At 46.1% G+C, this 126934-nt stretch overlaps 1 protein-coding gene across 1 annotated transcript; it reads right to left on the reverse strand.

The window, feature by feature from the left end:
• Positions 1-13042: 13042 nt before the first annotated feature.
• On the reverse strand, positions 13043-119702 carry COL9A2 (collagen type IX alpha 2 chain). Its single transcript, XM_084816360.1, has 33 exons — positions 119517-119702; positions 107578-107586; positions 88035-88109; positions 83444-83479; positions 81298-81360; positions 78755-78808; positions 76149-76184; positions 72020-72043; positions 70423-70476; positions 67781-67834; positions 67127-67174; positions 61960-62016; positions 57753-57806; positions 56908-56961; positions 53964-54017; positions 52160-52213; positions 50538-50591; positions 44727-44780; positions 44498-44551; positions 42857-42910; positions 40841-40885; positions 40637-40690; positions 36264-36317; positions 35869-35922; positions 29958-30029; positions 27688-27723; positions 26063-26107; positions 25424-25456; positions 24335-24481; positions 22471-22525; positions 21753-21941; positions 16301-16378; positions 13043-14372 (listed from the first exon to the last, which is right to left on the reverse strand). Exons 1-33 carry the CDS (start codon positions 119700-119702, stop codon positions 14167-14169), a joined length of 2196 nt encoding a protein of 731 aa, XP_084672486.1. The 3' UTR covers positions 13043-14166.
• Between the last annotated feature and the right edge of the window lie 7232 nt (positions 119703-126934).

Raw genomic sequence — 126934 nt, forward strand, 5'->3', positions numbered from 1 at the left:
GCCATATGGGCAAAAACAAGTAATCCAGCACTGAATTCGACATCTGGAGAATCTTTCATTAAAACAAGAAGACACGTTTTCATTCTTTATGCCAGGGGTGGGCAACTTATAGCCCTCCCTCTGTTTTGGCCTAAAATTCCCATCATCCCTCACCATTGGCTATGCTGCCTCGGGCTGGAGCTGTAAGCCCAAACATCTGGAGGGCCACCATTTTCTCACCCCTGCCTCCTGCCCTACAGAATTGTCTAGACAAGGCCAACTGTCTCCTCACTTTTCAGTCTAACTGAGTATTTGCTTTTGTTTTCACTTATCCAAGGGTTGTAATTTTTTGCTCCTCATTGACAAGAATTAGACATTGCACTAACACAGAAGTATAGTTGGCCTTTTTTTTTTTTAGAAATCTCCCCCAACTCCTGTCTGAACAGTCTAGCAAAAGGCCTTAATCTGAGCCAGAGTTTACCAAGATGTGATTACAGAGCCTATCTTCAGTGCAAAGATTAGCCCTCCAGCCCTGTGAACTTACAGCAGAGTGTTCTGGAGCATGGGCAGAGTGCATTTCCTCCCACCACTGTGTAATAATCCCAACCTGTCCTCAGTGCACCATCAGGGGCCTGGCTGCCTGCTCCTCCTTGGATAGTGCATTTCGGGCTTGAGGAGGTGGTAGGGTGGCCACTTATGAATCGCCACAAAAGAGGAAATGCATAACCAAAAAGAAGGACAAAATATGAAAGGATGTGACCAGGTGGCCTGTGACCAGGTGGCCTGTTCAGAGTGCTGTTCAGGTACTTACCGTTGATGGACAACAGTTCTTACATCCCTTATCTTTAAACCAGAATTGGACAGGAGAGCCCTTCGAATAGAGGACACCTTCAAACAGAGGACAGTCCTCTGAAAGTCCTTGAAATAGAGCACAGGTCAGTGGCATACTTGGAATGTCAAGGGTGCTCTCACAAAATGGCTGCCATGGGTCAGGGCTTGACCATTCATAAAATGGCTGCCATGGTGGGCATGGCCAGTCGCAAAACACTCCTTTCCCAGAAGGCAGACTGGAGAGACTAAAAGAAAAGTCCCTTGCCCGAGAACCTATGTACAAAGCGGAGCTAGGGGTCTGAGTTCCAAAACATAAAAGCACTCTTTTGAACCCAAATAAACCTGGCATTGGAGGGCGGCCTTTTGCTTTGCAGCATGCCAGCCTCCCATGGCTTTTTTTTAAAGTGTTAATTTGAAAAATTCTTAAGAAATAAAATAAAAAAAAATTGGGAAGGGCAAGGAGCCTGACAGGCATCAAGAGAGGTGTCCGTGGGCACCACAGGATAGACCCCAGAAACAGAGGGCTGTCCTCTGTAAAAGAGGACACATGGCCACCCTATAATTCCCATCATTTCCAGCCAGCATGGGAATTATGCTGGGGAACTCTGGAAGGAGTCTCCCATCACAATCTTATGCACGTTTACAAAAAAAGAGAGACACGGAGACCTGGGCAGCTGCTTTAATTAAAACATAATCTGGCTTAATATGTCCTCACCATCCGCTGCCTTGTAATGGTGTGAGAAATCCAGCTTTAATCATATCAGCTCTGTAGCCTTCCACCTGCTGGGGCTGGCAGGGATTAGCGGCCCTTCCAAAGGGCTGTCTCCCTGTTTCTTGCAGGCGTGGTGATAGTACCATTAATTAGTTTTGCGCTCATTTCCTACCATGGATCTTGGTAAGGCCGGAAGGGTCTCTGAACACATCAGAAGGGCGTTCCATAAGAAGTGAACAGACCCTTGTGTGAGGAAGCACATTCTTTGGCCTGTGCTGAATCTGTGGCCAAACAGCTTCTCCAGGTCGCCCCCATTCTGGTTTTATGAGGGAGAGAACGACCATCCGATCCGCTCCCTCCACGCCATGCAGCATTTTATAATTCTCAGTCATGTTCCCCTTTGGACTTCTTTTTACTAAACCAAAAAGCCCCAAACATTTTTGCCGTTCCTCATGAGAAAAGTGCTCCATCTCCTCGCTCTTTTGGCAGGGCGAGTGCAAATTTTGAGGGAGGGGAAGGAAAGGTGCCATCTGAGGACCCCTTCCACTACACTACCCCCCGCCCAAGCTTACCAGAGGTATCAGGCAGGAGTCTTCCTTCCTTTTTACATTTTTATTCACCGACAGGCACACAGCAAAGCGAAGCACCCAGCTGCCCGCCATTTTCTTTTCTCCAGAATGCATCTGGGCCCTGACCAGCTCACATGCATTCTGGAGTGTGAGGAAAACTGGTGGGCGGCTGCAGTCACTGCCAGAGCTTCCCTTCATAGTGCACCCACTACCATAGTAGTAAAAATGGGTGACAGTGGTAGTGGTGGTGGTGGTTTTGGGAAAAGGAAGAAAAGGGGATGAAGGCAGATGGCAGTGGACCCTCCTGGGTATCTGTGGGCCTCGACATCTGTCCGACTATGCCGGCTGCTGACCAACCATGTTGGTCTGTTGTGTTGTTTCAGCTTGACTAGGGGACTTGGGAGAAAGACTTGTGACTTATATGCTGAGGCCATCGGACTATCTAGACTAATTGTCAGGAGCGCCCTAGTGGCCTCTTTCAGTACACTCCAATAGCCAACTCAAGACACAGACAAAAGGATTTTTTTCAAGGCTTTAATCCTTTTACAACTTAATGACTCTTTCAGATGCTAACCACCAGCGACTAAGCAAGAAACAGCAGAGTAGCCTATGCTCCGGGTTAGGCAGTTGGTCCCCGTTAGAAGGAGAATCACTTGAAGACCCTGACCTTATGGGCTAGGGAGAGATCCTTCCTCTTTCCCTTGGGTCCATGGGACGCAGCCGTTGCTTGCGCGCCAAATGGGCACTACGCCTCCTTTCTGCGCCCGCCATCGCTCGTCGCTCCCTGCGTCTGCGTTGAGTGTCTAGCAAGCCCCCCTCCCACACTCTCTCACTGCCCGGGTCACTATCTATCTCAGGAATGCCAGCAGGAGGAATCTCTGCCAGCTGCTGTGCCTGTGAGCGATGAGCTGGCTCCTCTCCCACGGATTGCTGATCCTCCTCAGAATCAGAACTGCTCTGGGGTTCTATCGGCTCAGTTTCCACCCTGACACTAATGCTGCCTACTCTCGCTTGCTATGGCTCTCCAAGGCCCCAGGCAGAAAGACATCTTCTCTGTCACCTGCTACCTGATCCTTCATTTCACCAGCAATGCCAAGGATTGAACCCAGGACCTTCTGCATTCAAAGTATGTGTGCTGCTCTACCACTGGGCTTGGGCACAGGGTGCCTGTAGGAGAGGTATGCTCAGATCCATACAGATGTTTTGGTCAGCGCAACCAAGATGCATTTGTAACATGAGACCTGGAAATGGAACTTCCGTGTGCCAGGACAGTAGGCGTCCAATTATCAGACTCTGTAGAAGTACCCAGAGGATGGCCATCGCCTTAGGCCCTGCTTGTGAACTCTCAAAGGCCTCTGGCTGTCCATGGTTGGAAACAGAATGGTGGGTTAGATGTATCTTTGAACTGAAATGGCAAGGTGCGAAGGTTTGAGGCATACAGAGGCAAAGGGGAAAAAGGTCAGGCTTAGATGCCTGGAGTTTTCTGTTGGGAGGGGGTAACCCTGAGAGAAGTAGTTTCATTTCTCCAGTTAAGTGTCAGTTTCATGTCTCCACTTGAGTTTCATTTCTTCAGGTCTGAAGCAGTTCTTTCGGTTTTGAGGGAGGAGGGTATATAAAGAGAGGGAGAGAGACAGTAAGAGTTTGAAAGACCAGGCTGCAGCCAGAGCAAGAACAAGTCAGGAAGAGCAGAGCCTGAAATGAGAGCAGAGACATCCAGAGCCTGAAGTGAGAGCAGAGTCTGAAGAGTGAGCAGGAAGAAGCAGCCTAGAAAAGTCTAAGGACAGCTAGGGTAAAGGAATTTGCATTTTGCAATGTTTGTTTTCTTGTAATGTCTCTTGTATCACGCAGGGCTATGGTGTAGATATCTTTAGGGTGCAGTCCTATGGCCACTAGTCAGTGGCTAGACAGCCATAGGATCGGTCAGTTCCCGGGAAGAACCAAGCTCCACCGCCTCCCATGCTGCCTAGTAGGCAGTGCGGATCAGCCCCGCGCTCTGCACTCGTAAGAGCAGTGTGGAGCAGGGGAAACGGGGCATTCCTGGGGGTGGGCCGGGGAGGGGAGGTCAGACGTGCCGGTATGACACTTCCTATGTGTTGTTCAGCCTCCCCGCCCCTCGCTTCGAGGTCCCACAGCTAGACAGCCAAAATTGGCTGGCTAGCCATGAAAGCAGGGCAGCAGGAGTATGGAGGAGATGTGCTCCTCAGCACTCCTCCCACCCTGCAGTGGATAGGCAGTTGCCCCTGGGTTCGGAGGCGACCGTCGATCCCCATAGGATTGCTTCCTCCGTTGCAGCTTGCTAGCATTAAATTTACCACTAAACTGTTGTGGTTAAACCCTGTGTCTAGAGTGTCAGTCACCACACGTCTACAGCCTAAACCCCATGGTACTGCGAAGAGGAAGTTTAAAAGAAGGAAGGTGGGACTCTTAAGGAGGCAAGAGATCCTTAAGGGGTTGCTCAGGGGGTCCAGGCCATAAGTAGAACCTTGACACAGGAACAGTCTTCTTAGGGTCATTTGTTGGGCTGTTTTTGTATGTGTACCGTACTTATACATTTAAGATTGGAAGAGGGTCTCAGATTTTGAAGCTTTTAAAGAAATCTACAAGCAACTAAAGTATGAGAATCTTTGAGTGACAATTTTGTAAACACAAAAGTTGAGAATATTAGGGGTTGCCCTCCTAACACACACACACACACACACACACAACTTCCTTCCCCCATTCCACTACTGCTCTGTTGGCCCAGTCACTCTGATCTTTGTCCCTGCTTTTGGGTGCCATACAAACCATGGTTTTCTCACTTTATGGCATTTGAGACATATAGCCAGCTGTCTTTGGAAAGCGCACAGTGCCCCCTGGTGCTAGAAAGGGGGGGAAAGCACTTCGGATTTGAAATTGTGGGATACAGACTGCAATGGCAAGAAGGCTTGCTCTTTTGATATGAACTACACTTTGTAGTGTTGCGTTCTGGTGGCCGGGGTAGAAATTTGTAATGGGCTTCCCATTGGCTTCAGGAGCACAGAAAGGCAACTTTGGTAGCACAAGTAAGGCTCAGTAAAGCATGGTCTAATACAGCGAAGGGTGGAAAGTAGATCTGGTTCTGCTGGTAGATCTCTGCATGATTTGTAGTAGATTCACTAGGGTTTCTGACCCACCCATGCACCCCATTATTTAACAATAGCAGCAACAGAATTATGCCCCCACCCCACCCCCACAGACAGACTCATACTGCTGAAATGAAGAAAGCTTGATCTAACCTGGAGTGGATTTTTGTGTAGATGGACTGTGGGCTCTGTTCAGTTCTGGTACTCAAAACAAATGTCTGGGCTCGGAATTCTTGAATTCTAAGTGTACATTTTTTGCACCAAATCTAGTTAATTAAAACAACAACTGGTAGATCCAGTAAGCCTGAAATCCACCCACCACTGGTGTAAGACAGCACCCAAATCTGTTGGTCACAGATCCCACTTTCAAACCTAATTTGCAACGTGGGGCCCATTTTTATTGTTTTCTGGTATATGTCTGTCTGTCTTTCTAGGGTGACCAGATAAAAAGGAAGGAATATTGGTGGGGGTGATTGGTCATATAGGGGGATTACCTGTTGAAATTCCCTTCTCTCTCTCTTTCTCTCTCGCTCTCGCGCTCTGCATGTTTTGCCTAACTTTTTTCTGCTTTATTAAAAACTAACCAAAAACAGAAAAGAAAGATGGGGCTACACAGCAGCAGTCATACTACGGAACTCCCTTGCAAGGGAGTTAGGTTGTCTCCATCCCTACTGAGCTTTAGATGGGCAGTAAAAACTGCAGTGTGTTTTCCCAGGCCTTGGATGGATTTTCATATTGGTCTGGGTTGCTTTCAGCCTTGCATTCTGTTGGGATTTATTGTTGTTATAAGTTATACATTGCTTTGAGGAATGCAGCTCCCCCAAAAACTTAACCAAAATGGAATTTGGCCCTCATACTGAAAGAGATTCAACACCCCTGGTGTAGACAAGGCTGAAGCAGATTTTTAAAAATGCGTTGTTATTTGTTTAACATATTTGGAAGCTGCCTTTTAAGGTAAGCCCTCCCAAAGAGACAAACATCAAAACTTAAAAACCACAAAACATAATTCAGTGATGATAAAAACAGAAAACTAATAATTAACAGTTAAAGCCAAATAGCACTGTAGATACAACAGGCCCCAGTGGAGTACTAACTTGTTTATAGGCAAAGGTAAACTGGTGAGTCTTAAGGGTCTGCATGAAGGCCTGTAACAATGGGGCCTAGCAAACATCCACTGGAACAGAGTTCCATAAGGGGGGGCACTACTGAGAAGGCCCTGCCCTTCCAGTGGCACAAAGGCCTCTGATGCTGATCTCAGAGTGCTGACAGGATGGTGTGAGAGAAAGTAATCATCTGATTTGGTATAAGACAGTTCACTATGTTACCCTTGAGAGTAGGACAGCAGCTCCCTCTTCTAGCAAGTTGCCATGGTGACACAAAGGACAAAGGACCAGGGTCTGCCTGCCAGGACCCTTGGTTTGAATATCTCGATGCATTACAGTTACTCTGCCAAGTGCATCATATGCTAAAGCCAGTCCCAACATGCCTCCCCACCTTCCCCATCCCATTCTCTGGCTGGGAAGATGGGGCAGCACCTTCTACAGCATGGTTGTTGAACGTCTTTCAGCCCCAACCTGCAGAGGGTGGGCGTTCCAAGAGTGGGTGGGGCTGAAGGCACAACATGCAGGGGCAAAGGCAAAAAAGGTGGGGCCAAAAACACTAAATATATTAGCTTAGAGCTCTTACTGTCAGTAACTAAGCCTTACGAGAGCCATTTCCACCTTGTAGAAAAGGAAAAAATGCACAAATGCCGGGAAACCACCAAACAATCCGGGGGAAAGGGGTGTGGCTAGGGGAAGTGGGTGTGGCCATCTGGGAAACAGCAGAAGGCTGGATTGGAACCCCGGGAGGGACAAATTTGGCCTCCAGGGCTGAGGTTCTGCTCCTCTGTTCTACACTTGGGGGGGTGAAATTCTTACAAACTTTCAGAGTGGGGCACTTAGGTTTGTCATAGACAACAGCAGGGGATTCTTTCTCTCTCTGTCTCTACATTTTTTTATTGCTGTGGGAAAGCAGCAACAGTGGCACTCCTAAGGAGGTCTGGGGACTGTTTTGCCTCACACTGTTTTGCTGTGCAGTCCTTCCAGGTGCGCTGGTTGGGGGGTGGGGGGAGGACCTGTTTGCCCTACTAGGGCAGTGGGGACAGCCATGTTTCTTCCCCATCAGTGCACCTGGAAGGAGTCTACATCATGACGTAGCATCCTTGCCCAGAGGTGCTATGGGGTGAAATGGCCCTGCACAATGCTAGGAGAAGGGACGTTGGGGAAATCTATGAATCCAGGCTGTGGATTGCACAGTGGACTGGCTTTTTCTGAGTCATGCAGATTCCACAGACTTGAGGATCAGTTTTTCGGTTTGGGGAGGGAATTTGCGCTAATTTGCATTAGCAATAATTTGCATTTACTAACGCAAATTAGCACAAGTAGAATGAAATCCTGGTTAAAAAAAATCCAATTCCATCAATGAGTTGACAGTAGAACAAAAGACTCCTGACAATACGTGAAACAGAGAGAAGGAATGGATTTAACAAAATCTATACGTCCCTAGCTGGGAATACCACCACAGCTTTCCTACGGTGGCAAAAACAGTTTTCAAAAGGGTGACGCCTCTGGTTGTGTCTATCACAAAAGTAAATCCCACAGCCCTGAAATTTGTGAAAAAGAATCACCAGAGGCCGACCAGAGATTGTGGGTGCCTTTGCCCCCTCCCCTTATTGATATCACACCCTACTCCTACGAATATGCCAAAAACATTAACGTGGAATTTTCAGCACAGCATCATCGTGCGCTTATGGTGCTATATAAACAACGGTGTATGACTTACTAGGGTTGATAGGGCAGCCATGTTGATTCCCAAGTCAGGAAGACTTGGTACCAGGGTGGCCACTCATGAATCGCTGAAAAAGAGGGAACACATCATCGAAAAAGAGGACAAATGAGGGTCCAAATATGCATATGCCAATTTATGTGTATAGATGCAAATTTAGAAATAAGAATTCTAATTTAAATAGAGATACAGTACTTCTCACCATAGTGGGGAATACTGTGACCAGGTGAGCTGTGTGGCTGCCGGTTCAGTCTGCTGGCCAGGTGCTGCCTGTTGGTGGGCAGCAGTTCTTACGGTTCTCTTTCTTTAACCCAGAACTGGACATACAGTCCTGCAAACAGAGGACAGTCAAATAAAGGACTGTCCTCTGTAAAGGACACCTGGGCACCCTGCTTGTTACACAGGTGGTTGAGCCTGGCTTCGGTGACATGCCCATATCTCCTATTCTTCTACCGCATGAATTTATATTCGTTGCAGCTTATTCTAGGTGGCCATTACAAATAAAGCACCAGCAGACCTTCTATTTAAAATAAATAAATAAACATTTGGCTAACTCTTTTTCAATTTACCCTGATATGACAAGGCGATGACAGGGCTGTTTCTTAGCCTCCTTGTACCAATGATTTATTGTTATTTGGGCTGAAGTTTGGACGGCCGCCTGGCCTTTCATTCCTGCAGAAATACTCCCAATTTCATCTCTCTCCCCTGTCGCTTTAATGGCATCCAATCTTCTATTTATACAATGAATATTTATGAAGGCCCTTAATGAAGAAGATAGAGTATGCGAGGGAGAGAAAAAAAGGAGAGTTTTTGTTCATATTTGCGGTTTGTCAGATGCAGCGCGGCGCCTCGTTAGTATGCGAGCAGCTTAATTTCTTGATTAAATTTCTTCTTACAAATATAATATTGGAAATTAACTTCCACCTTTTTACCCAAGCAGGGGAGTGGGAGGTGAGTGGGAGACAGGGAATCAAGGAAGCACTTTCCCTGAGGGTGTCACCCAACAAGCCCTGGCGGCAATTGTACACACCAGTGTCTCGACATCTGTTGGGGGCAGAGCTCCTGTGGCCATTTTCATATTAATCCATCTCCAAGGCCCAACAGAGCGTGTCGTGCCCGGATGTATTTTACACAAAAGGGCGCCTACCAGAGAAGCACAATGACGTTCTTATACATCAGTACTCTGCTACTAAACCCAGTGATTGGCAGTGACTGCTGTAAGTTGACAAGAGTCTTATGACCCCTGTGTTGAAACAGTGATGCTGTCTAGCAGTGGGTTCCGAGACCCAATTTGTGGTGCTGGATTTGACCTACAAAACCATAAACCAGGATGGGGTACCTCTGAACCACGGAAGTTCCCCATCCAACCTGAGTAGGTTTTGACTCCTGCTGTGGGTCCCATCCACTCCCCTTCCTAAACCCTGTCCCCTAAGGCTACCAAGGGCCTGGGGATTCCCAGTGGAGGCTGGTGGCTCCGTTGTCAGCGGGGCAGTGAATCCGCTCCGGGCTTCAGCCAGAACCAGCCAGAACCAGCCAGAACTCTAAAGGAGCTCTCCAAGGTATTCCCACACATAGCACACTGCTCATCCACCCAATAGGTGCACGAAGTGCTTTGACTGCACTGCGCCTCCACCCATCCGGGAGGCCACAGCATGGGCAAAGTGTCCCCGACTAAGGCAGTAGCTGGAGCATTCCTCCAGCTGCCATCTCCGTCCGGGCGGCTTTGCTGTGCATGAGCCTTCCCCAGCCCAGGAAAGCTCATGTGCATTGAAGCTAGTTCCCAGGCAAAGTGCTGGCTGGAACTCCAGCCAGTGCTTCAGCTGAGTGTCAGGGGGCCCTAGCCGGCCTCTTTTAGTCTACTCCAGTAGCCAGCTCCAGACACAGACAAAGGATTCTTTTCAAGATTTTATTCCTTTTACAACCTAATAACTTTATCACCAGCGACTAAGCTATGAACAGCAGCGTAACCTATGCCCCGGGTTGGAAACAGTTGGTCCCCGTTTGAACGAGAATCACTTGCAGACCCTGAACTTATGGGCTAGGGAGAGTCCCTCCCTTTCTCCCTTGGGTCCTCTGGACGCGACCGTTGCTTGCGCGCCAAATGGGCACTACGCCTCCTTTCCACGTCCTCCATAGCTCATCGCCCTGTGTCTGCATTGAGCATCCAGCCAGCCCTCCTCCCACGCTCTTTCACTCCCAGGACCACTATCTATGTCTGGAATGCCAGCAGGAGGAATCTCTGCCAGCTGCAGGGCCTGGGAGGGATGAGCGCGCTCCTCTCCCACGGGCGGCTGTTCCTGCTCAGAATCAGAACTGCTCTGAGGTTCTATGGGCTCAGTGTCCACCCTGACACTGAGATCAGATAACATCAGCAGGCAAAGGCATCTTCCCCCTCACCCATAATATGTTCCCCACCCCTGCCATAAATGTCCAGTTTCTGGGTAACTCAGGGAAAGCCCATGAACCTCTTGAAAGTTTAAGATCAGTCAGTGAGGCCCTGCCTCAAGTTCATACTTAAAGTACAGGGAGGGGGCATAGCTCAGTGGCAGAGCCCCTGCTTTGCATGCAGAAGGTCCCAGGTTCGATCCCTGGCATCTCCAGGTAGGACAGGAAAATGCAGGAAATTCCTGGACAACCATTGCTGCCAGCCAGTGTCACCAATACTGGGCTAGATGGACCAATGGCCTGATCCAGTATAAGGCAGCTTCCTGTGTTCTTACTTAAATCAGCCCTTTATTCAGAACTATGAGGACTAGGATCTTACCTATTTTTTTAGGGAAAGGGCCATAGATCAGTGGTGCAGCACATGTATTGCATGCACATGGCCCAGGTTCCCTGGCATCTTCGGGAAGGGCTGGAAACTTTTCTTGGCTTGAGACCCCAAAGAGCAGCTGGCAGGCAGTGTCAACAATACTGCGATAGATGGACCAAGGGGCTGACTCAGTATATGGCAGCTTTCTATCGTATAAATTGAAACGCTGAATGGGTTCATGGGTGAAATGTATTACTGTTGCAGTTAAGATCTGTACTTTTAAAAAGAATATCGGGGGAAATCATTATTTGTTTTACAATGCAGTGTTTCTGATTCTAGTGTTTGCAAGGAAGGAAGGAAGGAAGGAAAACATCTTCCCAGCAAAGAGAAGTAATGTCACCAGTGATGTTCCTTTTGAAAACAGCGGTCTACATTTATTAGAATCTAATACACAGACCCTTATGTTCAAGAAGCACTTAAAGCTGCTGTTTTAATAACCAGGGCTGTTCTTCTGTTCAGAACTCAGGAGAGTTCTAGAGCTCTTTTATCATTTCCCTGGACTATATCCACAACTACAACCTCCCACTCTGAGCTGAAACCAACGTTGAACTGTAAAATTTAAGATTCATAGATTTCACAGTTAAATTAATGACAAGATCCACGAAGTGTTATCCTCAATTAGTGAATATGATTTCTTTCTTTTTTTAATAAAAAAAGAGTGAACTTTAAAACCCTATGAGAATGACTCCAAGCTTCAGAGTTTGGATGGATGAATTGCAAGTTTTGATCAAAATTTCAGCAACTCAGGGAGCAATCCTATGGCCACTACTCAGTCAGAGGCTAGACAGCCATCAGAGATGGTGGTTTCCGGCAACCGACCTTCCGCCCGCCCACGCTGCCTCGCAGGCAGCTTGGAATGGCCCCACGCTCCGTGCTCGGAAGAGGAGCAGAGAGCGGTGAAAACAGGGCATTCCTGGGGGCGTTCCAGGGCAGGGAAGGCGGAAATGCCAGAATGACACATCCAACATGTCATCTGGCAGCTGTTTCCCCTGCTCTGCCTTCCTGCGGCTAGACAGCCAAAATCGGCTGTCTAGCCACGAATGCAGGGCGGCTGAAGCGTGGAGGGGCCAATCCCCTCTGTGCTTCTCCTGCCCTGCATTGGACAGGCAGCCACCTCCAAGTCTGGAGGTGGCTGCCTATCCCGGTGGGATTGCTCCCTAAGTTAAGGAACAAAAAGAGTATTGTGTCACCTTGACAATTAATAGATGTATTATGCTTTAAGCTTTTTTGGCCTAGCTGTGGGCGGTATTTCATACATCTTGACAAAGTGGTCTGTGGCCCGTGAAAGCATATTAAGGGCGCAATCCTATCAGGATAGTTGGCTGCCTCTGAACTTGGACTATCCAATGCAGGGCAGGCAGAGCGTGGATGGCATCCTCTCCTCCATGCTCCGGCCGCCCTGCATTTGCAGCTAGACAGCCGGTTTTGGTTGTCTAGCTGAGGATGTTGGAGGGGGGGGGCGGGGGAGGCCACACGGTGCATAGGAAACACCGTAACAAGGCCTCCGTGGTCTTCTCTCCTCCCCGCTCCTGGGAACGCCCCCTTTTCACCTGCTCCATGCTGCGGTTACGAGTGCGGAGACAGGGAATAACTGCGTTGCCTATGAGGTGGCGGTAGGGGGTGGGCAGGGAGCACCGTTTCTGGGAACCGAAGTCAGAGCCCTGGCTCCGAGCTTGTTTCCCAGAAACCGAAAAATCCTATGGCCATTTAGACACTCTCTAGCGGCCATAGAATTGCTCTCCCCATAGGTAGCCTTTAACCCTTAACTTTTAAAGCATCATATGACTCTTTGTTGTTTTTTGTTACAACAGTCAAATGTGGATACCTAGCGAAAATAATAACAAAGCTAAGGTTGTGGCATTGAAATGTCAGTATCACACGCATGCACACAGACACGAAGGGATTTCAGAATCAAAATTTGGATCAGATTTGGTAAGTTAGATGCATTTGAAGTCTTATACAAAAGGTTTATTTTGCCCCTTATGTCCTTCCACAAAGTGCGGCCAATAAGATATACTTTTCTTAATTATCACGGAGCTGCAAGGGTCCTCCAAAGCAATCCAGTTGATCCCCTGAACAGGATCAAGATCCAGTAAATTAATCATGAGGAAGATTAATTACCCCACAGAGGGTAATTACTGAAAGCACAAACTAAAGAAAAACACAACTTTACAAGTCTATTAAACTGAGAGAAGCAGACATCAGTTAAGTTCATTGGCATTCATTCTTCAGTTTATTGTCTGGATTGAATAGTTATTCTTTGCAGAGGAAAAATTTATTGATTTTTAATTCATATTTATAAAATAACCTTATTTTACAAAGATTTACAGCTCTGGGTAGGCGACTTAGGCCAACTCTGTTGTACTTCATTAAATAATCAACCACAAATTGCATACTATAAAAAGGGAAACAAAAAAGGAATAGTAATGCAAATAAAAATCAGAACAAATTTGGATAGAATCAATCCTTCCATACAAACACAATATAACCTTACAAAATGTTGAGAGGTTAGATATTTAGTAGAAAAGGGGCTGGAATGGGATAGGGGCACCAGTGAATCAATCAGATAATTGAGTTATCCAAGGACCAATTCATAAGATTGTTTTTCAAGTGGTACAATCTTCCCACAGAAAGTTTTAATTGTACTCTTTTTACATGGAGAGGTGTTTGTGTGAAGTAAAGCTCAAGTGGAAGCAAAAAATCAAGAGGTCCACACATTGAAAACATACACACTACTTTTCAAGGAATTTCTTCCATGTGGTAATTCCGGATTTTCTCCACATGGCATTGCTCTGTACAAACACCCTAACTTGATGATAAATACAGAAGTCACTATGTGCAACTACAACATCAAAAAATAATAATGTGATTTGGGCCCAAGATAAAGGACAAGATTCTCCTGCCCCCGCCAGAACTGTTGGCAACATCGTGTCTTGGCAATACGCACACTTATTTTAACGGCACTGAGATGGGGTCAGAAATTCCTGTATAAAATTAAAAGAATAGCAGTCCCGAAGTGAGAAGTTTCCAGGCTCAATTTCAAACCAAACTATTGATGAGTTTTGCATTGATGTGAATCTCCATTCCTGCCTTTTAAATCACCTCGATTTAAGCTACTCACAGTGGCCAAGTGTTGTCTTCTCACCAGCAAAACATGGATGGATGGATGCCCAGGTAATGGGCAGAGGCTACTTGTCTCAAAGAGTTTTTGGATTGGTGGTTCCCCATCTCTTTTGGGGGGGCCTGTCCTGGTGCGTTGGTCCCTTAATGCCAGCGGTGGAGCTTCTGCCGACTCGACAAAGTCAAGCGTGCAACAGAACTTTCCGCTGACAATGTTCAGTACGAAGGTCCTTTGACAGCACCTGGTTCAGTCAAGCGGGCCGAGGCATATGCAGAGGCTCCCAAGCAGGCGGCTGCTTCACAGAACCCAGGAAGGCCAGCAGGCCCAGGTAAACCAGGGCGCCCTGCTTGTCCTGGAACACCTGGAGTTCCTCGCTCTCCATCTTTGCCGTTGACGGCATGGCCAGGGTGACCAGGAAGACCTGGAAGAAGAAAACAGGCATGTGGTCTACTTGTGTGTCTTCTAAAATGGGTTCTGTGTCTCTAGCCATTCCATAACCACGTCTAAAAGAGTCCACCCTGTCTGCTTAGGGCAGCAGCAGCAGCAGCAGAAACATGTGGCAAGCAAGATCCCTGAAGGACATCTCCCTGAAGGTCGCCTTTGCTGCCGCCGCTGCCACCTTTCAGGGGAGCAGAGGCAGGAGCCACGGCTGTCGGAAGACAGCTTAGGCGAGGACGCCTGCCCCCAAGAGGTTGAAGGCAGCTGGCTGCTAAAACATAAGCCTGGCAGCACATTGGGGGTTGGCTAGTTCTCTGTGGCCGCTGGTGAGGCAGCAACACCAGCAGGAGGGGCCGGGAGAGGACGTTAGGAGTCCCTGTCCCCACTGCCTCCAACAGCCATTGCCTCTGAAAGTTCTAAAGCAGCCTTCCCGGACCTGGGGCCCTCCAGATGGGTTAGACTACAACTCCCATAATTCCTGACAATTGGCTAAGGTGGCTGGGGCTGATGGGAGTCATACTCCAACCCATCTACAGGGCTCCAGGTTGGGGAAGGCTGTTCTAAAGAGCGGGAGCCATTGATACCGTCTGCTCAGAGGACTCTGAAGAACAACCCCCTTCCACCCCATCCCAGGCCAAAGCTTTTTCACCAGGTGGGTAAACAAGCAGGTTGCAATGGTTAAGAGGAGGAGCAAGCCTGGGAGGCTCTTGCTGAGGGCCTATGCCAAGCAGGGGGACCAGTGACAGGTGCCCGGCCATGGCAACCTTTGGTAATACCACTGTCTGAAACCACGAGTAGCACTTGCTGCTCTGGATCAGCCATTGTGAGGGCAAAAGATCTGAGTGCCTATAGATGTGTCTATATTATTCTGAGTTGCTGAAAAGTGGCATACAAGAAACCTCAAATGTAAAACAAAACAAGAAGTGAATAAAGGCCGCAGCTGATCTCAAGGGATTCAGCATCCTCTTTCCTCCAGGAGCCATTCTCATTTTGAGAGCTGGATCAGTTCAGGCTTGTTGTTTTTTATATAAAATCAAGACAGTTTGCCCGGTCAGAATGAAAATTAGGCACAGAGAATCTGTCTGAGGCAGAGCATAATCTGGCCAAACTTCAGGGGAATCCAATGGTGGGAAAAATATCGAAGTTACAGCCGTTTAAAATCTGTCCTTTTAAACCATGCTTGAGACCACTTCTTTGCTGGCACCAAACATGCCTCCACTGTTTCCTTTTGTCGATGTGAATTATGTCAAAAACGTTACAGTGCTCTGCTCTTCCGTCGCTCATGTGAAAATCCGCTGGCTGGATTTCACGCTGCGAGGCTTTGGAGCACACATTTCCAATCACAAGTGTTGGCACCAGTTCCCGGTGCATGTCTGTTTGAACCCTCGAGGGTGCCAGGAAGGGCTGGCAACCTTGCCAGCAAACAGCCTCGGCTGTCTAAACAGAGTCACCAGCAGAAGGAGAAGGAGGCTGCGGGGAGGACAGGGTCATTTCAGTTTTCCCAGCCTTGGACCTGGATGGTCTACTGGTAACTTGTGGTCAGCAAAAAAACAGGCCTTTGGCTCACCTGACTCTTCTTTCCTAGCTCTCACCCTCCATCGCCTGGCCACAGTGATCCATGCGCTGTTTAGACAAGATTGGACTAAGGCAATGCACTTGATGTGGGGGTGCCCTTGGGACTGATTCAGAAGCTGCAGCTAGAGGAGAATGCAGCAACTACGTTGCTCAGGGCAGCTCCCTACTGGGGTCTCTGTCCCTCCCTAATGCTAGACCAGCATTCCCCAACTTGGTGCCCTCCAGATGTGTTGGGCTGCCATTCCCAGGTGGGGATGATGGGGATTGTAGTCCAGCACATCTAGAGGGCACCTTGTCAGGGTAGACTACTTCAGTCGATCTCAGCGGTAATCTTACCTGGTATGCCAGGTGGTCCTGGCATCCCTTGATGTCCACGGCCCGGCTCTCCTTGCTCTCCTTTCTCACCCCTCTTTCCTAGAATTGCAAAGTGGGCAAAAAGTGAGAGAATTTGACTTATTTAAGCATTAACGCTTCATGGATATTGTTACTGTGGCTGAATCAGCTCGGCCATCCTCCTCTGTCTCCCACCTCCCAGATAAACCATGGGGACGAGGAGGCGTCATGGACTGTGCATACTTGGGAGGTACATTGCTCTGGCAGAAGAATAGGGAACAAAGGAAGTGCCAACCCTGTACAACATGATGCTAGTTTTTGTCCCATCATGAATTGTTCACAGCGCCGGGAGGAGCATGCAGCGATTCTGCAGAATAAAACCCATAGAATGTACTGTTGGGTGCAGCATTAAGCTTCTTGAAAATCTCACCTTTACATTTAAATGTAAAGAGTAAGTTTCTAGCCCTTATGGCTGTGACAATGAAGGTGTGTAGGCCATGCCTACTGAAACCTCACAAACTGGAGGAGTGGCTGGATAGGAATTCCAGTGGGTGACGGCAAGGGGGCTTCAGTGCCCCACACACAGCTCCACGTTGCCTCTCCCCACAACTTGGAAAACCTGAATAAATTACACAACCCAGTGAACGTTGCAGAATGCATTGTGCCAAATAGGATGGCAAAATGATAACAGAGGACAAAGAAAAGGCAGAGGTGCTCAATTCCTACTTTGGCTCAGTCTTCTCCCAAAAGAGGGTCTATGACCCCACTGGCAAAGGCGAAGTACAGGCTGAAGGGGCAGGATTGCAGCTTGAGATCGACAGGCATATGGTCAAGGAACACCTCATTACTTTGAATGAGTTCAAATCTCCAGGGCCAGATGAACTGCATCCTAGAGTCATAAAGGAACTGGCAGAAGAACTCTCAGAACCGCTGTCTATTCTCTTTGAGAAATCATGGAGGACCGGGGAAGTGCCAGATGACTGGAGGAGGGCTAACGTTGTCCCTATCTTCAAAAAGGGTAAAAAGGAGGAACCTGGGAACTACAGACCAATCAGTCTGACATCAATCCCTGGGAAAATTCTGGAGCAGATCATAAAGCAATCCATCTGGAAGCACCTTGAAAACACCTTGAAGCCAACGTGGATTTGTCAAAAACAAGTCCTGCCAGACAAATCTGATCACATTTTTTGATCAAGTCACCTCCCTTGTGGACCGTGAGAATGCTGTAGACATCATATACAAAGCTTTCGACAAAGTGCCCCATGATATCCTGATGAGCAAACTAGCTCAAAGTGGGCTAGATGAAACAACGATCCGGTGGATCCACAGTTGGCTACAGAATCGGACTCAAAGAGTCCTTATCAATGGGACCTTCTCAAGCTGGGGAGAGGTAACGAGTGGGGTACCGCAGGGCTCAGTCCTGGGCCCAGTGCTCTTCAACATTTTTATTAATGACTTGGAGGAGGAGGTGCAGGGAATGCTGATCAAATTTGCAGATGACACAAAATTGGGAGGGATAGCTAATACTTTGGAAGACAGAAACAGAATTCAAAGTGATCTGGATAGACTGGAGTGCTGGGCAGAAAACAACAGAATGGCATTTAATAGGGACAAATGCCAAGTTCTGCACCTAGGAAAAAGAAACCAAATGCACAGTTACAAGATGGGGGATACGTGGCTCAACCACACTACGAGCGAGAAGGATCTTGGAATTGTCGTCGATCACAAGCTGAATATGAGCCAACAATGTGATGTGGCTGCAAAAAAGGCAAATGCTATTTTGGGCTGCATTCATAGAAGCATCGCTTCCAAATCCCGGGAAGTACTAGTTCCCCTCTACTCAGCACTGGTTAGGCCTCATCTGGAGTACTGTGTCCAGTTCTGGGCACCACACTTTAAGAAGGATGCAGACAAGCTGGAGAGGGTTCAAAGGAGGGCAACAAAGATGATCAGGGGACTGGAAACAAAGCCCTATGAAGAGAGACTGAAAGAACTGGGCATGTTTAGCCTTGAGAAGAGAAGACTGAGGGGAGATATGATAGCACTCTTCAAGTACTTGAAAGGTTGTCACAGAGAAGAAGGCCAGGATCTCTTCTTGATCATCCCAGAGTGCAGGACACGGAATAATGGGCTCAAGTTATAGGAAGCCAGATTCCGACTGAACATCAGGAAAAACTTCCTGAGTGTCAGAGCAATACGGCAATGGAACCAATTACCTGGGGAGGTGGTGGGCTCTCCCACACTGGAGGCCTTCAAGACGAGGCTGGACAGCCATTTGTCAGGGATGCTCTGACTTGGATTCCTGCATTGAGCAGGGGGTTGGACTCGATGGCCTTGTAGGCCCCTTCCAACCCTACTATTCTATGATTCTATGAAATAGCAGAAAACAGGTAGATTTGCATTGTCAATAAAGGTTTCAGAATGCAGCTGAAGCTTTTATTTCTTTAAATTCTTTAAAGCTCTGTTTTTTCTCTTGCTTCAGTTGCCAGCTGGACAGCTGAAGTCAGCCAGGCCTCTCAGCTGTCCCAGAACTTCCCCTACGAGGCATCCCTAGCAGACATCCACACAGGTCCAGTACTGCTTCTGGGCACCTGCCCATTCTCAATGTCACACTGCCATGATGTTGCAGTGAGTCACCCACAACATCACAAGCTGCTTTAGGGTCCCCACTCCCAACACCCAGCCCACTCCACCACAAGAACTATCCATGACAACACAACCAAAATATTGGCAGCTTGATGCATCCTTCTGTAGCTTGATGTTTTGGACTTCAACTCCCAACAGCCCCACCCAGCATGGCCAATGTCCCAAAATGCTGGGAGTTGTAGTCCAAAACATCAGGAGGCCACAAGGTTGGGGAAGGCTGGCCTGAGGCACTGAAAGTGGGGCGGGGGGAATGGACCTATTTATTGGGCGTTACAGAGAAGCTGCTGAGGAGAGAATGTGGGTTAAGAAAGAGTCCATTTTCAGGTTGAATGTGTCATGGTCTCAAGGCACTGAGCCCTATACAGAATAAGGACATGTCTAAACTAGGCTTAAAAGAGGTTTGCTGGCCTGGTTTCCCCTGCCAGAAATCCTGGGAACTGTAGTTTGGTGAAGACGCTGGGAAGCTATATAACACAGTTACCAGCACCCTAAACAAAGGTTTACAGTTCTCCAGATCCCTTTGAGGACACCATAAGCTAACCTGTTATGAAGTACCCCAAAATTCTGCTGATCTGGGAAAATGTGGCCTGTATCTGGATGGGGACTAAGGTTTTTTGGTCTTGGAGAAGGGCAGAAAAACAGGTCCCATAGGATGTTAAGGCCTTGCACAACCCAAGAGGAGATGCAGACTTCTTGCATAAATTTTCTGGCCAGCCACTGTGCTCTGATTGCCTTAATTCCTCAGTTAACACTTGCAAATTTCAGATCTTGCCTCAGGACAACAACTACAGAAGCCCCCACCATGAAAATATTTTATGCTCATTTCTAACCTTCCTATTTAAGCCAAACAGACAGAAAAATAAAGAATTCAATGCCTTTTAAAGCTGTAAGAAACCCAATATTGTGTAAGCAAGCATGCCTACATGACTCTTTTGTCACCTTTGCTTAAGACCATCACCAAAATCCCCCTGGCTATCTTGCTTACCTGGACCTGTGAAAGCCAGAAATATGCACCCTTCAACTCCCATCCTTTCCTCACATCAGGAAAGAAAAAGAATCCCATTGTCTTCTTTCTTCCCTTAATGTATGACACCTAAAAATCCATTTTCCAACATCCTTGAATAATCTTGAAAGAAAGACTTGTTTTGTTTTATTCTAATTGTTACATTCTGAGAGAAAAAGGATAAAAACAGCAACCCAAATTCATAGAACAAGAGGTGAGGGAAAGAAGGAAAGAGGTCTCCTTCGATCCTTTCTGCTCAGAAGAGCACTCCCCCCCCCCCGCTTTTCCTCCCTTCTTTCTCCCCTTCTTTCCCAGAGAAGGAACTCAACAGAGCTTCCCATCACTTTACAAGCCAGCAGATAAAGAGAGGTAAATCTTTGCATCATCTTTTCTTCCCCTTCTCTCTTTTCTTCCCTTTTCCTAATATTCCACCCAATACCAAACTCCAAAACTCCTAGACTTTAGCTCTTTCTCCATCCACTTTCTCCCCAAATCCTGCATTTGCTCTAAAACTCTCTCAGTCTCTCCAAAGTCTGTTACTCCCCCATTCAAATCATCCCAAGATGAAAGTTCCTTCACACACACACACACACACACACACACACTGTCTCTCTCCTACACACACCACACACACACTTTTCTATGCATTCCAAGGTACTTCACTATTGACTTTAAATGCTTATCTTTAACCTTCTGAGTGTTAATGTATTATTCTAATTCTCCAAATGTATGTAGAGTTCTAATTCCCCTGATGTGTGATTTTAATTCATTTTGAATTCCCCTTTAATAAATAAAAGAATTGCTTTCTCTGACTCTGTCAACTTGGGGGGGGGGTGTATCGGGTTTTCCTAAGCGCCCAGAGTTCAACGCCAAAAGATCCCTCAGGTATGTGTTTGGTTTACATGTATGTGATATGCATGTCTATGTAAATTAAAGCACACTTCATAACAAAACAGTTTTAAGTATTTTGTAGCACACACATATGAACTTGAGCACACTCCGGGAGAGAGTGCAGGACAGGAAGGCCTGGCGTGCTATGGTCCATGGGCTCACAAAGAGTCGGACACGACTCAACGACTGAACAACAAAGCATACACATGGCTAAACACAGATTCTCGTCAGACAATCCTCCCAACCATCTTCCCACTCTTGCACATGGCTCCCCTCTCCATTGCCTGCCTTGCACTCACCATCATTGGTTGTGAGATCCACACTGGCAAATGGGGTTAGTGTTTGATCCCCAAAATGGAATTAGGAACCGGGGGGTGCAGGATGGATTCTGGTTTAGCGGCCAAGTGCTCACCAGTCGGTTTTCTGACTGAGATGTCACAGCAAACCACGGGGAGCACTAAGAGGAAACAGTGGGAAGGAGGGAGTAGCGAGGGGAGCGCCAGCGATTTTCAAGCTCGTGTAAATTCTCTGAAAATCACTGAGAAGCTCATTTCGGTTCATTCCCATTTTAGTTTTTGACATGTTTTTCAGCTCGTTCAAATGGGCAAAGTGCATTTTGAAGAAGAAAAGTGCATATTTCTGTGCATATTTTTCAAGTGTACACTTTCCTCCAGTTGACTAAAGTGTGAAAATTTCAAAGCGCGCATTTTTTTAAAATACGCATTTTTTGGACGCAATGAACATTTCTAAAAAAAAAAAATGCTCCTGCTCACATTCGGGATCATGAACAGGACATGTTCACATGACTTGTGAACAGAAATGAAATTTTCATACATCCCTAGGAGAGAGCATGCATAGTTTGAAGGATTGTCTGTAGAGCTCTAGAGGACTTCTCATGTAAAGAAGCACCCTTACCTTTGGGTCCTGTGTTGCCAATCTGTCCCACAGCTCCTATGATTCCTGGGATGCCACGAGGGCCAGGGGGTCCATGTGGCCCTTGGTGACCTGGAGGCCCAGATGGTCCTGGAGGTCCAGGTGGTCCCATCACCCCTGCCCCACCCAGGGCATCTCTTTTAGCACTAACAGCTAATTCAGCCAGTTGTTCTGCAAGGCAGAGAGAGAGAGAGAGAGAAAGAGAGAGAGAGATGGATGTGGCATATACCTGGGCCTCCTCTGTCCTTCCTTATCAGATTCAGGAAAGACAGAAAGGAAGTACTTCTTCATTCACATAACACATAACTGAACTATGGAGTTCAGGGCTGCTTGGTGAAGCAATGTCTTACATTGCTTGGAAAGGGGATTAGGCTAATTTGTGGAGGATGGGTCTATGCATGACTATTAATGAGGGCGATATGGAACCTCCATGTTCAGAGGCAGTGTACCTCTGAAAAGGAATTGCAGGGGACAAGCAATGGGCGGCGAGAAGGCTTGTGGGCTTCCTGAAAGCATCGGGCTGAACACTATTAGAAGCAGGATGCTGGGTGACATACATCACCCTTCTCCGTGTTGGACTACAACTCCCATAATCCCCAGCCACCAGATGTGTTGTGGTCCAACACATCTGGAGGGCACCAGGTTGGGGAAGGCTGACATAGACCCACTTTAGTCTGATCCAGCAACTCTCTGTACTCACCTTGCAACATTTTTAAGGCCACATCAACAATGTGCTGATCTCCCGTGTCCCTGCCCTGGAAAATGGAAAGAGAGGAAATGGACTCAGACCTTGTCATGCATCACAATTGCAATCACAGTTATTAGAGAGCTCATAATTAGCTCTCTAAGGCAGAAACCGTACATATGCCTGTCATGTGGCTTGTGATTATCATAACCTCGACTCTGCATGGAAAAATATATATCTAAATGGTGTGCCAATAGGCCAGATAGGGTTGTCTAAATAAATCATGCAATTGTGCATGTATTCGCTTATTTTGCATAATTAATCCCACCTATACTAACTATTGTCAATAGGGACCCCAAAAAGCCCTGCAGAGCACTGATACTCCACCCACTGAGCACTGAAAAGGCTAATCAGCCCCCTTTGCTGTATCAAGCAATGCCTGCAAGTCTTTAGCTTATAGTTACATTAATAAGGCCTAGACACTTGGCTTGTTTTTTAAGCTGAACTTTTGTGTCTGAAAGAAGTTTAACTTTGGGGGATGCTGACTTCCATTTGAAGCGCCAAGTTCTATGCTTTGGGTTGTACAAGTAAAGACATGTGGAATGAACGCCACTCTGGTTATACCCATTCAGTGGGAATAAATAATTTGTTTGGAAGCCACCATATACAGCTGTGGGAAGGGATATTCTCCAGATCATGTCACTGCTGAAAGGAATGGCAGTGGAGTCAGATTATGCCTGCTTCTGAAAAAGCAGATTGGCTTAATGGCAAGAGTAATCCAGAGCTAGATGTTCTTGCAAGTCTGGTGCAACTGTTCCAGTGTGCTTCTATGGTATTGCTGAGATCTGAATTGTGTGAGTTAACTCAGACACAGGAAAGAAGGCAAAGAAAAGGGATGGCGAGCATTAGTGTGTGGCTGTGTCCCCTTTCCTGCAAAGCCTAGGGAATGGAGGCCATCCCTTGGAGATGCAAGGTCCAAACGAACGTGATCCAAGCCTGTTAGTCACGCCGACAAAACAGGGAGATGTTCATGTTTGCAGAATGAACGGCAGCAGCCAACTGGTTTCTAAGTCGCATGCAAATGACGACATTTCTAATAATTTCTTAACTTTTTTCACAGTACTTAGTGATGGCCTTAACAGGGCCCTGTGGACTAATTCTGAATGTCCAAAATCTCTGTAGCAAGGATGCTACAGTTAGACCACCCAGCCTTCCCCAACCTGGTGCCCTCCAGATGCGTTGGACAACAACTCCCAGCATCCCTCAGCCAGCAGAAGGCTGGGGGGTGCTGGGAGTTGTAGTCTAACGCATCTGAAGGGCACCACATTGGGGAATGCTACAGTTAGACTCTCTATTGCAACCCTGGAAAGTGGGAGGTGCGTCAGCCTTTGCCAGTGGAGGCTGGTGGCTCTGGTGTCAGTGGGGCAGTGAGTCCTCTCTGGGTTTCAGTCAGAACCCCTCAGAACTCTAAAGGGGCTATCCAAAGTGCACCTTGGATAGGTCCTTTAGAGTTCTGACTGGTTCTGATTAAAACCCGGAGCGGATTCACTGCCCCACTGACACCGGAGCCGCCAGCCTCCACTGGTCTTTGCCCAGATCCCTTCTGCTGGAGCTTCAGCTGAATATCTTTAATCAGCAGACAGGTCTATTTGTAGTCCTTTCGGTAGCACTGTGTCTCCCAAATAGATAAGGCATGCTTTAGGTGGTGGTGGTAGGGTTACTAAATTAAAAATTGGGGGCTCAGTTCATTCTTGCACCAAAAAGGCTTTGCTTTTAGAGTGTGAAAGAGTCAGAATAATAGATGCCCAAAGGAGCCGCCTCTGTATGTGGCATGGCTGTTTTGCTACAGTAACATGGAGAGTTATGGGGGTTTACTCACTGGGGCACCTTGAGGTCCAGGCATTCCAGGCACACCACGCTCACCACCAAGTCCTCGCGGCCCAGGAAGTCCTGGGAAACCTTGCACACCGGGAGCTCCTCCGTCCCCGGCAGGTCCAGGATAACCAGGCTCCCCACGGACACCTTGCTGTGAAAGATGAGACGCTTGTAAGACAAGGCCTCCCCAACCTCACCCCACAGTCCCCACGGCCCCTTTGACATGGGAGATCTACACACCATTATAAGGTTGTCAGCAGGACCTTTAAGCATGTGCTGTCTTGATGGATAAGACCAATGGTTCATCCAATTTACCATCCCAAATTCCAAAGCTCTGCCAGGGCTTAATAGACCAGACCTGATGGTAACATCCATCCGATACTGTGAACCCACAACATACAGTAGCCACAGCTGTCATCTGGCTGAACAAGGGGTTCCATTTTGAGCTATTGTGCCTAATGCCCACTATCTTCCATGCATTTGCCTAAACCTTTCTTTTAAATCATTGATGCAAATGGCCATCAGAACATCCCATAGCAGTGAGTTCCAGAATTATGCAATTCATGAAAGAGGATTTCCTTATGTTTGCCATAAATTTGCTGGCTATTTCATATGCGTGTGGTGTGTATGTGTATACATACTCTCTCTTCATACACAGTAGCTACTAGTCCTGATGGCTGTATGCTACCTCCAGTATCAGAGGCAGTATGCCTATATACACCAGTTGCTGGGGAACATGGGCGGGAGGGTGCTGTTGCAGTCATGTCTTCCTTGTGGGTTTCCCGTGGGCAGGTGATTGGGCACTGTGTGAACAGAATGCTGGACTAGATGGACCCATGGTCTGATCCAGGATGGCTCTTCTTATGGTCTTAATCCTATCCACATAATTTCATAAACCTTTAGCATGTCTCCTCTATGCTTGTTTTCCCTAACCTGAAAACCTCCATGTATTCAAGCTTTTTTCCATAGGGAAGACAATCTACCCTCCCCGATCATCAGAAGAATTAAGTTCTGTTTTTTAAAAAAAAAAACCCTGCCTAATTCACAGTTTTCAGTGCAGCATATAATTTGACTTTGCTTTGCAAATATTCACCTGTCCCTTTGGTCCTGGCTCACCCGATTCACCCTAGGAATAAAGAACGGAGGACAAAGGTAAAGACGGTGGCTGCAGCCTCAGCATTGGCACTCCTGAACATCCTGCTTAGGCCATCAACAAGCATCAGTGGGGAAAACCCACCTACAAAAATTTCATTTATACCATCAATATACCGACAGAATGTATTGCATTAGGATTATCCAGACCAAAAGGCAGGGAGATCTAGGCCTTAGCTTCCCCATCTATGAACTAGGAGCACTAAGACAGAAAGAGGCAGGGAATGTCACTTGTCCCTAAACTGAGAATATTTCCTAAAATCAGCAAAAAGCCTGTTATTGTGCTATTGCCTGTCACCTGCCTAATGGATGCGAGACCCCTTAGCCATTGGTTGAGCTGCTATGTTGCCATGGAATGTTTACAAGCATTCTAACTGCTCAGAGGGAAGGTATCAGGAACAGAGGACTGACCAACAGTGCAGCATTTCTGTGATAACTGGCAAATTTGGCAAAGCAGGGCAGAGGGTGGCTCTCAGAATGTCTATGAAGAGAGTGGACTGTGTAGTTTGCAACTTCTGTGCACACTACCCACCAGCCCAAACTGGCAAGTCAACAAAAACACTCTTGTAAACTATCTTACCTTCTCCCCCTTCTCCCCGGGAAGGCCTTCAACACCAGGATCTCCCTATAGGGAAGGAAAAGTATATTTTCATAAATCATAACAGCAAACAATTCTGTCCCATCAACCCCAAACCATTCCTTCCTGTTCCATTTTATTGCTCCACTCCCACTCTTCTGGAGTGGTTCCGGGACAAGACTGCATGTCTTCCATGCATCCTTTTCTCTGAAGAACCACTCCAGAAGAGTCCACTGCTTCCCAATAATTCTGTTGATGGTTTTCCCCCAAAGCTCACTGCCCTTGTGGGATGACACCACACTGGCTAGGCAAGAACAGCGGCCAAATGCTTCACACAGACACTGCATTCGCAGAACAGTTTTGGAAAAGATGAGGGCCAATAAACTGAAGCTGAATTCAGACAAGATGGACGTACCAATTGCCTGGTGGTTCATCTGTTCAGGGAAGTGGTATTTGCCCTGTAGTTGATAGGGTTGCACTCCCCAGAAAGGTTCGGATTTGCACTTTGGGAGCTCTTACAGATGCAGCTCTGGCGCTAGAGGCTCAAATGGTCTCAATAGCTTGGATCACTTTTTACCTGCTTAGGCCAGAGTACTAACTGAGGCCTCTTCTAGATAGTTCTAGCACAGGAGGGTTGAACCTCTTTCAGCTCAAGGGCCAAATTCAGTTTCAAAGAACCTCTCAGGGGCTGTATTCCAGTGATGGGTGGGGCCAAAGGCAAAATGGGAAGGGGCCAAAAATAACAAAAGTACCAAAACGTTTTAGCTTGAAGCTGTTACTGCCAGTAACTAAGCCTTAGGAGAGGCATTTAAAACTTTAGAAGGGGGAAAACTGTGCAAAAGTTAGGAAGCCACCAAACAATTTTTGGTTGGAGGAAAGGGGAGGGCGTGTGGCCATTTGGAGAACTCTGGGTGGTCAGATTGGGACCCCCGGGTGGGCGAGATTTGGTCAGCTGGCCCAAGGTTCTGCACCCCTGCTCTACGGTTGCAGCAAGCCAGTGCTGTTGCAGCTTATATTTCTGCCCTCAGCTGCAGGGCACTGCCCAAGGTGCTGAACCTCTTGCTCTATGGGCCACCTTGGTTTCTGTCCAGGGACTTCATCTTGCTCCAGCAGGAAGCTGGTTTGGGCAGTCCTGGGCCTGCGTTCCCAATATCTCATTTGGGCCACTGTCTCCTCCTGATGAGGAAGATGGTTATGGATCAGGGCACTGCCTTTGGAATGCCCTCTACAGAGAGATTCACCTGGCACCTGTGTGGTTACCTTTTAGGTACTAGGTAAAGACCTAAAAAAAATTCTCCCAGGCCTACTAGATAGTTTCATTTTTCTAGATTTGTTGAGATTGTCTAAGCCACTTAAGTGTGGATCTTTAACCTCTTCCTTGCTTAGTTTTGATTGACTTGGTTTTATCTGCTGCTGTTTTTTGTGTTATTGATTTCTGTAGATTAATTGTAGTTTTTATACACTTTGTTACCTTCCTTGGGACCATTTCCTGCTGAAGGTATGGGATAAAAAACTTAATAAATAAAATAAGGCACAAGAAGAAGGCAGTAAATTCCTGGTTGCTCTCACCATGGCAACTGTATGGACAAGAACAGTAAAAGGACCCCAAAACAATCATAGACACTTACAACGTCACCTTTGGCTCCATTTTTGCCTGGGCCACCCTAGAAGAGAAACAGAAGAGAAAAATGTTGAGATTCAGTATGGACTATCAAAGAATTGTATATACATTTCCAAGGGCCCACCCCATCTCATCACTGCCAGATAGGTCGATCCACCCAGCAGCCTCTCAAAAATAATCTTTCCACAATCCTGACCACAGTGCTGTGTGCTACAAACTGGGAATGGGAAAGTGCTTGCATAGCAAACACCAGATGAATGCAGCAAGATGCTAGACCTTATGGCTGCAAAGGTATGTCTGGAGATGTGTGGGCAATGCCAAAATCTCCAACACCAGAGGGGGAGGGGTACCAGAATAATTTAATTAAGTAAGTAATTAATTACATTTCTATTCTGCCCAATAGTCAAAGCTCTCTGGGTGGTTTACAAGAAATTAAAACCTTAAAAATACAATATTTTTGTTAAAAACCCAGTACATAGGTTTATCAGCTTATACATCTATATTTTGTAATGAATGCACTATGCAGTTAGAGTTGACTGAAGCTCAGAAATAAGTCTGGCAGTTATATAAAATAGATACTCATGATGTTTCTAAAAATAATGTGATACCGTCGTATTTGCAAGTGGTTACTAAAATACAAAACTCAAAACTTTCCTGGTTCCTACATTTTCAAATGCGTGCCATTATAACTGCATTGAAAACTAAATATAAAAGAAAGGCCTTATAGGTGTGTGGTATAAAAAATTTTAATGATATAGAACAACAAAGAAGCAGGAAAAATAGTTATATAGAGAAATGGGAAAAGGATCTACAGAGATCTATTAAATTCGAACAATGGGAGTGGATCTGGAGGAACATTCCTAAGCTGTTAATGGCAACTTTGTTAAAAGAGAACTATGTTAAGGTTATGTTTCACTGGTACTTCACCCCATATAAATTAAACAAAATATATAAGAATTGTTCAGAGAAGTGCTGGAGATGCAGGGGGATGATGGCTGATTTTATTCATGTATTTTGGTCTTGTCCAAATATTTTTTTTTTTTAAACAGGAAATGGTTTTGTAAAATATTTGTGAAATGACAGGATATATAATTGTCAGTATAACTGTGAAATGACAGGATATATAATCGTCCCAGAGATGATCCGCGCTGCCTAAAAGGCAGCAGGGGAGGGGGCGGAGAGGTGGTTTTCCAGGATCCGACCTCGGAGCTCTGAGGTTGGTTCCCAGAACCGAATAATCCTATGGCCATCTAGCCGCTGTGTAGTGGCCATAGGATTGTGCCCTCATTTAAGAAGATATAAAGAACAAGGTGCTGTAAACAAGTTTTTTCAAAATTGGTCACTCTTTGTAATGTACTGGAATTCTAAGTTCGTGGTTGGTTGGAGTCCTTGTGTTTGAAATGTTATAAGTGTTTCTCTTTTTTTCTTGTTATATCTTGTGGTTTGTGGAAATAATAAATTAAAATATACAATATAAAATATAAAAACCATTTACATACAAAACCCATTTTCAAACCATCAATGCTAAGGTTTCCGTTGGTTGGAGATGAGGCTTCAAGTGCCCCATACAGCTTTGTTGCCCCTTCCCATGACTTTAAAAATCAGGATAAATTATGCAAAGTGTGAAGGAGGAAGAGAAAGGTAGACCAGAATATACAAAGTATGGTAAATTATGCAAACTTGCTTGTTTTGCAAAACGTATACAAGGGGACCAAATTTTCTTGGTGCAGAATCTGGGCTTGCAAGAATTAGTATCTTTTTAGAAAAATAATACACACTGCTTGGCTTATAACCACTAATGTCCCATGAGTCCAATCTCTCTTCTTCCTTCTACCCAGTGCAGGATAACCATATTTATGGAAAAGTACGCTTGTTTGTGCAATTCTACCCAATTTGCAGTTGGCGATGGCCACCAACATAGCTGGCTTTAAAAGGAAACTAGACAAATTCCTGGAGGATATGGGTAACAATGGGCATAGTCACAATGGCAATATACACCCTCAAGGATCAGAGGCAGTATGTCCCTAAATACCAGTTGCAGGGGAATGATGGTGGGAGACAGCTACTGCCTATGTGCGCTGCTTGTGGGCTTCCAAGAGGCATCTTGCTGGCCACTGTAGGAAAGGGGATGCTGGACTGGAGAGACCTTTGGTCTGCCCCAGCTTCAATATTCTAACTGGGAGTCCTACTGCCATTCCTGACTTGTTGACCCCAAACCTGGTTCTGCCATTAACATAAGCTAATACTGTATTCAGGTCAGAGAAATCATGATGGTACCTTGCCGCCTCTAATTCCTGGGAGACCTTGGGGCCCCGGAATTCCTGGGGGACCCTGTTCCCCTTTCGGGCCCTGGAAAGAAAAAAGAGAAAGCACATTAGGAGGAAGGACGTAGCAGGGAAGAGGCAGATATCCAAACTGGGAATCTTTCTGGTAACTAGAGACAAGGAAAGTGAACAATCAGTAGGGTTCCTATGAAACTGGCTCAGCTACGTTCATAAAGCACACACTGGCATTTGACAGCATGGAAATGGTTCAAAACATTTAAAACTGCTGAAGGCAAATATTGGTTGTCAGTTAGATAAGGCTGGTTTCTACCATATATAATAGACATTAGGGATGTACGAAAGTCACTTACCTTTTCGAAGGGTGACATTTGCTGTGGGGGGGAGGTGCTCTGTCCCTCCCCCTGAAATTCTGGCCGAGGGGGGAGGCACTCCGTCCCTCCCCCCTGAAATTCTGGCCGGGGGGGGAGGCGCTCCGTCCCTCCCTCCCGAATCCTGGCCGGCCGGCTCTGCAAATGGCGGCGGCCGTAGCCGCTTCCGTTTGCGTCCCTGCAGTCAGCCGTGATAGGCTACGTAAATGTTTACGTAGCCTATCACAGCTGATTTAAAAGAGAAAAAAACGCACGTACGCAAATGGCGGCGCCCATGGGCGCCGCCATTTGCGTTGCTTATTTTGACACGTCTTAGTCTACGTAGACTAAGACAGCGAAAATAAGGGGAACGCAAATAGCATAGCGTCTACGCTATTTGTGTTCCCCTTATTTTCGCCGTCTTGGTCTACGTAAATGTTTACATAGACTAAGACGTGTCAAAATAAGGAACGCAAATGGCAGCGCCCATGGGCGTCGCCATTTGCGTGCGCGCGTGTGTTTTTTTTTTCTTTTAAATCAGCCGTGATAGGCTACGTAAACATTTACGTAGCCTATCACGGTGTTTTTTAAAAATCTAGCCGTGATAGGCTACGTAAATCTTTACGTAGCCTATCACTTTTTTTTTTTACTGGAAATGGCAGTGGCGGCGGCGGCCAGTCAGAAGACCGGCCACCGCCGCCGCCACCGCCGCCAGGAAGATTCGCCCAAGGTAAGTCCCATCCCGGGGGGGGGCGGGGGGGCAGACCATTCCACCACCGATTTCAGGGGGCCGAATGCGCTGGCATTCGGCCTCCCCGAGATTTGTGGCGAAATTCTCTGACATCCCTAAGTTAAAGCAATAAACAAACTGGAATATGGTTCTTAAGTGTAACAGAGATGTTTCAAATAAAGATACCCCTGGACCCTCTGGTTTGCTTTTTGAACAATATAAAGGATGGAAGTCCAAAGGATTATTAGGAGCTTTTGCTTTATCTTTTTTCAGTGGCTAGCATTCTTTTTTGCCAAACAATGGAAATCAAATGAGAGACCTAAAAGAGTGAAATGGTTTCATAAAGTATGGAAACAGATGAAATTGGTAAAGTTGACAGCCCTGCCCTGTTATAGACAGAGCTGGCTTTCCCATGGAACAAGATGGACCTTCTGTTCTCCCTCCAAAGCAGAGGAGGAATCCTGCAACCAACATTGAACACGTCCACATGGTTATTAGTTCTTTGGCATTTTAATCCAGGCGGGAGGGGGGGGGAGAAATCCCATCCTACTGCTTAAGTCTTATTTTGCTACCTTCAGTAGCTGTGCCTTACACCTTCTGTTTATCTTGAAGATCCATCCCACTGCCCTGGCTGGTTCAGGCAAGTTTATGATTAAACATTTCTTACTGCCCTGGTGGACATTGTAAAGCTGCACTGACTTTTGCATTCATCAACCCTGCTGTGGGTTAAAACTCCAGATATTTTGGACTACAACTCCCAGCATTCTGACCATTGCCCATGCTTGCTGGAGCTGATGGGTGTTGAAGTCTCAAACATCTGGAGGGCATTGGGTTGGGGAAGGCTGGTGTAAGATTTATTACCTCTAGCACATCTGTTGAAAATATCATTTCAACCATCAGCTCCAGCTGTCACCCTTTTCCCCCACGCACTGTTCCTTTGGTACAACAGCCTGATGTGCAGAAATGTAGCAAGTGACGTCTTTGCTATCACTTTATCCCCATACCAGGAAAAGCTTCACCAGCCTGATGTGCAGACATTACGGAGATGAAGATTTTCCTGACACAGAGAGCAAGTGATGGGAAAAGCTCCACCTCCTTAGTGGAATCTTCTTGCTTGGACCCTCTCTCTAAATGGATGGCATTAGGTTCTAGGCATACTAGAATGGAAAGGGTTCCTCCCACAGTTACAGCTGTTAGAGACATGTGGCGTGTAATGTCACATTATCTTGATCCATTTTTTCATGCTAAATTGACGCTATGGGGAAAACCACATTTAAAAATTGGTAAGGAAATGTTTTTGTGGCAGACATGGACGGATAAGGCGATTTTTACCTTGGATCAACTGGTGGGTGCTGATTATTATTATTTATTTATTATTTATTGAATTTATATTCCACCTTTTTTCCTCCAAGGAACCCAAGGCGGCGTACATCCTCCTTCTCTCCATGTTAACCTCACGACAAAAACCCTGTGAGGTAGGTTGGGCTAAGAGTCTGTGATGGGCCCAAAGTCACCCAGTGAGCTTCCATGGCCGAGTGGGGACTAGAACCCGGATCTCCCAGCTCCCAGTCCAACACTCTCACCACTATGCCACACTGGCTCACTGTCTTATGAGTTTTGTCATTCTCTATTTTGCATGCTAAATATGATTTGCCAGCTACGAATGAATAGCAATACTTGCAATTGCAACATTTGTTAGTATCTAGGTTTGACCTTGCTACTTTTACAGCTTCAGCTTGCTATTGAAAGCACTTATCAAGGCCAATCAGGCAAATCACCCTACGATCCATGTCTATAAATACTTATTATTGGTGAATAAATATGATATACAGGGTCTTAAGCTGGCATGAAATATCAAACAGGATTGTCCCATTTTGCCTAATCAATGGATTGCCATCTTGGCATCTGTATCTCATGTGTCCATGGCCCTCATGTTGCATCTTAATCAGCAAAAACATTCATTGTCTATTGGACGCTGCAACATCTTTTAAATAAGGGTTTGTCTAAGTTGCTAATTATTGGAGGTGTCACACAGCTAATGCTCCTTTTAAGCATATGCTTTGGCAAAGTCCAGTAGTTGTCCCTTTTTGGGAGGAGGTCATTATACGGACACATTCTGTATTGGAACACTCCTTAATATTTACTGATGTACATGCTCTTTTAATTTATGTACCAACTTCCTGGAAGTTAATGCATGGTCAGCGCAAATGGATTTTCCGAACCCTTCTGACAGCTAAAAGACTTCTATTACAACACTGGAGGGATAAATGCTCACCTCCTTTAATGCAATGGGTTGAAGACCTTACAATGCTTTCAACATTTGAATGGATGGTGTATAGACATCACCTGCAGATGGATACTTATTTGGGTATTTGGTCTGCTTTTGTGTACATTTATGTATGGTTCTTAGAAACCTGCATTTTCGTGTGTGTGTGTGTGTGTATACATTTCATATGTATTGGAATTGATATATTCAAATCTATGTAGCCACATTTTTTCTTTGTTTGTTTGTTTTTCTTTCTTTTCTTTTTTTCTTTTGTTAAACTGTTACAATAAAAAAAATTAAAAAGTGATGGGAAAAGCTCCCCTTGCTCAGTGCCTGTAGGTCACCCTAGTGTTCAAGCACAGAAGCAGGGTCAGCAAAAAAAAGACGGCAACACTACTCTCCTTCCCACCACACCCCTTTGAGCTGGAATAACTGTGTCGAGTTTTGACAGTGCATAAATTGGTGAGCTGAAGCTCTGGTTGGCTGACCGGCCAGGCTAATCAGAAGAGGGGGAAATGCCAAGCTGGAAGCCAGGGTGCAGGAGGTTAAAACTGACCAGCTGATCTTCTGGTGCTCCCTTGCTTTGTTCCAGCCTCTCAGCTGCCGCCCTGGGCCTCCGAGAGCTGCACTTACCAGCACCCAATCTCAAGACCACAACCATCCCTTCCCTTGCGCTACGCCAGAGTAAACAGCAGCCCAGGAGACTTTGGGGATGCTGTTTTCTGCAAGCACATCATTTAGCAGTGCGAAATGGGCAAAGCCCTGAAAACATCATGCCATGAACTTGCTACAGCACCATTTCCCAAGATGAGTGCAGTGCCACATGCCGATACTGGGAGAAAGGAATACATAAATGAAGTAAAGGCCCCTTTCAGCCGGATCCGGAAATCGCTGGTTCGAATTTGGCCTCTGCCCTGAACTCCCCAGGTGGCCTGTCAGATAAGCCACTTTCTCTCAGTCCAACTGCATCTGGAACAAGGGGGTAATCATACTGACCTACCTTACAGGTTTGTCGTAAGGATTACAAGATAAGTTATGTAATGTGCTTTGAGCTCTCAAAAGTGTTGTGTAAGCACAAAGGATTGTTATTCTTATTAACCACACAGAAGGCTGCCAGCCACATCTCTTCATGTTTCAGCCCTTACGCAACAGAATCCTCACTCTCAAGGAGGCTGCTCAAGAGCATCTCTGCAGGAACCACTCCTCATACGGAGGCACGCTCAGCAGAAACGCAGGTGGAGAGCAGCTGGTGCTTGCTCTTAAACACCCCAAAAGGAAAACTTTTTTGTTCCTCCGCTTTTAAATTCAGACGTGCATCTCAGTTAGAAACAGAGGAAGCTGCCTCATACCACATTAGACCACCAGTCCATCAAGCCCACCCTAGTCTACTCCAGCCTTCCCCAACCTATGTTGGCTGGAGGATTTTGGGAGTTGTAGTCCAACACATCTGGCTAGGGCATTGTGGAAGCTGGCTTAGGGATTTCAGGAGTTGTAGTCCAACACATCTGAATGGGGAACTATGGGAGTTGGCTTGGGATTATGGGAGTTGTAGTCCAACGCATCTGAATGGGAGCTAATACGCTGGCTGTGGGATTATGGGAGTTGTAGTCCAATGCATCTGGCTAGGGCATTATGGGAGTTGGCTCAAGGATTATGGGAGTAGTCGTCCAACACATCTGAATGGGGATTATGTGTCCAGTACATCTGAATGGGGGATTATAGGGGTTGGCTAGGAGTTTATGGTAGTTATAGTCCAAGACATTTGAAGGGCAATAGGTTGGGGAAGGCTGGTCTACACTGACTGGCACCAGCTCTCCAGAGTCCCAGGCAGAGAAAGGTCACTTCTATCCCCTGCTACCTGATCCTTTTAACTGGAGATGCCAAGCATTGGTGCCTGGTATCCCAAGGCAGCTGCTGGGGCCACCTCTCCCAGCAGGCCCCACCAGTGGTGACACCTGTCCTGGGCCCTCTATGTTGGGCAACTGCCTCTCTCTAAGCCTCTGTTTTTGTTTCTCCCAGCTCACCAGACAGACCCTATATTGGGTGCTCTAAGGCATTGTGGAAATTAAAACGGCAGCTCTCAGCTATGCCTGGAGTGCTGCTGCTATCACCATTGCCAGCTGAGCTTGAAGTGGGGGCCATCAACATAAGAGGTGGGCCAATCAGAGGTCAGCGTGCCTCAAACTGGGAGCCCCCCCACGCTGCCAAGTATTGAACATTGCACTCAGCTATGGTCCCCTTCAGCCAACATAATTTTGGGAGACACGGTGTTCCAAGTAGAAAGCATAAGCAACCAAGGGCTATAGGCAGAGAACCAGTCCATTTCCCAGTGTCTGGTTACTTAGCTACTGAGCTTCTTGACTTGTGAGATCTGTGGCAAAAGTAACCTGAATATAATAACTGATGTTGAGTTTTGCAACCTCTTCAAACCACGAGGAGAAGTGGAGGGAGAGGAGAACAAGACCTTGTGGAGGTGAGAGCACTCGCCAAGAGTTCCTCCAGGAAGGAAGAAAAAAGGAACATATTTGAATTCTGCTCCTCTGGATTTACTCATACTCACCACTTTCCCCTGCAGCCCCGGAGGACCTACTGGGCCTCTCTCGCCCCGATCTCCCTGCGAAAGAGACAGTAAAGGGTCAAGACGTCCAGTTCTCCCTTAAGTGGGAGCTAAGCACATGTGGGTTAACGAAACCCCAACAAAATCTCAGCTCTTGAATGGAAAATCACATCTCTCCTGAAGCATAAGCTCCAGTGCTACACAGGAGAGCACCTCACCTTCCAGAGACCCCCAGAAGAGCACTGAGATGACTGGAGCAATTAAATGTGCACATTAAATCCACCATCCACCCACCCCCATTTTTAAAGTAAGATGGGAGAAATGCCACACACACACACACCCAGGAACACCATCACACTATCGCTGCTTTCCGAGGGAATGTGTTTTTAAGGACTTACTTTCACACCAGCGACCCCTTGTGGCCCCGTGTCTCCTTGAGGTCCAGGCTCACCCTAAAGGGAGGTGTCCCCCCCACAAAAAAATTAGGAGAACTTGATTTAAAAGACAGAGTCCTTTGCTTTGTTAGACTGTTGCAGGGAAAGCAAAGATCCCTGTGCCTTGGGAAGAAATTAACACATTGATAACAAGAAATTAATTAAATATTATTAACTGTGTGCATCCTTAATGTGCCACAGTACTCTCTGTGAGTCTTGGTCGTAGGATTTCATAGGATGGTGCTGCCCCCAGCTGTCCAAAACAGAAATGTGCAAGCTTCAAAAGCAGGCCGTTATTTTGCATTCACATGCAATGATCTGTTCTCAAGCCCTGGGCTCTGCCTCTGGGCACTGGAGATCAAGTTTTAAGGCGCAATCCTATGTATGTTTAGATGGGGAAAAGGCCATGGCTGGGAGTTGTAGGCCTTTTTTCCATCAAAACATGCATAAGATTGCACCATTAATTGATTGATTTCCAATATTTCTGTGTTTATAGAAAGGCGGGTTGTAATCAAGGCAGCTGACCGAACCAACCAACAAGGAATAAGCAATAAAAGGACAGCAAAAGAAATACCAATAAAAACCACCCTCCCCCAAAAAATCCTCTGCCAGATGAGTCATACAAACAAGCTAGCCATGCCACAAGCTCTTTAAAAAACACACGCACACAAACTCCCCCTTTTAGTACTTGGTGGTGTAATTTAGGGGGCCACACAAAACATGACACTAAATGTATGTCTGCATTCAAGGTGCACATTTTTTAAAAGGGAAAATTGCTGCCATTGCCGGTGGGGTGAGGGCAGCAGGATACAAATCACAGGGGTTGACAAAGCGGAGTTTAGTCCAGTCCCCACTGCCAATAGCGGGGGGACGGAGATTTTTGCTGGGAGGTTATGCTCAAAATCCTACATGCTAGGCTTCAGCAGTATGCGAACCGAGAACTACCGGAACTACAAGCTGGGTTTCGAAGAGGCAGAGGAACTAGAGATCAAATCGCCAATGTTCGCTGGATCATGGAGAAAGCAAGAGAATTCCAGAAAAACGTCTATTTCTGCTTCATTGACTACGCTAAAGCCTTTGATTGTGTGGATCACAACAAACTCTGGCAAATTCTTAAAGTGATGGGAGTACCAGACCACCTTACCTGTCTCCTGAGAAACCTGTACGAGGGTCAAGAAGCAACAGTAAGAACCAGACATGGAACAACTGAGTGGTTCAAAATTGGGAAAAGAGTACGACAAGGCTGCATATTGTCACCCTGCTTATTTAACTTATATGCAGAGTACATCATGAGAAACGCCGGGTTGGATGAATCACAGGTCGGAATTAAGATTGCTGGGAGAATTATCAACAACCTCCGATATGCAGACGATACCACCCTAATGGCAGAAAGCGAAGAGGATCTCAAGAGCCTCTTGTTGAGAGTGAAAGAGGAGAGTGCAAAAGCTGGTTTGAAACTCAACATTAAAAAAACTAAGATCATGGCATCTGGCCCCATCACTTCCTGGCATATAGAAGGGGAAGAAATGGAAGCAGTGACAGGTTTTACTTTCTTGGGCTCCAAGATCACCGCAGACGGTGACTGTAGCCATGAAATTAAAAGACGCTTGCTCCTTGGGAGGAAAGCTATGGCAAACCGAGACAGCAAAGTAAGAAGCAGAGACATCACCTTGCCGACAAAGGTCCGTCTAATCAAAGCTATGGTTTTCCCAGTAGTAATGTATGGCTGCGAGAGCTGGACTATAAGGAAGGCTGAGCGCCGAAGAACTGATGCTTTCGAACTGTGGTGCTGGAGAAGACTCTTACGAGTCCCCTGGACTGCAAAGAGGTCAAATCAGTCAATCCTAGAGGAAATCAACCCTGAGTGCTCATTGGAAGGACAGATACTGAAGCTGAAGCTCCAATATTTTGGCCACCTAATGCGAAGAGAAAACTCTCTGGAAAAGACCCTGATGCTGGGAAAGACTGAAGGCAAAAGAAGAAGGGGACGACAGAGGATGAGATGGCTAGATAGCATCACCGATGCAATGAATATGAACTTGAGCACACTCCGGGAGAGAGCGCAGGTCAGGAAGGCCTGGCGTGCTATGGTCCATGGGGTCACGAAGAGTCGGACACGACTGAACGACTGAACAACAACAACAAGCAGAGCAGGTGGGGGAGGGGTAAACTTCCCCTCTCTTCCCGCCATGGTTCTGACCCTGCTTGGGTCCTGCTTCCCTGACTAACTGAGTTTTATGAAATATTAAATGCTGTAATGCATTTAGCACCATGTCTATTTTTAGCCCTAAAGCAGCCCTCTGCAGACTGGTGCCCTCCAGACTGCATGCCCTATCATCCCCAGCATATCAGCTGGTGGTGATGGGACTTGTAGTCCAACACAGAGAGCTTCGCCTATTGGGCGGTATAGAAATGAAATGAAATGAATAAACAAATAAATAAATAAAACACATCTGGGGGGTCCCCAAGTTGGGGAAGACTGGCCTAAAGGGAAAGCTTCATTGTCCTCCAGTGGTCCATTAGCTCCAAGGAGTTATATGGCTTTTCAAATGGCATTAGACCATTTTACAGAGGACAGGTCTATTGAGGGGTATTAGCCAGTGGAGGCTGGTGGCTCCGATTTCAGTGGGGCTATAATTCCACTCGGGGTTTCAGTCAGAATCAGCCAGAACTGTAAGGGAGCTATCCAAGGTGCTCAACCTATTTTGGGGATATGGTTCAGCACCTTGGGTAGCTCCTTTAGAGTTCTGGCTGGTTCTGACTGAAACCCAGAATAGATGCACAGCCTCACTGAAATCAGAGCCACCAGCCTTCACTGGTATTAGCTATGGTGACTCAATGGAACCTCCATGTTCAGAGGTGGTATTCCTCTGTATGCCAGATGGTGGGAGAAGCAGTGAGGCAGGCTGGGTGCCTTCATGCCCTGCATGTCAGATTCCCCAAAGCATCAGCTTGGGCAATGTCAGAAACAGTATACTAGGTTAGAATAGATGGCCAGCCCCTTGGTCTAATCCAACCAGGATATTTTATGTTATGTTTTTAAGGGCCAAACTATTAATTGTGTGAATGCAGTTAACATGTACATTTTAAAAATGCAAACAGCAGCCATTTGAGGGGGGGTGGTGAACAGATTCAGGACCATGCGGGGGCAGGGAGGGGAAGTTTTACTCCTTCCCCTTGCTGTGGTTCTAATGAAAATCACCCCCAAAACTGTTATTTGCATCAGGAGGGAAGCCTCTGGCTTGGGCATGGGGCAATTTCAGTCGGGTACACAGCAGGAGGGAAAAGGTTAATCCCCCCCCCAATCCTGTTCTTAGCTCCCTGTGGTTGCTATTTACATATTTTGCTTAAGTTCCAGACCCTGGCCTGCAAAACAGGATTCTGGTTTATGTCCTCGTTCGTATTGTCCTTTGCATCCCGGTCCTATGCATGTTTACTTCAAGCCTGTCCTACTGGGTTTACTGGAGCTAATTCACAGCCTTAGATGGTCCCCCACTTTGAGATGCCAGACACAGAGTGCCAGACACACAGCTGTCATTCTACAGATGCATTCTTAGTAGTGGCAGCAATGTTAGTTTAATAAAGGGTGCCTCTGAGCATGTGCAGAGTGCAACCTCATCAGTCACTATGGAGAAACTGCAGCCTGCAAAAAAGAAAATGAGGTCTGTGAACAGGAGTAAAGAAGCAAATGCATTCTGCTTCACCTTCACTATGAGGTGATAAGAACCGCTTAGGGATTTTGTTATATTAAGCAGTATATAAAGGTAAAGGTGTCCCCAACCAGTCGTGTCCGACTCTAGGGTGTGGTGTTCATCTCCATTTCTAAGCCGAAGAGCCAGCACTGTCCGAAGACGCTTCCGTGGTCATGTGGCCGGCATGACTGAACACCGAGGTGCACGGAACGCTGTTACCTTTCCCGCTGAAGCGGTACCTATTTATCTACTTGCAATTTCTTGCTTTCAAACTGCTAGGTTTGCAGGAGCTGGGACCGAAGACGGGAGCTCACTCCGTCACGTGGCACTCAGGTCTCGAACTGCTGTCCTGCCGACCTTCCGGTCTGCAGTTCAGCATCTTAACCACTGAGCCACCGCGGTCCCCAAAGCAGTATATAAATATTACTAATAAATAGATAAAGTCAGAGTAAGCAAAAAAGGGGAGGAAAAAGCAAAAGCCCAGTGGAGAGACAACAAGACCAAGGGAGTCCCAAATATCCTGTAGTGCCCCTGCTGTTTAAAGTACACCGCCATGAGATCTTCATGATATAGGGCAGGATAAAAATGTAATAAATAAATATAGGAAGAAGCAAAAATGGAAGAGGGAGATCCCCTTTTACTTACAATTTTCCCAGGCGACCCAGACGAACCTGGTAATCCACGTCCCCCCGGTTCACCCTGTTAAGACATCAAGTGACCAACATTTAAAGCCTTTAACAGCTCCCCAATTCTTCAGAAGTGGCTATGAAGGTCTGTGAGTGCCTTATATGTGGCTTATAGGCAAAGAGAAGCAGACAAAGATGACAACAGCAGCAGCAGACAAAGTACCTTTTGTCCTGGGCCTCCTTTTGTTCCAGGTGTGCCTGGCAAGCCCTATGGAAAAACAAGAAAAACCCAAATCATTTGTTGTGGGCCCCATATGATCATTTCTGGTGTGGTCTGGTCTGGTCTGGTCTGGTCTGGTCTGGGAAGAGGTACTTCTAGGCACAGACCCGGAGATAAATTCCCTCCAAGAGAAGTTGGATGATGCATTACCACAAATTGTTGGTGGTCGGGATATTCAGCTCCATACGCCATCCGTCATTATTACGTTTTTATAAGCAGGCCTCTGCCGGCACATGGTAAGCGGAGCAGTAAGGATTTTTTAGACAGCAATCCTATGCACACTTACTAGGGAGTAAGTCCCAGTGAAATCAGTGGGGACTTATTTCTGAATAAACATACATAGGATTGTAGCGTTAATCTCAAAAAATATTAAAATCATACATTACTACACAAAAAACAAATGCCTCTCTAAGTGAGGACACTTACAATGATTGTTCAAATAGTTAACAAAAGGAGCCCGTCTCCGCAATTACTGACAATTCCCATTTCTACTGGCAGATGTATTAATCCAGTTAATTTGTCCATTTCAGCTACAGCAAAAGCTTTCCTGAACCAGTCCATAATACATAATTTTCCATTACATTTCCAATTTTCTGCAATCACAATTCTCACAGCTACCAACACATTTTCAGCAAGAGCCTTACGATTACGTATACAGGAAGGGGGTTTTGTGTGTGTGGGGCGGGGGGGATTGGTCTGCTTGTTTAGAACAAAACGTAGCAGTGGCTGTTTTCTACTGATGGATAGTGTGACCCCGCTGATTCGAAACCAGGAAAGTTGCAAACCTGCCTTCAAGCAGTATAAAATGGGATGTCAATTGTGCGAATTTTAGTTGAAGCGCAGAAGTGTTTTGTACAATGCATGCTTTTCATACGTTGGGTGCTTTCACATGAGGCTTTCAAAACACCATCACCCTGCCTCGTTCATTTTACCAAGCGGGCAGGTGTGTCCAGACACCATCATCTTCCACTTGTAACCCTCCCGAGGTTTTCCCACCACGTCCTGTTTTTTTTCTTACCACAGAAAATCTGTTCAAGAAAAGATGACAGATTAGCTGCATAATGCCTTCTGGCTGCTAGAGCTAGGACCCCTTCATCTGAAAGTACCCATATACGTCTTTGTCCTTCTTTTTTATTTAATTATATTTATTTTTATATCTTTTTATTTGTATATATCTTTTTAAATCACAGGGGGAGTGGACAGGCAAATGGGTCACACATGGAGAAGGGAAGTGGGAGTTGTTTGTTTATACAATCATATACATACATACATACATATACTAGAGCAACTCCCGTGTCACCATGGGGGCTAGTAGTCTGAGAATGATTGGATAAAGATATGTTTGCCCAGTTCCCTTGTGACTGGAACAACTTTACACATTTAAAATAAATGTACTACAAATAAACGCGGCAAACATGAAAACAAAAAAAGTTCTTTTTAAAAAGATTGTTTACCATTTCTTGAAGTTTGAGGTCGAAAACACATGAAGTAAGCTTTTTCTTCTCTTCTCCCTCTGGCATCCTTTCAGGTCTTTCTCCTCAGCTTCTCTTCCTTCTGCTCTAACTATCACCAAGTGACTTTTCTTCAGCCCCTTTCCCAACATTCTATGGCTGTCCTTTCACTGGCCCAGCACCTTAAAACCTCACAGAAGAATTATTGCACATGCATACACACACTGAGTCACATGTTACATTATATGCACAGTGTGGGGCATATGCATTAACCTCCCCTTTCCCTCATCCGTCTCCTTTCTCCCTTCCTGAGCTGCCCAAAGCTCGAGCTCTGAACTTTTTCAAAGTTTCAAAATGTTCTGCATGTCTACACTGCTCAAGCTTCAGTTTAAAAAAAAAATTAGCAAAATCGGTCTGGTAGATCTCTAGTAATAAGCCTAACACTACCGTATTCTTATAAAAGGTTTCAATAAAACGTTAATAATAACAATGATGGAATAACACTTACAGCTAATCCTCGGTGGCCTGGTGGCCCTGGAAGTCCTGGTTTTCCTGCACTTCCCTACAAGGCAAAGTAAGAAATGCTGTGTCTATAACGAGCAAAGAGTGAAAGAAATGTAGCAGTCAGCCAGATGGGACCCTGTTGCAAGACTGATTTTTTCCCATTAAAACAAAGCCCCTAGAGGGTTGTCACTGCTAAGAATTCAACTAACATCTCTTGGCTTACAAGAGAGAGCACCGTCTTATCACCTATGCAAGGAGGAGACTCATGGGATGGGATCTCTCTGGGGTCTAGCACCAACCAGTGGAGGCTGGTGGATCCCATTTCGGTAGGGCTATGATTCCATTCAGGTTTCAGTCAGAACCAGCCAGAACTCTGAAGGAGCTATCTGAGGTGCTGAACCCTATCCCCAAAATGGGTTCAGCACCTTGGATAGCTCTTTCAGAGTTCTGGCTGGCTCTGACTGAAACCCAGAATGGAATCACAGCCCCACCCAAATCGGAGCCACCAGCCTCCACTGGCTCCAACCAAAGTGCATGCCAAGATCTCTTCAATGCCTACAGCCTATGAATTCGCTAGGTAACACAATGGTTAAGTGACTGAGCTATGAACCAGGAGGTCCCCAGTTCGAACCTCGCCTCTGCCATGAAAACACTAAGTGGCTTTAGCCAAGCCACTCTCTCCGAACCTCAGTCCCCCCATCTGCGATATTGGGAATATGAATACTTACTGTGACTAACCTTACAGGGTTGTTGTAAAGGATTACAACCAGATAATGCATGTGAAGCACTTGGAAGACTTGGAAGTGCTATAGCAGAAAAAAGACGGAATCCCACAGCCCTCCGGTGACCTAGCAGACAATGGCCAGCAGAGCAGGGAGCCCACGGTCATTGTGGGTTTTGCCTAGCAACCACAAGGGAACAAAGCTCAGCAAAGTCCATGTGGCCTAGAACTACCAAAAGGGCACCACAGATTCCGTGTTGCCTAGCAACCACCACAACTGGAGGGGCCATGTATCAGACGTTTTCTGATACATTATATGCTTCCACCCCCCACCCCAGTATTCTACCTGGGGTGAGATTGGGGCAGGCCTCAGGTGGGGGCAGCACCAGAAAAAAATGGGGGGGGGAGTGTCATAGAAGAGGTGAAGTGCACGGGGCATGGGTGAGCTTTGTTCCACACACTAGAGTTCTGAAAGAAAGTGGGGAGGAAATTGGGAAGGATCAAGCTTCCTTCCCACACACCCCATCGCCATCTGTGTCCTCTGATTAGAATTTATTTCTTTATTAAAGTTAAGGGCACAATCCTATGCATCTTTAGACAGAAAAAGGTCCTATAATTCCAAACATTGCCGCCTGCATAGGATTGCATGCTAAATTTATTAAACGCCTCATAAAATACATTTCTCTAGGCATTTTACTTAAACATAATAATCTGAATAAGATTACAATAGAATCAACAACATGAATAATTAGGCAGCAAAGTATCAGTTACTTTAATTTATTATTAATTTTTCACCACAGGGAGGGAGGGAGGGAGGGAGGGGAGGACAGCTGGATTTTCCAAACTGCCGGGGGCCAGCCACACACTGGAGAGAACGAAGAAGTATCAGTTCCACTTCGTACTTTCCTGAGGACTTTTTCTTACCTTCACCCCAGGAATGCCAGGGGTACCATCTTTACCATCAATCCCAGGAAGACCCTACAAGAAAAAGGTTGGGGAGAGAGATAACATTACTATAATGGCCATGTTTCACTCAGTTTGTATGCTGATCTACCCAGAGTAGGAAATAAAGCAAGCTTCCCCTTCCCTCCCCCCGTTTCTCTCCAGATCCCATTGAGCGTCAAGATGGAGGTTGGGAAAAGGCTATACTTACATGTGCCCCCTTGGGCCCTATTCCTCCCTGAGGGCCCCTATAACCACGAGCACCCTAAAAAGTAATGAAGAAAAGTTCCACTGTTAGTATACCAATAAATATGAGAACCACAAAAGCCTGGGCAGAAAGCATCTTTCAGGACAGATAATGCAGGAAAGCATCTTTCAGGAGGGAGATTCAGGACAGATCAAAGTACTTCTTCACACAGCGCATAATTAAACAATGGAATTCGCTGTCAGGTTTCCCAATCTTCTTCCCCCAGTGCACACGCTCAGGCAATCTGACACCAGACACCCAAATCAGTGAGATTTCTTTCTTGCAGGGAATGCCATGGCAAGAGCTTAATGGTTACACTCTTCAAAAATCATATACCTGATGGTCAGTAGCTATAGGCTCAATGTAATTCTAGAACAGTGCAAAGCTAAACATTACTACCATGACTGAGATCCTCATCAATGTGGTTTCTCCATCGCCATCTCCACGTTCTGAACACAAGGGAAGGGACTCTGGATTCCTGGGTGCCTAACCCAAACAATCCTTTCACGGGGTTCCAACCCCGGACATGGAAAGGGAATGATTCCTGGAGTGAACCCATCAGGCAATCAAGGGATAACTTCTTGAAAGGCCTAAACAACTCATACCTGTAGAGAGCCCAACTTTGAATATTTTCTTGGTAACTCCAGGCTACATGGTCAAGGCCCATCAAGATCAAGGGAGGGGCATACCCACACATGCAAGGAGTTCCAGGCCACCACTTTTGCACTGGCAACTCCACGCTGCATGAGTTCTGGCAGAGGGGAGTCCAAAAGTCATAGATCAAACCCAGCCTGCTGTACACTGAGCTGACTACAGACACACAATCCACAGCAATGGGAATTCAAAAGCCTCACAGTACTTTTCATGGCAAGTCCTTAACAATCCAAAGTTCCAGTCCATGTGCAGAGTGCTTCCAAAAGCCCAGATGATGATGGATCCAAACAGAGAAGGCTTCGGGCAATGAAGACGAGAGGTTCCTAGCAAAGGCCCTTTGCATTTGCATCAGCTTAAAAGGGAAGACATGACTGCAGGACACCCCCTCCAGATCCCTTGACAGACAAGGGTCTTTAGCCTTTCAGCAAGGCCCCTGTCAAAACAGGGCATCACTGCTCAGCCCTCCAGCAGTGACACTTCAACATAGGCAACCCTTCTGCAAACCCCACCCCAGCTCTCACAGGTTCTCATGGACAACTTCCAGCCTCCCTGCCTGCCAAGGCCAGACCAGCAGGTAGACAGGGAGTTGGGTGACTCCCCCTGGCTCTGCTGTGAGAACACTGAGGCTGAATGTACACATAGCAGTTATACCGTTATCATAACTATTGGTGCCCACTGGTGTCATGTGTACCAATACTTATGATAATGGTATGAGAACGGCATAACTGCTATGTGTAGATTCAGCCTGGCAGAGATATGCTCACAGACTCTGACATTCCAGAAACTGAATAGGCCCAAGCCCTTCCAGGCTACTTCTAATCAAATCCGGGCCATAACCTACAAAGCCCACAGCAGTACTGAAGGTGGGCCCTGACACTTGCTACCACAGGATGTAGTGATGGCCACCAATTTGGATGGCTTTAAAAGGGGGTTCAGCAAATTCCTGGAGGAAAAGGCTATCAATGGCTACTAGTCCTGATAGCTATGTGCTACCTTCATTACCAGAGGCAATGAGCCTATGTCCACCAGTTGCTGGGGAACATGGGTGGGAGGGTGCTGCTGCGCTCATGCACTGCTTGTGGGTTCCTGGCCGACAGCTGATTGGCCACTGTGTGAACAGAATCCTGGACTAGATGGACCCTTGTTCTGATCCAGCATGGCTCTTCTTATGTTCACTGTCTGTAATGCCCCCACCCCTGCAAATGTAAACAATACATTTAATTTGGAGAAAATCAAAGGTGGTGTTTTGACTGCAAAGAAGAGGGGAAGTATCACATTCCTGGAGTTTCTACCTTTAAGAAACACAACACTGTACAGGAATTTGAAAGCATATGTATGAGAGTTAATGCTACCAATTGTTGTTGTTGTTCAGTCGTTAAGTCATGTCCGACTCTTCGTGACCCCATGGACCATAGCATGCCAGGCCTTCCTGTCCTCCGCTCTCTCCCAGAGTGTGCTCAACTTCATATTCATTGCATCGGTGATGCTATCTAGCCATCTCATCTTCTGCCGCCCCCTTCTCCTTTTGCCTTCAATCTTTCCCAGCATCAAGGTCTTTTCCAGGGAGTTTTCTCTTCGCATTAGGTGGCCAAAATATTTGAGCTTCAGTTTCAGTATCTGTCCTTCCAATGAGCACTCAGGGTTGATTTCCTTTAGGATTGACTGATTTGGCCTCCTTGCAGTCCAGGGGACTCGTAAGAGTCTTCTCCAGCACCACAGTTCAAAAGCATCAATTCTTCAGTGCTCAGCCTTCCTTATAGTCCAGCTCTCGCAGCCATACATTACTACTGGGAAAACCATAGCTTTGATTATACGGAACTTTGTCGGCAAGGTGATGTCTCTGCTTCTTACTATGCTGTCTAGGTTGGCCATAGCTTTCCTCCCAAGGAGCAAGCGTCTTTTAATTTCATGGCTACAGTCACCGTCTGCGGTGATCTTGGAGCCCAAGAAAATAAAATCTGTCACTGCTTCCATTTCTTCCCCTTCTATATGCCAGGAAGTGATGGGGCCAGATGCCATGACCTTAATTTTTTTAATGTTGAGTTTCAAACCAGCTTTTGCACTCTCCTCTTTCACCCTCAACAAGAGGCTCTTGAGATCCTCTTCGCTTTCTGCCATTAGGGTAGTATCGTCTGCGTATCTGAGGTTGTTGATAATTCTCCCAGCAATCTTAATTCCGACCTGTGATTCATCCAACCCAGCGTTTCTCATGATGTACTCTGCATATAAGTTAAATAAGCAGGGCGATAATATGCACCCTTGTCGTACTCCTTTCCCAATTTTGAACCAATCAGTTGTTCCATGTCTGGTTCTTACTGTTGCTTCTTGACCCTCATACAGGTTTCTCAGGAGACAGGTAAGGTGGTCTGATACTCCCATCTCTTTAAGAATTTGCCAGAGTTTGTTGTGATCCACACAATCAAAGGCTTTAGCGTAGTCAATGAAGCAGAAATAGACGTTTTTCTAGAATTCTCTTGCTTTCTCCATGATCCAGCAAACATTGGCGATTTGATCTCTAGTTCCTCTGCCTCTTCGAAACCCAGCTTGTACTTCCGGTAGTTCTCGGTTCACATACTGCTGAAGCCTACTTTGTAGGATTTTGAGTGTAACCTTGCTGGCATGTGAAATGAGCGCAATTGTACGGTAGTTTGAACACTCTTTGGCGTTGCCCTTCTTTGGAATTGGAATGTAAACTGACCTTTCCCAGTCTTGTGGCCACTGTTGAGTGTTCCAAATGTGTTGGCATATTGAGTGCAGCACTTTAGTAGCATCATCTTTTAGGATTTTAAATAGCTCAGCTGGAATACTGTCATCTCCGCTAGCTTTGTTGTTACTAATGCTTCCTAAGGCCCACTTGACTTCACTCTCTAGGATGTCGGGCTCAAGTTCAGTGACCGCACTATCATGGCTATCAGGGACATTCAGATCTTTCCTGTATAGTTCTGCTGTGTATTCTTTCCACTTCTTCTTAATCTCATCTGCTTCTGTTAGGTCCCTGCCTTCTTTTGTCCTTTATCATGCCCGTCTTTGCACAAAACGTTCCCTTGAGATCTCCGATTTTCTTGAAGAGATCTCTAGTCTTTCCCATTCTGTTGTTTTCCTCGATTTCTTTGCATTGTTCATTTAAGAAGGCCTTCTTGTCTCTCCTTGCTATTCTCTGGAACTCTGCATTCAGTTGGGTATATCTTCCCCTTTCTCCCTTGCTTTTCGCTTCCCTTCTTTCCTCAGCTACTTGTAAAGCCTCCTCAGACAGCCACTTTGCTTTCTTGCATTTCTTTTTCTTTGGGATGGATTGAGTTGCTGCCTCCTGAACAATGTTACGGACCTCTGTCCATAGTTCCTCAGGCACTCTGTCTATCAGGTCTAATCCCTTAAATCTATTCCTCACCTCCACTGTATATTCATAAGGGATATGATTTAGGTCATACCTGAACGGTTTAGTGGTTTTCCCTACATTCTTCAATTTAAGCCGAAATTTTGCAAGAAGCAGCTCATGATCTGAGCCACAGTCAGCTCCAGGTCTTGTTTTTACTGACTCTATAGAGCTTCTCCATCTTTGGCTGCAAAGGACATAATCAATTCAGTGGTGTGGTGGAGCTCACAGGGATGCAGCAGTGGCACTTTTTTATTAGCTGAGATGCTAACATCGTCTGCCACCCCCCTGAGAATTTCCTGTTCCTTCTGAGGTTAGCTGCAATCCTTACAGTAGCTCAGGGGGAATCAATTTCCCCAGGAACAATATATTATTTTGGGGTGGCTTGCTCTGGAATGGGCAATTAAGACCCATTTGTTTTATGAAAGACCTGCTCCTGATGGAGATGAAAACTGGTAGAAGTAGCTTTGTTGATATGGATCAACACAGCTGCTGGCATTTTGGGGCTCTCCTTGGGATGTGGCTATAGGGACTGTCATGATGAGCATCTGCAGTTAAACATTTATCACTACATCCCTGGCTAAATGGAGCTTCCATTTACAGATGCAGTATACCTCTGAGTACCAGAAGTGGGGAACAAACAGAACTTAGAGAGGCATCTGGATGGCTGCAGTTGGAACCAGAACACCAGATTAAACAGACATTATTCTGATCCATCGAGACAGTTCCTATGTTCTAATATGAAAGAGTTTGGAAAGTTCCCAGCTATCTTTTCACGGACAGGAGCCTGGAAATCAGGGTGGAAGGAACAGAGACAGTAGGGCTTGTGTGCACGATTCGCATAGCGTGTTTGTGCATTGTGTGTGTGTGTGTGTGGGGGGGGGTGTATTTGGATAAACTTCAGAAGCACAATCCGTAATGTGAATTGGGACTCCAGCTCCCCTCTCCAACTACAGCAGGGGGGCTGGAATCCAGTAATCCCTTTTGTACCAAGTACAAGTCAACATGCATCTTTGTCTTGATGATGGCCAAGTTAATGAGCAGGTGGGGGAAAGATGGAGGGAACCACAGCTGGCTAAGCTTCAGCTCCAATGAAATAAAGGAGGAAGGAGCAGCATTCTTCGATAATGAGGATCATGGGGGTGGGCAGTCAGGTATGTCAGAAACTTCCTCCCTGAGGGTTCTTGGGAGAAGAGTTTCCATAGCAATTTGAGATGGGGCAATTTGAGATGTGACACTTGAGGGGAGGAGCAGGGAGAGAGCAGATTAAAACATTGGGCTTTACAGAAGTAATTCTAAGGGGAGATTGGGATGGGCCTGGCCACAAGCCCTAGTTTTGAGTGAATTTCCATGCCTACAGTGCAGCTTTGATATATTCTTCCTGCATATAACAGCAGTGTTATAGTGAGGGGCTGTCACTCAGCAGCAAAGCACATGCTTTGCATGCAGAGGTCCCAGGTTCGATCCCCAGCATCTCTGCGGATCGAACCTGCACTCTGCCCTGAGCCCCGTGTAGAAAGAATGGACTATAACTGTAATATATGATATATCCATGAACGTAATGGGAGTGGGAGTTGTAATTAACAGATTGTCACATGCCCTTGAGCCCCTGGGATGGGGGTGGGGTGGGGTGAGGGGAGGGATTACAAATAAAACTAAATCAATACAGTTCAAATTAGTGCCCGTGACATGAGACTGCTTTCCTCATGAAGATTAAACTTAATGATTCATTGAAAGATTTTACTCACAAGGTCTCCCTTCTCGCCAGCCTGTCCTGGAGGCCCCCTAGGACCTTCTTCACCCTAGAACAAATAAATTATGATTAAAGAGAAAATATGATGGAGAGAGAGAGAGAATTTTCAAGCTTCTGTAATAGTCTATTTTGGAGAATATGGAATCCAACGCAGATGCCTCTCATGTCCCTGCAGTCCAATTCAAACTGTTTCAGGAGAGGAAGCTGGGAAGAGCTTCTGAATCTACGTCTAACCACACTGGAGAAATGAACACCTCTCCTGTACCAGCCTCCGCATGTCCTTATATCTGGGGTGGGAAAGCCTTCTCATTTTCCCCACCATTAGGGGAAGTACATCAGGTGGTGTCATGAGACAGGGCTTTCTCCATGGTAGCGCCCCAACTCTGGAACGCCTTCGTCCAACAGGTATGCCTGGCGCCAATTTTATTTACATTTTGCTGTCAGGCTAAGGCCCATTTTTTTTACCTGGGAAGGAGCAGGGAGAGAGCAGATAAAAAATAACTGTTTTTATGACTGGTTAGTTGCCACTGCAATCATTTCTCACTGCTGATTCTTTTATTGGTTTTATTACATATTTATCTATTGTATTTTATTGTTGTTTTATTGTTTTAATATTGTTGTCATCTGCCCTGGGATTTTTTAATGTAGGATGGGATCTAAATAGAACAAAATAATAAATCAATAAAACAATATTTATATTTGTTGCATCTGTGCGATGAAATCACACTGACCTGCAGCAAGCATGTTTGAGTGTGAATGGAGGTGAGCTATTAGAAATACCAACCCCAATATATCTTAGAGCGAAAGGGGCCTCATACCCAGGAGTAGAGTCTGGATGCTATATTGCTGTATAGCCAAAAGAAAAAAAAAAGCAATAATAATGATGGCCACTGATAGATAACTTGCACCTTTTGAGAGTGGGCTAGTATAGTGGCTAAGGTTATAATCCTGTGCACACACACCTGGGAGTAAGCCCACTGAATACAGTGGGACTTATTTCCAGGGGAACCTTCATCAAATTGTGCTGTAAATGTGAGAGCTGCAAGCCAAGAAGTTCCTGGTTCAAACCTCATTTTAAGGTGCAATCCTATGATCCCAGCGGAAGCTGGGCCCCAGGTAGCCGGCTCAGGTCGACTCAGCCTTCCATCCTTCCGAGATCAGTAAAATGAGTACCCAGCTTGCTGGGGGAAAGGTAGTCATGACTGGGGAAGGCAATGGGAAACCACCCCGCTATAGTCTGCCATGAAAACATCAGCGCAAGCGGCGTCCCTCTAGGAGTCAGTAATGACTCGGTGCTTGCACAGGAGGAACCTTTCCTTTCCTTTCCTATGCATGTTTAGACAGAAAAAAGAGTCCTACAGCTCCCAGCAAGTCCTACAACTCCCAGCCAGCTGGCACAAACAGCTCTGTCTTCCAACAGAGGGAAATGGCTAGAGGGCTCAGGTGGAATGGCTGGAGGGCTGCTGTGCCAGCATCTGCCACTTTTGGCAATTATCCAACTCTGCCTAACAATAGGGCTGGCCCTGGGGATGTCAAAGGGCTCAAGCATGGGTCCATAGGGAATGTGTAGGGTTCACCAGGGAACCAAAAAAAGAATGAAAAGGATAAAGGAGTTACCGGTGGCCCTGCGGCTCCAATGGTTCCAAGCATGCCTTTATAGCCATGGGGGCCCTGTGAAAAACACACAATAAAGAGAAGACGACATTGCATGACATATCATAGAACCAAACATCTGCAGCCACAGCAAAGGCAACCACAGTATGGCAACACTACTTCCCTCAGTAGGGGCTGTGGAGGGCTGGGATGGAAGAACAAGGCAAGTACCACTCCACACTACACTCAAGAGCAAAGCCCAACCTCAGACAATGTGGAGGGAGAGGGTGCAGGTTCAGCTTCCCTAGACCATACAGAACCAGAAATTAAAAGCTCAGCCATGACAATTAGCATTTATTAAGTAGAATGCAGTGGAGGCTGGTGGCTCCAATGTTAGTGCGGGGTGAATCCGCCCTGGGTTTCAGTCGGAACTCTAAAAGAGCTATCCGCTGCTTCACACCTCGGATAGCGCCTTTAGAGTTCTGACTGGTTCTGACTTCACCGGCCCATTGACATCAGAGCCACCAGCCTGCACTGGTAGAATGAGTGTGCTAGGTGCTGCACAGCAGGGTTGGGCGGAAGGTAGATCTGGATCTACTGGCAGACTTCTGGGTGATTTGCAGTAGATGGGCAAGGATTTCTGTTCAACAGCAGCAGCAACAAAATGACCACACACACACACACACACCCTGGCACACACATGCTAATTCATACTGTTGAAACAAATAATGTTTGGGGTAAACAGGTGTAGATTTTTGTGTGGCAGGACTGTGAGCTCAGTTTGGTTCTGCTACTCAGAACAAATTCCTAGGCTCAGAATTATTTAATTCTAAGTGTATGCCTTTTGCACCAGGCTCCGGTTGGCTGGTCTCGGGGTTCTACTCAATCCTTCCCACAACCCCTGCTGTACAGAACAAGGAAGTGGGATGTTGGAGAACCATTGCCAGTTAAAGTAGGCAAAAATGGGTTAGACAGACTAACAATCTGACCCAGTATAACACAGCTTCCAGTGTGCCCTGTGTTCCTGTGGGACGTGGCACCTGCTTTCCTCCCAGAGCTGGGAATATAGCCCAACAGGTCTCATTCCCAAAGCACTCTTCTGAGACCTACTGTAACCCACACCCATTGGTGGAGTAGAGCCAGGGTTCAGAGGGACGTAGCACCAGCAATTTTTTATTAGCAGGGACACTGTTGTCATCTGCCACCCCCTAGCCCCCCTCCCAGGATTCCCTGTTCCCCCTGAGCTTAGCTGCAATCCTCACAGTCGCTGGAGAGACATGAATTTCTTCAGCAGCAATAAATTGTTGCAATGCAAAGTATTTCAGGGTGGCTTCGTCTTAAACTGACTCCATCGGAAGGTGATTCGAATGCTCTAGCTGTGGTGTCTTATCTGTCATGGCCCATGGTCCACACACAAAAAGTCACTACTGGGTGCTGCAGTCATCACCAGATGGTTAATGTGCAAGAGTGAATCAGCCCTAAAATATCTTTACTAACAAACAGATCCTCTCTCTCCACTTGCATATTGATAATTCAGGTTATTATGAAGGAACTGCAACCAATGCTCTTAAAACACGTAGCTACCCTCTGGAATTTTCTTGGAAATGTAATCCTGAATGTACATATCTAACAAGTGTCTTTTGTGTGTGTCACAAAGAGTTGGACACGACTTAACGACTGAACAACAACAAAATGTGTATCGGTGCACAAGTTACGAATCACAGTGATCTCTCTGTGTTCACTCCAAAGAAACCGGAAACGGTACCCTAGTGAATAATGGTGACATCATCAACAAATTAAGCATTTCCTTTCTGCCTGGAGCACCTACCATCTCTCCTTTAGGGCCTGCCATTCCAGGATATCCCCTCAGACCTTGTGGGCCCTTCAAAAGAAAAGAAAACCAAGCCTGGATCAACTGCCTTGCTTCTGGTGAAGGTCATATCTCTTGCAGCTAAAGCTGCTCAGCACCCCCACCCCCACTGCTTGCCCCATCTGTCACCTTGAAAAAAATCCATCCATGGATGAAGCGTGGGAAGTCATTATCCAAAAAGATTAATCACCAGCTTCCCCCACCCCTCTCTGATTCACTGATTATCTTCTAATGCTATTATTTCCTGCCCACAGCCCCATTCAGGACATTAGTTTAATAATGACATTAGCTCAAAACCCCATACCACTTCCTCAAGCAAAAGGCAAAATTTCCACCAGCTTCAAAAAAGATTTTAATACATTCTTATCATCAAAGCAGACTAGCTTTTAATTAATGAATTCCGTTGAGAGTGTGTTCTTTGTAGACACTGAGAACAGGATGCCTCATTGGTGATGTGATAAACTGTCATGGATTGACCAAGGCAGAGGGTCCAAATTCCTGCTGCCCCTCTATTGCTCTTAAACTCTAGAGCTTGGCTACATGTTACACCAGGGGTGCAGAGCCTCCAGCTCAGGGCCCAACTCCGGCCCTCCTGGGGTCCCAATCTGGCCCTCTGGGGTTCCCCAGATAGCTACATCCCCTTCCCGTGGCCCTACCCTTTTCCCCAGTCACCCATCATCTTGTGGTTTCCCAGCTTTTGTGCAGTTTTTTCCCCATTCTAAAAGGTCGACATGCCTCTCCTAAGGCTAAAACAGGCAGGGGGGGGTGTATCCCCCTCCCCGCCCACCATTGGTATCCCCCACCCACCCCAAGCATCTCTGAAATGGAATTTGGCCTTCAGGCTGAAAGAGGTTTAACCCCAACCCCACCCCCACGTTATACCCATCACCTCAAAAGTAGCATTCACCTGTAAGTAGCTAGGCTCTGACCGTTGAGAATTCTGAAGGCTCCTCCAGAAACAGGGAGAGAAAGATGGAGGTGACTGTAAAAAACGTGGCCACCTTTCACCATCCACTGTTTATCTCTGCTTATCTTATTTCTCCGTTAGTAGCTAATTTTTCATCAGGGATGGGAGCGGGGAGAGCAAAACCAGGGACAATTAACTGATTTAAGGAAAGATATGATAAGCAGAGTTAACAAGGGAGGAGAAAAGGTGTCCAGGAACTCTACAATCCCCTCCAGTTTTCTCTGCCTGTGTCCAGGTGAGTCTTTAGAATTCCCAGCAATCAGAGCCAGACTCTTTCCCCACCTCCACCCCACTACAGACTGAACTCATCAGGTGAAGTCCTAGAATATGTATTTCAGTATCTGTTTCTCAGCCCTGGAATATGGAATAACAATGAAATATAGCATCCTTGAACTAGAGATGGGGGAGAAATTCATTCCGTTTGCATTTTAATGCAAACCTACCTAATTTCGCATTTTCAAAGCTATATGCAAACCAAATCTAAGTCATTCTTCAAAATTCACACTTCTTTGAACTTTGCAATGGAATTCTCCAATCAAAAATTCATGCAAAATATGTGTATCAGGGAAAATGCACACAAAAATGTATATATTCGTGAAAATAATGGTAAAAAATCCATTATTTTAGGGGCAATTGCTAGCACAAAATGCATATATTAGGCAAAATTGTATATACATGTATTAGGAGAAATACACACAAAATGCCTCAAAGTGGGGGGGGGGGGCAGGTTAAATTAGGAAATAAGGACAAACCAAACTTAACATTAGAAAAAACAAGACAGTGAAAGAAGCCAAAACTGGCAGATTCATCTGTCCCTCTCCTGAGCATGTGCTGGTTGCATCCCTCTCATTAGAAAGTAGTCATAGGGGATCCTAAACATTTTCTTGTAGGAAGCAATCCTTCTGGGCAAGGTGCGAATACCAGAACCCTGTTAGAAATTAACGTCTGCCCCCACTCTAGGTAGGGGGTCGAAAGCCTCTGGATTGGCAGTACATTTTGTCCATCCAGCTAAAGACGTATTTCTTCTGAAAAATCTGGCATCCATAGAGTGGGAGCTACAGGACAAAGGAGGAAAGCGAACATATTTTCTCGGGGGAGCGGGAATTTGGGAAGAGCCTTAAATATATTCAATACTGATTTTTCAAACCTGAAATTGCCCATATTAGGACATAATCCTATGGCTGCTAGAAAGCAGCTAGATGGCCATAGGATTTTTTGTTTTCCGGGAACCGACCCTGGAGCCAGCAGTCCGAGGTTGGTTCCCAGAAAACTGCCTCCCTGCCCCCTCATAGGCAGTGCGGTTTGTCCCTGGCTCCACACTCGGAAGAGCACAGCCTCCACCCTCCCTTCTGCTCCAAGTCACCTAGCTATACAGCCAAAATCGCCCATCTAGCTGCAAATGAGGGCAGCCGGAGTGTGGAGGAGAAGATCCCAACTTTTGTATGAAAGTCCCAACTTTTCTGGCACAGAGATGTAAACAGTCACTTGTCTGGTTCCTGTGGCGACTACTGATCATCTCTAGGTGACCAGGTAAGGAAACATTTGTAAACTGGTAGAGCATTTGGTAGTTTTGTTTGCCTTTCATGGTATCAGTGTGTGCCACATGTGGGACATATGCAGGCAGGTGCACTAGGGCTAGGAACTTTGGTGGAATTATCTGCAAGACCTGACATGCAGAAAAAGAACAAACTACTGTTTCTAGAAAAAGGGTCCAGAAATAACATATCTATAATGTACGTAATATAATTTCACTGACCATGCTAAAAGAGGAAACAGGTAAAAGGGAATTTAACGTGAGGCTATTGAAAGGATTCCACATTACACCCCTAGTCACAGACTGACAGAATCCCTAGAACAAAAGCAGTAAAGCTAAGAAGCAGGAATGAATGAATGAATGAATGAATGAATAAATAAATAAATAAATAAATACGTTACGGGAGGGCCGGGAATGCCTTGTTCTCCGGATAGGCCTACTTCACCCTTTGGGCCCTGCGGAAGTTTTAAAAACAAAATAAAGGGAAGATATCAAGAGTTAAACATGAAACAAAAATTCCCAAACCAGTTTTGAAAGATGGTCTTTGAATTAGAAATTTAAATCTGTGATGGAATGGAATCACATTTAGAAAAATCTACATATTACCCGTCTACTCAAACAGCATAATTTCCTAGTTCTTTCCCCACCATCTTTCCATTACATATGATTGTCTTTCTCATCACCCTCAGTTTTGCTATACTATTTTCAAGTCTTCTCTTCCTTCATTCTGCCCTTTTTTCCCTTCTCCATCCCACATCTTTTCTTTCTCTGCTTCTCCTTTTACTAACACCTAGCCTAGAGACCATGCAAAATGAAGATCTCAGACTGCACAGAACTCAGGGCTGATTCACACATTACGATATTTTAGAGGTGTACACTTCTGAAAACTGTAAAGTTCAAGCAAGTGAGAACAGATTTAAGTTTGCTTGTTCAGTCGTTCAGTCGTGTCCGACTCTTCGTGACCCCATGGACCAGAGCACGCCAGGCCTTCCTGTCCTGCGCTCTCTCCCGGAGCGTGCTCAAGTCCATATTCATTGCATAGTAAGTTTGCAAACATGTATAAACTATATACATAAACTCATCAGATAGCCAGGACTGGGCACAAATCCACTTGAGTGGACTTCCAGTGATCAACCTGGGTTTCCTGCCCCCCAGCCTCCCAGGCCACACCTTTCTCCTAGAAACCAGTCACAGATATAGTGAGGGATGAAATGAAGTGGGGGACAGAGCATGTATATATACTCACTGGCTTGCCTTGTCTGCCAGGCTCCCCCAGGGTTCCTGGACGGCCTTTATGTCCCTGAAGGGGAAGAGAGACAACGTCAGCAAAGTTTGCCTGAGTCTCACACAGGAAACCATTCCCTCAACAAGGATGCCACCTCTCCAACCATTTTGAGATGGAATTTGTCGCTGGTTACATAGGCTTTGAACACACACACTTCGCAGACTTGCAGTAACGCAGAAAGCAAAGTACATCCCAAACACTGATACATCTTCACAACTTCAAGTACAGACATTCTCCATTCATGGTCTTCCTGAAGACACATTTAGGAGAACGAAAACTAAAATGCTTTTGAAACATAAAAATGTGACCCCAATGAAGAAACTAAATTGCCAGTGTAGTTTTTATTTAAGGAAGCAACAGACTCATGGAGCGGAGGGTGGCCAGGTGTCCTCTTTTGCAGAGAACAGTCCTCTGTTTGAAGGGCTGCCAGAGGGCTGCCCTCTATTTGAAGGCAGGCATCCTCCATTTGAAGGGCTGCCATGTCTAATTCCAGTTGAAAGAGAGAGAACCATAAGACTGTTATCCATCACCTCTAAGCACCTGAGCAGCAGACTGAACAGGCAGGCACACAGAGCACCTGGTCACAGTCTTCCGCACTATGGTGGGACGCACTGCATTTCTATTTTCATTGTAGTCATTATTTCTAAATCTGCACCTATACATATAAAAAAGCATATGCAAATGTTATTGCATCTATTTTTTGTGTGATGCATATCCTAGCAAACAAAACCCCGTGATAGAATAGAGAACACATCTTCTGAGTTGCTTGGGGGAGCAACTCTGAGGCAGAGTGAAGTGGCTGTCTCAGGCAACAGATTCTTGGTGTCATGAAAGGCAGACAATAGTTAGTCATTGAATGTATTATTGTAATTTTTTTACCGTCAAAGAGGGGGAGAAGCACTTGTGGGATTTTCTGCCTCAGGTGCCAAAATAACTTGGGTGGCCTTGGGTACTCTGCACTTTGTCTTGGGGGGGCGGGGCAGTGCCATTTGCTACTCTGCTTCAGGCTGCAAAATGTCTTGGGCCAGCCCTGCCACAATGCAAGGAAACTCCATAGTGTTTCCTAGCAACCATCACTACAGGCAATCAGAGAAAATGCCTATTACTTTGCAGCCTGGCAACCACAACAGAGGAAGGATGGAGCACCACAGTTTCTATGTAAGCCAAGTCACCACTGGAGGGAGAAAGTCAACAAAGTCCTGTGTGCCCTATTGATTATGTAATAATACTGAGCTGGGGGAGAGTCACATTAGTTGGTTGCAACAAAAACACCATGAGTCTTGTCACACCTTAAAGTCTGACAAGTTTATTACAGCATGCGTTTTTGTGGACTCAAGTCCCCATCACCATTGCATCTGATGAAGTGGACTCTAGACTAGGGGTGGGCAGAAAGCAGATCTCCAGAAATTTTGGACTTCAGTTCCCAGCATTCCTACCATGCTGGCAGAAGCTTCTGGGAGCTGAAGTCCAAAATATCTGGAGATCTACCTTCTGCCCATCCCTGGTCTCGATCATAACAGCTTATCCCATAACAAAGGTGTTACGGCCTCTATGGTGCTATAATATTCTGGGTTGCTTTTGTTAATAACATTTGTGAACCACCTTTCCATGCACAGTATCCAATGCTGCCTGTGCGCTTCCGCTGCTTACGTTGCACCAGTGGGACTTACCACCAACACAACAGGAAGCTTAGCACTTCCTAGAGCAACCCCAGAAACAAGCCGAAACATTCAGTTCCGGAAGAGGACAGAGCAAAGGAGCTCCCTTCTGTGAGCTCTGCTGACCTGTTCCATTCATAGAATCATAGAATAGTAGGGTTGGAAGGGGCCTACAAGGCCATCGAAGCCAACCCCCTGTTCAATGCAGCAATCCAAGTCAGAGCATCCCTGACAGGTGGCTGTCCAGCCTTGTCTTGAATGCCTCCAATGTGGGAGAGCCCATTCGAGAAACAAGGGTTTCAGCGTATTTCCAGTTGCATTAGGGAGCATTCACTTCCTGTTGAGCTTGAGGTGGATCCCAATGGTGCATGGGGCACACTGGATGCTGCCCCTTAAGTGGCCTTTTTTGCCTCACAACAACCCCAGGTCCTAGATTAGATTGAGATATAGCTGCTTGCTGCCTCAGTGAGCTTTATGGCCGAGCAGAGATTTGAGCCTGGCTCTCCTGCATCCTCACCAAACACCCCACCCACTGCGCCATTCCTATTATAAGGAGCCTTTGACAAAGCTGATGTTGGCAGCCATCAGAGAGAAGTTGAGAACTGGGAGTCAGGAGTTGTGCCAGGGAAGCAGAGCCAAAGAATACACCATACACAGTGGAGGCTAGTAGTTCCAATGTCAAAGGGGTGGAGAATCCACTCTGGCTTTCAGTCAAGGTGCTTCAGACCTTGGATAGCTCCTTTAAAGTTCTGGCTGGTTCTGACTGAAACTCAGAGCGGATTCACCACCCTACTAACATCAGAGCCACCAGCCTCCACTGACCACAGGCAAATTCCCAGCTCAAGCAGGAAGCCCTCTATAGCCCTTCCTGTCTGGGAGGGCTCAATGGGAAGCTTGGGTGAGCAGGGCTAGTCCAGAACTGGTACCACATGGGGGCAGCTGAGGGTTCCATCTGGTTCTAGCTCAGGTGTTTCCTACTGCTGTTCTTCCAGTGCTGAGTTGTCATCCTATTATGTCAATGGACAATTTATGAGCAAACTGATACTTATTGTGGCTGACATTAGGAAATAACCTGTTTGTTTTTTACACATTTCTCTCTTACTGGCGTAAAAAAGGATGTAATACCGAGAGAGGCGTGAAAAACAGATCCATACTTACTCTGGTCGTAAGTACTACTCGTCTTAGAGTTTCCTCATTGATTTATAAGAAGGCTTTAGGGCTGTAAGTGTTTTTATCTGCTGGATGTTCTTTTAATGGGATTGGTTTTAGTAGATGCTCTTCTTTTATTCTGCTGGTCTTAGTTGTGTTGTTTTCATATTTATACTCAGGTATTTTAATGCTGCTTTAATTTCTCATTTCTTGTTACTGTTCAAGCTTGAATAGAGTGGTCATGTGTCCTCTTTTACAGAAGACAATCCTCTATTTGAAGGGCTGCCCTGCCCAATTCTGATTTAAAGGTAGAAAACCATCAGAACTGTTGCCCATCAACAGGTAACACCTGGACAGCAGACCAAACAGGCAGCCACACAGCTCACCTGGTCACAGGCTTCCACACTATGGTAAGACGGACTGTATTTCCATTTCTATTATTTCTAAATGTGTATCTATACATATAAATAATGTATCATGGTAGATCACCTTCGGCAATGCAGACCTGTGAGATGATTAAGCTCATTGGAGGAGATCTCGCTGGTGTTACCCCAACCTGCAGGCTGCCATCTCGCAGCAACCAGGAAGTGGCCCTTCTCTTTATGGAATGACTCCCCCCTGGTATTTGGGGAGGCACCAACTGTATCATGCTTTAGGCGCCAATTAAAGACCCATTTCTTTACCCAGGCTTTCCCTGAGTGAATGTTCTGCCCAAATGTTCTGTTTGTTTGTAATTATGGTGCTGTTTTAATAGATTTTAATGGATTTTAATGTTTTTATTAATATTTTACCAATTTGTTATGTATTTAATTGTATTTTAATGTAGATTATTATGTATTTTGTGAACCACTTAGAGATACTATAAATATGTTCAGTGATATATAAATCTATTAAATAAACAAATAAACAGCATACACACATTTTATGCAAATCACTGTCCTCTTTTGTCCTCTTTGTGGGTGATTCATGAGTGATTGAACCCCTGCTTCAACCAGTGGGAAATTCTAATCAGTATTAGTGACAGTAGAAGCTGAGAAGAAGAGCTAATTTCACTTAATTAAATTCAGCACACATGAGTATGTGGCTTGATTAATTTATCCCAGTGGAGGCTGGTAGCTCCAATGTCAGTGGGTTGGTGAATCTGCTCCGGCTTTCAGTCAGAACCAGTCAGAACTCTACAGGAGTTATCCAAGGTATGGAGCTCCTTAGATAGAACTTCTTTCTGATTCACCACCCCACTGACATTGCTCCAGCCTCTGCTGGCTTATCCTAGAAAAGCTTCCCATGATTCTAAACTAATTGAAGTCACCATTACCACTATCCAAACACCACAACAAAATGTAAAGGAGCTTAATCCTTACCTTCAAGCCTGTTAAGCCCTGAGGGCCTTTGGGTCCAGGAGGGCAGTTGGTTGGACACTGTATGGGGAGACCAGGGGGTGGGGGGAGAAAGAGGAAATTATTTTATTTATTCACTCATTAATTTATTCTATACCACCCAATAGACGAAGCTCTCAGGGCGGTTCACAAATTATAGATCTTTTCAGCCAAGAAGAAATTTGGTGGTGACGATGAAAAAAGGGCCCACTGACATCAGAGCCACCACCCTCCACCAGTAATATACAGCCAACGTGACCCACCAAAGTGCCCTGTTCATTTATTGACTTGATTTGTACCCCGACGTTCTACTAAAAATGGCACTCAAGGCAGCTTACAATCATCAATAAAACTTTATTAAAAAAAAAGAATTAGCAAATACATTAAAACACGGTTAAAACAATTAAAAACACAACAATATTATTCGCCCCCCTACCCCTCCCACTTTTTTTTTAATTAACCATTTTTGTTATTGGCAGCTGGGATAGCTACCAAACAAAGCAACAGCCAGCAGCACGGCCATCTTCATTTCCCATGAATGCTTCTGGGCCACAAAAGGGGTCATAGGCATTCTTAGGAAATGAAGAGGATGGGTGGCTTGCCAGCTGATTTCCACTAAGGAAAAAGGGAAAAAACACTAATAACAAGTGTTGGGGCCCTCGTACTCAGTTGTTTGGGCACGTTAAGGGCGCAATCCTATGGAGACAGTCGGACAGCCATCCAATGCAAGACAGGCAGAGCACAGAGGGGATCCTCTTGTCCACGCTCCAGCTGCCCTGCATTTGTGGCTAGATGGCCGATTTTGGCTATCTAGCTGGGGCACATCGGAGCGGGGGTGGGGGCAGGCCGGACGGCACATAGGAAGCATCATAACGACACTTCCACGGTTCCCGCCCCGCCCACGGGAACTCCCCCTTTTCGCCCGCTCCATGCTGCTCTTATGAGCACAGAGATGGCAGCAAACCACGCTGCCTACGAGGCGGCGGGATGGACAGTGAGGTTTCTAGGAAGCAAGCTCGGAGCCCTGGCTCCAAGCTCAGTTCCCAGAAACCAAAAAATCCTATGGCCTTCTAGACACTGTCTAGCGGCCATAAGATTGCACCCTAAGTGTCCTTTGTGATTAGCCATGTCTCCCATGGCACCATTTTGTGATGGTGCCCACAACAGTTTCCGCAGTCGTTGTTGTTATTATCATTATTATTATTAAATTTATTAATCGCCCATCTGGCTGGCCACCCAGTTACCAAATGACCGGTTCTGCTGACCAGATGGAGGGTGCTCAACCTGTTCTGGATGGGGTTGCACTCCCCCTGAAGGAGCAGGTTCGTAGCTTGGGGGTTCTCCTTGAGCCATCTTTGTCATTTGAGGCTCAGGTGGCCTCAGTGGCACAGAGTGCCTTCTACCATCTTTGGCTGGTGGCCCAGCTACACCCCTATCTGGCCAGGGATAACCTGGCTTCAGTTGTCAATGTTCTGGTAACCTCTAAGTTAGGTTACTGCAATGCGCTCTACGTGGAACTGCCTTTGAAGACGGTTCAGAAGCTGCAGCTCATGCAAAATGCAGCGGCCAGATTGATAACTGGGACAAGAAGGTCCGCATGTGTAAGATCGACTCCGGCCCGCTTGCACTGGCTGTCTATATGCTGTTGAGCGCAATTCAAGGTGCAGGTTTTAACCTATAAACCTATAACCTACATGACTTGGGACCGCATACTTGATGGCACGCCTCTCCCTAAATGAACCGACCCATGCTTTACGTTCAGCATCTGAGGTCCTCCTCTGGGTGCCCTCTCTGAGGGAAGCTTGGAAGGTGGCAACAATGGAGAGGGCCTTCTCAGTGGTACCCTCCCCCATCTGTGGAATGAGCTCCCCGATTAGGTCTGCCTGGTGCCAACATTGTTATCTTTTCGGCGCCAGGTTAAGACCTTTCTCTTTCCCCAGGCATTTGGCAGCACATGATGGGTTTTAATCAGTCCTGGACTGACTTATGGTTACGGTTGCTTGCTTGAGGTTTCTTATTTATTTATTTATTAAATTTATTAATCGCCCATCTGGCTGGTCACCCAGCCACTCTGGGCAATGTACAAAGCATATAACAAAACAGTTTAAAACAATACTACAGTAAAAACATTTTCTAAAATACCCTAACCCACCCCAAATGCCTGCCGGAACAACCACATTTTTAATGTGCGGCGGAAGCTCATTAAAGAGGGGGCATGGCGGAGTTCCCTAGGGAGGGAGTTCCACAGAGTGGGGGCCACCACAGAGAAGGCCCTCTCCCTCATCCCCACCAGTCTAGCTGTCCTGGCTGATGGGACAGAGGGGAGGCCATCCGAGGCTGATCTTGTTAAGTGGCCTGTCTGGTGTTGCTGGAGGTGCTCCTTAAGATAGTCTGGGCCAGAACCATATAAGGTTTTAAAGGTCAAAACCAACACCTTGAATTTGTCCCAGAAAACAACAAGATGGCTTGTTTGAAGTTTTTTTAGATATATGTTCTCTTGTGTATATTGTCTGCTCATGTGTTTTTTATGTAAATGGCTTTTAGTTTCTATATACTGTATTTTTAATGTTTTTAATCTTTGCAAACCACCCAGAGAGCTTTGGCTATTGGGCAGTATAGAAATGTAATAAATAGTAATAATAAAAATGGGCCCATGGCCCAAAAAGGTTCCCTACCACTGGTGTGTTAGCATTGGACCATTTGAACATTTAAAGCTGCCTTAGGTGGAGTCAAACGACTGGTCTTATCTATCTGCTATGGCTTCTTCTACTGGCTGGCACCAGGCCTCAGTCGGAGAGAGGCTTTCCCCGGCACTGCTAGCTGAGGTCTTTTTTATCCGGCAGTGCTGGGGATTGAACTGCCTTCTGCATGCAACGCACGTGCTGCAGAGCCTCCAAGCGAAGGATCCTTTGTTTGCTCATAATATTGTTATATTTTTATTGCTGCGGTTTTATTGTCCTTCTCTTACAGCTGATTTTATCCAGTCAGGCTGCTGTCGGTTTTCATGCTGCGCCTCAGGAAGCTGGTCTAGCCCGTCCTTTTAGTAAAAGACAGGTTTTGAACTATTTTATGGTATATTTGAGCCACTGCTTTTTGCTGGCAATCTTGTTGAGTTTTATATGTGTTTTCATTTAATACAAAGCTTCACCCTTCTTGAATACTGCCTCATGTGTCTGTGGGCCGAGAAGTGATTCATAAATAGAATGCAGGCATCCGTGCTTGAACTGCAGGCTTCCAGGTACATCCAGCAATACCCTTTTCCCTTTTGAAAACAGAGACATTCCGTCTTCCTCGTAACACTGGAATTTAAGAGGGAGGGGCTGGGGCTCAGTGGTAGAGCACACTGAAGGTCCCAGGATCAATCCCCAGCATCTCCACATAAGGCTAGGAAAGAATCCTGCCTGAAACCCTGGAGAGGCTTTGCTGCCAGTCAGTGTCAACGATACTGGGCTAGACAGACCCATAGTCTGACATAGTGTAAGGCAGCTTCCTGTGTTCCTATTTAGGGAGGGGCCATAGGTCAGTGGCAGAGCCCCTGCTTTGCATGCAGAAGGTTCTAGGTTCAATCCCTGGCATCTCCAGGTAGGGCTAGGAAAGAATTCTGCCTGAAACCCTGGAAAGCCACTGCCGCCAGTCAGTGTTGACAATACTAGGCTAGACGTACCCACAGTCTGACTCAGTATAAGGCAGGGTCCTATGTTCCTAAGGTCCCCCAATGAAACGGATGAGCAGGAGATTTAGGATGGACAAAAACACACAACTTGCAGAATTCACTGTCACAACGATGTTGGGATGTGTGGGTTGGCCCACTCCCAGCAAAGGAAAGGGGACTTGTACAGCAACCAGAGGAGCAGTGCCTGACCCAGCGAGGCGCAACACGCTGCACAAAGCAACTTGGCTGGTGCCGGGAAGAGCAGCCGCTGTTCCCAGAACCAGAACCTACCACCTGCAGCCACACTGTTCTCTCCTATCTCAGATCAACAACAACAGGGAAGAGCAGTGGAGACTGGTTGCTCCGACGTCAGTGGGGCGGTGGATCTGCTCTGCGTTTCAGTCAGAACTCTAAAGGAGCACCTTGGATAGCTCTTTTAGAGTTCTGACTGAAATCCGGAGCGGATTCACTGCCCCACTGACGTCGGAGCCACCAGCCTTCACTTCCCAGGAGGTTCCACGGGCCAGATTGGGGAAATCAGTGTGGGATGGATTAAACCTGCAGGCCACAGGTTCCGCACCCCTGCCCCATGCGGTGATGGGCACTGGGCTAAAAAAGGCAGATTAGACAAATTCACAGAGGGCACACCCATCAACAGATACGATAGCTAAATAGGGGCTCCATGTTCAGAGACAGCATACCTCTGAGTACCAGATGCTCAAAAACAATTAAAAACTCCAAACAGGAACGGCTCTTACCCTCATACTCTGTTTATGAGCTCCCAGAAGCATCTGTCTGGCCGCTGCTGGAAGTAGAACACTGAGCTAAGGCAACCTTTGGGGTGGGAAACCCTTTCTTGTCAAGGTCTTCATTACCTTGGTCAAAACCTGCCAGGATCCATATCACAGCAATGGGTGTGGCCATTTCAAAAGTCAGCAGAGTTATGGATGTGACTCTTACCTTTGCTCCATACACAACTAAGGGGAGACAGGCATTTTCATATAGGTTTTCTCCTTCCCCAACTTATGCAAGGTTCCTTTTATTAGCTTTGCAGTTCGGGGACAGAGCAAGACAGAGTAAATAACAGTAATAAGCTGGAGCAGGGCCAGTGAGAGGTATAACCGGAAGTCCAGACTGACAGGCCTGAATGTTCAGATTTGACTTGCAGGCTCAAGGTTCCCCAGCCTTGCTTTAGACTGATTAAGCAGAGCTCTTCTTATGTCCTTAACATGCCCCTGCATACAGCATGTCATGTATCATGCATGCCAAACACCATGAATTCTAAGTGGTGAAAGACATGCACACTGCCACCCTTACATGAATGTCAGAGCAGAAACCTCCAGGCACCTCAAGCATCTGGTAGGTTTATGCTAACGAAGAAATCCATATCGAAATTGCAAATGCACTGATTTTTTTGCACTCTGCAGTTTTCCAGCAATGGATGCAAGACAGGCTCTGTTTGTGAAATGGAAAGCAGACTGTAAATGCAATCCTCCTTACCAAGAAATCTGCACTGCCTTCAACACCTTGGATGCGACCAACAGGACCCTTGAGAAGGAATAAGAAACAATCAAATATCCGGAAATGAGGTACATTATCCAGTTGAGAGAGGAGCATCACGCCTCATTTTTAGCAGGAGGAAAAGAGCTAAGGCTCAGTCAAGGCCCACAGTTTTGTAACAAACAGATTTTTCAGCCTGGAACAGAGCCATGAATGAGTGTGGATGGTGAAATTGCAGAGAGAAAGGTCACTGTGAGGTGAGCAATTCTTCCACGGTTATTCAAACTTTTGATTTATTGTTTTATTTATTGCATTTATATCCCACCTTTTTTCCTCCAAGTAACTCAAAGCCGCGTACATAATCCTTCTCCTCTCCATTTTATCCTCACAACAACAACCCTGTGAGGTAGGTTGGGCTGACAGTCTGTGATTGTGACTGGCCCAAAGTCACCCAATGAGTTTCATGGCCAAGCAAATAGGGACTAGAACCCAGGTTCCCCAAGTCCCAGTCCAACACTCGAACCACCACACCACACTGGCTCTTATCAGAGCCACACTGCATCACGGACACTGTGATCTGTCGTTAGCCAGGTGCTACTCCCGAGTGATTCCCCCTCGGTGTAAAATACCCAAAATAGTAGAAATTAAACGTACAGGCTTCCCGGGAGGCCCTGGAGGCCCTTGCGGTCCGTCTGGTCCACGTTCCCCCTAAAAAAGAGAAGCCACAAATGCATTCCAGCCATGAACGTATTTTGACAGCTGGCAGCAAAATGTCAAAAAGCAATCCAGAACAGATCATTTCTGAATTAATACTGCCACAGCAAGCATCCACAGTCCCTAGGCATGGAGAAGGCACTAAATGGAGGTCATCCCCCCACTTTTTTTTTAGCATGAGCCACTGATAGCCACCAGTAGGAGACATGAAGATCCAAACACAAAAAGGTGATACCCAAAGGCCAGGGGGCATTGATTGGTGGTAAGGTAACATAAACTTCAGGGTGTAGTAAAGAATGAAAGGTAGTGGCTATGATGGGGTTGGGGAGAGGAAGGTTAAAGGAGAGAACAGAGGATCTCCCTTTGGTAAGAAATGGCTTGGCAGAGGATAGGAACAGAGACAGCTTAGCCACTCAGTAAAAGAGGAACAAAAGGAGTATTAACATTGTGACTAGGATGGAGAGGCAACATTGTCTCTAGGCCACGATTCTGAAGAAGCACAGAGAAAGCACAGAATGTAGTACTTGACAAGCACAGCTTACATTTTACAAGAAAAGTAAGTTTCTAGTCCTTATGTTTCCAAAAACATGTCTGAAAACATGTGGAGGGAAATCTTAGTGTGTGTCTGATGAAGCCAAAGTGATTACTGAATGAAGGGGGGGTGAAGGGCACGTTTTGGTGCCCTGCGCAACTCCTCCACCCTACCCTCTTCGTGGCTAACGACAGAAAAAGGATACACTTTGCAGAATAGTAAACATAAATAAACTACAGGATAAACTGTGCAGTATTTAATTTAAATTATTTATGCAAACCTAAATTTGCATGCTTTGTGCAGGTTGCAAAATCTCAGCTCCCCTCGACTCAGAATTTGGCATGGAAATTTAATTATTTAAGCATACACAGCCCTGGTGATAGGGACCAGGATGAGGAAGTAGAAATGAATGGGAAGGGATTTGGCTGCTTTCATTTTACAATGACATCTTTCTGTCTATTCTTGGGTCCCTATTCGTCTCACCACGTAAGCCCTTCAGATAGAGGGGAAATGCCACTCATCTATTTATGTAAACATTTACATACACTTGCTGCCCCTTGTCCTCCTGTGCTATTTGTGCAGGACAATATAAACATGCAAAAGATAAACCACAGTAGCTCTGGATTCCACGGGACATTTCATCTTTAGACCTGGCTACATGTTACAGTCACTGCATGTAAAATAGCTAGGCTCTGACCAGTTGAGAATTCTGAGAGTTCCCCCGGAGACTGTCAGAGAAAGTTGAAGGCAATCGTGAAGCTCCTGGCTGCCTTTCTCTCTCTGTCTTTTGTTTATCTCTGCTTATCTTATGGCCACATTCCAGGAAGGGATTGTTTAGCATGTCATCCAAACTGGGAATCCTGGCTTGTTGCTCCTCAACAAGCCAGGGGTCATAAACCAAGAACAAACTCTGGTTTGCAATTCTGGCTTGTAAAGGGAGCAACAAGGCAGGATCCCCGCTTTGGATGACATACTAAACAACCTTTCCTGATTTGTTTAGCAGTCGTGCTAGTGAAGAGAAACAAAGCGGCAGCAAATCAGCATGCAGCTAATTCACGATAAGCCAGAATTCTCCAGAATTCTAGGGTGTTGTTGCATGCAGTTGCAGCCTCTCTCTTTTTTAGTGACTAACGTTCATTAGGGGTTGAGAGGGGAAGAGGGAGGGACTATTAGCCACTAAAGGAGAGAGAGAAGCATCAAGAAATAACAGGGGTGGAGAAAGGTGGCCAGCAGTGTTGACCGCTGTGTGTATTTGCCTTTGATCCAGCTTTCTCTGCCCATTTCTGAGGCAGCTTCAAAATTCTCAACAGGCAGAGCCTGGTTTCCACATGGCTACTTCCGACATGATGGCAGCAGGTCTGTCTCTAGTTATTTTGGCACTCTAGGCATTTTCGTGCCCCAGTGGACATGTTGCCACCCACCGTCTTCTCTCCATCCCCCAGCTGTGCCCATCTCTTCTTTACCACCAGTCACTGCCAGCACCACCCTACCCTTGCTCCAACCTCCTCTTCTTCTCCAGCCACCATCCTCCTCCTCTTTTTCTGTACTCTCCCTGCCGCCTGCCTTCCCCTCTAGGCTGTGCTTCAAGGGGTCCTTCCTTAAAGTGAGGCATTCTGGGTAAGGTGGCCCTGGAGGCAGCACAGGCAGTTTTCATAGACACCTCAATCAGAATGCCTCACTTTAAGGAAGGACCCCTCGAAGTGTAGCATTTGGGCCTGGCCAGTTCTCCAAAGAGCCCGCCCACCTGATCCATCTCACACTCTGGGAGAGTCCTCAGAGTGAGAGACTGGGCAGGCATGGGGGCTCTCTGGGAGGCATGAACGCATGGGCAGTCAGCATAGAAGAGACGGTGGAGCACCACCGCCTCTGGAGCGGGTTGTTTTGGTGCCCCTAGAATTTGGAGCTCAAAGTGGCTGCCCTGTTCACCCCCCAAAGAAACTGCCCTGGATGACTGTAATAATAAAATGTAACCAGGTTCTGATTCCAGAACTGGCCTGGACAATCCAGCAAGCCCCAAAGCGTATTCATGCATCTTGGCTGGATCCCTTACCTTGGGTCCCAGAGCTCCGATTTCTCCAGGGAGTCCAACCTGACCTGGTGGGCCCTTTCGGAACGAAACAGAGACAGGACAATAGACTTTTTAAATCATATGGATTCTACGCAAAAGGGAAACACACTGAAGTATGCGAAGAACAGCTTTACTCCACCCATACAAGCTCTGCTGGCAGTGGAGGCTGGTGGCTCTGATGTCAGTGGGGTGGTGAATCCATTCCTGGTTCCAGTCAGAACCAGCCAGAACTCTGAAGGAGCTATCCGAAGTGTGCACCCTGAAGAGCTCCTTTAGAGTTCTGACTGGCTCTGACTGAAACCCGGAGTGGATTCACCACCCCACTGACATCGGAGCCACCAGACTCCACTATCTGCTTAGACCTCCCTTCTGGCAAAGTATTTGCCTGGCTGGCAAGGAAGAAGGAGAGATGGCAGCCACTCTCCAGCTAATGGTGAACTGGCCCATGGCAAAAATGCAGCACCCCTCCCTCCCACTGATGCAATATTTATGCAAGTGAACACACTTGCATCAGGAAAGGACCAGTGTGGGCACCGAACAGCAGAGAGAGAGAGAGACGGGGATGGGTGAGAGGGGACTTCATCTGGAAATGTTTCTGGGGTTGCATTTTCTAATTCTGGCCACCAGCCAAGAGACTAAAATTCTGCTTTGGCTAGCAGAATTCTGGGCACTTAAAAACATATGGAGCTGCCTTTTGCTGAGTCAGATAAGTGGCCAATCTAATACTCTGGCAGCTGCTCTTCAACGTCTCAGGCAGTCAGAGAGAGAGGTCACTTTCCCATCACCGGCTACCTGATGGGGATGCCAGGGCTGGAACCTCAACCCTCCTGCATGCAAAGCAGGTGCTCTGCTTGTGAGCCATGGCCCCTCCCTTGTCTCCTGCCACACCTGTTCTCAGCCAATATCCGTTGCATTTAAACAGAGGAGGGGGAAACTTTTTTCCTATCAGGGTCTACATTCCCCTAGGAATAATCTCTTGGGGGGGCACTACAGTGGTGGATGAGGCCAGAGCCCAAAGTGGGCTCTCTTTCTCTCCCTCACCCCAACCCCACCTTCCTTCTTGCCCAGCATGCTGTCAAGGGAGGGGCAGATCACTCTTGTCGGAGGTCTGAACTGATCACTTGCAGGGGGCTCCCCTCTGCCCCCAGTCATGTTCTTTCTTCCTTGCCAGAGGTCTGAAGTGACTGGTGGCAGAGGGCTTCTGCCCCACCCTTCCACATGTCTGCCTGTTTCAGCTTTCCCCTCAATTCTTTCCCCTCCCACCCTCCTTCTCTCCTTTTGGGCTCCCCCCGCCCCCAACATACACACATACACCTACATTAGATTAAGCTGAGGGCTGCAGGTTCCCCACTCCTGGTGTAAAGCTTTGCCCAAGGTCTCTCTTCCAAGTAGCCGCACTGATGTGACATCCTTTGGTGCTTTTGCCAAATCAGTGAAACACCCTTGCACTGAATCCTGGGCCCTTGCTGCCTTGCACAGTAGCCATATGATGAAGCCCTAAAGAACGCACACACACACTACCAACCAAGCATGCTGCACTCCCACCAGCAGAACCCAATCTCATATGAAAGGCACTTACAGGAGATCCTGCCAAACTGGGACCCTGAAAAAAGAAGACAGCTACAATGGATCACAATTATTATTATTATTTTTAATGGAGAATCAACTGCTGAAAACGTCAATGCTGCAGCTGAGGCTGAGACATCTCAGAGAGGCAAAGGAGCTCCTTGCATTTCCCCTCCCAAGAAGCCTCATATTTTATGTATTCATTTGTTAGATTTGTATACTGCCTGACTGGCAAAAACCCTCTAGGGTGTAATCCAAACAGCAATAACAGAATAACAAAAAAATAACAATAAAAGTAGCAAAATAATACAACATTAAATAAATAAAAACTTTTTTAATATTAAGGGCTCAATCCTATGCATGTTTAGACAGAAAAAAAAAGTCCTACAACTTTAGACATAAAAAAGTCCTACAGTTGTAGGACTTTTTTGGTCTAAACATTCATAGGATTACACCCTAAAAACATTAAGGAGCCAGCAGTAAAATTAACAAGGAGAGCAACAAATTAAAGATTAATGGAAAATCCAACATAAGACCTACTTAGAGTAGACCCAATGAAATGAACGGGATTTAAGGTAATCATGACTAACTGAAGTCCCATTCATTTCAATGGATCTACTCTAAGTAGGACTAATGTTGGAGTTCACCCTAAATGCATGCTTAAAGAGGAAGGTCTTAACCTGGCATCTAAATGAAGACAGTGAGAGGCCAGGCAGATCTCCCTAAGAAGGGCATTCTATAGACAGGAAGCCACTACTGAGAAGGCTCTTTTCCTGGTAGCCATCAGTCGCACGATTGTGGGCAACAACCCTCACTCATATTAATAGCCTAACCTTCTCCTTCTTCCCAGAAGGCCAATCCCTGAAGCCTCGAAGCTGTTATGTCCTGCATCCTGTTCCCGGTCCAAACATCCTAATACAGCTACTGCCAGAACGTCTCCCATATACTCAGGGTCTAAAACCCATATACCCACAGCCTAAAATCAGACACCATAATGTGGTAGAGGTTTAAAAGTGGTTTTCATCCCAATCTTCCCCACAGGAACAAAGGATGCTGCCTTATACAGGAAGCTGACTTATACTGACCCATCTAGCCCAGTATTGTCGACACAGACTGGTAGCAGCTCCCCAGGGTTTCAGGTAGGAGTTTTTCCCCACTCTATGTGGAGATGCCAGGGGTCAAACCAGGAACCTTCTGCATGCAAAGCAGGTGCTCTACCACTGAGCTGCAATGATCTCAGTAGAGCTTATTTCCAGATGAGCATATTCAGGATTGCAGCCTTAAGCCTCCTATGCACAAATGCCCTTAAGGCATGTACAAACATGAATACAAATCAAGAACCACTGTGGTTTTTTTCTCCCACCATTTGAGCCTCGCTTTCCCCTGCCTTTGCAAGACATTGGACATACTGGCCAGCAAATCAAATGCTGATTCAGTAGACAAGACCCTCTCCACTTTCCCCAGGTAGGGTATCTATTTCCCTCTCCTAACTTCCCCCTGCCTGTGCAAGACATTTGACATTGTTGTTGTTATTGTTGTTCAGTCGTGTCCGACTCTTCGTGACCCCATGGACCATAGCACGCCAGGCCTTCCTGTCCTGCGCTCTCTCCCGGAGCGTGCTCAAGTTCATATTCATTGCATCCGTGATGCTATCTAGCCATCTCATCCTCTGCCGTCCCCTTCTCCTTTTGCCTTCAGTCTTTCCCAGCATCAGGGTCTTTTCCAGGGAGTTTTCTCTTCGCATTAGGTGGCCAAAATACTGGAGCTTCAGCTTCATTATCTGTCCTTCCAATGAGCACTCAGGGTTGATTTCCTTTAGGATGGACTGATTTGACCTCCTTGCAGTCCAGGGCACTTGTAAGAGACTTCTCCAGCACCACAGTTCGAAAGCATCAATTCTTCGGTGCTCAGCCTTCCTTATAGTCCAGCTCTCACAGCCATACATTACTACTGGGAAAACCATAGCTTTGATTAGACGGACCTTTGTCGGCAAGGTGATGTCTCTGCTTCTTACTATGCTGTCTAGGTTGGCCATAGCTTTCCTCCCAAGGAGCAAGCGTCTTTTAATTTCATGGCTACAGTCACCGTCTGCGGTGATCTTGGAGCCCAAGAAAGTAAAATCTGTCACTGCTTCCATTTCTTCCCCTTCTATATGCCAGGAAGTGATGGGGCCAGATGCCATGATCTTAGTTTTTTTAATGTTGAGTTTCAAACCAGCTTTTGCACTCTCCTCTTTCACCCTCAACAAGAGGCTCTTGAGATCCTCTTCGCTTTCTGCCATTAGGGTGGTATCGTCTGCATATCGGAGGTTGTTGATAATTCTCCCAGCAATCTTAATTCCGACCTCTGATTCATCCAACCCGGCATTTCTCATGATGTACTCTGCATATAAGTTAAATAAGCAGGGTGACAATATGCAGCCTTGTTGTACTCCTTTCCCAATTTTGTACCAATCGGTTGTTCCATGTCTGGTTCTTACTGTTGCTTCTTGACCCTCGTACAGGTTTCTCAGGAGACAGGTAAGGTGGTCTGGTACTCCCATCACTTTAAGAATTTGCCACAGTTTGTTGTGATCCACACAATCAAAGGCTTTAGTGTAGTCAATGAAGCAGAAATAGACGTTTTTCTGGAATTCTCTTGCTTTCTCCATGATGCAGCGAATGTTGGCGATTTGATCTCTAGTTCCTCTGCCTCTTCGAAACCCAGCTTGTACTTCCGGTAGTTCTCGGTTCGCATACTGCTGAAGCCTAGCTTGTAGGATTTGGAGCATCACCTTGCTGGCATGTGAAATGAGCGCAATGGTGCGGTAGTTTGAACACTCTTTGGCGTTGCCCTTCTTTGGAATTGGAATGTAAACTGACCTTTTCCAGTCTTGTGGCCACTGTTGAGTGTTCCAGATTTGTTGGCATATTGAATGCAGCACTTTAACAGCATCATCTTTTAGGATTTTAAATAGCTCGGCTGGAATACTGTCATCTCCGCTAGCTTTGTTGTTACTAATGCTTCCTAAGGCCCACTTGACTTCACTCTCTAGGATGTCCGGCTCAAGTTCAGTGACCGCACTATCATGGCTATCAGGGACATTCAGATCTTTCCTGTATAGTTCTTCTGTGTATTAGGGTATCTATTTCCCTCTCCTAACTTCCCCCTGCCTGTGCAAGACATTTGACATAGTAGCCAGCAAATCAAATGCTGATTCATGTACATTTGTTGTTGCCCCCTCTCCCACCCCCTGTTGATGCTGCTTCTGCTAATCATCATCATCAGTGACATCACTGGTTTCCATCCAATCAGGGCAGCGCCCAACAGCTTTTGCTTCGAACAGGAAGAATGGGATTCCCCTAGGCTAGGGAAGAAAACTGCTCATCTGACCAAAAAGACGCACTGCTCTCCTCGAGCAGGCTTGAACCCAGGGCTTGTTTCCCATGTTTATGCAGAACCAAAATTTAGTACTATAGGAACGAGCTTCAGTGAGCCTTAAGCTGATATGCTCCCCCTCCTCGAGCGTGACAGCAAACAGGAGATTGAAAGCATCCATTTTTAAATTGAATCTGTATTTTTTAAATTTAAATTTTAAATTTAAATCTGTATTTTAAACTCCTGTACTGCTGCTAGGTTTTATTGTGGTTGTATTGTTATATTGTGGTTTTAATGTTCTATATATTTTAAATTGTTTTATTGTGTGCTGTTTGGTTTTAGTTTTTGTGAACCGCCCAGAGAGCTTCGGCTATTGGGCGGTATAGAAATAAATAAATAAATAAATAAATAAAAAATTAACTAGCATTCCCCGTTAACATCTGAACTCAGGGAAGTCTGGTTAGTTTCAGCTCTGCTTTGTTAACAAGTCAAGATCATTATCCACAGTTCAATCCTGGCTTGTTGTTGGAACAAACCATAGTTCCTCTGCGTTCAGACATAACGACGAACTCTGGCTAGTTTAAAAGTGAAAGTTTCCTATCTCTTGTTCGTGGTAGTGCCACAAGAAGGGGGGCGTGGTGGAGAGTGCAAGACCCTGATACTCACTCCCGCCACACTAAATTGGGTTTAGCATTATGTGCAAAAAAGGCCATTGTGTATAACTCAATGCATTCTCTGTGGTGGACTTTCTTGACAAGCACGTGCAATAAGAAATAAAAACTTACTGGGAGCCCTGGAGGTCCTAGAAGTCCAGGCTGGCCCTGTGTCAATGCAAGAAAAAAAAAGAGACTTACTAGCAAGGTGCACACAAATGAACTTCAACTTTTTTTTCAATAATTAATATCCCCACCAGCCTGATTTCATGGGACAGATCCAGATTTCAACTCTAATGACCCAGCCCTGACCTTCCAACAAGCTAAGAATCGACCTCTTGTCAGTGGAGGCTGGTGGCTCCAATGTCAGTGGGGCGGTAAATCCGCTTTGGGTTTCATTCAGAATCAGTCAGAACTCTAAAGGCACTCCTTTAGAGTTCTGAGTGGTTCTGACTGACAGAGCAGATTCATCACCCACTGACATCAAAGCCACCAGCCTCCACTGCCTCTTGTGTTTAGAGGACCAGCCTGTGCTATCTTGTTATCAGAATCCTGTAAAGGCCACCAGCAACCACAGCAAGGGGAACAGAAGATGCAACTGGCCTGTGCTGGTCAATAGAGGGACCACCGCACAGGTGCAGTGGTGAAACCTAACCCTCTTTTCAGTTGCCAAAGAGAAAAAAATGCCTCTCCCCTCCATTATCAGCAAGTGGCAAGATTGAAGGGGTTGGAAACCCCACCCACCAGCCAACCATGGCTCCCTGCAGCATATTTTGCAATGTGCACCATGCTGAAAATGTACAGGCTTCAAACGCAGAGATGCAATACTGTTTGCAAAACTGAGGAGCCATCCAGTTTTTATATATTTGGGCGTGGGGGGCAGGTTATACATGGAGTGGAGACCACAGTGGGGTCAGTAAGAAGAAAGATTCTGTTCTTCTTCCTCACTCATCCCCCTTCTTGCCTTGCTCTGCATATGCTTACAGAACCTCTTACAGCTTCTTGCAGAATGGAGCCCTGGGCAATGAAAGAGGTTCTGCAGCCAACAAAGGAAGGGAGGAAAAGGAGGAGGCAGCACCTCACACAGCTACACACAAAGAAATAGGGCAAGGTTTGCTTCCTGCCTTCTTTAGCAATACGATTGCCAGTCAGCAGCTTCAAAATTGGGCCTGACACCGCTGCTGCCTGGAATTTGCACCCCTTTTTGATAGGAACCACCAGCCGTCCGGGGTACAATTGCAGCTTAAGTGGAGCTTGTCTCTTTTTATAGGCTAGACATAATGCTAAGCACGTCATCAGAAAGCAGGTCAGGGTTGCAATAATTTATTTAATGGCAGGCACAGAAAAGGCCTGATTTTTATCAGGGCTGCAGCACATAGGGAAGGGGGATTCAACCCTTCACTTCCTAGGCATGATTCCATTCAAAATCCCACTTCACTCCTACCACAGCAATTACACCTCCCCCCCACACACACTGCAGTCCAGGTGAAAATCCTCCCCAACCCCTCCCTGCAACAGCATTGTTATGCACCATGGTTTCCTTTTATTTCCTACTACCAAACAGACCTGGCTTCACACAGGTGGGAATAGCCCTTACACTGATACACTGAAGCCTTCGAACAAACTTACACAGCTGTCCGAGTTGGACACATTGTGCCCACCCCAACTGAGTGAAGCCATGCCCACTGACACCCTTAGGCACAGCCCCTACACTATGGTCATGGTACGCCCCTATAACCCCCTGAGGAAGGGGACTGTCCCTGAGGGGGGCTGCCCAACAGCAGAGGGAAGATCAGGAATATAACTGTAGTCATATGGACAGTCATATGGTGAAAATGTATGGTTAAAATTTGCTCGCTGCAATGTTGAATCATCATGCCACATTTGGTTGAAATCAATCAAATGGTATTGAAGCTGCAAATCTTTAAAAAAATTGATTGGCCACCATTTGGTTTCAAGATGGCAGACGGAATTTTCACTATGCCTAAAACAATCCCAGATAAAGGTACAACAAATCCTGGAAGTTTCATAACGATCAGATGTACAGTGTTCAAGTCCATCGAGAACATATAGACAAATACTTCCTTTCATATCTATATAAAAGAAAGAAGATGATAAGATGATATATGATATGTTATGATATGACAAGAAGATGTTGAAGCCCTTCAAGCTTTGGATCAAATTCTAACCAAGATGCCTATATTTTTTTCTGACTAATGCACACACATATGCACAAAATAAGACACACTTGCACACATTCCTTTTATATGCTGCATAACTTGTATTCTCATTCTTTCACAAGATAGTGAGCTCCTATTTAGGCTGTTTTACTGTAGATGTTCCACAAGCATATTGGTGATAGATCAAAAGTTATAATTAGTGAATTTCTTTGTTTCTTTAGTGATCTTGTTATATTATTACGTACATTCTTCTTTTTGTTGCCTTTATTTTTTAATTTTATTTCAAAATAACATTTCATGGAAAAAAACCCTACCTGACATGGTTTCTAATTACAGGCTTAGCGTCACATCTAAATTTGCGCTCAGCCTGCCCTCAGATGTTCTCCAGAGTCTATCAAATCTAAACTCCTATGGATTTTAAGCATGTCCCAAGTGTGTGCACACAAAAACATTCCAGAGCATTTTGTTTCCGCAAGGTGTAGCTATGGCAATCACAAACTAGCCCCCAACCATCTCCCCAATGCTGCAGATAAGCTTGGGCAGAAAAAAGCTGCTCACTTTTGGACCTGGTCTCCCAAAAGGGCCCGGCTCCCCTTTTGCTCCCGTTAGGCCCTGTAAAAGAAGAAAAGAGAGAAACTGTAGGATCAGCTGGAGAGACATCAGGTGGAGTTTGCAGAAAGAATCCAACTCTAGAAGCAACAGGTAAGGCTGCGAGTTCGAACTAAATGTTGTTGCCAGAGCAGTGGAGCATCTGGGATGGGAATCCAGAAATGGGAAAATGCAGGGAAACTGCAGGTGTAATAAAATTAAGTTTTGGGGAAATGCAGCACAATATAATAAAAGGAAGTTTGTGAGTGAGAGAGATTCACTGTTAAATAAAGGAGCAAGTAAGTTGTCTAAGGGTGCAATCCTATACAAGTTTAGACAGAAAAAATCCTACATGTCCCAGTATTCCCCAACCAGCATTCTAAACATGCATAGGATTGCACCCACTTTTTTGTCTAAACATGCATAGGATTGCACCCACTTTTCTGTCTAAACATGCATAGGATTGCACCCACTTTCAGAGGCAATGGCTGTTGAAGACAGTCATTTTCTAAAGGATTCCTAATGTGCCTCTAAGACTCCTAAATTTTCTAATTTCTGGTAATTAGCCCCAGAAAAACAATCCCTACTTTGACTTTTGAGTAGGGTATTTTTCATGCCAGAGCGACTGAAAATCCAAACTCAATCCTTATTCTTGACAACCTGTGAGGGTTACTGAGAAGACAAAATCCAGCACTGTTCAGCTCCTTTTAAATAAGCTGAATGCCATCTTGGCTGGATGTGCCCCAATGAATAATGCATGATGGCAATAAAATGGATGGGGAAATAAACATTGTTGTTATTACTGAAAGGCAAGTAGGGGTTGGTTGGTAGACGAGTAGAGGTTAGTAGGTTTCAGCTGCAATCGTATGCAGACATTTCTTCCATGGCGGAGAATAACGAACCAGGAGAACAGCCTTCCCCAATCTGGTGCCCTCTGGATGTGTTGGACTGCAAATCCCATAATTCCCATGCTGTCTGGGAATTATGGGATTTGCAGTCCAACACATCCAGATGGCACCATGTTGGAGAAGGCTGCCATAGAATCTCCCTGATCCTCAAGCTAGCACCCAATCTTCCTCAGATTCTGACCGGTCCCCAGCTAGCCCTCTGATTGGCCAGGCTGCTCTGCATCTACGACCATGGTCAGATCAGTCAGTTTTCAGCCCAGGGGATGTTGACAGTCTTGCAGTCCAAAATCCTGCCATCTGAAGGGGTGCAGTTTGAAGTGCTACAGTCAAGAACAGCTTTAACAAGGGATGGTTGGTTCAGGAAAAGCAAAAGAAAGGCTTCTTCACACAGTGCCAAGTAAACCAAATGTACGGAATTCATCGCCATGTCATCTGGTGGCAGCCACAAGCTGAGATGGGCTGAAAAGAGGATTTGACAAATTCATGGAGGACAAATCACGCTCAGTGTCTACGAGTCATGATGGTTCTACTCTACCTCCAGGATCAGAGGTCCCATGCCTCTGAATATTAGTTGCTGGGGGACATGAGCAGAAGGATGCTACTGCCCTCATGTCCTGCTGGTGGGCTCCCCAGGGCCATCTGGTTGGCCACTGCAGGAAACAGGAATGCTGGACTGGATCTAGATAAGCCAGCAGGGCTCTTCAGTTCTTGTGTTCTTAAGTCTAGACTGAGCCTTAGAGTTCATTTACAGTTCATACAGCTCATGATTCTGACCACCTTGACATTTAGTGCTGCTTGTCCCTGATACCAAGCCATGACCCCTGCTCAAAGGAGCAGAAATAAGCTATAAACCCGTGTCTAATTTCACATTATGTCATGACATGACGAAGTGATCAAGAGGTGACTAATTTTAGAGGGGTAGCTGTGTTGCAGCAAAAAACATGAAAAGTCTTGTAGCACCTTCAAGGCTGGAGTCTCCAGCATGGCACCCACGGGTCCCAAAGTGTCCGCAGACACCTCTCTTGGCATCCGCTGGGCTCCCTGCCCCTCCTGATTTTTATTTTATTTCTTATCAATTTTTTAAACATAAAAAATCTAGGAAGCTCAAAGGCTGCCCTCCAAAACCATCTTTATTTGGGTTCAAAGTAGTGGTTTTATGTTTTGGAGCTCAGACACCACCTCTGCCCTGTACTTAGGTTCTTGGGCAAGCGACTTTTCTTTCAATCATGCCAGTTTGCCTTCTGGGAAATGAGTGTTCTGGGACCAGCCATGCTCATCATGATAGCCATTTTGTGAGAGCACCCATGACATTTTCTTTAAATTGCAAATGTGCCCACCAACCCAAAAAGGTTTGGGACCCCTGGGCTAACAAATGTACTGTGATATCAGCACTCCCGGCTGATATCACAGTATCTGATACTAAGTATCTGATACTTAGTCAGATGTGTGAAGCAGAAATCACTGCGGACAGATCGGTTGTGAGACCTGGGTGACAGAGTTGACAGCGAGAGAGGAAGTCAGGAACAGGGTGAAAATGGATGCTAACAATTCGTGCAATTACACAGCAGTTGGGAGTGAGCAAATATGGCCCCAGTTTGTACTCACATCAATTCCAGGTTTACCCGCAGGGCCATCTGGACCTGGAAGGCCTGGTTCTCCCTTGGTCCCCTGTTACAAAAGAATATATGGAAAAATTAATGGTGTGCTTAGAAAGACAGGAAGTAAAAGGGTCACAGTTGCACAGTAGGGAACTGGGAGATGCCCCTGCCTTGTGTCCAACTGCTGGAAGTTTGCTGAGGCCAGAGAGGCTTCCAGAAGTCAAGCATTCAGAAAGACAGGTATTCAGATCTGATGGAGTGGGCTGCATTTCCATGGCAGAACCAATGGAGGTAGTCCCAAGCTCAATTCCTCATTGTCCTCCATCATCTCCAGGATCTCGGGTAGCAGGGTCACAAAAGACCTCTCTCTACCTGAGACCCTAGAAGGGCACACCATTCAACAAAGACAGTACTGGAGTGGAAAAAACAATGGTCTGATTTGCTATAGCTAGTGCTGTGCTGAAAATTTCTCCCACATTTTTTCAACCATTCTCATTCAATTTGATAGAAGAGAAATTGCTTTTGAAAAGAAATGCAATGATGAAGAAATTTCAGAGAAATTCTCAAGAGTTGGGCTTGGGTTTCTTGGGCTTACCTTACCTAGGACATGGCCGAGGAGTGAGTACTAGTGCCCTGTTTTTCATTGTACAATCATCTCTGCCACAGCCTGTAGACTCCTCAGCTTCCTACATTCAATCAAAGCCCGCTGATACGCATCATGAGCTAATTCCTCCCCCCGGATTCCGCCTTGTGTTTTCCCAGGCTTGCCCAGCTCGACGCATGCCAAGTCAGGGAAGCTCGTGGTTTTTTGCATTTGTTATTTGCACAAATTGTAATTTGTGCAAAATGGCAGGTATAAATATTTATGGAAATCTCAATTTGCACAAAACTGCAGCTGTAAATAGCACAATTTGCACAAAATCGCAGGCATAATGGTCATTTACGCCTGCAATTGTGTGCAAATTGTGCTATTTGCAGCTGCGTTTTTGCACAAATCATGATTTCTGTAAATATTTATACCCACGACTCTACGCAAATCACAGCTCACAGATTAAACAAAAGCTGGGAAAGTTCCCGAGTTTTGGAAACTGACCCACTGCTCGCCTCGCAAACGCTCGCCAAGTTGGGGGTGCTACGGGATCTGTCAAGTCTAAAGCGAACAGGATTTCCCCACAACAGCCATCCCTACAAAAAAACCAAACACCCTTACCAAAAAAGAAAGAAGCTGTATCACAAGCCCTGCCAATGGGGAGCCCTACCTGAGAGACATGGTTGAGAATTTCTCCTCCCCCTGGAGAAATTTAGTGAAATTGTCTCCCAATTTCCTCTGCCCATAAGGTGGAGAATTTCAAGAGGCCATTTGCCCACAGATCTCGTTATAACTCCGCTTTGTATGATCAGCCACTGAAGCTGGCTACTTATTTATATTTATTTTATTTATTCAGTTTATGAGGGGGCACAGAGCCAAAGCTCTCAAGGTGACACACATAATAAAAACAAATAAAATTAAACCAATAATAGAACACTTAATAATAAAACACTTGGTGAGGGTGGCCATGTATCCTACTTTACAGAGGACAGTCCTCTATTTGAAGGGCTGCCCTGTCAAATTCCAGTTTAAAGAAAAAGAACCACATGAAGGGAGAGGAGGAGCCTTGAAGATCTACTTCTGACCTTGGCGCGGGCCACGAGGTGATCACCTGGTCACAGTCTTCCCCATTTTGGTGAGATGGATTATATTTCTCTTTAAATTATAGTCATTCTTTCTAAATTTATATCAAAGGATAGAAATTAGCTTATGCACATGTTATGCAAATCACTGTCTTCTTAGGTCCTCTTTTGGGGGTTCTCCTTTCTTGGTGGTATGTAAGAGGCCACCCTAACAGTTGCACTCCAAGTTTCAACATTCTCCTACCCCCGGAATGCGAAAGAAACTTGATCCACTCCTCCAAATTGTGCCCCAGCAAAGCCCTCAAAATTTGCTTTCTTTTTGGCGCCAGGCAAAGACCCACCCCAAAAAACAGCAAAATTCCCCCCCACACACACACACACCTTTGCTGCTTTTCCACCCTGACAGCTAGGCCTTTGACTTATACAACCAGGCCCAAGAAATCCAGAACATTGCCCCTGTTGATCTTGTTGGAGATACTCACAGGGCTTCCTGCTGCTCCTGGTGGGCCTTTATCACCCTAAACAGAAGGGAAGAAAAGTGATTATTTCTTTATTCATCCAAAAGATTTTTATTTCACCTTGTAGGATGTTCACCCTCCCAAGGCAGCCTACAAAGCCATCGGTAAAGCCACAATGTAATAAGATTCTAAGCTATTAACAGTGCAAGCCTATGCATGTCTACTCAGAAGTAAGTCCCATTAAGTTCAAAGGTGCTTACTTCCAGGTAAGTAGGTATAGGATTGTGGCCTAAAGTCACAAAATAGCGAACAACAACATTAAATAATATCAGCAAATAAAATCAATATTAAAAGTGCCAAAAAATCACTCCAAAACAGACTGGAATAAAAATGGGTTTTCGAGCTCTTCAAAAAGCCTGCAAAAAGGGTCTTGTACTTCTCTGCCTGGGGAGGGTCTTCCACATACATGGGGGCACCGAGACCCCAATCATGGTAGGGCAGAGGATACACTTTAATGGGCCCAGAGATCCAAAGGGGCACAGTGCAGAGTGCAACCACATCACCATAAGGAAAAAAACAGTGGGCAGTATCCAGTTGTGTCATTCTGCACAAATGACGCTGCGCTAGCAGAAAGTAGGGTCTGAACTATGTGCAAGAGGAGAATCCAACTAAAGATAATTTGTGCAGGCACATTTGCACAGCCCATTGTGCATTACGCTTGCCCAACCGGTTGTGCAATGGAAAGTTTCAGCGGAGCTCTGCTAGCGCTATTTGAGTTTATGAAATTACACCTTTGGATACTGCCCATTGAGGCTAAGAACAGGCTTCAGGTTATTTATAGAAACTTATTTCACTGTTGTCCAGATCTTATGAGATTTGCTAGAGCCAAATCTGAAGTGGTGTTAGAACAGAATAAGCAACATTCTGAAGCAGGACATGCTGGCCCAAGCCCTTCTCTAGAACATAGCATGCTGCTTGAACGGCTGAACTAGGACTTGCAGATTGGGAAACCAAGAGATCTGGGCTTCCCTAGTTGGCATGTTCTCCCAAGAACTACTAGTCCCACAGTTCCTTGCAGATAGGCAGGAGGGAGTGCCATCTGGTAGCAGGGATAAAGCATTGTAATGATCAGCTTCAATCCTGTTTCAGGGACCAGAGCTCATTCATCAGATCCATAAAATGTAATTCTCAATGGGCAGGTATATAACGAGATGGAATTCCACTCTGTTAGACTAAATCTGTTGTGATCCATTGTAGCAATTTCCAGAGGGGAAAGCTATGGCAAACCTAGACAGCATAGTAAGAAGCAGAGACATCACCTTGCCGACAAAGGTCCGTCTAATCAAAGCTATGGTTTTCCCAGTAGTAATGTATGGCTGTGAGAGCTGGACTATAAGGAAGGCTGAGCGCCGAAGAATTGATGCTTTCGAACTGTGGTGCTGGAGAAGACTCTTACGAGTCCCCTGGACTGCAAGGAGGTCAAATCAGTCCATCCTAAAGGAAATCAACCCTGACTGCTCATTGGAAGGACAGATAATGAAGCTGAAGCTCAAATATTTTGGCCACCTAATGCGAAGAGAAAACTCCCTGGAAAAGACCCTGATGCTGGGAAAGACTGAAGGCAAAAGGAGAAGGGGACGGCAGAGGATGAGATGGCTAGATAGCATCACGGATGCAATGAATATGAACTTGAGCACGCTCCGGGAGAGAGCGCAGGACAGGAAGGCCTGGCGTGCTATGGTCCATGGGGTCACGAAGAGTCGGACACGACTGAACGACTGAACAACAACAATCCGAAGAGGAAACTCCCTGGAAAAGACCCTGATGCTGGGAAAGATTGAAGGCAAAAGGAGAAGGGGACGGCAGAGGATGAGATGGCTAGATAGCATCACGGATGCAATGAATATGAACTTGAGCACACTCCGGGAGAGAGCGGAGGACAGGAAGACCTGGCGTGCTGTGGTCCATGGGGTCACGAAGAGTCGGACACAACTTAACGACTGAACAACAACAACAAGCCATGTTAGTTCCCAGGGACAGTGGGAGCCAGTGCTGCTGATGGTTTACAGACCCCAAATATGTGAGCAAATGCCTAGTATACACACACACACACACACACAGTACTGCCGTGTTTGGGGACATGGTAAAAAAGACCCAGAACGGCCCATGGTGTAATTTCAGAAATGTAGAAAATATAATTTCAGAATTTAAAAAAAAAAATCCATGACTCATAAGTAAGGATGACTGAATATATCAGTTTCAGTTGATTTTTCCAGTCCTTAGTTTATTCCGTCCCATTAAAAATGTCTGCATGAAAATTCATAGGCATTTTTGTGCACATTTTTCCAAATATACATTTAATGCATTTTTGTCTAATACACACATCTTTTGCATGCAGTTTTCTCTTATATAATTTTTTTTGCATTCCACCCACCCACTGATATATACATTTTTTGTGCACATTTTTCCCTGATACGCTAATTTTTGTATGCATATTTGGTGTGGAAAACTGCATCGCAAAACTTTGAGAAGAGCAAATTCCAAAGGATAACTGCATTCCAGTTTGCAGATGGATTCAAGAAATGCAAATGTGGTAAGCTTGTATCAAAAAGCAAAGTGAACGAAATTCTCCTCCATCCCTACTCATAAGCTTGTATTATGGGCTGGGATCCCAGTATATGTGTGGGAGGGCCATGTTACAAATTTGTACCAACTCTCCCCCAAATCTTGCATGGTTCCTAGGGCCAACACAGAGCAGGCCCTGTTCCTGTGGTACTCACCAACCTAACAGCTCTCACCAGTGAGCAGTAGTTAATCACAAGGAACCAGAAATTGAGACACTAAGCACCTTCTGTTTCTCTCATTGTCCTTAGTTTAAATGGTTCCTGTGCAGTGCAACCTCCCCCCACCCTCATCTACCCAGCCTAGTAAACCAAAGCTACTAGAAATTCAAAGGCCATAAATTTACAGCACTGGAGGATACACATTTTCAAGATTGTTTTAAAAGAAAGCTTCTAGGCCTTATGATTACAGAGGTGGGGGGACAACACACTGCCTATATGTGGGCTGCAGTACCTGGTGCATCTCAGAAGTCAGAGTGGGGTTAAGTTTTGGTGATCTGTACAGATTCCCCTCTGCTCAAAAGACATGACTGTCAGAGATATCCTTTCTTTAGGCCAATTTTAAAAATTGTCCCTTATCACCTGTGAAATCTCCAAACATCCTTCCAACTACCCCAGTTCTTCTAAACTTGCCTGCAACTTTGTCTAAGGATGTATCTGCATTATATACAGTTTCAAATTCCTTGCCCACTGCAGCCTGGGAACTGCTATTCAGGGTGGGGTAGAGGTGGCTAGGAATCTGCCATGAAAGTTCTCACTGTCCTCACCAAACTGCAATACCCAGGATTCTCTGGGAGGGAGAAGCCTTGACCACTACACTGATAGATAGATATATATATATATATATATATAGAGAGAGAGAGAGAGAGAGAACTGTTGAGACAGTTGTGGTAACCACCAAAGCAACAGTCAAGGGGCTTTTGTTCAGCTACTTTCCCTGCTCACCTCCAGCACAGGGGAAACAGCATAAAACAGTTCACAAAATGAGGACAGCATCAGACTGGTACATACCAACGTTTTGAACCCATGGGCACATCTGGGAATTTGAGAAACTGCTGTGAGCACCACTACAGAATAGCTCCATAAAGGATGTGGCTAGTCCCATAATAGTTGCCGTTGGGTCCTGGCTAGTCAAAAGTGGTGAGGGTGGGGGAAGAAATAGGGAGGCTCAAGGCTGAGAGGGAGGGAAATAGCAAGGCAACGTGATAATGGGGAGAGAAAGAGAAAGACTAGAGGCTAGGAGGGGGAAGAAACAGCAAGGTAAAGAGGTGGGGGGAGAGAAATAGTAAGACTACAGACTAGGAGTGGAGAGAAGCAAAAAGATAAAGGGGTGAGTGGGAGAAAAATCAAACGTTGCCACATTGCCAATTTGCATGGCAGTCTGACGGTCCTGTGGAACCCTGGTTAAGCTTGCAGTTAGCAAAGGTGTGCTAAGAATTACAGCAACGCAGGGGGGGGGGGCTGAATTAGGCCCCACCTCCCACCCCACGGGACTAAAGCATCATGTAACGGTTTCTCTTCCACATCATCGTTACCACCCAAATTGACCCTTTTCCATCAGTCCCTCCCCATCCAGCTTCCTTGGCCCCCTCCCACCTCCAGCAGTTACCAGAAGCAAAGTAATTCAATGCTAACTGGAGCCTAACACCCCCAGAAAACGGCAATGTGGATGCCTAAAACGAATGAATAAACATCTTCACTCCTGAGGGCCAATTGCAGCCCCCACTCTCTCATTGCAAAGACACTGATTTCATAAGAAAAGCCCAGGTACCGGTGAGCTGCAGAAAGCGAGCACTGCTTAGAAATAGGTCAGACATTGATTGAGTCTGTCTTGGGAGAATGTTCTGAGAAAGCCCAGGAGCAGACCCACTGGCTCCCTCTAGGCCCTTCAAACGGGCACTGCGCCTCTCCTCCTGCGCACAATGCTGCCCTTTGTACCCAAATGCTCTCTCCCCTTTTCCTGGTCAGATTCCTGAGCTGAGCAGTGTACTTACATCGATGCCGTCAGCTCCCGGCACTCCTGGCGGACCTGGGGGCCCCCGTGGTCCAGGTTCTCCTGGTGGACCTTGCTAAGGAAAGAAACAAAAAAAGAAGCAATGTTATCTGGGGGGAGGAAAAAGAAGGCAGAAAAAACAAGCGCCAGCTGAACTGGCCAGGTTTCTCCAGCAATCGCATCGCAACACCGGATAGGCGCCAGCCTACGAATAAAATCCTTGGGCCTTGGTGTTGCCAGCACCTTCCCCGGAGAGCAGGTTGTAAGAGAGGCATGGATCGGAGAGTCTGATAAGGCACAGCGGGACATAACAGGGGAGGACAAATTCTTCTGGACCTGATCGTATCATTGCAAAGTACTTCACCTGAAAACAGGTGAAACCAAGCATTGAGGGCCAAGGTGGTAGACTATGGATAGAGTTAAAGCAAAGAGATCTGGGTTTGAATCCTCACCCGGGCATGAAAATCAATGGGAGACCTTAGACCAATCACCATCTCTTGGTCTGTACTACCTCACAGGGTTGTTGTAATGATAAAAAGGGATAATCTGCCCCATTCAAGCTTGCTCTGCCCCATGCAACCCCACCCAGAGGTGACAGAGAGAAACAAGTTTTCTTGAAAAAGGAATACAGCTTGGATGCACCTTGAAAACCCTTTCCAGTGACCAGATGTGGGTGAAGCTGCCCTGTCTCCTCAACCTCCATGGATTATTATTCTCCACCTTTTCCTCATGGGCTTCCTCTTGTGTCATAATTGGAGACCCGGTAATTTTCCCCAAGCATAACTTAGCGGTTTTGCACCTGCTCAGAGTCTATAGAGGTAGGTGTAAAGCGGCACAACAGCAAAGCAACAAGGAGACTCTGGATCCACTATGGATGCAGCCAGTCTTAAAATATATTCGCTAGATTAACAACAGAACAGTCTCAAAATATATTTAGAGCTAAACATTTCAACTTCCATTCTCATCATTAGCTGTGATGTTATATATATTTCCCCTGGGTTGTAATTCTGAAGAGATTTGCTTCCATCAGTAGTGTGCAGCTTGACTCACTTGTTGAGTTGTCTCTTTGTCATAAACATATGTCTTCGCATATTGATCTGGTAAATAGATGGCTCTTAGGAAGTGGGACCAGACAGCCTTTAAGTCTTAGGGTGCAATCTTATGCACGTTTAGATGGGGGGGGGGAAGTCCTACAACTCCCAGCATTCCCCAGCCAGCTTATCATAGCATAGCAGTCTGGGGAATGCTGTGAGTTGAAGGACTTGTGGGCTAGATGAAACAACGATCCGGTGGATCCACAGTTGGCTACAGAATCGGACTCAAAGAGTGCTTATCAATGGGATCTTCTCAAACTGGGGAGAGGTAACGAGCAGGGTACCGCAGGGCTCAGTCCTGGGCCCAGTGCTCTTCGACATTTTTATGAATGACTTGGAGGAGAAGGTGCAGGGAATGCTAATCAAATTTGCAGATGACACAAAATTGGGTGGGATGGCTAATACTGTGGAAGACAGAAACAAAATTCAAAGTGATCTTGATAGACTGGAGTGCTGGGCTGGAAACAACAGAATGAAATTTAATAGGGATAAATGCACCTCGGAAAAAGAAACTAAATGCAGTTACAAGTTGGGGGATACGTGACTCAACAACACTACAAGCGAGAAGGATCTTGGAATTGTTGTAGATCACGAGCTGAATATGAACCAACAATGTGATGTGGCTGCAAAAACGGCCAATGTTCTTTTGGGCTGCATTAATAGAAGCATAGCTTCCAAATCCTGGGAAGTACTAGTCCCCCTCTGCTCAGCACTGGTTAGGCCTCACCTGGAGTACTGTGTCCAGTTCTGGGCACCACATTTTAAGAAGGATGCAGACAAACTGGAGAGGGTTCAGAGGAGGGCGACAAAGATGATCAAGGGACTGGAAACAAAGCCCTATGAAGAGAGGCGGAAAGAACTGGGCGTGTTCAGCCTTGAGAACAGAAGACGGAGGGGAGACAGGATAGCGCTGTTCAAGTACTTGAAAGGTTGTCACAGAGAGGAAGGCCAGGATCACTTCTTGATCATCCCGAAGTGCAGGACACATAATAATGGGCTCAAGTTACAGGAAGACAGATTCCGGCTGAACATCAGGAGAAACTTCCTGACTGTTAGAGCAATACGACAATGGAACCCATGACCTAGGGAGGCGGTGGGCTCTCCCACGCTGGAGGCATTCAAGACGAGGCTGGACAGCCATCTGTCAGGGATGCTCTGACTTGGATTCCTGCACTGAGCAGGGGGTTGAACTCGATGGCCTTGTAGGCCCCTTCCAACCCTACTATACTATTCTATGATCCTATGACTTTTTTTCTGTCTAAACGTGCGTAGGATTGTGCCAGTAGCTAGTTAGTTCAGAGACTGTTAAACATTTCAGTTTTACTGTAGATGCTGAAACATGGATGGGCCCCTGATGTCCACTAAATTAATAATTTAGTAGGTACTTCACAAAAATGTAAAAGGAAGGCTGCGTCCTTTGGTTCAAGTGTTCTTTTGAAACACAAGAACCATCTACAACAGACTCCTTGAAGAACATTGGTCAACTCACTTAAGCTTCCATCCTGTGCTTTCCACACATGTGAAAAGGGTAAACATCATTTTCTTATCTCTCTTGGAGGGAGGGGGATTGTTTGGAGCAATGAAGCATTAAAGATCATAGAGTGCTAACTAAAATGGGGAGGGGGGATTCTAAGAGGCAGAGCAAGATAGGAAATCCATGCATACTTATTTGGACATAAGCCCCATTGGACTCAATGGGATTTACTTCCAAAGAATCATAGAGTTTAATCTCTCCACCAAAGGCAACCCCACAACCTCTTGAGGCAGAGTGTTCCACTGTGAAATGGCTCTTCCTGTTAGGATGCTTCTCCTAATGTTTAGCCTAAATCTGCTTCCCTGAAAGTAAGCATGCATAAGATTGCTCTATCAGCCCTACACTCCCAAAGGTAATTTTGGTGTGCTTTAATATACAACCCCTATGTTGTTTTAACCTTGATTGAATGAACAAGAAAAGCAACAGTTGGATTTGGTTCCCAAAATTCCTTTGAAATCCTAAAAAAAAAAAAAAATACAGTGTTGAATACATGCTCTCTCTCCCTCTCTCCCTGAATAGATCGCTGTCTACTGGTATACAGACACTAAGTCAGCCCACATTAACTACACCTCATTAAACAAGGAGCTACTATGAAAACACAGATTCTTTCCTATATATTTATAATGACTTGTCAGGCTGTAAGGATGCAGTGTAAGGAGTTGACCTAGGGGGGTTGTTTGTTTTGTCCAGGGCAGAACAGCTCTGAGTTTATTTCAGGTGACACAAAACCAGCTCAGAATGGATCTCCCAGAGTAGCCACCAGTGCGGTCTGGTAAACCCAAGGGAGGAATTTGGGAGACCTGGAATAAAATCCCTGCTCTATAACAGATTGTTTGCGTTAACTTCTCTCACTCTCACTCTCTCAGGCTGTTTGCCCCCTTTGCTAAATGGGAATGAATGTGACCTACCTCACAAGGTTTTTGTGGAGATGGTGTAGCAAAATGGTTAAGAGACCGAGCGGTGACTCAGGAAGATCCCAATTCAAATTTCCCAGTTCAAAGATCCCAATTCAAATCTCCATATGAGGATAACAGTACTGATCTACCTTAAAGGATTGTTGTAACTAAGCCACGTATTGCTTACTTGTTTACCCTTCCCTCCATTTCCTCTGTTTCCCAGATTTTGAATTTTAGACTGTATGCTCCTTGGGGGCAGGGACCTGTCCTCTTGTCCTCTGTTAAGCACCAGGCACACAGACAGCTTTAATTAATTCCACTCTAAACAGTCAGTGCTACAGAAATGCTGAGGGAATGATTCAGACAAATTTACATTGCTATCTCTGTATGTCTGTGTGTCTAAGTCCAGCTGAGTTCAACGGGATTCATTCACAGGTAATTGTATACAGGATTGCAGACTTCAATGAGGAAGTTAAGCATACAGGATTTGATTAACTTCCTCATTGAAAGCCATTGATTCCAATGAGGAAGTTAAGCATATGTTTATATCTGCAATCCCACACACATTTACTGGAGAGCAAGTCTCACTGAACTCAATAAGGCTTATGTCTGAGTAGATATGTATATGATTTCCCTGAATATCATTTCCATTAAAACCAATGGGACTCTGAAGTGTTTAAATTTGGTTGGAGTATTATTATTATTTAAATAATAGGGGGGTTAAACCCTAAATCAAGTTAGAGGTTATTTGAAATAAAATGAAGCTGTTCTGTCTTTTATGCAGTTTCATTAGTAAGGATCACATACATAAAATCTCTGCTCCTTTTGTTGGTGTATTATATAGCATCAGTCTTCAACTCAAATCCAAATTTTAGTGAGTCTTGGAACTAAAACAAAGCAGCCCCAGTTGTATCCAAAAGCAATTTGGACCCTGTGGGATTTATTTTTCACTTCTGTTTACTTTAAAGGTGACATTTTGAAGGCTGGAACAGTTGCAAGTTATATATATATATATATATATAGCGCGCACAAGTTGAACTTATAAAATGCCAGCTTTGCATTCAATAGAGATGGAGACTTCCTGAAGCTACTCAATGAATGAATAACCTCCTTTGTCTTTTCCAAACCAGCACCCATTTGTAGGAAAGTCTGGGGTGTATCTAGGACCGCATGCCTGGGATAAAGGTGACTTTACCCAGTCCTCCCCAAAACAAGGACTTTCCTCCCCTCACCCCCACACTTAAACAATATCTTTCATATTTCTTATTACTCACTGCTGAGAAAAGATTATTTTTCCAAAACCAAATGTGATCTCATTTTTGTTTTGTTTCATCCCTTTGCCATCATCTGGGCATCAGTGAAAAGTCTAAAGCCTCTTTAGTTTGCAGGCAGCAGATGGTTGCTCTCTCTTGGACATTGCCTAGCCATTACTGTTGGGATAACATAATTTTGCTCCAAAAGACAGGTCCAAAAAGGTCATTTTTAATTTGTTTCCAATGATGCTCCATATTAAGACATAATTTTTTGCAACAACCCTGGGGACAATATCCCAGCGAAAATGTGGAGATTAAGACATCTGAAATCCTTCCATTTAGTTTCTTAAAGAATACGTTTCTTCTTCAAGTGCTTTCAGACGAGGTTTTTATAGCGCTATTGTACTGTCTCATTCACAGAATATTTCAGGGGATCCAGACAGTGACGTGTTCTACTTGTAACCCTCCCGTGTTTTCCCACTGCTTCTTCCATCTTTTTTCTTTCCACAACATAATCCATTAGAGAGGAAGAGATGGAATAGCTGAACAATGTCTTTTCATTGGTAGCGCCAGGAGCCCTCCAACTGGAAGCACCCTTGGACTCTTCCATAAACCCAGGGGGCAGTTTCCAAGGAGCCTTTCAAAGCCAAAGTTCAGGGATACCCCTGAAAGCATGGAGGATTCACTCTGAATGGAAGGAAAATACAACTCTCCCCACCCCCACACACACCCCAATCTAAAGATGTTCAGAATCAAACTACGTCAAACACACTCTAACACAATGCCTCTTTTCACTTTTGCCAGTGGAAGCTGGTGGCTCCAACGTCTGTGGGGCAGTAAATCTGCTCCGGATTTCACTCAGAACCAGTCAGAACTCTAAAGGAGCTATCCAAGGTGTGGAAGCACCTTGGATAGCTCCTTCAGAGTTCTGCCTGGTTCTGACTGAAACCCAGAGTGGATTCACCGCTCCACAGATGCTGGAGCCACCAGCCTCCACTGACTTTAGGCTTGCAATTTCTTTAAAAAACAAACAGATTATTCACATAGCACTGGAACCCAAACTGGGACCCAGCGTTGTTTTCCAAATGCTCCCTTGCAGTCCACCCCCAACAACCCCTTCTGAATCAATGAGAGACCCTCTCTCTCTCTCTCTCTCTCTCTCTCACACACACACACACACACACACACCATCTTTCTACTGGAATAATATCAAAGAAAGGAACTTACAAACTGTGCCAAGGAGAGGCAGATGGTTTGAAGGAGAAGGCAGAATTTTAGACTGCCCCAAAACTGAGCCATAGTGAGGGCTTCTAGGCTAGCTTGGATGAGAAGTGGGGGCCAGCAGCCTGCCCTGGAATGAGCAAATCTGCAGATCCAGCAAGAGCAGAGAGAGGCAGAGGGGTGGAGAAGAGAGGGTGGCTCATTAATATTTAGCATGGGGGGGGGAGTAGGGGGAGGAAAGGAATTGGCTGGGACTTCCTCCCCCTGCCCACTGACACATGAAACTTGAGGGGGTTTGCTCAAAGATGCAATTCATGGTCCTCCAGGTGAAGGGAAGATTATTCTAGGCATCCAGACCTCTTGTCTCCTCTTACACCGTGGGAAAGATTCTAGGCAGACAGTCAAACGTTTGCAAGCAGGAAAAAGAGAACTGGAATACACAGCAGTAGAGAAGTGCACAGCACAGACAGGTATTAAGTCCAACAGTGTTATTCCAAACTTGACACATGGCTCCGATAATTATCCCAAGGAACTGAGGATGCAAGGCGAAGAATGTTTAAGTTAGTTATTTCTCCAGCATTTTACATGATTTGCAGGCCTAGATCATGACCATGTGGCCACCCTAGGAAGCCAGGAAAACCCAGCAGGAGAGGAGAGGCAGTGATATTAGCAACTTCTCCAAAGCCATCAGGGAAGCTCGAGGCCAGTGGCAGCTGATGCCCATTGGGGCTGGTAGGGTGGAGGACAGGGCAGATGTTCAATATCCTATTGAGAGATTGCCATACAAGAAGATCATGTGTGGCACTCGGAAGCTGAATATTTACCTGGTTGTCTCTGCCACAAAGTGGGTGGGGACAGGTGAAGGTTCACTGCCCAACTTGCCCCCAATATAGAAACACCTCTGCTCCATAATTGTTTGGAAAGCTCAGTTGGGCCAGGCTCCCCAGAAACAGATGTCCACGTGTTTATTAAAGATGCATTCACATGTGTGCTGGCCATGTATCAACTTGTACAAATAGAATTTGAAGGGCTTCCCTGCACAGTTCCTGGTTAGGAGCATAAAAACTGTTGCCCATCAAGTGTTAGCATCTGGACAGAGACTGAACAGGTCACCTCATCACAATCTTCGACACTATGGTGAGATGTACCATATTTCTGTTTTAATTCTAATAATTATTTCTATCTTTGCACGTATACATATCAATTAGCACCTGCAACTTTTATACAAATCACTGTCCCCTTCTGTCCTCTTCTTTAGTGATGCATGTCCTCTTTTTTTTCAGAATTCATAACTGGCCACCTTAGTGTAGGTGTTATCCACACTTTACATGTTTGCTGTAGGAAACACCAATATAGCACCAGACTACATGCAAACAGACAATGTTTGGCACATAATGAAATGCAAAGATGATCACAGTGAAGGTCAAAGTCACAGCCATGGTGAGACAGAGACAACCTTTGTCAGACATCTAGTTCAACCACTTGCTTGATGTGGGAAATTCAGAGCAATGAAAGGAGACTTCTACAAGGTGCAATTTCTCCCAAGGTAGCTCTCTGATGGGGAAAGTGTTAACAGGTGTGGCGATGGCCACCAGTTTAGATTGCCAGGGATTGATACATTTATGGAGGAGGACAGTGTTATTTACAGGTTTTAGCCATAATAGCAGGTTCAGAGGCAGTATTTTTCTGAAGACTGGTTGCTGAGAGGGGGTGTAACCGCCATACCCTACTTGTGGTATCTGATTGGCCATTGTGTGGAACAGGATGCTGCCCTGGATAGAACTTGCGCCTCATCTGGCAGGGCTCTTCCAATGTTTTTAGGGTCCAGTTCTCCCTTTTGTGCTACCCTTAAAAGTCCAAGAGCCAGTGGAGGCTGGTGGCTCTGATATCAGTGGGGCGGTGAATCTGCTCCGGGTTTCAGTCATTCCCTTCTAAAGGGAGGGGGGATGTAAGACTATAATGTCCAGAATATAAGATTACCGAAGGGCACCACTGAATGAAACATTATTTTCTGGAATTCCATGTTTATCTGCTAATCTAACTATGCATAAGAACATAAGGAGAGCTATGCTGGATCATACCAAGGGTCCATCGAGTCCAGCACTCTGTTCACACAGTGGACAATTGGCTACTGCTGGGAAGCCCAGAAATAGGACAGGACCCTCCCACTCATTTTCCCCAGCAGCTGGTGTGCGCAGGCATACTGCTTCTGATACTGGAGGCAGCATATAGCCAGCAAGGCATTCAAGATGAGGCTGGACAGCCATCTGTCAGGGATGCTCTGACTTAGATTCCTGCACTGAGCAGGGGGTTGGACTCAACTGTCTTATAGGCCCCTTCCAACCGTACTATTGTATGATTCTAAGACTAGTAGCCATTGATACTCTTACTGTCTGTTTGTCTAATCTCCTTCAACAGCTGTCCAAATTGGTGTCCATCACTATTTATTAAATTTATTAATCGCCCATCTGGCTGGTCACCCAGCCACTCTGGGCGATGTATATATAATAAAACAGTTTAAAACAATAAAATTCTACAATAAAAACGTTTTCTAAAATACCCTAACCCACCCTAAATGCCTGCCTCACTATATATTGTGATGGCAAATTCCATAGTTAAACTATGTGCCATGTGAAGAAACATTTCTTTTTATCTGGCCTGAACCTCTCACCATCTACACAGTAGCATCTTTCCCTACCACCACTCCTTTGCCTATGTGATGCTCACTTTTCTAGAGTGTCATTTCTTAATTACTCCAATTAGCACCTCAAGATGAGACTTCTGGGATCTAAAAGCTTTGAGTGTGCACGCATACACACACGCGCACACACACACGCGCACACACACACAGAGCACCATGTAGGTTCTCAGTTTTGGAGGGCAGCTTTATTGTAACCTGGAATTTAAAAACTTAAGAAAAGTTACTGAGTTTGGATAAAAAATTACCATCTTACCACACATTTGCAACTGATGTGCGGGGGGGGGGGTTGCCACATTTTCTTCCTAGCCCTGCTCCTGTGCCTTTAAAATACAGGCTGACCTACAGAAATTAAGAAGGTGAACTCTTTCCTATCCCATTTATCTGCTAACAATATGAGAAAGGAGACACAAAAAGAACACATGCAGACACAGATGCTCCACAGTTTGCAGGGCTGGGCAATTGGTAGCCCAGCAGATGTTTGGCCTAGAACTCCCATCATCCCTCAGCATTGGCTATGCTGGCTAGGGCTGATAGGAGTTGCAGGTAGGGATGTCAGAGAATTCCGCCACGGATCCCAGGGAGGCCGAATTCCAGTGAATTCGGCCCCCCAGAATCCGTGGTGGAAAGGAGCAACCAGCCCTACCACCCTGTGAAAGCCCCACGAAACAGAGCCTACCCGGCAGCGGCTCCAGCGGCTCCAGCCGCTGCTGGGCTGTGGCCGCAAACGGCGGCCACTACGCTGGCTGCCATTTGCGTCCCTGGCAAGCCGTGATAGGCTACGTAAGTATCTACGCAGCTTATCATGGCTCAGGGCAGTGACGCAATGGCGTAGCCACCACCATTTGCATCCGTGTCTTTAGCCGTGATAGGCTACATATATATTTACATAGCCTATCATGGCTAAAGACACGGACGCAAATGGCGGCGGCTACGGTAGCTGCCATTTGCGTCCCTGTGCAGCCCAGCGGCCAGATGTCCGGCTGCGGGTGGCCCCGGCCAGCGGCTCCGCAGAGTTGCTGTGGAGCAGAGCTGGCCGGGGAGGATTCCGGGGGGAGGGACAGAGTGCCTTCCCCCCACCGCGGATTGCCCGGCGCGGAGCCAGGTCAGAGTTTTGTACATCCCTAGTTGCAGGCCAAAGTATCTGGAGGGCCACAAGATCCCCCCCCCCAAGTTCAATGCAGGCAGGCCCCACAATTACATGGGGTCAGGCACCCTCATCAGGTGGCAAAGCAGGAAAGAGCGGCGAATCGTGCTGCTCTCCCTGCCTCACCGCTTCTTCCTACCATGAGTGGCCATGGGTGGCTGCAGCCTGCCTGCCCATCTTACGTACCTGGCCAGCCGCTCCCTCACTTGCTTGGGCAGCCGGCTGGCCCCTTGCTCCTCCTGCCCAGTCACTGATCATATCAGCTGAGCTCATCCCGCGACAGGCTGGGGAGTGGCATCTGCAGCTGCGCGAGTGCGCCGAGGGTGGCTTCCCTGCCCAAGCAAGATGGTGGCCGGGGGGGGGGGCGCATGTATTAGATTCTTCCTCACATGCTGCCTGAGGAAACTTCAGGATAGAGTTATTGTAAGGACTAGAACCGTTATTTATGCCAGCATTCAGGTAGTCAGTTTAAAAAAGAAAAAAGCGCAATCCTTTCTGGATATTATCTGTTTGGGCAGAGTTCATTCATACAAGTTATAAGCAGGAGTCAAATAAGTCTTGGCAAGGCATATATGAGTATTACCAGATGGGGGAAATTTGGGATGTCTGAGTCAGCACATCCTGCACTGTTGAACATGCTTGGGATAAGTTATATGACTGGGGCCATCTTTCCACGACAACGGAAGGAGAAGTGAATGGAGTTTGCAGAAAGAGAAGAGAATGGAATTCTTTTTTTAAGGAATCAGCTTTGCTGCACTTTGGTCCATGCGGGGCTCCACAAGCAGGTTCTCCGCACCAGTAAAAATCACGTCACAGAACATACTGGATCAGGTGGGGGTGGGGGTTGGAGTGAACGTCATCTGACCGGCAGGGGCTGCTCTGCCAGTAAGAGAGGCTTCTCCCCTCCCCCTTTCTCCTTTCCCCTGACAGTCCAGACGCACCTGCATTTCAGGAGCAAGCCTCATTGAGCACAGAGGGAGTTACTTCTGAGCAGACACACCTATGCTTGTGCTGGGAAAGAGGGTGCGGGGATAACACAAAGATGGGAAGCCAGCCCCCATTTTAACCTGCAAGATCTCTATAATGAAGGGTCGTACTTCCTAAGGCAATAAACCAAACAAAGGAGAATCAGAGCCTCAGATCACGCACTTTACCGCACTTAGGGAACTGGGCTTTCAACTGTGCCATGTCAATTGAGTGGGATCTCTCTAAGCACTGATGTGGGCTTTCAGAGGGCAACCCTCATTCAGCACAATGGGAGTCACTTCTGAGGAGACCCCAATGGGTTTGTGCAGGGACGGGAAACACACCGGAAACACCCCTTGACCGGGGTCACGGTGAAAGGCACATCCCTGGGCAGGGCTGGCACACCCGAGGTCAGTGCGGGGGTTGGGGCACGCAGCAACTACACCAAGGAGAACCCAACTTAAGGAAAAGAATCGGACTTTAAGCAGTCTCAGGAAATCTGGTTTTTCCCTGATAAGCTCCAGAGTGGCTGCTGGATGGCCACGACATTATGTATCCCTAACGACCTCGACACGCAGCCAGCTCGGAGTAAATCGCTGGCGGAAACACCCCCGGGACAATCTTTGAGTGGACTCTGCTGCTCCAAATGGAGGACTGGAAGAAAAATAATAATAGGGCAACCTTATACCTGCCTATTCAGAATTAAGCCTCACTGAGTTCAGTGGGGCTTACTCTGAGGTATGTTGGTGTAGGATTGCAGCCTAAAGATGCAATCCTATGCATATTTAGGCATGGCTGTCTGGGGAATGCTGGGAGTTGTAGGACTTTTCTGTCTAAACATACATAGGATTGTGCCCTAAACTGGGACTCCACCATTTTCTCCCTCTCTTTTCCTTTCCAGAGGGGTAGCTGCATTAGTCTGCTGCAGCAAAAACAACAAAGAGTCTTGTGGTACCTGAAAAAGTTTATTATTCTGTTTATTATACATTTATTCTGGCAGAAGCTTCTGTGGACCCTCTCCAAGGTGAAGTGTCCATCTCATGTAGCAAGGTGTTGGAGGAGAGACCTGTGTGCCATGCAGCCTGCTCTGCACCTACCACGCTAGGCTGCTGTCTTCAGGAGCAATGGAGGATGTCCCGCCGTCAGTGCTGAAGACAGATTCATCCGCCTGTCCAGTCAACGTTTGTACTTTTTGTACATGGAATAGGAAGGGGCATCATCTTGTCCTTCACCTCAGGCAGCAAAATGTCTTGGGCCGCCACTGGCCATCAGATTAGTAAGAGAGAACACCGCTGTTGAAAAGCTAAGCAACTGTGAGCTAACAGGAATCAACAGTTTCCCCACTAGGTGAATTACCATATCTGGCCGAAAAGGCGGGAAATCCCTCCTTTCCAGGGGGGACTTCTGATCCACAGTTTCCCCACTAGGTGGAGATCTAGGGAATTGCCATATCTGGCCGAAAAGGCGGGAAATCCCTCCTTTCCAGGGGGGACTTCTGATCCACAGTTTCCCCACTAGGTGGAGATCTAGGGAATTGCCATATATGGTCGAAAAGGCGGGAAATCCCTCCTTTTCAGGGGGGACTTCTGATCCACAGTTTCCCCACTAGGTGGAGATCTAGGGAATTACCATATATGGCCGAAAAGGCGGGAAATCCCTCCTTTTCAGGGGGGACTTCTGATCCACAGTTTCCCCACTAGGTGGAGGTCTAGGGAATTACCATATATGGCCGAAAAGGCGGGAAATCCCTCCTTTCCAGGGGGGACTTCTGATCCACAGTTTCCCCACTAGGTGGAGGTCTAGGGAATTACCATATATGGCCGAAAAGGCGGGAAATCCCTCCTTTCCAGGGGGGACTTCTGATCCACAGTTTCCCCACTAGGTGGAGATCTAGGGAATTACCATATATGGCCGAAAAGGCGGGAAATCCCTCCTTTCCAGGGGGGACTTCTGATCCACAGTTTCCCCACTAGGTGGAGATCTAGGGAATTACCATATATGGCCGAAAAGGCGGGAAATCCCTCCTTTCCAGGGGGGACTTCTGATCCACAGTTTCCCCACTAGGTGGAGATCTAGGGAATTACCATATATGGCCGAAAAGGCAGGAAATCCCTCCTTTCCAGGGGGGACTTCTGATCCACAGTTTCCCCACTAGGTGGAGATCTAGGGAATTACCATATATGGCCGAAAAGGCGGGAAATCCCTCCTTTTCAGGGGGGACTTCTGATCCACAGTTTCCCCACTAGGTAGAGATCTAGGGAATTACCATATATGGCCGAAAAGGCGGGAAATTCCTCCTTTTCAGGGGGGACTTCTGATCCACAGTTTCCCCACCAGGTGGAGATCTAGGGAATTACCATATATGGCCGAAAAGGCGGGAAATCCCTCCTTTCCAGGGGGGACTTTTGAATGCAGGCAGCTGTGAGGGAGTCCCTCAGAGAGCCACGTCTAATGAATCTTATGTAGAAGCCTGTTGTATAGCATAGGATGACGCTTGGGGAGCAGGCAGGGAGAGAGAAACGTTAGCTGTGTGCTTTACCAACACACTACTGCCTAACCAGGCAACATAATACTCTACTATTATGTTACTGCCTAACCAGGGGCGGCATAGTACTATTATTAATACTATCATGTCAAGGGTCAAAAATTACCTAGCTGCACCGCTGTTATGTGGCAGCCATCAGTACCTCTTGCAGAAGCAAATTCCATAGTTTCACCTCTGTATTCGAGTGTAATACATGAAAACAGCCTAAAGGCAAATAAATCTTCCCCCTTCCCCACAACCAGCCTTCTTTCCTTATATGTATCAGGCCATGGGGTGTAGGAGTGCCAAATGTTCCTGAAGAAGATGTCCAAGTCCCATTCCTATACATCAGCCTTCCCCAACATGGGATGTCCAGATCTTCTGGCCCATGACTCCAGCCAGCATTGCCAGTGGTCAGGGATGATAGAACCAAAGGGGCACCATCTTAAAGTATTGGCAGCCATCTGAGGCAGCCTCCTACAGTGGAAAGTCCCAGAGGAAGGTAGTCTTATCAACTGCCTTGTTGACACCAACAGCGATGGTCTGTTTCATATCAGGTACAGCCGGAGGAGCCCCCCCCCCCTCGAGTAGCCGCCACTCCTGCAGCTGGTTAGAACCAGTTCCAGCTAGATCGCTTCCTGCCCAGCTTGCAAGGACAGGTCAGCCATAGAGACATGTCAACTACGCATGCTTAATGAAGTTCATGAATATTATGTGGCCCACCCTGCATAGCTAATGAGGTCATTATACTTAATGTATATAAGCTGTACCAAAAACATCTAGGGTGTGGTTCTCCTTTGTGGCGTTGGCCACGAGAATCCACCCGAACAGCGCTGTTTGTCTCCTGCCAAATAAAACTGCGTTGGACTGAATCTCAGAGTTCTGTGTGTCTCTAAGGGGATATTGGCATACCCCTCCTAGAGGGAACGAAGTTAAGCATAATTTGTGCAACAGGGATGATAGGGGAGCTGTAGGCCAAAAGTTCTGGAGGGGCCCACGTTGGAGAAGGCTGCTGTAGATGGTGGGCATTTTCTCCCACCAGTAACTTATCTGTGTCTCTCCACAGCCTTCTATGAAGGCTGCTGTTATCCGGACTATGTCACTGAGTGATAGTCTGTGAGACTTCTGCCTTGCTCAAGCAATAAACACGTGTTTGATCCAGAGCTTACCTGTGTCTAGCTGATTTTATTAGACCATCAGCTAGCCAACGAACCAAGGGGGCTTTTCTCCCCTCTTACCACAATTGCTACGGAGTTGAGGTGCAGCAAAAGAGCAGCTGCTATTCTGTGCAACCTGCTTCCCTTAATGCGCCGCATGGAAGGTAAAACTGAAAGGAACTTGGGCTGTTGCCTACAAAACTCACTACGCCGCTCTTCATGCAGAATATACCCAATGGAATAGGTTCCCATGGAGTTCAGAGGTTGCCCATCAAGATGGGCAGGCCCTCCAGAACTTTGTAGAAGCTGCCTCAGTTTTCCCAAGCGATTCTGATGATCCAGAAAGGTGTCACCTACCCATGCCCATATCTGCTCGCTGCCCCATCTCCACCACCCCTGCCTGCCCCAAACACACAACCCCCATTCCTTTCCCTGAACTTGGCTTCAAGAGCAAGGGCAAAAGCTTCGATGGGAGGAGAGGGGAGGGGAGGGTGAATTCCCCTCCATCCCCTTGTTCCATTTTCTAACAGCCTGACGGGATACAGGATTGTGTAAGATGTAGTTATCCCAAGATGTAGAACTACACCTCCTGCGGTCTCCTGCACCTTCTCAGACCCTCAGGAAACACAGAGAAGAAGGAAGGTGGGAAAACCCTGTTCTCCCCTTGTTAGCCACTTCTGCCACTCCCCTGCCACTGCTGAACTAAGGAAAGGGAAAGGAATGTGGTTCGTTTCTGAGCCTGGCTGTAGAGAACTTTGCCAGCATCTTTAAATTGCTTGTCGGAAGGTTCTAGCAAGGATGTTGATCCATTCATCCTACTCAGAAATAATTACTGTCATTTAAATAGGAATGCAGTACGTCTCACTGTAGCATGGAAGACTGTCGCCAGGTGATCTGTTTGCCGGCTGCTCAGTCTGCTGCACAGGTGTGGACAGCCCTTCAAACAGAGAACTGTCCCCTGTAAATTAGGACACATGGGTACTGCTGTTGCATGGGGTAGGGGGGTTATGTTTGGCCAAGCTGTCCTGCTTTAGTCTCCTGCTGCCAGTTACAAGTGGGAGCATATCCTGTCCCTGTGCGGATTTCCTTAATAACCTCAGAAATACGGTGAGATACAAATGCGCTTTGAGGGATGGCTAGGATTCCCCCACACTTAACGTTGACACGGATTTGAAGAAGGGAGGAGCCCAGGAGCAACTAATAGGACAGGGCAATTCAGGACAGGAGAGGCTGCACACTATCGGCAGAGGGGAAGGAGTCTAGCTTCTAGAGCACAATAGGGTTTCGTAGCTGTCCAAATTGCACACAGCAAGGTAGGATTCTGCCTGTTCTGCTACCACTGCAACCCCAGGGGAGAAGGACCTGAAGTTTACTAGCTTAGATGACTTGAAAGGAGTATAGGAAAATTCATGGTGATCCACCTATTTGACTGGTGGGGTGGAGAGCAGGTCAGCGGAGGCGGCGCCAAGGGGGTCGCAATAGGCAGAGCAGTCTTTGAATCCCCAACAGCCAGCAATCCATAAGATATACAGGGGAAACTGAGAAACATGAACATGCAAAGGAGGGGGTGGGGAAATCACACAGCCACACAAAAGCACTCCTTTCGACCCACATTTTCCTGTTCCGGCAACAGCTCCTATTCTACTGAGAATAAGCAACTTTAAGATCATAAGTGCACAATGGGTGGGGAGTTACACAACCACACAAAATCAGGATGATGCCACTGCTAATGATGACATCCTGTGATAATATCCTCAGAGCCACACAGCCAGGGCCAGATCAAGGCCACAATGGGCCCCAGGGCTAGCTGTCTGTAGTGACCAGCTACTTCTGTCCCTAATACTGAACTCATCCCACGTGGAAATTTGTCTTATTGAGACATTGAGCAAACGTAGCAGTTATGGAATCAGAGGACAGGTCCTCTTATGGATCAGTAACTGGTTACAGAACAGAAAGCAGAGAGCAGGAATAAATGGTAAATTCTCCCAATGGAGGGAAGTAAATAGTGGGCTCTCACAGAGATCTGTATTAGGACTAATGCTTTTCAACCTGTTCATAAATGATCTGGAATTAGGAGTGAGCAGTGAAGTGGCCAAGGTTGTGGATGACACCAAATTATTTAGGGTGGTTAAAACAAAAAGGGATTGTGAAGAGCTCCAAAATGATCTCTCCAAACTGGGAGAATGGGCATCTAAATGGCAAATGCAGTTCAGTGTAAGCAAGTGTAAAGTGATGCACGTCGGGGCAAAAAGTCCCAACTTCAAGTATAGCCTGATGGGATCTGAGCTAGCGGTGACCAACCAGGAAAGAAATCTTAGGGTTGTGGTAGACAGCTCAATGAAGATGTCAACCTAGTGTGCGGCTGCTGTGCAAACTCCATGTTAGCCATAATCAGAAAAGAAACTGAGAATAAAAATGCCAATATCATACTGCCCCTATACAAATCTATGGTGCAGCCACACTTGATGCTATTCTCGATCATCCCAGAATGCAGGACATGGAATAATGGGCTGAAGTGACAGGAAGCCAGATTCCGGCTGAACATTAGGAAAAACTTTCTGACTGTTAGAGCAATACAACAAGGGAACCAATGACCTAGGGAGGTGGGTGACTCTCCCACACTGGAGGCATTCAAGATGAGGCTGGACAGCCATCTGTCAGGCATGTTCTGACTTGGATTCCTGCACCGAGCAGGGGGTTGTATTGTCTTGTAGGCCCCTTCCAACCCTACTATTCTATGATTCTAAGTACTTCTTCACACAGCGCATAGTTAGACTATGGAACTTGCTACCACAGGATGTAGTGATGGCCACCAATTTGGATGGCTTTAAAGGGTGAAGGGACAAAGTCCTGGAGGAAAAGGCTATCAATGGCTACTAGTCTTGATGGCTATGTGCTACCTCCAGTACCAGAGGCAGTGAGCCTATGTACACCAGTTGCTCGGGAAAGTGGGCGGGAGGGTGCTGTCGCACTCATGCCCTGCTTGTGGGTTCCTGGTCAACAGCAGGTTGGCCACTGTGTGAACAGAATGCTGGACTAGAGGGACGCTTGGTCTGATCCAGCATGGCTCTTCTTATGTTCTTATGAGTCTCCCTTACTCTCACAAAAAACAAAGTAGCTAACAAAAATGATAGGTCAAGGCAAGGTTTGAGAATATACTTGGCAGAAAAAATCGAATATACTTCGTTTTTAAATCGCTGTGTAAATCATTGTACTCCGAGTGTGGGGGAGGAGTCTGCATGTTTTCAAGATGGGCTTAGCAAATCATGTGCTGGTTACAAGAGGCTCCTGGCGACCCAGGTTACTCTGGGAAGAAGGAGGGTGAGGGGAAATCTTTGATCTTCCTTTTAGGGAATATAAAGTTCCCAAAATGGAGTAACCTGAGACATGAGGACACTCCTGTAACCAGCACATAACCTCCTGGGCCCACTGTGAATACCTGTAGACTCCTCCTCCCACACTACACCTTGGAGCTAGCCTAAACTTGTACACTGGATTTAGTGGACTTGTTCCACCTCACCTCACCTCACCAGTGCCTTTAGACAGCCATATGTATTACTTCAGTTGTGAGGCTAACAATTAACACTTCCCCCCACCCCTGCCCCGCCAACCCATTCTATACAGTGGGAAAACTTAATCCCATGAATATTTTCAACAGGGCCTCAGCCACAGCTGGAGCATCCACTGATCTCAGAGCCTCAGCATCGGGGTACCTCGTGGCAAAGTCCACCACAGCCAGGATGACGCTCTTGCTGTTTTTAGTAGGTCAAGTGAAGGGCCCTACTATATCCATCACCACCCTATAAAAGGCTTGCCCTATGACAGGCAGAGGTTGTAAAGGAGCCTTCCCCTTTTGCCGTCCTTTCCTCATTCTGACACACTTCACACGACTGGCACGCTGAGGCCAGCTCCCTGGCAACGCTGGGCCGACAGAAACAGACTGATAACCTTTTGCTAGTCTTCCCAGTTCCCAAATGACCTGCATAGGGGATGCAATAAGCCAGCTCCAGTAACTGAGGCCTGAATATCTGTGGGACTATCAGTTGTGTCACCAGTTCACAGCTTGACTATCTCGCCTTAGGTAACCACAACCCATCCAGTGGGTCGCCACCGTACAATCTGTTCTTTGGTATTGTCAGAAAAGGGGATTTCTTGTGGTAAGGCCTGATCCCTCGTTGGCTGTAAGCTACATCAGTCTGCACCTCCTGTTTAAACTCATTTGCCTCACACACATCTTCTACAGGAAGAGTTAGCTCTGTAGCTGCTTCCTTGCCCCCCTTTCCCCTGTAAGTCAACTGTTGCAGCATTTCTCTCTGGGACTCAGGCGCAGGGTCTGTCAGCTCTGTTACGTCGTCACCTTGCATCAGTGTGTTCAAGCTGGCTGCTGCCACTCTACCCTTTTGACTTCCAGTGGCAATATATATTTTCTCTCCTGCTCCCATAATGTCTCTCCCAAGTATATCGGGTTCATCTTGGTTAGAGTTCACTTGCACACTGTATATCCCTTCCTTTCCCATCCATGAGATCTTCACCTTGGCCATCCTGTCCTCGAGCTGTGAGGACACACAGACTTTATTCTATAACTTCGTAATGTTCCCTTTATTACCACCCTCTTATACCTAGCCAAGAGAAAAAGGCATAGGATTTCATAAACAAAGAAAACTATTGATTTCCCACAGCAGACAATATCTTCCCACACACACAGTAACGCTGTCACTAGGACCTTGATTTCCACTCAAACCAAAACAGCCAGATCAAAGAGGATGGCAACACTGGAGAAGGAGGAACCAGCCCCCCAGGAGGAAGAGGATCCCATTCCTGGCCCGAGCTATAGTAAGGGAGGCGCAATGTGCCTTTTGTGCTGAGTTCTTCCCCCCGCCCCGCCACCCTGGGTGATTGAAAAAAGAAAAAAAGCCTCCAATTAAAACTTTCTTTCTTTCTTTGACCCCTGTTTGGGGCAGGGGAGGGGTGGATTTCTGGCCAAAATTGCCATTGTCCCAATCCGATTCAGGTTGCACAGACTTGCACAAATGTAAATAAAACTACTTCCCTACCTGATCCAGCTAAGCTGCTGCTTCTCTCATTCCCACCATGCAGGAAGGTCCAGCTGTTGCTGCTCCCCCTCAGTCATGCTTTAAAAAAAAAAAAATTAAACAACATTGATGTGCGATTTGCTCACTCAGCACCCTGCCTGATAAGAAAGGGGTGAGAGCCAACTGGGTGGCTCTCCTGTTGATTCCCTTGGTCACAACAAGGAAGCGGTCCTGAACAGTTCTGACTTTCTGAAGAGCGATCAACAGGTTGCCCCTGGCCAAAAGCCATTTGCCCCTTCTGCATGCTCATGCTCGCCATTAAAACAATACCAACCGCACAGGCACAGCATTAGTTGCAGGAATGTTCTCAGCATGTGCAGTTCTCACACATGCTCAAAACATACCCCTAGCTGACATTAGAATCTGCATGAGTAAGAGAGAAGTCAGTGCGCTGCCCCGCCGTGACTTCCATGACGTAAAGGTCTGCTGCTGGCTCTGGGGTGACTGGGGAAGGTGGAGAAGGGGGGGGAGTAATAGGCAGTTTGCCAGCCCCGACCAGTGGTTGCCACTAGGCTTTGTGAACCTCCATCCAATGGAGAGATCACCTGACTATGAGGCAATATGAGGTAGCCATCCAACATAAAGACTCTCCACAAAAACTGTCCTGGTCTCCCTCCAGCCCCAAGATAGCAGCACTCTTAGGCCAGTCACCACTTAAAGGCTTCCACACACACATCATGGAGTCATTCTGTCAGTGCAATTCTCCCTGCAGGCCGACATTTGCTAGTAGAGGATTCTGAGGCCAAAGTGTTGAATCCACTTATCTGACACTTTGCTTGCACTCTCTAATGCCCTAGTTGGCAATTACTTCAGAACATAAGAAGAGCCATGCTCAATTAGACCAAGGGTCCGTCTAATCCAGCATTCTTTTCACACAGTTGCCAACCAGCTGTTGACTGGGAACCCACAAGCAGGACACGAGTGCAACAGCACCCTCCCACTCATGTTCCCCAGAGACTGGTGTACATAGGCATACTAGTTCTGGTACTGGAGGTAGCACACAGCCATCAGGACTAGTAGCCATTGATAGCCTTCTCCTCCAGGTATTTGCCTAACCCCTTTTTAAAGCCAGCCAAATTGGTAGCCATCACTACATGTTATGGTAGCAAATTCTGTAGTCTAACTATGTGCTGTGTGAAGAAGTACTTCTTTTTATGTGTCCTGAATCTTCCACCAATCAGCTTCATGGGATGACCCCGAGTTTAAGTATTATCAGTTAGGGAGAAAAAAAAGTCTCCCTATCTACAGTCTTCACAGCATGCATGTGTACTCCTCTATCATGTCTCCCCTTACCCTCTTATTTTACAAGCTAAACAGTCCCAGCTGTTGTAATCTTCCGTCATAGGGGAGATGTTACCACCTCTTGATCATTTTAGTTGCCCTTTTCTGCACTTTTTCCAGCTTTACAATATCTACGATATCTTTTTTTAGGTGTAGTGACCAGAACTGTACACAGTATTCTAAGTGTAGTCACACTATAGATTTGTATAGGGGCAGTATGATATTTAAGTTTTATTCTCAATTTCTTTACTAATTAGGCCTAACATGGAGTTTGACTTTTTTTATAGCAGCCGCACACTGGGTTGACGTCTTCATTGAAGTGACCTGCTGGACTTGGTGCTGCCTTTCCTAACCCCCAAGCATTTTGAAGGGATTTAACACTCTTGACCCCCTTCATGGATCACTGCCTTGTTGTGGCGAAGAGGCTTGCTTCCCCCTTTTTGATGGAGAAGCTCAGTGAAGCCATAAGCTATGCCGTGCAGGGCCACCCAAGACGGACAGGTCATGGCAGAGAGTTCTGACAAAATGTGGTCCACTGGAGAAGGAAATGGCAACCCACTCCAGTATTCTTGCCAAGAAAACCCCATGGAACGTATCACAAGGCTAAAAGAGATGACGCCGGAAGATGAGCCCCTCAGGTCGGAAGGTGTCCAATATACTACTGGGGAAGAGCAGAGGGTATTTCCAAGTAGCGCCAGAAAGAGTGAAGCGGCTGGGCCAAAGCCGAAAGGACACTCAGCTGTGGATGTGTCTGGTGGTGAAAAGAAAATCCGATGCTGTAAAGAACAATATTGTTTAGGAACCTGGAATGTCAGATCAATGAATCAAGGTAAGCTGGAGGTGGTCAAACATGAGATGGCAAGATTGAACATCGACATCTTGGGAATCAGCAAACTAAAATGGACAGGCATGGGCGAATTTAATTCAGGTGACCATCATATCTACTACTGTGGGCAAGAATCCCGGAGAAGAAATGGAGTAGTACTCATAGTCAACAAAAGGGTGGGAAAAGCAGTACTGGGGTACAATCTTAAAAACGATAGAATGATCTCAGTACGAATCCAAGGCAAACCATTCAACATCACAGTAATTCAAGTCTATGCCCCAACCACTGAGGCCGAAGAAGCTGAGGTTGATCGGTTCTATGAAGACCTACAACACCTTCTAGAACTAACACCAAAAAAAGATGTCCTCTTCATCATAGGGGATTGGAATGCTAAAGTAGGAAATCAAGAAATCACCAGGATAACGGGCAGGCATGGCCTGGGTGTACAAAATGAAGCAGGACAAAAGCTAATAGAGTTTTGCCAAGAGAACATGCTGATCATAGCAAACACTCTTTTCCAACAGCACAAGAGACGACTCTACACATGGACATCACCAGATGGTCAATATCGAAATCAGATTGATTATGTCCTTTGCAGCCAAAGATGGAGAAGCTCTATACAGTCAGTAAAAACAAGACCTGGAGCTGACTGTGGCTCAGATCATGAGCTTCTTGTTGCAAAATTTCAGCTTAAATTGAAGAACGTAGGGAAAACCACTAAACCATTCAGGTATGACCTAAATCATATCCCTGATGAATATACAGTGGAGGTGAGGAATAGATTTCAGGGATTAGACCTGATAGACAGAGTGCCTGAGGAACTATGGACAGAGGTCCGTAACATTGTTCAGGAGGCAGCAACGAAATCCATCCCAAAGAAAAAGAAATGCAAGAAAGCCAAGTGGCTGTCTGAGGAGGCTTTACAAGTAGCTGAAGAAAGAAGGGAAGCGAAAAGCAAGGGAGAAAGGGGAAGATATATCCAACTGAATGCAGAGTTCCAGAGAAGAGCAAGGAGAGAAAAGAAGGCCTTCTTAAATGAACAATGTAAAGAAATCGAGGAAAACAACAGAATGGGAAAGACTAGAGATCTCTTCAAGAAAATTGGAGATGTCAAGGAACGTTTTGTGCAAAGACGGGCATGATAAAGGACAAAGAAGGCAGGGACCTAAGAGAAGCAGATGAGATTAAGAAGAGGTGGCAAGAATACACAGCAGAACTATACAGGAAAGATGTGAATGTCCCTGATAGCCATGATAGTGCGGTCACTGAACTTGAGCCGGACATCCTAGAGAGTGAAGTCAAGTGGGCCTTAGGAAGCATTAGTAACAACAAAGCTAGCGGAGATGACAGCATTCCAGCTGAGCTATTTAAAATCCTAAAAGATGATGCTGTTAAAGTGCTGCACTCAATATGCCAACAAATCTGGAACACTCAACAGTGGCCACAAGACTGGGAAAGGTCAGTTTACATTCCAATTCCAAAGAAGGGCAACGCCAAAGAGTGTTCAAACTACCGCACAATTGCGCTCATTTCACATGCCAGCAAGGTGATGCTCCAAATCCTACACGCTAGGCTTCAGCAGTATGTGAACCGAGAACTACCGGAAGTACAAGCTGGGTTTCGAAGAGGCAGAGGAACTAGAGATCAAATCGCCAATGTTCGCTGGATCATGGAGAAAGCAAGAGAATTCCAGAAAAACGTCTATTTCTGCTTCATTGACTACGCTAAAGCCTTTGATTGTGTGGATCACAACAAACTGTGGCAAATTCTTGAAGTGATAGGAGTACCAGACCACCTTACCTGTCTCCTGAGAAACCTGTACGAGGGTCAAGAAGCAGCAGTAAGAACCAGACATGGAACAACCGATTGGTTCAAAATTGGGAAAGGAGTACGACAAGGCTGCATATTGTCACCCTGCTTATTTAACTTATATGCAGAGTACATCATGAGAAACGCCGGGTTGGATGAATCACAGGTCAGAATTAAGATTGCTGGGAGAATTATCAACAACCTCCCATATGCAGACGATACCACCCTAATGGCAGAAAGCGAAGAGGATCTCAAGAGCCTCTTGTTGAGGGTGAAAGAGGAAAGTGCAAAAGCTGGTTTGAAACTCAACATTAAAAAAAAGAAGATCATGGCATCTGGCCCCATCACTTCCTGGCATATAGAAGGGGAAGAAATAGAAGCAGTGAGAGATTTTACTTTCTTGGGCTCCAAGATCACCGCAGACGGTGACTGTAGCCATGAAATTAAAAGACGCTTGCTCCTTGGGAGGAAAGCTATGGCAAACCTAGACAGCATAGTAAGAAGCAGAGACATCACCTTGCCGACAAAGGTCCGTCTAATCAAAGCTATGGTTTTCCCAGTAGTAATGTATGGCTGTGAGAGCTGGACTCTAAGGAAGGCTGAGCGCCGAAGAATTGAAGCTTTCGAACTGTGGTGCTGGAGAAGACTCTTACGAGTCCCCTGGACTGCAAGGAGGTCAAATCAGTCCATCCTAAAGGAAATCAACCCTGAGTGCTCATTGGAAGGACAGATACTGAAGCTGAAGCTCCAATATTTTGGCCACCTAATGCGAAGAGAAAACTCTCTGGAAAAGACTCTGATGCTGGGAAAGACTGAAGGCAAAAGGAGAAGGGGACGACAGAGGATGAGATGGCTAGATAGCATCACCGATGCAATGAATATGAACTTGAGCACACTCCGGGAGAGAGCGCAGGACAGGAAGGCCTGGCATGCTATGGTCCATGGGGTCACGAAGAGTCGGACACGACTGAACGACTGAACAACAACAACAACACTCTTGACTCCTCTTTTCAACTTCTTTTTCACCAGCTCCCTCATTTTAGAGAGGTTTCCTCTACTGAAGTCAAATGTGTTGGACTTCCTGGGCAATTTTCCACTTAAATATGTATTACATTTGATAGCACTTTGGTCACTGTTTCCAATTGGTTCAACAGCATTTATGTCTTGTACTAGGTCCTGAGTGACACCACTTAGGATTAAATTAGGGATGTCTGAGAAATCCATGGTGGAACCAAATGAGTTCAGATTTTGATGAATCCGACCAGCAGATTTCGCAGCGGAGCAGCCTTCCCCTTGTCAGGCAGATTCCGTGGACTTGTGGACCGTTTTTCTAACTTTCCTGAGTTTGTGCAAATGTCATTGTAGAAAAATATGCAAAAAATAGAAAAATCCGGCCAAAAATGCACATTTCTTCAATTCAGAAACTTAAATAATCTCCGCCATGGGCGGACAATGAAACAAAAGACGCCTGACAAACCACAAAACACAAACGGAACAGATTTTCCACAATCCATGCATCCCTAGATTAAATCCAAAATTGCCTCCCCTCTGGTCAGTTCTATGACCAACTGTTCCAGGGTACAGCCATTTAAGGCATCAAGAAATTTAACCTCTTTGTCGTGACTGGAACATGCATTTATCCGGTCAGCGTGGGGGCAATTGAAGTCACCCGTTACAACAACACTACCTTGTTTGGAGGCCTCCCTGATATTTCAACAATTGAAAATATATTCATCTTCATTCCCTTGGGATAATTTAACCTGAACCAGATCCTTCCTAGCTCCTGTCAGCTTTCCTCCAGGGTTTAGTTTAAAAGCTGCTCTGCCACCTTTTTATGTTTAGCTCCAGCAGTCTGGTTCAATTTTGGTTCAAGTGTAGCCCATCCCTCTTGTACAGACCAGGCTTGTCCCAAAATATCCCCCAGTGCCTAACAACTCTGAATCCCTCCTCCCTGCACCACCGTTTCATCCATGCATTGAGACTCCTCAGCTTCACTTATCTAGCTAGCCCTGCGTGTGGAACAAGTAACATTTCAGAGAAAGCCACCTTGGTGGCCCTGGATTTCAGCCTCCTACCTAGCAACCTGAATTTGGCTTCCAGGATCTCCCGACTACATTTCCCCACAGCGTTGGTACCAACATGGACCACAACAACTGACTCCTCCCTGGCACTGCCTACCATGCTATCTGATGATATGATAATAAAGCTTTTATTGTTTCAGCCAATGGTTACAACAAGCATACAAAAAACATAGATCAGTAAAAATCAGATAAACATACGTTATACACTTTTAAACATTCTGTAAGGTCAAAAAATTTACTCTGTAATTTTGGGCTGCAAGAGCAAAATTGCAATAGCGCAGTTGCTTTATAGAGTGATAAAGCACTTGCATGATAGAGTAAATGTGTGATAGAGGCATAGAGACATGAAAGAAATCACCCATCCAGAAAGGAAGAAGTTTAAAAAATCACACTTAGAAAGGGGTTTTCAATGTGACTAGGTCACTACCATGCATTTGTCCAGCAATAGCTATGCCCCCAAATAGCGGCATAGTGAGGTAGTGAGATAGGGGATATAGGTATTGCTGGACAAATGCAAGATAGTGACATACTGAGATAGCTAGATAGGGGGGAGGTGTAGGTACTGCCAACAAAATCCCTATTTTGGTTTAACACTTTAACCTTTTAAAACAAGTTAGAAGCTGCCTGGAGCACACCTATACTTTGCAGGGATGGCCACCAGAGTTTAGTAGCAGGCAAGGTGAAGTAAATGCCAGAGGTAGCACAGAACTCTGACAGCCAGCCCTGAAATGGCGGAAACAGTGGGAAACACAGGCAGGGAAAACACTGGGGAAACACCCCTTGACTGGGGTCAGTGAGGTGAAAGACACACCCCTGGGCAGGGCTATCATGCAGGAGTAAATGCAGAGGGTGGTACGCACCACAACAGAAGCACAGACAAGCCAAATTAAAGAAATTAAATTAAAATCACACTAAAAGCAGTCTCAGAGGAGCCAGTTTTTCAGTGTGAAACTCTGGAGAGGCTGCAAGATGGCCACGACATCATGTATCCCTAACAATGTCCAAATACAGCCAGCTCGGAGTAAGTCACTTGTGGAGATACACCCCTGGAGGCATAAGGCATTTTATTAAAACGCTCTTCCAAAACTGCTGTTTTCATCTACTGCATCCTTAATCATGTTAAAGCTGATCTGAGACAGGGATTAGAAATAACAGTCAAATAACTTTAACATTCAAAATTAATCTTGGTCTTTGCAAACCAGGGTGCTATGTTGTTACTGGAAATTGCACAAAGATCCAATTGGGTAGAGACACTGTAAATCCTGTCCTTAAAAACCGCTTTACTGTGGGCTATATTTAAGATAGTAAAATATTGGATAGAGAATTCATAATAATTAATTTGGGAAATTAATCTCTGAAACCAAGATACTATATTTGATGGATTCGCTCCCATTTTGCTCGAAAAGACACAAATTGGGTAATCTGGTTGGAGGTGAGAAAAAAAACTTGAGCCAAAAATTAAAGGCCCTAATAATGATGTTAATTTTAACTGGCATTACACCAGTTTCCAAACGTAAAGGTGAAGCAGGAGTACTCCTTGATACACCAAGAATCGTCCTTAGCCATTTGTTTTGGAACAATTGTCAACAACAATTGTCATATGGGATTTTTAAACCCCATAGATCTCCTCCATATGCAAATTGGGAGACTGGTTTTAATTTCAGCAAGGTTAGAATTGGGTAGATTTGATCACCTCGCCTTGTGTGCCAGAACTTGTCTGTTTCCCGCCTTCCAGCAGAGCAGAGCAGAGCAGAGGAAGCTGCTCCAGCTGGTCCAGGGACTACAAAAGCAAGCAACCTCCCAGAGAGCGAGCAAACAGGGGGAGCAAACAGGAGTTGGCCAGGGAATTTGCAGTGGCAGAAGAGACAAAGGAGACAAAGGCAAAGAGGTAAATGGGCTGGAGGAAGCCCAGAGGGCTGTCCTTTGTCCTTCTTAGTGGCTGTGAGCTCACCAGGTGCTCCTGAGAGCTCCAACTGAATTGGGGGGGGGTGGCCTGAGTACTCACAGCAGCTGTGTGGGCAGGAAGCTTCAGTCTGTTTCCTGCCTCCCAGCTGAGCAGAGCAGAGCAGAGGAAGCTGCTCCAGCTGGTCCAGGGACTACAGAAGCAAGCAAGCTCCCAGAGAGCGAGCAAACAGGGGGAGAAAACAGGATTTGGTGAGGGGAGGTCAACAGGGAGGCCCCTAACTTTTTTATTTTAAAAAAAAAATGTTTTTTTCATTTATTTGTCTTGTAACACACACTTCCATACCAGTGGGACTCTGTTTTTAACCTCCAGTGAGTAAGGGTCAGGCACAGGCTACTCTAGAACAATCAGAAAGCTGGACACAAACAGGAAAACAGACTATGGAAGGGCAAGACTCTCCAGTGGGGGTGACCTGCAAGGTGTGTGCAATGTTTGTTTTCTTGCCTGAGATCAACATGGCCTACACTTGCAACAAGAGAAGACTGAGGGGAGATAGGATAGCGCTCTTCAAGTACTTGAAAGGTTGTCACAAAGAGGAAGGCCAGGATCTCTTCTCGATCATCCCAGAATCAGGACATGGAATAATGGGCTCAAGTTACAGGAAGCCAGATTCTAGCTGAACATCAGGAAAAACTTCCTGACTGTCAGAGCAATACAACAATGGAACCAATTACAGCCATCTGTCAGGGATGCTCTGACTTGGATTCCTGCATTGAGCAGGGGGTTGGACTCGATGGCCTTGTAGGCCCCTTCCAACCCTACTATTCTATGATTCTATGAACTTCAATAGTCCATTTAATTCAAAATCATATTGATTATATACTTTGCAGCCAAAGATGGAGAAGCTCTATACAGTCAGTAAAAACAAGACCTGGAGCTGACTGTGGCTCAGATCATGAGCTGCTTCTTGCAAAATTTCGGCTTAAATTGAAGAACGTAGGGAAAACCACTAAACCATTCAGGTATGACCTAAATCATATCCCTTATGAATATACAGTGGAGGTGAGGAATAGATTTCAGGGATTAGACCTGATAGACAGAGTGCCTGAGGAACTATGGACAGAGGTCCATAACATTGTTCAGGAGGCAGCAACGAAATCCATCCCAAAGAAAAAGAAATGCAAGAAAGCCAAGTGGCTGTCTGAGGAGGCTTTACAAGTAGCTGAGGAAAGAAGGAAAGCGAAAAGCAAGGGAGAAAGGGGAAGATATACCCAACTGAATGCAGAGTTCCAGGGAATAGCAAGGAGAGACAAGAAGGCCTTCTTAAATGAACAATGCAAAGAAATTGAGGAAAACAATAGAATGGGAAAGACTAGAGATCTTTTCCAGAAAATCGGAGATCTCAAGGGAACATTTTGATTTGACGGGCATGATAAAGGACAAAGAAGGCAGGGACCTACGAGAAGCAGATGAGATTAAGAAGAGGTGGCAAGAATACACAGCAGAACTATACAGGAAAGATCTGAATGTCCCTGATAGCCATGATAGTGCCAACACATTTGGAACACTCAATAGTGGACACAAGGCTGGAAAAGGTCAGTTTACATTCCAATTCCAAAGAAGGGCAATGCCAAATAGTGTTCAAACTACCGTACAATTGCGCTCATTTCACATGGCATATTGAGTGCAGCACTTTAACAGCATCATCTTTTAGGATTTTAAATAGCTCAGCTGGAATACTGTCATCTCCACTAGCTTTGTTGTTAGTAATGCTTCCTAAGGCCCACTTGACTTCACTCTCTAGCATGTCCAGCTCAAGCTCAGTGACCACACTATCATGGCTATCAGGGACATTCACATCTTTCCTGTATAGTTCTGCTGTGTATTCTTTCCACCTCTTCTTAATCTCATCTGCTTCTGTTAGGTCCCTACCTTCTTTGTCCTTTATCATGCCCATCTTTGCACAAAATGTTCCCTTGAGATCTCCGATTTTCTTGAAGAGATCTCTAGTCTTTCCCATTCTGTTGTTTTCCTCGATTTCTTTGCATTGTTCATTTAAGAAGGCCTTCTTGTCTCTCCTTGCTATTCTCTGGAACTCTGCACTCGGTTGGGTATATCTTCCCCTTTCTCCCTTGCTTTTCGCTTCCCTTCTTTCCTCAGCTACTTGTAAAGCCTCCTCAGACAGCCACTTGGCTTTCTTGCATTTCTTTTTCTTTGGGATGGATTTCATTGCTGCCTCCTGAACAATGTTACGGACCTCTGTCCATAGTTCCTCAGGCACTCTGTCTATCAGGTCTAATCCCTTAAATCTATTCGTCACCTCCACTATATATTCATAAGGGATATGATTTAGGTCATACCTGAATGCTTTAGTGGTTTTCCCTACGTTCTTCAATTTAATGATGGGATCTTATGATCCCCTTTTTTAAAGATCGGAATTTCTACAGAAGTATTCCAGCCCTTTGGGAGGTTGCTGCTTAGATTAACACAATCAAACAATTTAGCCAAAATAGGCAGCCACCATCTGATGTTATATTTGAATACCTCTGCTGGAACGTAATCTTCTCCTGGTGCTTTTTTGACTGGCAATGTGTTAATTAATGACTCTATCTCTTTTTGAGATACAAGGGGCCATGGATCTGTGGTGCCAAGAGCGGAGCTCAAAGGCACATGTAATTTTGGGGTACGGGCATTAAATAGGATGCTAAAATGTTTCTCCCAATCCTTCTTTGATATTTGGGGTTTACAATAAGATTATCACTATTTAAGCCGTTATTTACTATCTTCCAAAAGGCTGCCACGTTTTAAATCTTTATGGCTGTTTCCAAGCTATGCCAGAGATATCTTTGGAATATCCTTTTCTTATTTCTAATTAGCTCCCTATATTCTTTTTCTTATTTACAAATATCTTAATTGTTTTGGGAGAGTAGTCAGACTTCAATTGCCTAGCATATTTTCTTGCTACTGATCAAGCCTTTCTACTGTCTGGGTTGAACCAACCTTTTTGAGATAGCGTGGGGAATACTCCATAATTGCTTCTGGTCTAATAAAGCTTTAGATTTCTCATTATGTGCTGATACATATGTAATATGTTTGCTGAATTAACATCTAGTTGCAATATGTTATCATGAAAGGATAACATCTGCTCTGATAAAAGGGTACAATTAATTGTATCCATTATGAGATTATTGTATTTGACCTGATACTCTTCATGAGCAAAAATCTGAGAACTTCCATCCTCTCCAAAAAAAAAAAACCCCTCAGAGGCTGGTGATAACAGTGGCCCATAGAGATAACCTCGAAACTGATAAAGTTCCTAATCTTATTCATGGGAACACATGCATAATCAATTGTATGTTGTCCTCTTACTGATAAAAGGGTAACATTTCCTGGGGTATCTTTAGGATAGGACCCATTTAAAATTACATAATCCTTTTAAACAGGAACTCCAAAAAATTATAACCCGCTACCATCTTATCCCTCAGAATCTGTGGGAAGACATTTAATCATTCATCTTTCTAGATATTTAAATGACCTGTTAACTTATTTTTGTTTCCACTGACTCTGGTGTTGAACTCCCACTACTATAATAATGGAAAGTGAGAATTCGGTTTCTAAATAATGAAAGGCTGACTCCAATTCAATACATAATATATTGAGGCTGTCGTGCTATAGGGAGGGATACAGATGTTGACTATGATTAAGGAAAAACTATTTCCTGACTAGTCTTACTATTAATAGGGATGGAACGACTTCCACCTTATCTGTTTGGTATCAAGCCTCCATTTTTGACTTAATAAAGTAGTCACACCGCCAGCTGGGTGGCCCCTAGAGGAGAGGGATTTTTGCAGGGAGGATCCAAGTTGTACAACCTTCTAGACAGACTGTGACAGCACGTGATGTCCACAGCCTTCACACCAGGCAGGCAATTCACCATGTGGTCTACACGCCCATCACAATCCCAGCTGTCTATGTGTCTAATTATCAAATCTCCCACTACCACAAACCCCCCTCCCCCAAGAGGCACATCCTTAGTGTGAGAGGATATTTGCTGATCTTCGTCGGAATAGGTCTCTTCTAAGGGGTCATTTCCCTCTTCCTTAGAATGACGTCCTCCTTCCCCAAGACCCACATTCTCTATGACCTCAGAAGAGATGTCACCCATGGACACTGCTATTAGGTCCATTAAGGTCTCATCACCAACCTCTCTGCCTCTCTTAGCTTCTCCAGGTCAGCAACCTTGGCTTCAAGGGAACAAACTTGTTCCCTGAGAGCCAGGAGCTCATTACACAAAGCACACACCCACAAATTCTGTCCAGCAGGAAGGTAGTCGTACATGTGGCACTCAGTGCAATACACTGGATAGCCCCCACACCCCTGCTAGCTTTCTACCTTCATAACTTTTTTTTTATTTGGGTGTGTTTTACCTGGAAAACTTAGTTGTTATTACAAGAAAGTGGGGAATTTAGTTATAGTTATTTATTTACAGTTACTTACTGTGAGTAGGGAGGGAAGAGTTTACTGCCCTGAGCTTCCTTGCCCTGTTGCTAAACACACACAGGTGCTTAACTCGCTTGTTTGCTCACGCTTTGTCACTGGGGCTCCTTGCACTTGGATTGCTGGCTCTCTCGCAAGCATTCCTCCTTATATAGATAGGCCCAACTGCCACTGCAGTGAATTTGATTGGAGGGTCTCATTTGAAAAGCAAGGGAGGCTGTGTGCGAACTCCTGATCAGCACTATCTTCCAGTGGCTGGGAATGTAGGCCAATTGGCCCCCTAGGGGATGTCGATTCCTATTTAACAAGGGCTATATAGAGTAGTGAATGGGAGACTTATTTAGGGGAGATCCTCTATCCAATGGGACATTGGAGGGGGCACCCGACAAAGGATAGGTGATTTGGGAAGGATGTGGTTTGTAAGGGCTGCTGGGGCATGCTGGAGTTGTAGGACTTTTTCCTGTCTAAATGTGCATAGGATTGTGCCCTCAATGAACTGCTCTTTAAGGCCTAAAACCTGAGCCTAACCTGAGCCCAGACTGAAGCTAGTCTGCCCTTTTTCTGTTTATAAGCACACTTCCACTAGTTAGTGCTGTATGGTGGCTCTTGTCAATATAGAGTTATGAATTGCTTTTATTCCCCCACCCCCTTTCTAAGCTTAGGATTAGTTAAAATACGTGGCTGAGGTTCTTTTCAGCCACTCAGGGATCTTTGTTAGTGCAAAGCTGCAAGACCCGTAAGTTCTTGCTGAATTCCCTCCCCCAAATATTTAGCTGACCCCTATGAGTTTGTAGGGGTTACCCTCTGGGATTTAGTTCCCTTTGCTGTGCCCTTGTTTTGGCTTCAGCTGCTATTTATGAATTATAAATGATTACCTGAGGTAATTTAATAGATAAGTAATTTCACTTACCTTCCCTTTGCACAGGTGCTTAACTCACTTGTGTGCTGATGCTTTGTCACTGGGGCTGAGACACTTCATCACCAGGGCACCTCCGCTTGGAGTTTTGACCAGGACTTGTCTTTTGGACTGAGCCAGGGCTGAAGAGCCAGACACATGGGCTCTGCAGACTGACTCACTCCCACACAAGACAGAAGGAAACCAATGGATTTTATACTCCATCTTCCTAAGTGTGAGGAGCTAGCTGGCAGGAGCGCCCTGGCAGCCTCTTTCAGTCTACTCCAATAGCTAACTCAAGACACAGACAAAAGGATTCTTTTCAAGGCTCTATTCCTTTTACAACTTAATGACTCTTTCAGATGCTAATCACCAGCGACTAAGCAAGGAACAGCAGAGTAGCCTATGCTCCAGGTTAGGCAGTTGGTCCCCGTTTGAAGGAGAATCACGGGAAGACCCTGAACTTATGGGCTAGAGAGAGATCCTCCCTCTTTCCCTTGGGTCCTCAGGACACGACCGTTGCTTGCGCGCCAAACGAGCGGTACACCTCCTTTCCGCGCCCTCCAGCTGTCATCACTCCTGGAGTTGGCATCGAGTGTCCAGCATGCCCCCCTCCTGACTCTCTCCCTGCCAGGGTCACTATCTATCTCAGGAATGCCGGCAGGAGGAATCTCTGCCAGCTGCTGTGCCTGTGAGGGATGAGCTGGCTCCTCTCCCACGGATTGCTGTTCCTCCTCAGAATCAGAACTGCTCTGGGGTTCTATCGGCTCAGTTTCCACCCTGACACTAGCAACAGAGGCATTGTCAGATTCCTCCCTTTGGACATCATACCTGATCTCAAAGGGAAACATGTCCTTTGACAGATGAGCCGGAGCGGCTGGGTGGGGGGGAGTAGGCATGAAGACTGTGCATTTTGTGGTGTTTGTAGGCGCTGCCCAGTTGCATGAGGTCCCTGCGCAAAGCCAGCTGGCCTGACAGATGACCACATCCACCACCAGTCTGAGATGGGCATTGCAGTGCCCCATCACATTGGGGGAGAGTCACAGCTCCCAACAGCCCCACCCTACAGCTGAGTTCAACCAAAGCTCTCAGTCCCATTAGAGTTCCAAAAATCAGGGGTTCTGATCCCCATCATCTGTGGCAATGACCTTCCTGCTAATGCTGGCCTTCCTGGACCAGCTTTTTAAACTTGGACCAATTCAGCCAGAGATTCTCTGCCCTGATAAGACAAGGAGCATTTTGTTCCCCACCAAGTGGCAAATGAACAGAGCTCAGCGCATGGGGCATGACTACGTGTGCACCTCTTTGCCTGGCACTGCGTTCCATTGTGCCTTTTCCCTCATTCACTGTGTGCTGTGGCATGTTGCAGGCAACTCAACAGTGGACACTGCCAGCCTTGGCTACCTGGCACCATCCAATACATACTCATCATTCTGCATTGCAAAAGTTTTGCTGGCTGAACCAGGATAGCTGCAACCCTCTATGTGGAGGGGAGGGCTATTGACATGGTAGCAAATGCCTGGATCGATGGGTAGAGCAAGGAACCCCAGGGATCATTCCTGCTGTATGTAGCTTGGCCATATGTCCTCCTTTACAGAGGACCATCCTCGACTTGAAGGCCTCTGTTTGATGGACTGCTCAGTCTATGTCCAGTTGAAAGAAGATAAAGAGCAGTAAAGATGGAGAGCAGACCAGGGACCTTGACTGATTTATTAAAAACAAACAAACCTATCCCCTATTTGGCTCATAACAAACATACGAGGAAGTTTGGAATCAGAAAACTCAATTATATAAAAAGGAAAAAGAACAAAATACACTCTAGGGTAACTCCAGGGGGAAAGATCATTATTAAGGAGTGACAAATAAAGAAATTAAAAAGATTACAATCCAGAAGCCCCTTCTTAATCTAAGTGCTGAAGCGAAACAGATCTGGAGCTCTATGGTTTCTGGACAGGGAGAGTGCCAGGGAACCATTCTAAGCTGCTGGAAGGGCAAAACTAGGTGTGGTTCTAACCATGTCATCAGAAACTACATCAGCCTTTTAAAAATATTAGTTATAGGTAGACGGGTTTTACCACCAAGCCCCCTGGGAGAACCGAGGGGGAAGCTGGGGGAGGAGGGACAGCCAACATACTGTGGGTTGTGTGCCTGATCCTCTGTCGTGCACAGAAACCATGCACTATGGGTCGTTCACAAAACAACAAGCAGTGCATAGCTAGTCACCCACGATGGGTTGGTGTGCCATGCAGACAGGACCAATGTGTTTATCAGGCTGCAATAGTAAAATCTCTTTGCTGGGAACAATCCCCATTCAACTCAATGAGGCTTACTTCTCAATAGACTTTCATAAGATTACCCTTTAGATATACAGTGCATCCAAACCACTTTCACTAGAAAGAACACTCTCTCCTGTCTATTATTATTCTCTCTCAGTGAGAAAATATTGGGGTAGTTTTGTTAAAAATTAATGTGCATGGTCATTTGCGTTTGTGAAGTTTTGGCTAGTTATCCTCATTTTCCAGATCATTCTTTTGAATCACAGTTTCCAGCTCCAGCACCCATTTCACAGAAGGCAAGCTGATGAGCCTTAGAGAGAAGTAACTTGGCCAAGAAACTGAATACAAGGCGGAAGCGGGGCATGACACCCAAATGACAAACTACATATTTGCCCACACAAAGCACAACAAAACGCCCATTTCAGAGTCACACACAGCACAGGCAAAAAAGTAAAATAGGCCCCCTTGTTCCTCCCTCTACTCCTCCACCCCACTCAGTGTTTCCTACTAACCCCAAGTTTATCTTTTTCTTGACAGCTGGGCATGGTTAAAAACACACCCCCAAACTGGTCTGCAGCTCCCTAATTTTTAGCCATCCATATGGGGCCCAGAGGCATTATTGGAAGCAAAGATGGTGTCACAGGCCAGCACTTAGCTTTGTAGCATGTCAGCCTCCCAGTTTAAAAAATCAAAATCTTAAAAATCTATTTAAGGAAAAAAAACAGACTGGGCAAGGGGCCTAGGGGACACCAAGGAAAATGTATGCAGGCACGATATGGCCCACAGATACTACATTGGGGATTTCCCCTGTGTTTCACAACCTATTTCCAACCAAGAGTCATATATATGAGCTCCCCACAGATTGCGGGAGGGGGGGGCCTCTCAGTGTCCCCTGCAGTTCAGGAAGCACAAATAACCTCCTGGATAGGATGTACCCAGTGACAGATTCTTCCCCCAAGGAACTGGTAGGCTGGAAGACTTAAAAAAGATTTGGCCTTTGCTTCCCTGTTGTGTCCCACTTCCTTTCCTGTCTCATTCTTGGGGCTGAGCTGGGCTTGTGATCCAGCTAAGCACCACGGCAGCCCTCCCCTGGTGCCACTACACCGTGGAACTTGTACTCCCAGACAAGACTCACCAAGGCCACATCGTCAGCACTTTGTGGAAGTCTAGGAGGGCGTGTGTCTGAGAAAGCCTTTGTAGAGTGGCCAGGTGAGAGGGAGGATGGGGCTCCCACACAGAGGACTGCATGAACAGGGCAGATTGGATCAAAGCCACCTTCACCTTGATCTGATCACTGCCAATGGAGGGTTCAATCTGATGAAGAGCTCTTCTCTTGGCTCTTCTTCACATCTTTTTAGGGTATTGGCTTACTTTTTTGTCTCCTTTTATTGTAGGCAGCAAGGACTGCCCTTAACCAGCAGAAGATGGATCTGAGGGAGTACAACCTACTGAAGCCAGCATGGCGGGAGGACAGGCAGAGGGGATATTTCCCTCCCCATCTTCCGTATTTTTGGTAGAGGGCAGCCAGCTTTGAGCGGTGAAGGGGTGGTGGTGAGATCTCTGACTCTCCCTTCCAAGGGCAGAGCTCTGTTTCTGACCTCGGAAGGGTTTTTCCAAGCAAACCTATGATCCTTGGGACACTCGTTCATGGACCATAGGATTACTTTCTCACTGTTCTTATGTTAATGTTATTGTTATTACTGTAATTATTATTATTGCCATTATTTATATTGTTGTTTATATTACTTTGGTTTATATTATTGTAAGAGTTGATATTGTTATTTATATTATTCTTACTGTCATTCAATTAATGTCATTGTTATTGTTGTTGTTTTTGTTATTATTGTCTCATGTTTATGCGAGAGAATGGCTGTGGAATTAGATACTAAATATGTAGAGATGGCCTCCAGCTTGGATGGCTTTTAAAGGGAGATTCAGCCAATCCTGGAGGATAAGGCTATCAATAGCTGCTTGTCAAGATGGCTGTATATAACGCCAGTTGCTATGGAAGATGAGTGGAGGATGCTACCGCATGCCTGTCCTGCTTGTGAGCTTCCCAGAGCATTGGTTGACCACTGCGGAAGAGAATGCCGAAGTAGAAAGGCCCAACCCAGTCCCCGGGGACACCTCTTCAGAAGAAAAAGGTTGGGATTCTGAAGAAAACCCCACTCTCGTGGAAGACCTGGAGGAACCTGCAGCAGCACCCCAAAGGCAGCTTGAGCTTAGTCACAGGCAGAGTTTATTGGTAGTCTGATAACTCAGGTGTGTGCGCACCTGTGTATGTGTGTGTAGCTTGTGTTTCCCTTTTCTTTGATCAGCTAGAGTTGGAGAAATGGATGTAGTTTGAGAAATGGACGGGGTTTCCTCCAGTTGCCCAGTCTTGTATTTGAAAGTGCCTGTATTTGAACGGCTCTCCTATCCAATTCCAGTCTTAAGATAAAGAAGCATCACAACTGTTGCCCATCCACAGTTAGTACCTCAACAGCAGACTGGCCAGACAGACACACAGGTCAGCTGGTCACAATCTTCACAGCTGGTCCCAATCAGGTCACACCTAGGGTGAGATCTGAGATTTTCACTATTTTGGTGCTTCATAAGTGGCCACTCTAGAGGCCCTATGTCCTCACCTCAACATGAAATCTAAATGGTACGTAATGTCTGGTTTGGTCCTAAAGCAGCCTCCTCAGGTAGCTGATTTGGATGCCATGAAAGGGGAGCAAATGGCTATTTGTTAGTGTGCTTTTTATTCCTAAGGAGAGGCAGTTTGGGGGGGTTTCTGCTGCAGGTACCAAAATAACTCTGTCAGCCTTGGGTTCTGGGCACCTTGACTTGGGAGGGTGGCACCATTTGCTGCTCCTCCTCAGGCAGCAAAATATCTTGGGCCTATTATAAGGGCTTCCGTCACAAAAGTGCCCTCCACAAAATCAAGCCAGGCAGCATTTCAAGGCTTCCCTCTGTTACTTAACCATAACCTTCAGATAAACACTCCATCCCTGTCTCACCTGTTCACAGTATCTCTGATGGCGTTTGGATGCTGTTCTCGTTCCAGACAGGTTCAGTCACAAACAGCTCAAGGGCCACCTGTCAGCTGTCATAACGAGCTTGAGGGGTGAGAAGAACATTGGGGGAAAAGCTCTCCAACAGGCTGTGCTGAGGAAGATGACAGCAGGAAGCAGCACCATTCTATCAGCCCTACTGAAAGACTTAGGGTGCAATCTTGATTTTTTCCCCCTCATCCCTCTCTATAGCTTTTTCCTTGCATGTCATGTCTTTTTACATTGTGGGGAGACCAATTCACCTGGTGGCCTTGGGCAAGTTGCTCTCTCTTTCCGCCTAGCCTACCTCACAGGGTTGTGCAGAGGATAAAAGGGAGGGCAGGAATCATTTATACCATTTGAACTCTTCGGAGGAAAGGTGGAATGATAATAATGATAATGATGGAGTTAATCTGCATGTAGGTGCCTGCCCAGCACAATCCCTACTCCTCTCTGGGGAAGAGCAGGGGTGGGATCATGATTGCGAAATGAAAAATTATCCCCACTCCCTCCTCAGGAGTGCTGCTTTTTCAGCAAAATCATCAAGGCCCTGAAATATCATGTTTTGCTGTTTAAAAAAAGCGGGGGGGGGGGACCAATGAATGTTCAGCACAACCCTATAGCCTCCTAACCATGGACTTGGGATGGGTTACAGCTTTACACAATGGGCAGAACTTCTCTGCCTTGGAAGCTCTCTGTCTCAGCCTGATGCCGC

This window comes from Heloderma suspectum, chromosome 10 (assembly GCF_057233095.1).
Source record: "Heloderma suspectum isolate Gila_16-S chromosome 10, 16-S_ref, whole genome shotgun sequence".
Lineage (NCBI taxonomy): Eukaryota > Metazoa > Chordata > Lepidosauria > Squamata > Helodermatidae > Heloderma > Heloderma suspectum.

Excerpts from the sequence above, each read along its gene's own strand:
- COL9A2 (XM_084816360.1), bottom strand. The coding sequence starts at position 119,702 with ATGGACCTAATAGCAGTGTCCATGGGTGACATCTCTTCTGAGGTCATA. Across the intron at positions 81,361-83,443 it reads CAGGAGCAGCAGGAAGCCCT|GGGACCAAGGGAGAACCAGG; the intron begins GTGAGTATCTCC and ends CTTTTGTAACAG. Across the intron at positions 30,030-35,868 it reads CGGGGCTGCAGGGGAAAGTG|GGCCCGAAAGGGGAACAGGG; the intron begins GTGAGTATGAGT and ends TTTTCTTTCCAG.